The sequence below is a fragment of the Bos taurus genome, chromosome 26 (assembly GCF_002263795.3).
Source record: "Bos taurus isolate L1 Dominette 01449 registration number 42190680 breed Hereford chromosome 26, ARS-UCD2.0, whole genome shotgun sequence".
Taxonomy (NCBI): Eukaryota; Metazoa; Chordata; class Mammalia; order Artiodactyla; family Bovidae; genus Bos; species Bos taurus.
In genome coordinates, this window is record NC_037353.1 from 34,252,414 (window position 1) to 34,393,153 (window position 140,740).

At 38.8% G+C, this 140,740-nt stretch overlaps 2 protein-coding genes across 6 annotated transcripts; one reads left to right on the forward strand and one right to left on the reverse strand.

The window, feature by feature from the left end:
• Window positions 1-29,807: 29,807 nt before the first annotated feature.
• DCLRE1A (DNA cross-link repair 1A) lies at window positions 29,808-54,584 on the reverse strand. 4 transcript variants are annotated; one of them, XM_010820055.4, is made up of 11 exons: window positions 54,534-54,584; window positions 53,531-53,999; window positions 52,882-53,340; window positions 48,366-50,057; window positions 46,519-46,652; window positions 45,341-45,459; window positions 41,957-42,097; window positions 38,374-38,519; window positions 37,167-37,321; window positions 31,747-31,888; window positions 29,808-30,412 (listed from the first exon to the last, which is right to left on the reverse strand). In XM_010820055.4, exons 2-11 carry the CDS (start codon window positions 53,550-53,552, stop codon window positions 30,252-30,254), a joined length of 3,171 nt encoding a protein of 1,056 aa, XP_010818357.1. In that variant the 5' UTR covers window positions 53,553-53,999; window positions 54,534-54,584; the 3' UTR covers window positions 29,808-30,251. The 4 variants fall into 4 exon arrangements, with proteins under 4 accessions (XP_010818357.1, XP_024841824.1, XP_010818358.1 ...); XM_024986056.2 differs by having other exon boundaries at window positions 54,161-54,584; XM_010820056.4 differs by having other exon boundaries at window positions 52,882-53,999.
• Window positions 54,585-54,805: 221 nt separating this feature from the next.
• On the forward strand, window positions 54,806-110,437 carry NHLRC2 (NHL repeat containing 2). Of its 2 annotated transcripts, XR_009492943.1 has the most exons (12): window positions 54,806-55,216; window positions 61,303-61,455; window positions 75,601-76,056; window positions 78,501-78,622; window positions 88,451-88,580; window positions 96,273-96,372; window positions 99,767-99,998; window positions 100,561-100,683; window positions 101,561-101,770; window positions 102,790-103,009; window positions 107,289-107,463; window positions 108,603-108,691. XR_009492943.1 is itself a non-coding variant. In NM_001083723.2 (11 exons), exons 1-11 carry the CDS (start codon window positions 55,039-55,041, stop codon window positions 108,857-108,859), a joined length of 2,181 nt encoding a protein of 726 aa, NP_001077192.1. In that variant the 5' UTR covers window positions 54,985-55,038; the 3' UTR covers window positions 108,860-110,437. The 2 variants fall into 2 exon arrangements, 1 of the variants encoding a protein (NP_001077192.1); NM_001083723.2 differs by lacking the exon at window positions 107,289-107,463 and having other exon boundaries at window positions 54,985-55,216; window positions 108,603-110,437.
• Window positions 110,438-140,740: the final 30,303 nt, after the last annotated feature.

Consider the following 140,740-nt stretch of genomic DNA (forward strand, 5'->3'; position numbering starts at 1 on the left):
TTATTATTGTCATAATTTCTAGATTTGTTCTTCATGTGTCTGTTGATATTTTTTTTCTTTCTCTTTCTCCCAAGCTTTTAACTTTCAGTTCTTGTCTTTGAGCTCTTTGACTAATACAGTTTTTTTCTACACGTTAGTTTATCAGAGAATTTGGCTCTCTAGAGGCTTTGTTTTTGTCATATATTTAGTCCTTGTGTTCTAAGCAACTCAAGAATTTTAACACCTGACGTCTAATATAGAAGTGATATCATATAAGAAGTCACTTTCTCACTGCACTGCACAATGTGACAATCAAATACTATGACTATGTGACTTCAAGGTCAAGAAGTGATGGGCTTCAAATTAAGCCCCCTTTGACCACTGGCCCTTTTGGGTTCAGAGAGAACTACTCTCGAGGACCACTATGCTTTCAAGCATCCACATCTGTTTTCACTCATCTGCAATGGCAAAAACTCAGTCAACCTATCAGCCAACTTCAAGGCACAAATGTTCAAGGCATAACCTATCTCCCAGCCTTCAAGGCTGGGGCCTCCAACACTTGGTGGGAATTTGTACCCGGAATGTGTGGCAGTCTTGAAGATTCAGTGACCATCAATTGAAGTTGCTTGTTACACATTGCATTGATTTTCTCAGGACACCAATTATTAAAGACTAAAATGAATAACTAGCAAAGGATAAAGTCTTTCCAGAAGGGAAAACTCTGGATGTCATGGCACTAGATGTAAAGATTACCATTCGGAAAGGAGTGTTGTGTTGAAGTGAAGAAGTGTTAGTCGCTCAGTCGTGTCTGACGCTTTGCGACCCCATGGACAGTAGCCCACCAGGCTCCTCTGTCCACAGAATTCTCCAGGCAAGAATACTGGAGTGGGTTGCCATTCCCTTCTCCAGGGAAGGTGTGTGTGTATTGAAAGCTGGCTTTTAATAATAACCACCGTTGTCACCCTGAGGAACATAAATGGACAAAGGAAGAAGGTGTGGTGAGGTGGTGGGGAGTCTAGTCCTGTCCCCTCTCCTGTGTGCCCAACTCCCCATGGTGTCTCATGTGAAAATTCAGCTGTGCAGCCCCCTTAACAGGGAGTCTTGATTAGGTGGGGGCAGCATAGAGCAAGCTTAGCCATATCCTATCAACCTACCAGGTCTTGGAGGGGGGCCTTATATTGGAATACTTAACCAAATTATCTTAATATAACATAAATTCTTTGGAAAACCACGTGGAGAATTATGCAGATAGTACTTTCTTTAAGAATGACTGGCAGGTGGAGAGGAATTGTGCAGTGGTTTCCCATATGGGAACTGCTTTTCATTTCAGGTTGGAAATAAGACCAAACTTAATCATTGCAGCAGGACTGAATAACAGTATGTCTATGTGCTCAGTCCTTATGTCGATTTTTAACCAGATTAACATTTGTCAAAAGAAGTAGAAAGCTACACTTAAAACTGAAATTGCATAGTTCAATGCAAATCTGTAGATGTGAATTGAAAACCTAGTACATGCAAGACATCCTGAAGATATAAGATTAGATGAAATATAACTCTTCTTTCTATTGCTACCCCAGCCGGGTGTTGAAAATTGTCACAGTGAACACGTGATGGCCAACACATGGGCTGAAGATTTGAAAATATAAATCAAGATCAAAGTGGAAATCCCTTCTTTATTCCCAAATCAATGACCAACCCCAACCTGAAAGTGGGAATGGTGGTAGTGGTGGTTTAATCGCTAAGTTGTGTCTGACTCTTGTGACCCCAAGGACTGTAGCCCACCAGGCTCCTCTGTCCATGGGATTTCCCAGGCAAGAATACTGGAGTGAGTTGCCATTTCCTTCTCAAGGGCATCTTCCCAACCCAGGGATTGAACTCGTGTATCCTGCTCGGCAGGCAGATTCTTTACTGCTGGGTCCCCTGGGAAGCCCAAAAGTGGGAATAATAGCCGAGTATTAAATTCTCCTTGGTCTCAGTAAATCCTCCAGATTTCCAGTCCTGGTTACTTGGCGGCCAATTTGTATCTGTTTAAGAAAAAGCCACTCGTTCAACAAATATTTCCAGCACCTCTTATGTTCTAGGGACTATTCAAGGTACCAGAACTATAGAAATAAACCCAAGATGCGTTGCTTTAGAAATTGGTGTCACTATATTCTCTCCCTGAAGATTATAAATCTGTTAATATCTACATTTTTAAACTGTTGGAACTGGCCTAAGTATGGAATAAATACCATAGTGACTCAGACTCAAGGAAATATTTTCTAAAATCAGTTTCATTAAATTACTTCCTACTTCCATTTCTGGATCTGGTATCTCCTAAAATGTAAGAAAGTAGTTACTATTCATGATAAATCATCTGCTTGTTACAAATGTGAAGTTTAACAAATAAGTAATACATGCTATATTTATCGCCCTGTCTACTGCTTAACTGTTCATTGTGAGCAGATTATTAAAGATTACTCTATTTTCTGCAGTTTATTACACAGTAAGTCTTTGAATAAGTTGAAGTTTAAGCATGCCACAAAGTTATATTAGAATACAATTTATTTTTTAACACTTAAAAAAATTTTATTTTAAAATAAATATCCACAGAAGTTGAAAAAATAGTATTGGGAGTTCCTGTGTAGGTTTTCACTTAGTTTTTTTTAGTGACATTTTTTTTTCTTTTTTAACTTTTCTTTTTTAATTTTTAATTTTGTGTAGGGATATAGCCGACTGAAAAACAATGCTGTGATAGTTCAGGTGAAAAAGGGACTCAGCCACACGTATACATGGATCCATTCTCTCCCAAACTCCCTTCCCATCCAGGATGCCATATAATATTGAGCAGAGTTCCAAGTGCTACCGTAAGTCCTTGTTAGTTATCACAGAATACGATGTAAAGTGTTTTTCTCTATAGATTTTTTGACTGGGGAAGCAAAAAACAATGTTGATTAGTGCATTTTTAACACATAGCTGTGTTTCTATAAGACGTGTTTCTGCATGTCCCAGAGAGCTAGAAAACTTTGTTCTTTGCTTCCATTTGTGGGTTCTGTTTTTGTGGGGTTTTTTGAGAAATGCATAAAGGAATAAAATCTTCCTTACTTGTTTTAAAAAAAAAAAAAGCAGCAAAGTTGCTGCTTTCATAGACCTTACATTTTGGTAAAAACATCACCTCCAACTTAGAAATTATAATAATGGATGTGTTTTCTATACAAAATTGACAGAGAGTATGTATTTTCTGCCAATATTTTTTAGGAATAATTTTCATTGACTGACATCTGAACTGAACATAAACTTTCCTGATTTTCCCTCTGTGTGTCCCATGGACAACACCTGAGGTATACAAGTTAATAAGCTTCTGTTTGCTTTTCTCTTGTTAAAAAAATAAACTCTTCTAAATAACATTGTTGATGGAATATTAATCAGATGATCTAAGAAAAAATGGAAAATTTTTATTTGAGCCAAATTTGAGGATTATAACCCAAGGAGAACATCTCAGAAAGCTCTGAGAATTGTTCCACCTGTTAAAAGTCAAGGCACAGTTCTATAAGTGTTTTGAGACTGAGGGCTATATGTTAAATGACATATCATTCATAGTTTACACAATCCAGATCTAAGTGGCATCATGGCCCCTTACAAGGTCAAGAAGAAATGTTATCTTTTAAGGAGTTGCTTACTGATGCTGGGAGAAAGTTGCTCTTCTTGGTTGGAGGGTGTTTCTGCCAATGGGGAGGTCTAATTGTATAATGCAGATGCATAATGCACAGCAGCAGGGAGAGAGGAGGCCAAAGAGCAGAGAAAAAATTTTACATCCAAATCTTTCTTGTCTTGCCATAAAATATGAATTTCATTTCACAATATGAGAACTGGTTACAATTTAATTATACCCTTATTTGAAAAATAAGGTATTTTAAAATTTAAGTATAACTGTTATTGATTGGAGAAGGCGATGGCACCTCACTCCAGTACTCTTGCCTGGAAAATCCCATGGACGGAGGAGCCTGGTGGGCTGCAGTCCCTGGGGTCGTAAAGAGTCAGACACGACTGTGTGACTTCACGTTCACTTTTCATTTTCATGCATTGGAGAAGGAAATGGCAACCCACCCCAGTGTTCTTGCCTGGAGAATCCCAGGGATGGGGGAGCCTGGTGGGCTGCCGTCTATGGAGTTGCGCAGAGTGGGACACGACTGAAGCAACTTAGCAGCAACATCAGCAGCAGCAGTGTTATTGATTAATATGCATATTTTAACTGACTATTTAAACATTTAAATACACTTAACATGCTGACAATATCAAAACACTTTCATGAATTTGCTGTTATTTCTAAGATCCTGGGTCTTGCTGGAATGTGGTTTCTTGGCTTTCCCCTCCTGGCAGATGTAATCTCCTGAATAACTTTGTTTTGTCCTAAGAAGTAACAATCCCACATGTGTACCCTTGTGCTGCTGCTGCTGCTGCTAAGTCGCTTCAGTCGTGTCTGACTCTGTGCTACCCCAGAGACGGCAGCCCACCAGGCTCCCCAGTCCCTGGGATTTTCCAGGCAAGAACACTCGAGTGGGTTGCCATTTCCTTCTCCAATGCATGAAAGTGAAAAGGGAAAGTGAAGTTGCTCAGTCATGTCTGACTCTTAGCGACCCCATGGACTGCAGCCCACCAGGCTCCTCCACCCATGGGATTTTCCAGGCAAGAGTACTGGAGTGGGGTGCCATTGCCTTAAAGGCCTCAAATATTTTTCGCTTCATAATTTTGCTACATTTGCAAGGTAGTTGGAATGGATCAGACATTTCCTAGCAACATCTTTTAGATATAAAAAGTCTGGAATTTAACATTCCAATGAGAAAGTGCACCCTTTGGAAAAAGCAAGAAATTGATGAAGAACTTGCAGAGGTTTGCATTTATCAAAAGAATTAAAAAGAGAGTAATGTCAACAGTGCATTCAACAGTGGGGTTCCCAAGGCGGTGGGGTGTTGGTGGACAGCAAAATACTTGGATATAGTCTGACCTTGACCATGACTCACTGTGCGACCTCAGATGAGTGATAAGCTCTCTGCGTCCCCAATGCTCTCCAGTTTAAACCCATACCTGGCCTCCAAATAAAGAGTCTGCCCTCCCGAACAATTTGATGGAGTAGATTGGGTCTCTATGAGCAATCCTGTTTAGTTTAAAATAGAACCAGGTGGAAAAATCCATCTTAGTGATAACATTTTGACTGATGTTGACACTAATCTCAGGAATTTAGAACTGCCTGTCTACTTTGCAGTACCAAAGGGTGCTGGAATGATTTCCTTCCAAGTACAAAATGATTTTAACAGAAATTTAAAAATCGCATTACCTTCCCTAGATCTATTCTGGATGATCAGAATTGGAATCTTGGCTAAATCGAAAATGATAATGCTGGGAAATTCACGGGACTATAATCCTCTAGATAAAACAAGTGTGAGAGGATGAGCTAGTGGGTTGTTTTCAAATAATTTCAAGATCACATCTCCCTAGTTTTGTAACTCGTTTCTTCAGCCATGAAAATAAATAATTGCACAATATTTTCAGAACTTTAATCAGGCAATAAGACTAAAACCAAATGAATTTACTCTGCCTCCCTTTCATGTGTCCTTATATTTTGTAAGGCTATATTTATTGGAAATCTTTTAAGTTCAGTAAAAATTTCAAATTCATCTTGTTAAATAATGAGTTATATTCTATTACAAAATGTTTTCCATAAAAATTTCACTTGAGACTAACACTGGCAATTCTCCCCCATCAGACTGAGAAAGCACTTAACAAGACTGTGAATTTTTTGTGTTTATAAAATTTTTGAAGCTAAGGAAAGGCCTAAAGGCCAAAAGATACCAGATGAGTTTTTTTGTTGTTACTTGTGGTGGTTCGGTTTGGGGTTTGGCTTTTTTCTAGAAAGCTCACACAGTTAAAGAAAAATGCCACAGCTGTAGCTTCCTAAATGCCATGAAGTCCAGCAGGTCAGAGTGTCAGGGTCTCACAGGTACGGGTGATGGATAGATTCTGACATTCTGTCCTGACAAGATACAAAGCCTCCCAACCATAATGAGGATGTACAGGATAAGCAGTCTGATGCTGCTTTCTCAGTTCATCCCCCGCTCTCCTTCTCCCACTGTGTCTACAAGTAGCACTGACATATACACCCTGTGCTGTGGTGTCTTGTGCTTAGTCACTCAGTCATACCCGACTCTTGGCGTCACCATGGACTGTAGCCCATCAGGCTTCTCTGTCCATGAGATTCTCCAGGCAAGAACACCGGAGTGGGTTGTCACGTCCTTCTCCAGGGGATCTTCCCAACCCAGGAATCAAACTGGGGCTCCTGCATTGCAGGTGGATTCTTTACCAGCTGAGCTACCAGGGAAGCCCATATATACACTGCTGCTGCTGCTGCTTCTAAGTCGCTTCAGTTGTGTCCGACTCTGTGCGACTCCATAGACGGCAGCCCACCAGGCTCCCCCGTCCCTGGGATTCTCCAGGCAAGAACACTGGAGTGGGTTGCCATTTCCTTCTCCAATGCATGAAAGTGAAAAGTGAACGTGAAGTCACACAGTCGTGTCCAACTCTTAGCGACCCCATGGACTGCAGCCTACCAGGCTCCTCTGTCCATGGGATTTTCCAGGCAAGAGTACTGGAGTGGGGCGCCATCGCCTTCTCCGTATATATACACTACAATGTGTCAAACAGATAGCTAGTGGGAAGTTGCTGTATGACACAGGAAGTTCAGACCAGTGCTCTGTGATGACCTAGAAGGGTGAGAGGCAGTGTGAAGTGGGAGGGATGCCCACGAGGGAGGGGATGTATGCATACATATAGCTGATTCACATTGTTGCATGGAAGAAACCAACACAGCACTGTAAAGCAATTATCCTCCAATTAAAAACAAACTTTTAAGACAAGGATAAACATGCCATGTTTTCCTTTGGGCTGTTTGAGACTGGGATTGCTTAGGGTATAAAAACGCTTCCTGACCTGCAGCCGACACAATACCTCCTGGGAACACAAGATTAACATTTATTTATTCTAATAGATGTTCTTTGGATCATCTGTCAAATTCACTTCCAAGGCAATCAAACCCCTTTTCCCATGCGTTTGTAATTTCTGAAAATACATAAGATTTGTACATGATGCAAGGTGTGTGTGTGTAAAGCTTATATTATTTTCTTCTTTTGAAATGTTCAGTTTTCCTCATGACCAGATAGAAATTCAGTCTCGAATAAATTGCCTTTTTAATCTGCCTGCTTATAATAGTAAGAAAGCCTCTGACTTAGTCTAACATTGACTCATGTGTTAAAATAATGCCAAGCTTACAGGAACATTAAAATGAAGTACAAGCCACCTCTTTCTGAATTATACATTATCATAGCTTTTAATAAGAAATGCGGTAAAATAATAAAGCTAACTTATTTTAGGCTGGATTCTTGTTTAGTCATGAGGAAAATCCTAAAAGTTTACAGAGAAAATAATTGATTTCTATTTTTTTAATCCATAAAAATCACCTAGAGTCGAAGTGAGTTGTATTAATGGTATGAAATAAACTGGGGTACTGGTCTATATATGGCGAAATTGACTGCGTATTTTTCACAGTTACATTACCCTTCCTATTATCTGTACTAGTGAGATTTGGTTGATTTAGGTTGGTGTCTCTCAATCCTGGCTACAATTTAGAATTCTCTGGCGAGCTTTTCAAAAAATACCAATGCATAGGGTCCTCCCCAGACTGAATTGAATCAGAATCTCTAGGGGTGAGGCTTGGGCATCAGTACTCTTACAGCAACTTCTTTTTTGTGGGGGCACAGTGTGTGGCATGCAAGATCTTCGTTCCCTGACCAGGGGTCAAACCTGCAGTAGAAGCACGGAATCCTAACCACTGGGCCAGCAGGGAAGTCCCCGGCGTCCACACTCTTGAAAACATCCCATGTGGTTCTGATGTGCAGGTGAAGCTGAGAATCATTGAGTACAGAGAATCTGACCCTAGAACAAATGATCGCATGGTCTATGGCCTGGAAGGTGCCATTGCAGATCCACCACCAGTAGGTAGCACTAGAGGGAAATCAAAAGCCAGGCCAGATGCCAGCCCTGGTTAGGAAGCCGGACCCAGTGGGCCCCAGAAGGAGTCTTTAAAGACTGGAGGACTTTCTGAAAATTATTCTCAAAGTTGTGGGGTTTTTGTTTCTAAAACTTATATTTGGGTCTGATATTTGGAAAGTTCAACACATTTATCCAAGGAAAAGATGTATGGAAGCCTGGAAAATGGAACAGGGAAGAAAAGAAATCACAGAATAAAAGATGTTTCTTTTTCAAGGACTTCTTTGCTTCCAAATAATGTAAAGTTATTGAGAGAAAGAGCTGTATCTGTCTATATTTATGTCTGTATTTATGTCCTACATGTTCGGGATTTGGAAGGAATCACGGAATTTAAAATGAAAGGTAGAGGAATCCTGATGCTACGACAATGAGGTCTTGAGCAAATCAATCTCTATAACCCTCAGTTTTCTCACTTGAAAAATATAGCTTAGATGGAAAAACAATTGAAATGCAAACCACATGCAAAATTTTCAAGTGTGCAAGTACTAATTATTTTCTTTAAAGTTGGCTTTCAGGTATATTGGAATTTCAAGGTCAATCCCTCAGCAACCATTCTTTGAGAGTCTCTCATGTACAGAGCTCTATACTAGGGGCTTTATCTAATGATGACCCTGACTTGTTACCAAGTATGGTTAAGAATACTCATCACAGGAACTTCCCTGGTGGTCCAGTGGCTAAGACTCTGTGTTCCCAATGCAGGGGGCCTGGGTTCAATCCCCGATCAGGGAATTAGATCCCACACGCCATGATGAAGATTTTGCACGTCACAGCTAAAGATCACATATGCTGCACCTAAAACATCTTGCATGCCACAACTAAGACTCAGTGCAGTCAAATAAATAAGTACTCTTTTTTAAAAGAGAAGACTTCCCTGATGCTACAGTGGATAGGAATCCACCTGCCAATGCAGGGGACACAGGTTTGATCCTTGGTCCAGTAAGATTCCACATCTCGCGCACAACTAAAGCCCAGGGAGGCACAGCTACTGAACTCGCACTCTAGCACTTTAGAACCCTCTGCTGCTGCTGCTGCTGCTGCTAAGTCACTTCAGTCGTGTCCGACTCTGTGCGACCCCATAGACGGCAGCCCACGAGGCTCCGCCGTCCCTGGGATTCTCCAGGCAAGAACACTGGAGTGGGTTGCCATTTCCTTCTCCAGTGCATGAAAGTGAAAAGTGAAAGTGAAGTCACTCAGTCGTGTCCGACTCTTAGCGACCCCATGGACTGCAGCCTACCAGGCTCCTCCGTCCATGGGATTTTCCAGGCAAGAGTACTGGAGTGGGTTGCCACTGCCTTCTCCTTAGAACCCTCAAGATGCAACCACTGAGCCCATGTGCCTGGAGCCTGTGTTCTGCAACAAGAGAAGCCACCAAAATGAGAAACCTATGCGCTGAAAAGAATAGCCCAGCTCACAGAAACAAGACAAAGCCACTGTGCAGCAACAAAGACCAGTGTAACCAAAAAATAATGAATGAATTAAAATATTTTTTAAAAAAAGGATACTTATCACAAAAGTAGCCATTGTTCTAAATACTTGTATATGCCTTGACTTTTTCTTGGTGTCTCAAACTAGCTAATAAGGAGTTAAAAATTCAATTAAAGTTACTTAAGTGTGACTAAAATAGGACATTCTCTTCTCAGCAACTGGAAAGAGTGCTGGCTTCTGGAGAACAGCCGAGTTTTAAAATGTTTATATCCACATGTCCTCCTGCCCCAAAAGGCTTAATAAAGATTCTAGTTGGAATTAAATTTACAATACGGTGACTAGACATTTCATTTTTTACTGAGATGCAGTCTAATCCCCTTAGAGTATTGCATTTCATCTATGTAAATATCTACAATTTGTAGATGCCTGTCCCTCCTCTAATAAATTGCAAAAGACTGTTGATGATATTTGGCCTCCCAAGAGCTCACAGATTTGTTTACAAACTGTATCCAGTATTATTTTCAAGCTTTGCAATCAGAACTGTGAGCCTCAGCAGTCAGCTGCTTGGGCATTTCATAACACATAGCCTTGGACTGATAATTCGACACTTGTTCAAAGGCCTTAACCCCTCACCTGCACTGTAGTTACTGAAGGTCAGATACCAAGACCTCGGTTTCCTGTCCCTTCTCACAGTCTCCTATACATTTCATTCAAAGATTCTCCGTAATACAGAAAGTGCTGGAATTGGATGGAGTATGGGAGGGCATTTGATCTAACAGTTTCATCTTCTGAGTAAGGTTGAAACACTCCAGAAACTCCAAAGACATGTACATGGTAACTCAGTAGCAAGATGAGAACTTGAACCTAGCACTCCCAACCTCTAGATTCATTGGATGAATTGGTAAGAAACACTAAACATCACATAGACGATCTGGTGCTTTGAAAGGCTGCCAGAAATAAAAAAGCAATAAAAAGTGTGGAGTCATTCTATTCCCCTTAGCTGCCTCCAGGTCCCCTAAGATGGACTGACACCAGGTTGCCAGTCTTAGTGGAACACATGAAAGCAGAAGTAGTGGCATTTGGAGGGATATAAGGATGTGGAACAAAAGTGGAAGGGGTCTTCCATTCCAGCCTATCTCCAGGAACTTTCCCAGCTTGTCCAGGCCTGGTTCTTGAAAGAGCACAAACTGATAACTGAAGCTCTAAGTAAGGACTTTCAGGACATCTGCTTATATTGCTCTGGATTTAAGTAGGTGAGATGAGTGGGAAAGAGATTTGTAAATAACAAAGCACCAGACAAGCAAAAAGGAGATTATTGTCCATCATTTATTTTAATCCAAAACAGACATGACTTTCATTTGTACTGTCAACATATGGAATCACAAGAAAAAGTAAGTTACAAAACTCAGTCTCACTTTTACAGTGCAGAGTGGCCATACTTGTTCACTTCATCACAGGAAAGCCTCGACTTGCTGCAAGTGAAGTTCTCTGATGACACTCGCATTCTAAGATACATAAGAAGCACATATCTTTTATTAGATTCAATTCCATACATGCCTAATATTTCTAAGGCTGACAAAACACAAGAACATAAGGACAGCTTTTGTGAGTAATCCTTGTGTAATATAATGATTTCAGGCATTCCAGAATCTGACGTTTACAAAAGGAAATGTCAGTTTCAGCTCTTGCTACTTGATTCATGACAACAAATCAATGACATATTGTTACAACTCAGCCAATGAAAAGTCACCATATTTAGAAGCTCCAGGTTTTCCCAATGGACTTTCTGTTTATAAACAGTCCCTTCCAACATCCCCTTCTCGGCTATAAAAGTTTTCTCTCTTTTGTTTTACTAGACTTACATGGGGTTCACCATAGTTGCCTGCCCTGAATTGCAAGTCTTTGCTGCTCCCAATAAACTTGTTTTGTTGATCAAATACATAGCTGTTCTATTGTTTGAGGTTAACAAGAGTCAGTAGGGAAGCAGTATTTGTCAAAACCTGTAAGGATTGTATAAAAATGGAAAACTTCATAATTTAGCAATATAAGCCTTTATAAATATAAAACAGATTTTTTTTCTTATTCATCATTCCACAAAATGTTCATTTAATCAACGCAGAGTGGATTACTGCCAACCAAAAACTTTTAATTATTGACTTTTCTTCTTTTTTTAAAATATTTTTTTTTTGACAGTTTTCTTCTTGGAATGTTCCATTCTTCAATCCCACTGTTTATTTTAAATTATCCTATTTTTGACAGAGTGACTTTGCTGTAAGCATTTATAAAAATTTCTTTCTTCTATTCCTATCCATGAAAAATAGTTTAAGAGGTGGGTCATTACAGAATTGAGGCTCCCCTGGTGGCTCAGTGATAATGAATCTGCCTGCCAAGCAGGAGACATGGTGCATCCCTGGCTTGGGAAGATCTCCTGGAGAAGGGAATGGCTACCCACTCCAGTATTCTTGCCTGGAAAATCCCATGGACAGAGGAGCCTAGCAAGCTACAGTCTATGGGATCAGAAAAGATTCAGATGCAACTTAGCAACCAAACAACATTACAGAATACAACATGGAAAGCTTAGGTGCTTCTCTGGTTGTTGTTTGTTTGCTCGTGTCTTGGCTTATTCTCAGCCATCAGGTTTTCCCGGGTACCCAATGCTTTATCTAACACCATGGGGTGGGTTGTCTTCCCTCCCCTCTGTGTGTCCTTTCTGATTATCTTCGGGAAGCTTCTGCACACTGAGTTCACAGCAGAGAAGATCCAGAAACACAGGTTTGCATTTCAGGGAGAAGCCAGCCACCTGGCCAGGCACTGGATCTCAATGTTTTTCCACCTCAGATGATAGTACTATTCCGTCAGCTGCATCTCCTGGCTCTACAACATGCAGACGGTGGGTAATGAGCCATTGTGCCCACCGTGAGGCAGGAAAGAATGCCTCCGGCATGGAGATTTGGCAGTAAATTGTGCTGGAAATTCACTGCAGTACAGTGTGCTGAGATCCCTAAAAAAGCCACTTCCTCATTGAACCTTTGTTTTCAGGTGTGCCGTCTCTTTCCATACACATAGTGCGTATTATTCTTAAGCCCCCTGCAGATGAGCTTCCTAATTCGTTTTCTTTTTGAGGCTTATGATGTTGGTATCTTTTATGATATCTGACTATGTATCACAGCAATGCAGCAAATGTTTTCTCTTTCAATATTTGTACACATATCTTTCTTCAGTGTTTCAGGATGCTTAGAGCTATGCAACACCCACATTTCTTGGCTGGTGATGAAAGTTCTAGACACTGTTAAATTTTATCCTTCACAGGGAGAAAAACAGAGCCCTGAGTCCTATGGATTAAAGCAGTGATTCACAAAATTTTGGTGACATTAAAAATCATCTGAGTCCTTCCTCCTTAACTATAAAAAAAATAAAAAACCTTGCTAACCCTGCATAAATTCCCAGGTCAACCCCGCTAGCCCCCTTGGAGATACTGATTTAGGTCCAGAAATTTGTCTTTTTTTAAATTAGGGCCCCAGGTGATGTTAAGAAATGCTCACAGATCATGCTCTGAGAAACCCTGGAATGGAGGAGAGCTGTCTTAGGTGTACTCACCTCCTTATTAAGCTCTTATCTGAGGGTTCTCTAAGCTCAGAAAGAAACCCATGAGGAGCGAAAAAGTCCTTCTGGGAGTGAACTGCACATTCCACAGTGGGAAGTTTCTAGAGGCCTCCGAAGAGATACAGGCAAATGCTTTGTTTCAAAAAATGGTCTTGTTTCATCACCTGGTTGCCTTCTTCTTCTCCTTCCTCTTCTCTCTCCTTCTCCCCCACCCGCCTCCCTTTCCTCATCCCCCATCTCTCCTTTCCCTCCTCCTCCTCTGCTTCCTTTTTTGGTGCATTTAGGCACTATAATCTTTTCTCCTTTCACTATCCAATGCCTTTTCCCACAAGCTATTGCACAGTCTGTCAGGTGACTATTTTTAAGATGGAGTAGGTAGAAATTATCAAATGTTAGCAGAACTGAAAGACTTCTGTGAAGCTAAAGAGCTGCTCTCTGCAGGATCTTGGCATTGGTTGGGGATATATTACCTTTCTTATTTTTAGGGTGAATCAGATAGGTCTGTAAAGTGGTGGAGAAATTCAGCAGCACTCCATTGCTCAGATCCTAGCAAGGGAGAATTCACCACCCCACCCCACCCCCCACTCCCCACTACTCCACACAAACACACCCATTACCAGGAACAGGCAAACACAGAGTCCAAGTTCCTACCAAATTCAAAGCCATCACAGGCACTAAGACTCTGCCACAAAGAAAATCTCCAGGAACTGATTATCAAGATTAGTCACCAGGGTGACTCACAGCCTAAGAATGGGCAGAGCATTTGAAGTAGCCCTTGGGGAATGCGAGGGTAGCAAGGCTAATTTAAGAGGTTGCTAACACAGACAAAGCTATTTACAAGCAAGGCCTTTCATTCTTTTATCGGTGAAACAAACCAGCTGCCGGTTAGTCTTGACGCTGTAATCTGGCCAGTAAATGGCAGATGGTGAGCAACATCCTCTCTCGCCAGGCCAGGATATGGCAAAAATAAATTGTCTCCATGGACCCCTTTAGGGATAAACAACAGATAATGCTTAATATCTTTTGATCATGTCCCTGTTGGGAAGATACGCATTGCCAAAATGAGTGAACAATGACCAGTGGGGTTTGAATCCTGGTGGGTTTGTATCTGTTTCACTTATGGTTGAAGAGCTGGCTCCAAAGACTGAAAGAGAGAGTCAGAGACAGTGGAACTTTAAAAAGCCACTCTTTTTTTTCCCCAAAAGCAGAATAGCTCTGTCCTCTACTGCTCCAACTAGGGGCCAGACCTCTGTCTTGGCTTGCCTCATAGAGAATTAAGCCATCTTCTATCTGGGAAGAGAAAGGTGTAGAGAAGGGAAAGGCTGCCCACTTCAGTCTTCTTGCCTGGGAAATTTCACGGACACAGGAGCCTGGAGGGGTATAGTCCATGGGGTCGCAAAGAGCTGGACACGACTGAGCGTTAGCTCCTTAGCCATTATAGGTCTTACCAACTGCTTGTATGACACACCTGGCTTATCAAAATGAATAATCCGAGTATGCAGATTTGTTCTGCTCTCCTGTGCTCACTATTCCCTGAGAATGCAGAAGAATAAACATGCTGTTCTTACTCACTCTTTCAGTTACTTACCGATGGGCTAGTCTGTTGATATTGGCTCCTGACCAGGAGCCAAAATAGTTAACACAACTATTTTGGTTAATAACACTATGAGAGATCAATTCTACCGTTGCTTTACCTCCAAGGCCACAAATCTAAATGGCAGGAAGTTCTGCTTTAATATATATTAAACAAAATAAATTGGTTGAAACCCTTTTCTCATCTGACATATTTTAATATTATACAATATATATATTGTGATAAGAAGCTTGACCAAAACCATCATATCCAAGTCCTAGAAAAGCATGAAACACTCAACAAAACAACAACTGAGCTAACAGGACTTAGAATTATAGAGTCACCATCTAGAGATCCATCAGCTCTCCCATTGTAGTGGGGGATACAGACCTCATTTCAGTAATTCAGGGAAGTGAATTAATTTGCCCAAGGTCACAAATTTAGTGGCAGCTGCTGCTGCTAAGTGGCTTCAGTTGTGTCCGACTCTGTGTGACCCCATAGACGGCAGCCCACCAGGCTCTGCCATCCCTGGGATTCTCCAGGCAAGAACACTGGAGTGGGTAGTTAGTGGCAGAACCAGGTGTAAATTGTAGTCTCTGGACACTAAGCCAAAAGTTTTCATTACTATACCTCCCACAATAGCAATGTTGCTTCTCAAAAAATTTTGTAAATTGATTACAGGTTGTATATGATGATAGGGCCTTCCTTGCTGGCTCAGATGGTAAAGAATCAGTCTGCAATGTAGGAGACCCAGGTTCGATCCCTGGGTTGGGAAGATCCCCTGGAGAAGCAAATGGCTGCCCACTCTATTATTGCCTAGAAAATTTCAAAGACAGAGGAGCCTGGTGGGCTACAGTCCATGGGGTCACAAAGAGTAGGACATGACTGAGCAACTAATACTTCTCCTTGATGATGATACTGACCGTCTTTTTTGCAGAACTAACACCTGACCCCTTTAAGCAACATGAAATGAAGTTAGTATTCTTAGCTCACTTGGCTAATTCCACCATGTTTAATTGGAGTTAGAAAAATTTCCCTCCTCCTTTGGTAGGTGGTCATTCCAACCAAAAGGTTTCCATCATCTAAGAGCCATGAGGAATGAGATTGCTTACCCATTCACATTTATCTCTAAAAGGAACTCAAGACTTGCCATCCGTCTCTTGATCTGCTTCTTTGTGGGTTGCTACAGCAAGGACGACCATAGCTGTCAAGGCTTTATCTACAGGGTTTTCCAAGTGTGAGATCTAATCTCATCTCATACTCTCCCCACAAACTCCTGGATGTATCAGTCTGAGGTTTCTCATTCATTCACAGACTTATGGAATAGCTGCTAAGGCCTATATTTGCCGCTGAAGTTTATAGCACATATGTGGAGTCTGCCATCAACAACGTGCTGAGAAGTACCTGAGTAAATGTTTTGATGATATAACAAGTGGCTTATAATTAGAGACATTTTGTTTAAACAGAGTACAAGCTACCACAAAACAATCAGGCCCTTAATATTCCTGTGTAATTTGCCAAATCACTTATTGCCTCCAAGAGTAATTATAAAGAGAAAATCATGAAATATGATGGAGGAGAGAGATTTCATATTGGTTAAACAGAGGCAAGAAGTGTGGCTGGTTAATTATAAAGGAAAAGTAATACTATGACAGAGCTGTGTTAAAAGAGAAATAATGGCTTGAGGGTAGAAAGAAGCGGGTGGGGGAATGCCATATTAAGGAAATAGCCATGTGCTGAGAATATCCTAGTTGAGAAAATTTGGAAAAATACACAATCCAAATCTCAATCAATAATCAAAAACACAGCAGCAGCAGCATAATTTGTAATTTGTAAAGTTATAAAATCAATTATCTTTTTCTGGATCTTGAGTGTGTGTGTGTGTATGTAGTTATACCGGGAAAGGTGAAAAAGACACGCAGAAACTGTGAATGTGACCATAACGCAGGAAAAGCCAAGCATCTGGAGGACCGGTTTTGTAGGGTCACGTTCTGAACCAGCACAAACAAGGCGCTGTCAGCTCGCTGATAACGCACTGATTACAAATGTGACCGAGTGGAAAAATCTTCCTGCTGCCAAATTAGTCATTGGAAACTTGATAAGAAAGTGACAATTTAGCAGTGGGTGCAAGTTCAGAGAAGCATGAACATTAAAAGGGGAAAACCCTAAAAAGGAGGAAAAGGTGGTAGCTTTGTCAGTCTCCTTAACACACCAAAAAACAGTCCCCAGTCCCTATTTCCTCATATATTTCTAAGCTCCCCAAGCGAACGTCACTCGCGACCTCATGGTTCTAAAAACATCGGCCATTTTTCAGATCTGAACTGAATGCTCTGCTGGCCGCACTCTTCACTTTATGTTGGTGACTCTCAAACCTATTTCTAGCCAAGATCTTCTAGCCCTGGAAAGTCAAATGTTCCCCGACTGCCTTTACATCCGTCAACACCAGGAATCTTCAAGTTGCTCGCTGGTCTCCCTCTGCCCATGTTGCCCCTCAGTGACTGCTCAGCAAACAGCCCATCATTCACCCATGTAACCTAGTTAGACTTCTGAGTTCATCCTTGATTCTTTCCTCTTCTTTGCATGCATACGTGCTCAGTGGCTTTAGTTGTGTCCGACTCTTTGTAACCCTATGGGCTATAGCCTGCCAGGATCCTGTGTCCATGGGATTCTCCAGATGAGAATACCGGAGTGGGTTGTCATGCCCTCCTTGATCTTCCCAACCAGGGATCAAACTCATCTCCCCTTTGTCTCCTGCACTGGCAAGCAGATTATTTACCACTGAGCCACTGTGGAAGTTCTCCTCTTCTTTAGATCACAAGTATTCACTGAGCGTCAACATGGACCAGGAACCATGCTAGGTGGTCCCTGGAAAGGAGCAGTAACAAAGGTCCTTGACCTCACCGAGCTTATAGTTGTGAACACGCCTCATTCTCACTGATGCTGCTAACACTGTCCTGTTGTTCTTGAGTCAGCCCCCTTCTCTCTAACCCAACCACTCTTTTCTCACTTCAGGGATCCATCATTTCTTGCCTTGATTGCTTCAACTGCTTCCTAAATCATTTCTCTGATTCGAGGCTTGCTTCTTCAAATCATTTCCACAATACAGAGAGACCAACCTGCCTGAAGCCAATTTTATCGCACCTTCTCTGCTTAACACACCCCAGTGGATCCTCACTGCTCTTAGGTAAGGGTAAACCTTCTCAAGAAACAGCTCATTAAGTGGCCTGTAGGACTCATAGGAAGGAAGATAACACGGTGTCTTTTCAAACCTAAAGTCTTTAAATATTCATTCAACATTGTTAATCAGGAAAAGGTGGATTCTATTAATAAAACTTGAATATCCATTTTTATCTAAAGTTAGGAATTCACCATATGCATTGACTATAGCACAGCATCTTTTTTATGCATATGTGCTTCATATATATATATATACAGAAATAGATCTAGCTCTACATATTGATATGTTATGCAACCTACTCTTTTTATTTTCATATTTCCATGTTATTAAACATTCTTCTACCACTGTGATGACCATACAGTATTTTGTTTTTAAATTTGATCTTTTCCAAAGTGATAAATGCACAGTTAAAAAAATTAGATAGTATTAAAGGGTTTATAATAAAAAATAACAAAACCAATAGCACCCTGTGCCAGCTGTCCACCCTGCAGATCTGGTACCAAGAAGGAGCCACTTAGGGATGTTTCAGCTGTTGTTTTTCCTAACTCATCTCTATATTTCCAAATAATATGGGTATGCCACTTTGCATTGGTTTATTTTATCTGTTGTGATCGAGTCAATAATTCAGCTCAGACATGTTACTCACTACTACATGCCAGACACCGTTGCAGACAATGAGCAAAACAGATAAGATTATTATATTCGTGAAACTTAATTCTAGGAGAAAGGCAATCAAAAAGCAAATAAGTAGGACTTCCCTGATGGTCCCGTGGTTAAGAATCCGCCTGCCAATGCAGGGACATGGGTTCAGTCCCTGGTCCAGGAATATTCCATGCATCTCCCATGTGCCGTGGGGCAACTAAGCCCATGCACCGCTGAGGCCTGCCCCAGTGCTCTGCAGCAAGAGAAGCAAGCCACTGCAATGAGAAGCCCTTTCTCTGCAACGAGTAGCCCCCGCTCACCACAACTAGAGAAAGCCCAAGTACAGCAACAGAGACTCAGCGCAGCAAAAATTAATTAAACATTTTTAAAAAAGGAAATGTTCATCTGAAATAACATTTGAGGTGAGCCTGTATTCTGAAGATCTAGAGTAAGAAAGAATGGTATTAATTAGGATCTGGGTAAGGTGCATGTAACAGACCCTATGACAACAGCTTAAACAAGTGAAGATTAGTGTTTGACTTATATCATAGCCTAAGGGTATTCAGTGGTCCAGGCTCCTTCTGTTTTCTTGCTTTTCATCGGTAAGGTCCAAGATATTTTCACTACATTTGTGTTCCACACGGCAAGGTGGAAGAAAGATCAGGGTACATCCTTTCTCTGTAAAGACACAACTCGGAAATTTCCCATCTCTTCTCCTCACATTCTTTTTGCCAGAACTTAGTCACAGAGACACAGCTAGCTGCAAGAGAAACTTGAAATGTGGATTCTATTCTGGGCAGCCATGTGCTGAGCTAAAATTCTATTCCTGTGGGAGAAGAGAATGGGTAACAGGGATCAACATATTCTCCAACAAAAGAATATTTTACACACAGGGAAGATCAAGAGCAAAGGCTCTGAGGAGGGAAAGACCTTGACCTGTTCAAGGAAGAGAAAGAAGGCCAGTGTCACTGAACAATGGTTCAAGAGCTGGAGAGAGAGGCTGTGGGTTCAGGGAGGCAGACAGAGACCAGAGGAGGTGAGGATTTTTAAACCATGGTGAGGATTTCACTCTAAGTGCAATTGGAACCCATGGGAGGCTTTTCAGCAGGGAACTGATTTAACCATCCTCTCTCACATCCTCCTCTGTTCCATTCCTTAATAGTGTTATAAAACCGACTTGGATGAAATCATCACCACTGTTAACATCATCGTGCCTATGTGCTTAGTTGCTTGGTCATGTCCGGCTCTTTGCGAACCTTCGGACTATAGCCCACCAGGCTCTTCTGTCCATGGATTCTTCAGGCAAGAATACCGGAGGGGTTGCCATTTCCCCCTCCGGGGGATCTTCCTGACCCAGGGACTGAACCCACGACTCCTGTGTCTTCTGCATTGCAGGCGGATTCTTTACCCACTGAACCACTGGTGAAGCCCATCATCGTGATATGTAAATATCGTTCACTGCAGAACCAAGTAGTGTAACTGGGCTTCCATTTGATCTCTTGTATACCTTTTGGCTTGCCTCATGCTAATAATACAATTTGGTTTCAGCTTACTTAATTATACACACATGCACACAAATACACAGTTTCAACTCATTCCGAAGTATGTATCATACCATCTGTCATCTGTTCTGACCAGCTGACTTTTTTCTGTCTTCCAGAAATTTCTCGTTGCAATCTTCCACCCACTGGCGGGATTATTCATTTTTTGGTTTTGTTTTGCTTGTTGTTGTTGTTTTTAATTGGAGTGTGGTTGCACAATGCTGTGTTAGTTTCTGCCGCAGAGCAAAGTTGAATCAGCTACACGTATACATGGTATACATATATCCCCGCCATTTTGGATTTCATTCCCATTTAGGGCACCAAGTGAGTAGAGTTCCCTGAACTATACAGTTGATTCTCCTTGGTTATATATTTTATACATAGTACTATATATATGTCAATCCCAGTCTCCCAATTGACCCCCACCATTGGATTATTCTTACATATCTGGATTATTCTTATGTATTATTCTTACGTATTAAAATGTATTTAATACATTTACTACCATATTAATGAATCTTGGGATAGAGAGAAGGAAAATATCCCACAATTTAACTGACATTCCATTAACGTTTTAGCTTAAGAATTCCCTCCTTTTATAATAACTATTAACTTGGAAATACACATTGAAAATAAGACTCCCCTTTTGACACTTCTGTGAGACTACAGAAAAGATTCAAAGTCTTCCAATATGTCTTTGTTTAATTGCTCCCTTGAATGTGTCTGATGCCAAGGGCTCAGCTTTAATGGGGCCATACTCCTCCTCTGTCAGCCTCCAACTTGGACACTGTCTCTGCCCATACCATCTTATTTCCCAGATGATGTATTTTAACTTCCTAAAAGGCAGCTATCTCTCTTTTTGACTGCTTTTGAACTGCTCTGTTTATTGCCTGAACTTTTGTGGACATTTAAATGTTTCTTGGATGTATGAATGCTATTCACCTCTTCTTTGAGTGGAAACTTTTACTCACAACCAACTTTGATTTTTTTTCCTTAAGATATCATTGTCACCCTGAGCTTTTATCTATTATCAGTATCCCAATTGTTGTTGTTCGGTTGCTAAGTCATGTCTGACTCCGAGATCCCATGAACTGTAGCACATCAGGCTCCTCTGTCTTCCACTGTCTCCCAGAGTTGGCTCAAATTCATGTCCATTGAATCAGTGATGCTAGCCAACCATCTCAAACTCTGTCGCCTCCTTCTCCTGCACTCAATCTTTCCCAGGATCAGGGTCTTTTCCAATGAGTCAGTTCTTAGCATCAGGTGGCCAAAGTATTGGAACTTCAGCTTCAGCATCAGTCCTTCCAATGAATATTCAAAGTTGATTTCCTTTAGGATTGATTGGTTTGATCTCCTTGCCATCCAAGGGACTCTTAAGAGTCTCTTCTAGCACAACAATTCAAAAGCATCAATTCTTTGGCATTCAGTCTTCTTTATGGTCCAACTCTCACATTCGTACATGACTACTGGAAAAAACATAGCTGTTTAAAATCTACTTTAAATGCTACCTGGTCCCCGAAGACCTCCCTAAGGAATCCAAGCCCCTTCCCTTGCCCAGCACAGTGTCTTACATATAATTAACATCCAGTAAATGTCTCCTGAATGAATAAACTAAGTCAACCAATGAGGATTCAAATGAACTTTTTCATGCTATGTGTTAAAAAATTTTCAAGTTTCTGCCACCAAATAGTGAACAGCTGGAAAAGCCAGCATTGTTAATGTCAAACACCATTCCTAGCCTAGATACAGACATGTAGCAAAAGGATATTTAACATTTTCCTCAATTGTTTATTTGGCACAGCAAGGGTAATGTAACCAAAGCCATCTGTTTCCTCTTGTCTGGGGATTTCATATGGTGACAAAAAGAACTTTATGCTGACCTTCTCATGACTCCTGACTCATCTCACCTGTTCTTTGTCACAAACTTGTTAAAAATTTTAATACATATGAATAAATTACTAGGACATAAACTGGGATAAGTAAAGAGTTCTTATATAAATGTCAACAGCTTCAAAACAAAAAGATAAGTTTCTTGGCTGATTATCTATTCTTATGACAAGTGAATAGCTGAACTGTTTAAAACACTGTGCTTTTATTATGTATTTAAAAAAAAAACCTGGATGTTAACCAGGAATTATATAATTAGAGGATTTAAGACTAAACAGGACCCAAGTAAGTTGTTTATTTCATTATCTAGCCTTCACAAAATATCTTAAATAGCATGCTGCAATTTTAGAGTTTAAAAATTGTTGTTAAAAAATTGGATAAAGATTTACATTTATATATTCACATCAACTTCTTTGGCCATTTTTATAAATTGCATTGCTTATTCAATATGACCTGCTGTTATCGACCACAGTATTTGAAAACTTCCTGTCTTCCTATCTCAAGTCTTCCTTTCCAACGTATAATTACGAAGATCATTTTGCTTCCTTTTTGCAAACTGAGGCAGGAAGTCTGTGTTACCTGAGTTGCATATAACCACTTTATGGTACTTGGAATGCTGTTATGCATTTAAAATTTATCTTGTTATTAATTCAAGTAATTCTCATTGGACCAACATTTTACACCTGTCTTTACTAAACATCATCATCTTCTAGCAAGTCAAAGCCACAGTCTATAAAACTGACTATTTTACTTATGCTTAACTAACACATTTTACAACAACCAGTTAAGTAAGCTTTCTGAACAGTGTACTCTTTCAAAATAGAGTTAGTGAAAAATTGCTCAACATCATTAGTAATTAGGGAAATACAAATGAAAAGCACAACCAGATACCACTGCATATCCACTGGTAGTAATCAAAAAGGCAGACAATAATAAGTGTTGGTGAGAATGTTGGAGAGATTGGAATCCTCATAGATTCCTGGTGGGAATGTAAAATGGTGAAGCACTTCGAAAAACAATTTGGAGTTCCTCAAGAAATGTAAACGGATTTGCCATATGACCCAGCAATCCCCTTCCAGGTACACACCCAAGAGAAAGATATAAAACCTTTCTCACAAAAACTTGGACAAAACGTTAGCTGCAGTTTGTTCCTAATAGTCAAAAAATGGATAATCCACATATCCACTAGCTGATGATTGGATAAACAAAATGTATTTTCAAACACCAGAATATTATTTGGCCATAAAAAGGAATGGCATACTAATACATGCTATAACATGGATGAACCTTGAAAATATTAAATCAAGAAAGTCAAGAACAAAAGACCATGTATTATATTTCATTTATATGAAATGTCCAGAATAGGTAAATCTACAGAGACAGAAAGATTAGTTGTTGCTTAGGAAGAGAGGATGGTGGTAGTCATTGGGTGGGGGGAGGGGAGCAGAGGCCTAGGGAGTTATTGCTAATGGGCATGGGAGTTCTTGGGGGCGTGATAATATAAAATTCACTGTGGCAATGATTGAACAACTCTGTAAGTATGCCAAAATCCATTGAATTGTACACTTTAAATGGGTAGATGATATGGTATGTGAATTATAACTCAATAAAGCTATTAAAAAAAAAACAGAATTTAGCACTCTTTCCATGGATAAAAGACACTAATAAAAAAATTGGCTGATTTAACAAAACAAGGGTATTTGGCCTTTAATCCCCTTCCAGACACTGTTGCTTTTAGTTCATTTACAGTTTTATCTGCTTATCCTGTGTGATATGTAATCAGAGCCTGGAGCCTCGGAAGGAAGTCCACAACAGTTTTTCAAACAAACTTAAAAAAACAGTTTAATAACATAATCTGATAGTGTATTAAAGCATTGCTTTGAGCATTGCTTTATGATTTTAAGCTCCTTGCTTTCCATTTTGAAATAGCAGAAGGACTTATACAGATAATGTAATTTGACTTTATGAAATTTCTTTTTTCATTGGAAAAAATCTGTCATATTTACGACAAAGCAAATAGTGTTCTTAGCTGTTTTTAAATCCCTATGTAATCTACAATAGCTTGATAAGGATTTAAACCACAAAATGCAGTCCAAATAGAAGAGCAGTACTTATATAAACCAAATTTGATTTAAATGAGCTTGTTAAAGACTGGTTCAATTGATCACTCATGAACTGTTTACATATTGTTTCTAAATTAGTTTCACATGTATTCTATTTCATCAGCTAGCTCATATAACTCCAACCTACCCCAATCTCCTTTCTCAAAATATAAAGCTACATAAATTTATCTCTTAATAATTTTACATATATTAGCTTTCTTTTCCAGCCCCCTAAGCACACGCTAAGCTCCTCAAAGACAAGAATTTTGTCTTAAATGTCAACATCTCAGATACCCCATAACTATAATGCTTTTCAAGGTTCAGCACTTAGCCCAGTTCTCCTGTCAAGCTGTATATATTGTTCATATATGTATTAATATATGTGTGTATATATATCAATATCTATCTCACTTTTACTTCATTTCATTAGTATATGCTGCTGCTGCTAAGTCACTTCAGTCGTGTCCGACTCTGTGCAACCCCATAGACGGCAGGCCATCAGGCTCCCCTGTTCCTGGGATTCTCCAGGCAAGAACACTGGAGTGGGTTGCCATTTCCTTCTCCAATGCAGGAAAGTGAAAAGTTAAAGTGAAGTCGCTCAGTCGTGTCCGACTCTTAGCAACCCCATGAACTGCAGCCCACAAGGCTCCTCCATCCATGGGATTTGCCAGGCAAGAGTACTGGAGTGGGGTGCCATTGCCTTCTCCGCTGGTGACACCCAAATCCTCAAAAACTTTCAATTTGCTTCAGAATAACCTCCAAACTCCTCAGTAGGGATATCAGAGTTGTTTGCCATCTTCCCCGCCTATTCTTTCTAGCCTGAGCTTCACATGCCAACATACCAATTGCTCAAAGCTCCTCTTCCACACTTTGCATCTGCAGTTCCCAACCTTTTTGGCACTGGGGTCTGGTTTTGTGGAAGAAAATTTTTGCACAGACTGAGGCAGGGGGAATGGTTTCAGGATGATTCAAGTGCATTACATTTATTGTGTGCTTTATTTCTATTATTATTATATCAGCTCCACCTCAGATCACTGGCTATTTGATCTGGGAGGCTGGGGACCTCTGCCTTACACTGTCATACTTCCAGGACCCCACTGTTTCTTAGTTTTCTCTCCAGCCTATGAGAAGTCTGTTGATTTTTTAAGGGCTGTGTACAAAGTCATGTTCTCCATGGACTCGTTCTTATCAGAATTAAGTTCTCCCTTTAAAGTGTTTCCCTGGTGGCACCGAGGTTAAAGTGTCTGCCTGGAATGAGGGAGACCTGGGTTTGATTCCTGGGTCGGGAAGATCCCCTGGAGAAGGAACTGGCAACCCACTCCAGTACTCTTGCCTGGAGAATCCCATGGAAGGAGGCTGGTAGGCTACAGTCCATGGGGTTGCAAAGGGTCGGACATGACTGAGCGACTTCACTTCACTTTGAAGTGTTTGGTATTATATCAATTATCATGGCTGGACTTACATGGTGCCTGGAAACATGTCTTTCTCTCCTAATATTATTTTTTGACATTGAAGACTGTTTTATTTATATGAGTTTCTGGACAAAGGCCATATTTGTATCCCTTTCACCTTATACAGAATAATCACTCAATAAATCTTTATTCGATTGAATTAGTCTCACTTTCCCCACAACATCAAAAACAGTGTGGGCACACAGCAGTTATCAATCAACAACAAATAATGTTGATTGATATAGTATAAGTTCTGGGAGGGAGGATTCAAACACTCAATGACTGATTTTAGTGACAAACTAAAACAATAAAACTTGACCAAAAAAAAAAAAATGTGTATTCTTTAGATTGATCATGTACTGAAGTAACAGACATTTTAATACATCAAAACAAACAATCAACTGAGTAGTTTCAATATATTTTTATTTTTAGTGGTTCTTCTGGAATCAAACAATTTTCGCCTGAGGAAAGCACATAAAAGAGTTTTGGAAGTCAAATTCTTATAATATAGATGGATTTTTCACTGTTTATTCAAGATTCATTCAAGCATTTACCATCTGTTAGAACTGTCTCTGGACCAGACAAGACACTGAAAAAGGTACTAGACCATAAAATGAGTAAGATATGAGCCCTGCCCTGAAAGTGTTTATAATACCCCAGGTGAAGAATCGTAAAGGAATCTGGGTTTTGGTGCTGGTATTAATTAGCTCTATATCAATGAATCTGGAAATTCTTGAAAATATACTCTTCTAAATTCAGATTACAGTATTTACATAGATATTAAAAAGTGTATATAAAATATATATATATAGTATATATTAAAAACAAAGCTATATTCTATTTAGAAAGCCATTTTGGATTTATCAAAACAGCAAAAAACACAATTAGGGGCTTGCAATTAGGTCAGGAAGCAACAGTTAGAACTGGACATGGAACAACAGACTGGTTCCAAATAGGAAAAGGAGCATGTCAAGGCTATATATTGTCACCCTGCTTATTTAACTTCTATGCAGAGTACATCATGAGAAATGCTGGGCTGAAGGAAGCACAAACTGGAATCAAGATTGCCAGGAGAAATATCAATAACCTCAGATATGCAGATGATACCACCCTTATGGCAGAAAGTGAAGAGGAACTAAAAAGCCTCTGGATGAAAGTGAAAGAGGAGAGTGAAAAAGTTGGCTTAAAGCTCAACATTCAGAAAACTAAGATCATGGCATCTGATCCCATCACTTCATGGCAAATAGATGGGGAAACAGTGGAAACAGTGGCAGACTTTATTTTGGGGGGCTCCAAAATCACTGTAGACAGTGATTGCAGCCATGAAATTAAAGGATGCTTACTCCTTGGAAGGAAAGTTATGACCAACCTAGATAGCATATTAAAAAGCAGAGATACTACTTTGCCAACAAAGGTCTGTCTAGTCAAGGCTATGGTTTCTCCAGTGGTCATGTATGGACGTGAGAGTTGGACTGTGAAGAAAGCTGAGTGCTGAAGAATTGATGCTTTTGAACTGTGGTGTTGGAGAAGACTGAGTCCCTTGGACTGCAAGGAGATCCAACCAGTCCATCCTAAAGGAGATCAGTCCTGGGTGTTCATTGGAAGGACTGATGCTGAGGCCGAAACTCCAATACTTTGGGCACCTCATGTGAAGAGTTGACTCATTGGAAAAGACTCTGATGCTGGGAGGGATTGGGGACAGGAGGAGAAGGGGACGACAGAGGATGAGATGGCTGGATGGCATCACCGACTTGATGCACATGAGTTTGGGTGAACTCCGGGAGTTGGTGATGGACAGAGAGGCCTAGCGTGCTGCCATTCATGGGGTCACAAAGAGTCGGACAGGACTGAGCAACTGAACTGAACTGAACTGAACTGAATCAGGGCTTAGAACTAGTGTGAGGCAAGAGAGATTTCCTAGTGTTGAGTTTAAGAAGATACTCTCAGGGTCATGTGAGCATGGGGTCAGCCTTAAAATTCAGACTTCCAACTTTTGCCTTTTTAAATCTTATACCCTAGGCATCTCTCCTCTGCCTCTCCCTAGTTCTGGTCCAGCTATGACTGTTTAACAAAAGAATAATTCTGTGTTATACTCAGATAACAAGTGTTTTATAAATTATTTGTGGCTTACCAAAAATAGAAATGTGAAATCATGAAGGACTGAGTTCCTAAGCAAAGACAGTATGTCTACTTTCTGGAGAAGGGGTAGATACTAATGGAAAGATGAAATGTAATTAGCATATAAAATGATTACCAAGTTAAAAGCTTCTATCTAATCACATTGGAATGAATTCTCTTACTAGATCATTCTATTATTATCTATAACCATTAACTTATAATTCTGCTGATTTCAAATAACTGCTTATTTGGAGTTTTTCTAATATCAATACCAAATGAACTGAATGAACAGGGATAAAACCACCAGGAAAGTTACAAGGCAAAATCAATAGTCTTTCAAGACAGATAATTTTAGATATTGGTACTTGAAACTTCCTGGTCCAGTATAGATGGCTGTTGTTGCTGTTTTCAGTTGCTAAGTCGTGTCCAACTCTTTGCAACCCCATGGACAGCCGCGCGCCAGGCCTTCCTGTCCCTCACTATCTCCTGGAGTACAGATGGTTATTCAGGACCAAATAAGTAAATTCTTGATGTATTTGGTTCACAGGAATATAACTCAATAACACAAGAAAGCCAATAATTTAGCTTTTCTGAAAACCAGTTTCATATTTAAGGACATTAAAAAATGCAGGGAAAGTGATAAATAACTTAGAAATAAAAGGCACTGACAGCAAGTAGAAAAGGTTTTCCTGTTAAATCAAAGTCATGAGAACTTGCAAACAACCTGTCATGTATCACTGTATCTGGTAATTGAATATTCAATGTCAGATTAAGAGTATAAAGGAGCTTTCTGAGAAGTCCCCAATACATGTAACGTGTGGTAACGCATTTTCCCTGCATTGGCTTAATTCTATTTCTCCTTCTCTACTCCTGTTAAAGAGCTGCTGTCCATTTAATTCTTTGCTTCTTTTGTTTCACTTTAAAAGTGAAAATTTTTACCTACCAAATTAGGTTGTTAGGCTATTAGAACTAAGAATTTCATATACAGTTTTCAACAGAGCCTTGAAAAGTTTGGTTGTTGTGACTTATTTATAAAATAAATCCCATTTTTGGGATGGTCTCTAAATGAGGTTGTGCATATTCTGCAATAATAATAGCAAAACAAAACCATTCTAAGCTGCCATAAAAGGACGATTGTGTAGAAAGATGTTTCTGCGCTAGAAAATGAGACAGCTGAGGCTGCTCTTAAATAACACGCCTGGATTTCCAAAGTAAAACAGTCAAAATCATGAAACATTTTTTTGCCAATGAAAAATACAATTCTAGGAAAAAACTATTACTCAAATAATAAGTAATAACCTTAAATGACTATACTATCTCTCCCATGTTAAAAATTCCTTTATTTGTAGTCTAATTCTTAATAACTTATAAAAAGTGTAAAACACCAAGCCCAAACAAGTCAAAATATTTTAAATACATAATTGAAATCAACTGAGAACATACTTACACTGGATTTATTACTACTGGGTCCCCAAAGCTTTTCCTCCCTTAATGTGATCCCTGTTAACAATTACCTCTGTAACAAAGTAAAATCCAAGCTTATGAAAATAAACTTCATTGGAAGTACCATCCTTCTAGTGACTAAAACTGTTATGGAAAATAATTTTCTATTAAAACATTTATTAAGAAATCCCTAAATTAATTTCATTGTTAGAGGCAATGCAAGAATTGTTGTTGTTAAGTTGCTAACTTGTGTAGGACTCTTATGACCCCATGGACTGTAGCATGCCAGGCTCCTCTACCCATGGGATTTCCCAGGCAAGAATACTGAAGTGGGTTGCCATTTCCTCTTCCAGAGGATGTGCCCACCCAGGGATTGAACCCACATTTCCTGCATTGGCAGGTGGATTCTTTACTGCTGAGCCACCAGGGAAGCCCAATGCAAAAATATGTTTTCTTATTTAAACTCCATTAAAACATTTAAAACATGCATTATCCCAAATTTTCATTTTGGATCAGCTACTTAATCTCTGTTTGGGTGATCCAGATTCATAAATAAATTACATAATCTCACTTAAAAAATTGCAGTCTAAACTTTTAGTTATCTGATGTCTTGAGCAAACAATCCAGATAAACATTATTCATGCAAGCTTTTCTCCAGCCTTTATTGGGTAATTATCTAGGCTCTCTGAGTCATCTTCAGAGTCAAATGTTCAATTACTGTCACTGAAATTTTATAAAATTACATAAACATCAATTATAAATCCTAAAAAACAAATGACACTATAGCATATTTAAAGATTAATTTATTTAAGTATGCATATCATATAAACTTTTTATCATAAAAATATGCCCCATATTAAATAATTTTAAAGATACGTAATTACTTATATATAATGCTTTCAATAGAGTTCATTATCATGAATTCTTTGGTTCCCGAATCTGTCTTTGTTTCCCCTCCTACTGCTGGATGCGGAATACAATAGCCCCCGCAAGAAGGGGCAAAATACAAAGGTTCTAGGCTGACCAGTCTCAGTTATCATGGACGATGCTAAGATGCTCTGCATAGTCAGCACCATGAACATACTACTCAAATGTAAATGAGAACTTAGGCAGAACGAGTGACCTTCATGAGGCTTTTCACATAAAGTGTACTTCATTATCACTGAAGATTTAACTACTAACAAGCGAGGTCTAAGTTATTTAACTATTTCTGAGCCCTTTGGGGTAATGTCAATATCCAGCTTCCAGTTTCCACTCTTGAAAATATTTCTCCATTGTGCGTCTAGATTTCAAGGAGCCCACATTCACGGTAGGTATGATTTTCTGCGGCTTCAGCCACTGAACAAAACGTTTCATCTCTAGGTAGCTGCTGTGTTCACTGTAAGGAATCCCTGCAATACAAAAGATAGTGCTTACTAAACAAACTAATAAAAAAAACTGCATACACCCAAAATAAAATAAAAGAGAAAAAGAAAGCAATCCAAGTATTTTTGCCAAAAACTCCTTGGTGCTTTTTTTTCTGATAACAAAATTTGCTAGTATTTTTTACAAATTGTTTTTCCTTTGTTCAGTCCTTAAGTTGTGCTCAACTTTGTGCGACCCCATGGACTGTAGCATGCCAGGATCCTCTATTTATGGGATTCTCCAGGCAAGAATACTGCAGTGGGTTGCCATGCCCTGCTCCAGGGTATCTTCCCAGGTTAGGCATCGAACCCATGTCTCCTGCCTTGGCAGGCGGATTCTTTACCACTGAGTCACCAGGGAAATCGTCTATTACAAATAATAAAGATTAAAATTATATAAACACTTTTGAACATTAAAAAATGCTATTACTTTTCTACGTAGCTTCCCTGGTGGCTCAGATGGTAAAGAATCTGCCTGCCAATGCAGGAGACCTGGGTTCAATCCCTGGGTCTTTTCTACTTTTCTATGTAGATACTTAATGATATGTATTTCTATAGATTCTTATATGTAAATAGATTTTTTCTTTTTAAACAATTCTTCCCTTAAGCACTTTGCCCAGCTACTGATTTCATGAAAATTCTAGAAGAAATATGAGTAAAACCTGAAGGGTAACAAGCAAAAGATTCTTGATTTCCAGAGCAAGTAAGCAGATTCCATCCCCAAGCTTTGTACACATTAAAAGGAAAAAAAAGAAAAAAAAAAGATTAAGTATTCAAAATCTCATTATCTTCTTTACTGAAGATCAAATACCACAGAGAAAGGGTCCTGGTTAGAGTAAACTAGGGTCTAAAAATGTCTCCATTGGCCACTATAGTCATAAGCCAATTTCTGAGGACAGAAATGATTAACGTACTCCAAAGATGAAAAAATTAAAGTCAAGTCTGTAACTCTTGCTGTCACCACATCCGTCACTGTCTTCGTATTCTCAGTGCCACAGCATCATTTAAAACACAGTGGTACCACCCATCTCTCCTTTTGAGTAGTATATTGGGTTGGCCAGGAAGTTCTACAATCTCCCTGACATGTCACTGATAACACACACGGGTTCCTCTGTATTAGTCACTGTCTACTAGCCATACTTCTTTATATAAGTTTACAATGTACTAAAGATATAGGTTTAGAAAGTGAGGAGCAATTTTCACCTGTTAAATTCTTAAAGATACTTTGGTGCCTCTTTTTTGTTGGATCTTAATTTTACCGCTTTTTTAAAAAAAATGTAAACTAATTCCAAATATTAAGAGTAAAAGCAAAATGAATATACCATATATTGAAATGTTTCCTTTGGTCTGGGGAATAATATCTGCTAGACTAGTTAACTTGTTAGAATGCGTCCAACCTGTCGGTCGAAAAGCCAAAATCTGATTGTATTTCCCACCACATTTCTTCAAGTGATTCTGTAAACCCTGTTTAAAAAAAAAAAACACAAGATATTTATTTAATGGTTGGTGAAGATGGGTAATGTGGAATAAAACAGAATGATTAAAATGCTGCATCGGCACAGTTTTGGGGAGTTTTCAGTTGGTGAGCATTGGAAAACCTAGTGCTGTGTTCCTCACAAGAAAATAAAATAACTGAAAAAAAAACTTTCCCCTTTGCTTAACTGAAGTTGTGTGTGTGTGTGTGTGTGTGTGAGTAGCTCAGTCGTGTCTGACTTTTTGCAACCCTTATTAGAGGTATGATACTAACACTGATAAATGTGAGTCCTTACTCTCCATGCATTTACACCAATACAGGACTGACGGATGGATATAAAGATGGAAATAACTTTATAACTGCATTATACTCAGCACAGACATACATTTTAAGATGCACAGTAGCTCTTTTCAAATGTTTACTCCTTTTCACCCTTTATACATGAACTAGAATAACTGCAAAACTTCTCAGGCTGCTCTAATTAGAAATAAAACGCTAATACATTTTGAGTAGAATAGAACTTTCCAAACTAAGGTTGTCACTAGTGAGGACATTAGGTAAGATTCTTAGAAAATCAGTGACCAAGGTTCAACCTTTGAAAGATAAGAAAAACCCAGATAAAGGCAAAATGGCATGAGGGATATTTAAAAAAAAAAAAAATCTAATATTTTTTGGCTAAAGACTAAACCCAGAGTGTCAAAGGCTTAATGTAAATTTATAATAACATCCTCCTGCTGCTGCTGCTAAGTCGCTTCAGTCGTGTCCAACTCTTAGCAACCCCATGGACTGCAGCCTACCAGGCTCCTCCGTCCATGGGATTTTCCAGGCAAGAGTACTGGAGTGGGTTGCCATTGCTGTCTCCATAATAACATCCTAGTTTTATTTAAAACAATAAGAAACCTAAATAGTATATAGTGTCATCTTGGATTTCCAGAAGTCTCCTTTTTCTTCTTTAACCATACATATAAACTACTGAATTTTAAAAAGATGCTGGCAAGAAGTTCTGAAGAAATCATAAAGACAAATCCACTCATCTACCTATTCGTTCATTCAGTAAGTATCTGTTCCAGGGGCTGATATTCGAGTGGTCAGTGAGACAGAGCCTTCGCCTTATGGAAGCCTACAGCATAAGGGAAGACTTCCATAAACACCACTTTCTGAATCCTTTTCTTTTTTTTTAATGGAAACAATGTGCTCTTTCTTTTTAAAACTCTCATAATCTATTACACCATCAGCACCTAGGAACCTTAGATTGATTTCTTCAGAAAGGACTTATTTGTTTATAAACTCCTATAAATGGAATAGCTAAGGATTTGCCCCTAATTTCCCTTATAAGTGGATGAAGAATGCCATTTCTCTGAACCTCAGCATAGGAATACTACCTTTTTAAAAAGTATGCCTATTTGGTAGAAGACAAACACATCATTGTGCTTCATTTAAAAAATTTTCTTCTTATTATCTACAGGCTGATGATTTTATTGTGTTTATCAGACATTAATATTTCACTGGTGAATTAATAATAATCTTTTGATTTCTTTTATATCAAATAATGATCTTTTGCTAATTTGTACACCTACCATTAAACAGTTATATATCTTACCAACTACTATCCCTCCTCCAAAAAAAAGTTTCAGTTACAGATATATAAGTTTTCATTACCACATCCCTGGTTCTGCAAATTTTCAGGTTTTTGTCTTGCTTAGTCTAGGATCTAGCTAACATAATGCTCTTTGCTTAATTACTAATCCTCTTCTCTTCCTGTCCTCACAAAGAAAAGAAAATGACAGGAGCCAGGTTTAGAGCAATTATACATGTAGTATCATAAACTAAGAGTCCAACTTTCAAAAATAGGTCATCAAATTTATCCATTCTTATGTGTCTCTGTCGGAGAAGGCAATGGCACCCCACTCCAGAACTCTTGCCTGGGAAATCCCATGGACGGAAGAGCCTGGTAGGCTACAGTCCATGGGGTCGCTAAGAGTCAGACACGACTGAGTGCCTTCACTTTCACTTTTCACTTTCATGCATTGGAGAAGGAAATGGCAACCCACTCCAGTGTTCTTGCCTGGAGAATCCCAGGGACGGGGGAGCCTGGTGGGCTGCCGTCTATGGGGTCGCACAGAGTTGGACACGACTGAAGTGACTTAGCAGCAGTAGCAGTATGTGTCTCTGTAAAAACACTCGGGAGAACTGAATCAGAAGTAATTTCTGCTTTTCATAAGACAAATTAGAGTTACCACAAAAACATCATTAACCTGTGCCACAAACAAAAACACAGGACATCATCATCTAAGCCAAGCACACAGAAGACTGCAACCACCACCAGTCATTCATTAACCACAACTGGAGGACTACTATCATGAGGAATTTTATTATGATTTAGTCAACATAAAGTCCCTGATCTATGACTTGTTTCTCTGTTTATTGATAACTAGTTTGTGATAAAAATGCCTTCAGTAGATGCTACTAAAGTTATTTTTCAGTATGTAAATTAATCATCTATAACTAATGTTTTACCACATCCCATCAATCAGGTTAAAACCAGGGGTGGTAGTCAATTACGTTCTTACATACACGAACCTGGGATGCTGAACTAGGTAGCATGAGTGCTATCATTTATAGCAGAGGCCTCCAACCTCTGGGATCTGATGTCTGATGATCTGAGGTAGAGCTGATGTAATAATAACAGAGATAAAGCGCACAAGAAATGCAGTGTGCTTGAATCATCCCCGAACCATTCCCCTCCCGCCTCCCAGTCTGTGGAAAAACTGTCTTCCATGAAGTCAGTCTCTGGTGTCAAAAAGGTTGGGGATCCCTGATTTACAGTGTTTTTAAGTCTTTCAAGCCGGCCTCAGAAACCCTGACAATTGTATCATGTTTACATTTGCACAAAAAAGTCATTTTCTCTGATGCAATAAAACTATTTTGCCTAGTTTAAAAAACTGCCTTTAAGTACTAACTAAAATGTAGCCTTATGGTAACCATCTGCTTCCACTCCACCTGCGTTTTGAAGATATGAAATTGTAAAAAGAATGTCATCAATACCTGGTCACTTTAATGGAAGAAGGGGAAGAGCTACAGAAAAATACCAAAAACATACAACAAATAATGGAAATAAGACAAAGATTTCAGATATTCTTTTTTTTTCTTCAAAGCAGGTAACTGCTAGGTTTTTTTTTATTTTTATTTAAACATACAGTTCAGTGGTTGTTGGTACAGTCACAAAGTTATGTGACTATCACTGCTGCCTAATTCTAGAACATTTTCATCAATACCTCCATCCACCCCTGCAAAGAAAACACTGTTCTCATTAGCAGTTGCTCCCTATCTCCTCTCCCTCAAGCCCTGGAAACCACTAACCTACTTACTCTCTCCAGATTTACCTATTCTGGACATTACATATAAATGAAATCATAAAATATGTAGTCTTTTGTGTCTCTTTCACTTGGCATGTTCTCAAGGCTTATTCATACAGCAGCATGAAACAGTAATTTATTTCTTTTTACAGCTGAATACTTCTGTTTTATGTACATAACACTTTTTTTTTTTAATCCATTTATCATTTAATGGACACTGGAGCTTTTTCCAGCTTTATGGCTACTATGAACTATGCTGCCATGAACATCTGTGTAGAAGTTTTTGTGTGGACATTATGTTTTAATTCTCCTAGGCATATACCTAGGACTGGAATTACTGATCATATACTCAATCCATGTTTAATTTTTAAAGACATTAACACATTGTTTTCTAAAGCAGCTGCACCACTTAACGGTCTTGTTAGCAATACATGAGGTTCCAGTTTCTCCGTATCCTCATCAACAATTGGCACTATCTTCCTTACTACAGCTATCACTGTGAGTCTACAGTGGTGTCTCACTGTGGCTTTGATTTACAGTTCCCTGATTGCTAACAGTGCTGATCCTCTTTTTCTCATGTGCTTACTGGCTGTCTGTATACCTCCTCATTCATTCCTTAGCCCTCTGCTGCCTCTGGCTTCCTCCAACATTACTTCACTGAAATAGTCCTTGTGAACGTCATCCTTTCCTTATATGACCTCTCACAGCACAAGGTACTCATAAACATTCTTTCCTGAAAACTCAGCCCCTTCACCTCCATAATATTCTGACTCCCCTACCCGTGTTGTCCCCTTAAATGGATCATTTGTTCAAATGAAACAAACTAAGCAAGAAATAAGACAGTAAGATAAAAATCATAAACATATGTTATACCCTCCTCAGGATATCAGTGTTCATTTTTTGATTAAGCAACATTCTCATTAGCCTCCATGCAAACTGGATACCTCTCAAATTTAACACATGTTTGCAAAGCTGGCTTAAATGCTAATGGACAAGACTATGACTTGATTATCCTTGACATTTTTATGAATTACATACTCATGGAAACAGGTGCCAAAAGGATTTTATCATAATCTCATGAAAAGAGGAGAATTTCCTTACTCAAGGCATAGAACTAAAATACTAATTTTCCTTACACTGTATCAGTGTTCTTATTTATGACAGATATAGTAATCAATACCTACTAAGCTATTTCAAAAGGCTCCATAAAATTGTTTCATAAATAACAAAATTAAAGATATGTTTTTTGGTGTACATCATGTTCTTTATTGCTTTTAATACACAGGTTTGATGTATTCCTTTGCAAGGTGTCAAAATGTTAGTAAAAGGAATGAATCTTAGTATCTGAATAAATCTGACAAACAAACCCCCATAAATTACAGGGAGGTCACATCATATGTATCTTAATTTATACCTCAGAACTAACACTAGAACTTTTTTTTAAAATACACCTCTACTATTTCATTTAATCCTCACATATATATTTTCAACATATATCAATGGTATAGTGGCTTAATAATATACAGAATAGACCTGAAGAAAAGTAAGAATGCCTTAGAATTCTTCATTCATTTCCCCACTCATCCAGGAAGAAATGGAAAATAATCTTATAAACAGAAGGTGTGAATGACCAGAGAGATGCATACATTTTTCTATTTTTGTTTCCTCCTTTGTTTCTTCCTTCCCTAGCTCCTAAACTCCTGGTGAGCATATGAATCACTCTATACAGCTGCACCAAAAAAAACTTAAAAACATTTCAAATTTCACTTAAAGGATTTTTTAGGGCAAACTACTTTGTCTCCGTTGTAATTGAATTTCTCTACCTTAAATGCAAGTAAAATGGCATTCTAGTTTACAATCATCAGATTGCCTTTTCTAGTTCATCCTAAAGACGTATCTCTTGAGTGCTTACCTTAAAATTAATTTGCATCATTGGGAGAAGGTGAACCAGTGAATTGCACATGTCTGTAGTGATGAAGGAACTGACTTCTGGTATATTGAAGCACTGTAATGTGTTATATTTTTCTTTGGACATGCCTACTTTTGAACCCAGAACATCGGCAATGGCTATAGGAAAAGTTTAAAAATAATAAGTTATAGTTCATGAAAAGATTAAATAACAACTTAATCAACTTTAAAACAAGAATTTACCAAAAAGAAATTTAAAACATTCACACTTTTGCAATAATGTCTCAAAAAGGCTGAATAATTTTCTTGGTTAACCATAAGGAACGGAGAAGGCAATGGCACCCCACTCCAGTACTCTTGCCTGGAAAATCCCATGGACGGAGGAGCCTGGTAGGCTGCAGTCCATGGGGTCGTTAACAGTCAGATGCGACTGAGCAACTTCACTTTCACTTTTCACTTTCATGCATTGGAGAAGGAGATGGCAACCCACTCCAGTGTTCTTGCCTGGAGAATCCCAGGGACAGGAGCCTGGTAGGCTGCCGTCTATGGGGTCGCACAGAGTCGGACATGACTGAAGCAACTGAGCAACAGAACCATAAGGAATAAATTGTGAGAAATCCAATAACTTATTTTTAAAGAACTAGTCTTTCAAAATTATAAAAGATGGATGGAAAGGGGTTGAGGGAGGGGGAAAAAATAAGTTTGCAGGAGTTAAAACCCTGACTGTATCATTTTACATCTTAGTATTTGACATTATGGGACCACAGTTAAGAAGAAATGGAAAATACTTTGCAAAATAGTACCATACTATCTAGAAAAATTACAGTTGCATTTCCAGAAATCATTTAGGAACAAAAACTAAACCTGTTCTCTAAAATAATTAATTGATAATTATCATCAAAAAATGCAGTGAAACTATACACTAGTCATCTCTCAGTCTGCTAAAATATTAATGTAGTGTGGGCTTTTGCTCTATCAACACTTTGTAGATATAAAGGCTACCATAAACACACTTATCAAATGTTTCCATTAAGTCTTTCAAAGTTTAAAGGAATTAAACCCTATCAAATTTTTCTTCAATTTCAAAGGTAATACTGAATTGTTTCAGGAAATAAATATCGAGCACAAGAACGATGCCTGAAAGGGCTTTATGCAAAAAGAATCTGATCCTTGTAATACAGTAATGTAAATTAGCTATAGCTATCACCCACCTAGGAAGATTTTCTCTTTTCCAATAGAGTAAGTGCCACAGACAACAAGAGCCCGTGGGTTTAGAGTTACAGTCTCAAAGGCAGTGTTGATGGCAAACTGGATAACCTCTTGCTGAGATGGAAAAGAGTATTCCGGGCTGCAGTATCTGTAATATGTAAATACAGTCTTACTAAAAGAACAACAAGAAAGCCATAGCATTAAGTCGGATGCTATTTTACAAAAGAAGCTTTATCAAAATTACATACAATAGCAGTATAGTGTATGAACACCACTGCAGTTACCTCACCAGTGCCTGTGGTTAAAATATTTGTTAACAGCTATTGATTATTTATGATGGAATTACACATTTTCAATATACCTTTTTCATTATATTTATCACTCTCAAATACAAAAACTGCATTTTCTTCCTTCAAGAATATTTCTAGTTAGCTATTTTATCTATGAATTGTAAACCTTAATATCTTCTTTTTTTAACCCCAAGCCCTGTCAAAGAAAATACTATTGATAGGGATTGTCTTTATGGACTAAAGAATTCTGCTTTATCAAAAATATATATTTTTAATAATGAAATAGAACATGAATTTGATGAAGTAGCATAAAATCAAGTAGTTAATATTCACACGGTTGTTATTCTCTCTTAGGAGATACAGAAATATATATAATATTATAGGAATATAGCAGATCTAGTTGTGTTTACCTCAATATAATAACACCCAAAGAAAAATACTACTATTAGTATTAACTCTAACACTTCTAGTTATAGATATTCGACATGAAAGTTCAGCACTTTTTTACTAAAAAACTCATAAAGTATAAACATCAAAGAAATATACTCTTTGCTGGTCAGCTATAAGAGCAGACAAAACTCAGTCTTCTCTCCTATAAAAACCCACAAAGAAATTCAGAATGGTATGTAGATTAAAGTAACAATAAAAAGGTTTCTTTTAAAACATTATTTTCTTAATTCACCTAGTATTTAAGTACATATAGAAGGATGGAAAAATTAGCAATAGTGTTAGAAAACTGGATATGGAAGATCATCTCTTACTAAAATATGCCATCCAAACTCAGGTCTTATGGAGACAGATTGAAATAGTTAACATCATTTCTGAAAAACCGATGAGAGGTATTTTAACAATAATAAAAGGACAAGGGATTAGATCTGACAGAGTGCCTGAAGAACTATGGACGGAGGTTCATGACACTGTACAGGAGACAGGGATTAAGACCATTCCCAAGAAAAAGAAATGCAAAAAGGCAAAATGGCTGTCTGAGGAGGCCTTACAAATAGCTGTGAAAAGAAAAGAAGCAAAAAGCAAAGGAGAAAAGGAAAGGTATACCCATTTGAATGCAGAGTTCCAAAGAACAGCAAGGAGAGATAAGAACGCCTTTCTCAGCGATCAATGCAAAGAAATAGAGGAAAACAATAGAATGAGAAAGACTAGAGATCTCTTCAAGAAAATTAGAGATACCAAGGGAACATTTCATGCAAAGATGGGCACAATAAAGGACAGAAATGGTATGGACCTAACAGAAGCAGAAGATAGTAAGAAGAGGTGGCAAGAATACACAGAAGAACTATACAAAAAAGATCTTCATGACCCAGATAACCACAATGGTGCGATCACTCACCTAGAGCCAAACATCCTGGAATGCGAAGTCAAGTGGGCCTTAGGAAGCATCACTAGGAACAAAGCTAGTGGAGGTGATGGAATTCCAGCTGAGCTATTTCAATTCCAAAAGATGATTCTGTGAAAGTGCTACACTCAATATGCCAGCAAATTTGGAAAACTCATCAGTGGCCACAGGACTGGAAAAGGTCAGTTTTCATTGCAATCCCAAAGAAAGGCAATGCCAAAGAATTCTCAAACTACCGCACAATTGCACTCATTTCACATGCTAGCAAAAACAGACTGGTTCCAAATAGGAAAAGGAGTACGTCAAGGCTGTATATTGTCACCCTACTTATTTAACTTATATGCAGAGTACATCATGAGAAACGCTGGGCTGGAAGAAGTACAGCTGGAATCAAGATTGCCAGAAGAAATATCAATAACCTCAGATATGCAGATGTCACCACCCTTATGGCAGAAAGTGAAGAGGAACTAAAAAGCCTCCTGATGAAAGTGAAAGAGGAGAGTGAAAAAGTTGGCTTAAAACTCAACATTCAGCAAACGAAGATCATGGCATCTGGTCCCATCACTTCATGGCAAATAGATGGGGAAACAGTGGAAACAGTGTCAGACTTTATTCTTTTGGGGTCCAAAATCACTGCAGATGGTGACTGCAGCCATGAAATTAAAAGACACTTACTCCTGGGAAGGAATGTTACGACCAACCTAGATAGCACATTAAAAAGCAGAGACATTACTTTGTCAACAAAGGTCCGTCTAGTCAAGGCTATGGTTTTTCCAGTGGTCATGTATGGATGTGAGAGTTAGACTGTGAAGAAAGCTGAGTGCTGAAGAATTGATGCTTTGGAATTGTGTTGGAGAAAACTCTTGAGAGTCCCCTGGACTGCAAGGAGATCCAACCAGTCCATTCTAAAGGAGATCAGTCCTGGGTGTTCATTGGAAGGACTGATGCTAAAGCTGAAACTCCAATACTTTGGCCACCTGATGGGAAGAACTGACTCATATGAAAAGACTCAGATGCTGGGAAAGACTGAAGGTGGGAGGAGAAGGGGACGACAGAGGATGAGATGGTTGGATGGCATCACTGACTCAACGGACATGAGTTTGAGTAAACTCCGGGAGTTGGTGATGGACAAGAAGGCCTGGTGTGCTGCAGTCCATGGGGTTGCAAAGAGTCAGACACGACTGAGCGACTGAACTGAAAAAGACAATGGGGCTTCCCAGGTGGCGCTAGTAGTCAATAACCCCCATCCAAGGCAGGAGACATAAGAGACATGGGTTCTATCCTGGGTTGGGAAGATCCACCTGGAGGAAGAAATGGCAACCCACTCCAGCATTCTTGCCTGGAGAATCCTATTAGTCAGAGGAGTCTGGTGGGCTACGGTTCATGGAGTCGCAAAGAGAAAGACACAGCTGAAGTGACTTAGCAAGCATGCACTCAAAAAGACAATGGCTTATACTATTATGTTGATAGCACTTAGGAATTCAAGACTGTTGCTTATAGATTACCTTTTGGAGAAAGGAACAATGTAATTCTGAATATTCAGACACAGACCTCATTCTCTGTTTTCTTTTCTTCATAATCACACTTAATTGTTACAAAGATACTTTGAAAGGATAACCTTAAAGGATGTTTTCCTAAAGTTTGCTCCCAAATTTCAAATTTTCCTTCCTTGTTTCTGCAACAAGATTCTCATATAAACCATATTTTCAAAGGGATATTACCAAAAAAAAAAAAAAATTGAGCTGGAGTCAATTAAGACATGTAATCCCAGATTTGTGCTAAGTAAGTGTATGTTTTTTCAACCATCTTTCTGATAAGTACTTAAAATGATAATTGACAGTAAGTCATTACTTTGATTACCTAAGCACAAGCTCAAATTATTCATAATATACAGGGAAATGCTGTCAGTGGAAAAAAGAAGCACACAAACAAAGCTTCTCTTACGTTGTATCTAAGTAAAGCGTGTGGACTTTGTGGCATCCAAGTAGAGAACGTTCCATGCTGGGGTCTGCTCTGAAGTCTCCCGTGTGTAGTATGACGTGACCGTTAGGAAGACAAAAAAGGATCATGACAGCACCTGGACAGCTGAACACAGACATTTCAAAGGAATATTATTTACACAGATCAAAACAGCTAAAGAAAGAGTATTCATTTCAATATCAACAAGTTAACACACTTTATTAACTGACCACAATGATATAGCGTTGTACTACAGAGAAGTGTAGCATTTTAAGGTAAGGGAATTTATGTCACGCACACAAAACATTGGTGTGCAGGAAAAGGTTAATTCAGCAGGCCAAGGCTGGTAAAACTCCACACATGCTCAAGAAAGGCCTGTCTTTAGGACTAGTCCTTGGGAGCTGAGTTTTGGGTCCTTGGAGCATTCTGCCTGCTAAGAGTGTTTTGGATGCCGCGCCCATTGGGCCATGTGTTACTAGTTTGATCACATAGTTACTAATAGTGGTGAATACTTGTTTTCTGCTTTAGGGGAACTGGAGTCTGAGTACTGAGGTCAGTCATGTGGGTGCTAGAATTATACACTGCTGTTGCTGCTGCTAAATCACTTCAGTCATGTCCGACTCTGTGCAACCCCATAGATGGCAGCCCACAGGCTCCGCCATCCCTGGGATTCTCCAGGCAAGAACACTGGAGTGGGTTGTCATTTCCTCCTCCAATGCATGAAAGTGAAAAGTGAAAGTGAAGTCGCTCAGTCGAGTCCGACTTGTAGCAACCCCATGGGCTGCAGCCCACCAGGCTCCTCCGTCCATGGGATTTTCCAGGCAAGAGTACTGGAGTGGGGTACCATTGCCTTCTCCAGAATTATACACTACTGACTTCCAATAAAATCCCTGGATACTAAGGCTCAGCTGAGCTTCCCTGGTTGGTCACAGGTCCCATGTGTTGTTAGGGCTTCCCTGGTGGCTCAGATGGTAAAGAATCTGCCTGCAATGCAGAAGACCCTGGTTCAATCCCTGGGTCAGGAAGATCCCCTGGATAAGGGAATGGCAACCCACTCCAGTATTCTTGCCTGGAAAATCCCATGGATGGAGGAGCCTGGTGGGCTGCAGCCCATGGGGTCACTACGAATTGGACTCTTAAATTCTAGGAAAACACAGGAAATAATTGGAGAAGGCAATGGCAACCCACTCCAGTACTCTTGCCTGGAAAATTCCATGGACGGAGGAGCCTGGTGGGCTGCAGTCCATGGGGTCGGACATCACTGAGAGACTTCACTTTCACTTTTCACTTTCATACATTGGAGAAGGAAATGGCAACCCACTCCAGTGTTCTTGCTTGGAGAATCCCAGCGATGGTGGAGCCTGGTGGGCTGCCGTCTATGGGGTCGCACAGAGTCGGACAGGACTGAAGCGACTTAGCAGTAGCAGCAGCAGCATTAAATAATTACAAACTTCCCTTTCCCTGAACCCAAAATCCACACCTCAGTGACTTCACTGGGGAATTCTATGAAACATTTAGGGAAGAAATAATAACAATTACTATATGACATATTTCAGAAAATATATTTCAGAAAATAGAGGAGAAGGGAATACTTCATGAGGTCAGTATTACTCTGATATCAAAGTAAGACAAAAGTATTATTTAAAAAAACCTGTAGACCAATAGACATTGTAAAAAAGACAAAATTCCTTAACAAAATATTAGCTATCAAATCTACCTATAAATTTTCAAAAAGGGTAATACATGAAGACTAAGTGGGGTTTATCTCAGTAATATAAGGCTGGTTTAAATCCATCTTTGTCATTTACCACATTAACATTATAGAGGAGAAAAATTATATTATAATCTCAATAGATGCCAAAGAAACATTTGACAAAATTCAACACCCTTTCATCATCACAAACTTCCAGCAGAGGGGATTTTCCTGATAAAAGGCATCTATGAAATACCTATTGCTAACATCATACTTAATGGAAAAAGACTGAATACTTTCTTAAGATTAAGAACATGGGAACATGTCTGGTCTCACCACTTATATTTGACATTATCTGAAGGCCTAATCCAGTACAATAAGTAAGAGAAAAAATACCACTCTAAATGGAAAGAAAGAAGTAAAACAAAATCATATTTGTAGACATATGTGGAAAATTTTCAAGACTCTATTAATACAAAAAAACCTACAACAGCTAATGACAGGTTTAGCAAGGTCTCAGGATGCAAAGTCAAAGAACAAAAATCAGTTGTCCATCAAGAACTGAATGGATAAAATAACTGTGTAGATACTATGCAGTAATAAAAAGGAACACATAACAGCATGGATGAATCTCAAAAATACAACATGTGACAGAAGCCAGATAGAAAACAGGAGTTACTATATGATTTCATTCAGATGAATCCCTAGTAAAGACAAATCTAATCCACAGTCACAGAAAACAAGGTTTTCTGAGTTCGAATTGGGGTTTGGGATTGACTGGGAAGGAACACAAGGAAATCTCCTGTGGTAGGGGATATTTTCCATATTTTTATTGTGGTGGGAATTACATGGGTGTGTACTTTTGTCAAAATTCAACAAAGACTTAAAATACGTCCATTTTATTTATGTAAATTACACCTCAATAAAGTTCACCAAAAAAAAAAAATCAGAACTGGAGTTGTTATAATTGGTGATTAAAAAAATAAACAGCAGCAAAGTTAGCAGATAAAATCTCACAGGCAATCTGAAAAAAACAGCACTGGCCTGGAATTTAGGAGACCTTGGTTTAGTCTTAATTTTAATTCTCTAAGTATCTATGATCTCTAAGGTACACGGAAAGTGTAAAAGATGTGTAGCTGACTGCCAGTTGTATTTTGGCACTGTGAATCCTGATAGTACTTAACATTGAAAAAAATGAGGCGAAAAAGAAAAAAATTTTTTCAAGAAAAAAGTCTTCCAAGTCTTGAGTATCAAAAACCTAAAGGATTTCTTAAAGGAAAAAAAAAAACTCCTCTAGAATCTGAAGTAACAGCTGGAGTACCAGCTGTTAATTTATATAAGTGATATTAAAGAAAATGGCAAAAGGTTATCTCTTAAAGAACAGCAACAATATGTTAAAAGATTAAAAAAAAATAAGATAGAGTCTCGTATGCAAAGCACAGTAATTAAACTATACTAAAGAAGGGTTAGAGAACACTTAAGAGAATCTCTCTCCATTTAATCTTTGTTTCTGTATTGGGTACATTTTGTTTTTCCAAAAGAAGAAACGCATTTTACTTGTTTTAAGAAATATCAAGCATAAGAGTTTCAATAAAAAGTTCTTAAATAACCATGCAATGTGTTTTCCTTTTGAATATTTAAAAACTGGTTGTCAGTAAGGTAACTTTAATACTTACTGATTGGCATCTAGCAAAATAACCTTGATACCATTCACTATACATTCAGTGTCTGTTGGCAAGGGATGGATATATTGTTCTTGTACATGAAGTTTGCTCTTCAACAAATTGCCAGTTATCTGCAAAACAGGATGTGCTTATTGCTGATACATGAAAACACTAAATAAGTTTATTTCATATCTACTGAAGAACTCAAGCATCTTAATAATTTCCTTATTCTTTCACATATATTCATGTAAACCTACCAGAATGCCAGGAAGAACTTTCTAAAATGCATCACAACTTTGCTTAAACACTATCACCGACTTCTCCCTCACCTGTAAAAAGTCTGTTACCCAGCATGACACACAGAATCCTTCATGATTTGGCCCCTACCCATTTCTGCGGGTTTATCTACTGTTATTCCTTAGCTTGTTTTTAGCAACTGAAGTTCTTGGAATGGCTATACTTCTCAGGTGTCTGTTCCTTTACACAAACTCTTCTCTACCTGGAAGGCTCTCTTCTCTTTCTTTTGCCTGGATCTGGAATCAGACAGACCTGTGTTGAAACTCTGTGTCTGTCATTACTAGCTCTGTGACTTGGGGCATGCTACTTAACCGCTCCAAGCCTCAGTTACTTCACTAATAAAAAGAGGTAATTCAAGAATACTTAAGGATTAAATCAAATTCTATCCAAAGTCCTCAGTAGTACACATTAAAATGCTCACCTTTTAATGATTAGTTCAAGGTGTCTCTCTCACCATGAAACTTTTTCTAACCTTAGCCTAGGACATAGTAAAGCCCCCAACTTCTCCCTACTTCTAGGCATTCTGTTTACTTTTCTACTACAAATAGAGAGCCCACTGGAGTACTGGTGAATGTGTAGGCTGTAAGCTCCCTGAAGTTAGGTATTTTGCCATGAGTATCTTTTTAGGCATTCAGTAAATAATTACTGAATGAAACATGTTTCAGTACATCATGAGCTAGCTTATCTGTTGTCTCTATAAAATAAAGCATATTTTAAAAAATCTATTGTAACTATCGACAATAACTCATTTGATTTTAGAGTCTAAAATGTGGAATCTGCTTTTTCATATATTTTCTAGAAAAATGATCTTAAAATTTTAATTATTTTTTAACCAAACTGCTTAGAAATTCACTGCATTCCACAAAATCAGAATTGAGAATACTAGAACTTACCTTACTACAATAAATGGGAAACGTGAAGTTTTTAGACAATCCAGCATAATGATCAGAATGGAAATGAGTGAGAAAATAGGCAGTGCAACCTTCAACCCATCCATACTGAAAGGCATCGACCGTAAAGCCAGTTCCTACAATGAAAACACCAAAGCAGCTGCTTTAGCAAGAGTGAAGTAAAAGTTACCCAATTTGCTTATATAGCAAACGCTCTTACACCTTTACATCTCATGTCCAACTTAACTTTACAATTTAATTTAAAAATCTACACCACATAAATTCATCAAAGGATGATCCTAGAGATAAAAATGAGTCTTGTTAAGTTTAGGCTAAATATACCCAGTATAGTCTTTAAGAATAACTTTGCCAAAAAAAAAAAAAGTACTAAGCTACAAACCAGTTATTTGCTTAGCTGAATGTTTTCATGATACTTACTAGGCACCTAAAAATCCTTTACTTCTGTGAAACAGCAAAAGGGGAATGCTATCTTTCTTCTAAAACATGAAATCTCAATAGGGGTGACATTGACCTGCTTCTGGCAGGAGAAAAATGGCTGATGACCCAAATGATCTCACTGGCCCTCCAAAGAGTCACAGAACAACAACAGGTAAATAGATACCCCTAGTATTTGAATTTCATTGTGGGAGGTGGGGAGGAGAAAGGGAAATGAGAAAAAAAAAAGCCTAAAAAGGCTCCCTAGAGCAGCAATTATGAAAAAAAAAAAAGATTGAGCTGTTGTAAAACATGCAGGTAAATAAGCATACCTCCACAATTCTACAGAGGCCTATCCACACATGGCCCACTAGTTCCGGGCTCACTTTAAATATATAAATTTAATCAAAATGTGCATAAATACTTTTCCTTACATAAATATTTTGAGCAAATTATAATTTATAGTATCAAAAAAGCACATTAAAGAATCCTCCTGAAACCAAGTGCATTTTGGCAGTTTTATAGTCTTTTCAGAAAGGTACCTGGTTTCTTCAATAATAAAATTCATTTTACTACACATTTCTCTATTAGCTCTTCTATGAAGGCACAAGAAATTAAAAAAATATGAAAAGATTACGAAACTAAATTATTACATGGTTTAAAAATGGTTAGCATTTATTATGACCTGTGTAACCCATGACATTTTCCTTCTTTGAAGCTTTTTCAGTTCAGTTCAGTCACTCAGTCGTGTCCGACTCTTTGTGGCCCCACGCCAGGCCTCCCTGTCCATCACCAACTCCCGGAGTTCACTCAGACTCACGTCCATCGAGTCAGTGATGCCATCCAGCCACTTTGCATTTCTCTTAAGTTCTTAGAGGCTGTCTGTTACCATGGTTACTTACAGAAATCCTTTCCTTCCTCTGTATTAAGCTGATCTATACTACTTTTTGTCAAATCTGTAATATCTATATAGCTAGTACAGTATCTTGTATATGGTGGTGGTGTTAGTCACTCAGTTGTGTCCAACTCTTTTTGTGATTCCATGGACTGTAGCTCGCCATGCTCCTCTGTCCATGGAATTCTCCAGGCAAGAATACTGGAGTGGGTTGCCATTCCCTTCTCCAGAGGATCTTCCCAACCCAGGGATCGAACCTGGGTCTCCCACATTGAAAGCAGATTCTTTACTGTCTGAGCTACCAGGGAAGCCCCATTTTGTATATAGAATATGTTTAGTAGAAGTTTGCTGAACTAAATGGACCAAAAAAAAGATTAAATAGGCAAAAAAAAAATCTGTTACATAAAAAATAAGGGAAACACAACAAATTGTTTCACATGCACACAACATGAGCAATGAACATGAAGTTTAAAGAAGTTGCGTCTTTGTAGATATATTAAGCGTTGCTACTTCGACTTACCAGGTATTTTTTTATAGAATGGGCATGTCCTTTTCCTTAATTCTCCTGCATTAGATGACTCTGAGATTTTTGTGTTCTCTCTCTGCACTCTGCCATGAGCTGATTTTATGAAGGTTTTGTCTTTACTTAAATTGACTGTTCTAGGTACTGTCTTCTTAAGGTGACCTGGATTCTTCTGATGTCCTCCTTCCTGCAATGAATCTGACTTTTTAAGTCTCTTTTTTTGACGCTGTGACCCCTTATCAGAAAGCTCCACAGAAGGCTGACTTTCACTTAAATTCTTTGCCTCTAATTCTAAATCACTTAAAGATTTTTCTGCTTTCCTCTTGCGCTGCTGGGACCTCTTTTCATTAGGACTTACAGCTGTATTGAAGTTCATCCCTTCTAATGAACTTTCCTCCAGCAATTTCTCTTTTCTTTTGGGTGGCAGTCCAAAATACACACCTATATCCATCTGCTTCATTACCTTAGTAGAAGGCTGTGTTGCATGACACTTAGGGCCAGAGGGCAACATTTTCGAAGGCTTAGCAACAGTAGGTGTACTAGAAAATGTTTCTGAATTTAAAACTGGAACTTTATTGTCCAGCATACCACCTAACGCCTTTCTGCAGAAACATGTTGAGTTTGCCTTGTTCTTAGCATTGGAATTCTTATTTGATAATTCTCTAGTTTTACTTTGGGTTGGGTGGAAAGAATGACACCCTCCTCCCTGGTTTTCAAAACGTTTTGACATTTTACTCTTAAGTAATGGAAGAGAATTTTGATTGTAAACAGCTGATTCTTCAATCACCTGTTTCTCTTTATTTGATTGAGATGAGCGAAATTCTGGCTCATCAGGTTTTGCTTTAGAGGCTTGGTAACCAGGAGAAGTAAACCTCTCTGCTAATGCAGGTGGAAGCAACATAAAATCATCATCAGTATATGCTGGATGACCATGTGAAACAATTCTCTTATTTTGGAAAGTAAGTTGAGACGAATCATTAAGAGAGTTGCATTCATACAATTCTTCATTGTATTTATCCTGCGTTAAGAAGCTATCCACTTCGGGGCAGGCCTCCTGGTCCTTCAGTAAGGGGTCATATAGTTTTTTAAACAAAATGGAGCTGTTGTCATCTTCTTCTAGATTGCCATCTTTAGAGCTTTCCATGAAAAATAGTTCCTGTTGTGAATCATCCAGCTTATCATTTGTATCGTAAGTTTCTTCATCACTTTGAAGTGGAGAATAGGAGATTTCACAGTTGCTAAAGTCATTTTCTGGCAATGGCAAATTTCTGTGTTCTGGGTTGTTTTGGCTGTCTAATTCTTCAGCAAGAGGCAAACCAACTCCTACCAGTTTGTCACTGTTAACATGTCCTGTAAATTGTGGGACTTGTTGGGAAGTTTGGCTATTTGTCAAAGAGGAAATCTTTTTATTGGTTTCAGTTGGAGACTGAGAGCTTTTTAGACACTGTGTCACTAACAAGGGATCAGCTGAAACATTTTTTAAGTTTTCTGTTTGTTTCTGATGTGGAGACCATCTTTTCTCAAGGCTACAAAGTAAGTCTGAATTAGTTTCGCGGAAACTCCGCCCTGACCCATGGGAAGGATCCTTGAGAGGACTATTACCAGCTCTGCTTTGAGCTAGCAGAAGGTGAGTGTATCTCTGGTAATGAGAAGGAATTGTTGAGGAACACTGAAGACCGTCAGGACACTCTGAAAATTTTAATAAAGAAAAAAGTATTACTGGATCAAAGCACAGAATAAGCTTTGACAGTATTAGCACTATAAATTAACAGGTAAGTGGTTTAACAGGTAAATAATCAGCCCTACTTTGCAGCCTTAGGACAATAGCTATCTTTATACCAACAAAAAATCCACACACAATTATCAGTAATCAAGCATGGTTTTACAAGGTGCTACTTATTATTTTTAAATCAAATATTCTTTTAAGTTTCCTTTCAAATACTCTTTTCTTGGGGGAAAAAAAAAATTAAGACTAACACCTTTTTCTCCCCACTAAAAGCTTTCACAAAGATGAGTTCCTCCAAAATGCATGTCATGCTTGTATGAGAAATCTATCCCATCAGTTTCACTACATCTCTATTGCTCAGGCAAAAAAAGAGTAGAGAAAGCTGGTATGTCTGTATCATAAGTTTAAAATTCCAGACTAAAATTCTACTCCAATTTTTGTCTTATCAGGCAACACAGATGTATGACAACCACAGTACCAAATTAGGTTCCATTATTTAATATTCACACTGTATACAAAAACAGTAATACCAATCTTAATCAGAGTTGTCCATACACTAAACATTTTAGATTCTGTCATAAGATTTGCAATTTAATTTGATAAATTGGTTAATAATAAGGCTTAAGTAATCTGGAAACTTCCCTGGCATACTATTATGATTGAGAAACAGTATGGAAACTGTCTTGGCATAACCTCCCCCTTGTATGTCACTTTCCAGGCCTATCAAAAAATGACTCCCTCCACCTCCAAAGGGCCCGCTTTGTGGCTCAGCTGGTAAAGAATCCGCCTGCAACGTGGGAGACCTGGGTTCCATCCCTGGGTTGGGAAAGGCTACCCAATCCAGTATTCTGGGCTGGAGAATCCATGGACTGTGTAGTCCATGGGGTCGCAAAAAGTCAGACATGACTGAGCGACTTTCACTTTCACCTCCAAAAAAGATATTACATTAAACTGGAAGACTTCATTGCTTAAAACTTAAAACTCCCTCATAAAAGTATACGTTAAAGAACTCAAGAACAATCCACCTGAGATTCTGTTCAAAGGAGTTTATCAGTGAAAAGCAAAGAGAAAAATCTCTTTGAGGTGGCTTCATCTGTAAGACATTTTACCCTGAGGGGCTCATTATGGGACTTCGATTTCTGATTTTCAAGCCACTGAAAACCAAATTACTAGCATTTGTTGAGGCTTTCACTTTTATAGGAAAGGCTAGTGCCAGTTTTTTTTTGTTGTTGTTATTTTGCATCTTTGCAGTACTTTAAAATGAGAACTAGAGGTTAATAATAAAATGTCTTTTGAATCATAGTTAACTGAAAGCCTTATTGAATATTACTTTTATTCTATTGAATTTAAATTCTCTGAGATTTAAAATTTTATATATGGTATATAACTTTAAAATATACAAAGCAAATAATCAATAACAACTTATTCTCCATATACTATAAGTAGGATTTATATTACATTTAATTTACATATTAATTCTACGTATTACATTTAATTCTACATATTAAACATGACATTTACTATATAGTTTAAAAGGTAACAACAGTGTAATATTACTTCCGTTCTCATTTGGCACAATTATTTACTAGAATCTTAATAAACTAACACTCCTTCCTAGTCCTTCTTTCTATACATTAAGAATGTACGGCATCCTTGACTTCAAGAACCCTGTGGACTACATTCATGATTCTCTAAAAGTCTGTTTCACAAAAGATAAAACGGGCAAAGGGTTCCAACTTTTAAGAACACCAAGTGCTCAGACAGTAAAGAGTCGCCTGCAATGAGGAAGACCTGGGTTCTAGCCCTGGGTCAGGAAGATCTTCTGGCCAAGGAAATGGCAACCCACTCCAGTATTCTTGCCTGGGAAATGCCATGGACAGAGGAGCCTGGCAGGGTACATCCATGGGGTCGCAGAGTTGGACATGACTGAGCGCCTTCACTTCACCTCTACGGGATATCAATTGCTGTTGTTTAGTCACTAAGTCAAGAAGGGCATGGCAACCCACTCCAGTATTCTTGCCTGGAGAATCCCTATGGACAGAGGAGCCTGGAGGGCTGCAGTGTCTGGGGTCGCAAAGGTTTGGACTAAGCACAGCACAGTCACTAAGTCATGTCTGACTCTTTGCAACCCCAGGGACTGTACCCGCCCCCACCGGGCTCCTCTGTCCATGGAATTTCCCAGGCAAGAATACCGGAGCAGGCTACCATTTCCTTCTCCAGGAGATCTTTCCAACCCAGGGATTGAACCCATGTCTTCTGCACTGGCAGGTGGATTCTTTACCGCTGTGCCACCTGGGAAGCCCATTAGATGTCAATACCACCTACCTTATGCAGGTGAAAGTAGCCTAATATATGCTCAATTAACATTTATGAAAAATCACAGATGTTTTGGAACTCTTATGAAATAATAAAATGCATTAAAACTTTCTTTTTTGGCCATGCGGCTTATAGGATCTTAGTTCTCAAACCAGGGATTGAACCCATTCCACCTGCAGCAGGAGAAAAGAGCCCAAACCACTTACCACCAGGGAATTCCCCATTCAAACTGTTTTCAGGTTTGCAACACTCTCTACAGTTATACCAATGACTAGTATCTTTTTACCCTCACAAGAAGGGTAACAATGCATTATCTTGTTTCCTTCAAAGGTGAGTCATTCTTAAGAGTATCTCATCTCACTTCCGGTTTACTACTTATCTGGTTTCCTTCCTTCCTTCCAGATTGTTAAGTCTGGCCTCATTCAGGTCTTGTTGACTATTTCGAGCCCACTGTCTTTTTTGGAATCTTACCTGTTCCAGAGACTGGTGTGGAATCCAAACACTCAAAAACGTGCCATCGAGGTGTTTGACCTAGCAAGGAGGAAAAAGGCATCTGGCAGTTGGGACAGTACCCATCATAAACCGGCCGTGTCTTTGGAGACATGTGTTTGGTTTCGTGAGTCCTACCGCGCTTTTCTGGAGTGGTCTCCGTGTCTTGGCACTGTTGAACACCATCTCCACATATGGAGCTCTGACTGGAAGCTACAGATGTCTGACTGTCTGTTTCTCTAAGGCACGTTTCCGGGGTCTTGACCTTCTTTTTAGTTTCTACAGTCCTTTTTTTATTTCTGTTTCGTTTTGACTGGTGTTGTCCATCTGTTGCTTTTTCAACAGAATCTGGAATATTCTCAGAGCAATTATTTGGACGTACTCGTTTTGGTTTTCTTTTGGATTTGTATTCCCAGATGTCTTCTTCCAAAAAAGCATCTTCTAACATGGCAAAATGATTCTGATCATTAAAAAAGCACTAATCTTAAGCAAACTGACAATCTGTTTCTTGTTACAAAATTATTAAAGGGAATTATTTTGCTGAGGAAAAAAAGGTAACAAAAAACTTACTAACTTGATGGGACTCTAAAGCTCTGGTAATGAATATATTGGGAAACCACAAACCTCTTACCTAAGAACACTTGCTGTTCCATTTATAGCACAGTAAAATTAACAGGGGTAGCATCTGAGTTTTCCATTGTGTATAGTTCATTCAGGTCTCTTGGCTTTTTCCAGGACTTGATTCATAAAAGTAAGAATCAGTAATACTTTGAATACCAAGTCCTAATGGAAATCATAGGTTTAACAGACTAATTTTAGAAGGAGCTTTGTAAAATCCTTATAAAGCTCCTGTCAATTCTTTTTCAGCTGGACAACTGTACAAATCACAAATCCAACCACAGTCCCTAGGCAACTGACTCAGCAGGTGTTCCAAACACTTAATGGCTACTTCCGCTTGCTAGTAACTCCAGTCACACCATAATCAAATGTGTGTGATTGGCAAAAGAAAAGTAATAGCCCTTATCGTGACTCCAGGTCATTCAACAACTTCGGTTTCCTGGGTCAGTCCAGTGTCTTCCTCCAGCGGCAATGAACAAAGACTGCATAATGAACAAACAAAATTCAAGTATGTGAAGTTGTACCTGCACCGAGACCACCCACACGCCTAACTTCAGATCGCAGAGGTGATCTGCCTGCAAGTCATCAGCTTTCTTTCCCACCAGCCTCAAAAACCAAGGTTCACCTGCCTGATGACACCCACCGGCTCGACCTCCTGTTTGGGCATTAGAGACGGCAAGGCCAGTGGAGGGGGCCCTCATTCCCCTCCATTCCTCAGGGCTGGGAGTGAGGGAGCTGCCAACACAGCCCGCTCCGCAAAAGCCATCGGTGCCCCTACCCCCCACCCACCCACCCCGCCTCTTCTGAGGGCAGGCGCCCACCTGCCACCCTCACCACCCCCACCTCCCTGCGAGGAGCTCCAGCTGCGTCCGCTCCCCCCGGACACCCCTCGCCCGCCCGGTCCCCGTGTTCGCTCCTGCACTTTCACGGCACTGCTTGGTAATAAAACGCGGCGCTCATGTATAAGCCAAGCCATTGGCTAGTCCCTCCCAACTTAAAAAAGCCTACTCCTTTACCTTTCATGTCGTGGCGGGAACAGCTTCCCGTGACCAACGCTGTGTCGAATCGGCTGTTCCCGGTCTAAAAGGGGAACTTTGAAAAGAAAAAAAAAAAAAGTTTGGGCCCTTTAAGTTCTACAGATTTATTTCGTTTTATTTTAGTTCTAAAACCTGCTAATTTCCAAACTGAAGGGTGGGTAATTGTTCTCTTGGAGCTTCTAGAACGCCGGCCCAGTGGCCTTTTCCTTGTTGAATCTGGCGTTCTGAATGTCCAGGCTCCCCTGGGGCGAGAAGACTTAGGAGGGGCGGGGTAGGTTGGGAAGGTAGTTTAATTACGTGCCTGGGAATTGCCCCGATTTACACTTTAGCCTTTGAACAAACTGCCGTTAGCGTAGAGTGGGGCTGGTGGAAAGGGAGGCGAATGTGCGGTTTGGAAACCAAAGAACAATAAAGCGCTTCCTCTCTCTCCACCCGAGACCGTCCCGCGGGCTGGGCGGCCGCCCCTGGACCATCCGGAGAGAACATGGCGGCGCCCGGAGCCCGGAGCTGCAACCTCTCGGGCCTGCTCCCGGCTCAGACCTCGCTGGAGTACGCCCTGCTCGACGCCGTGACCCAGGAGGAGAAGGACGGCCTGGTCTACCAGTATCTGCAGAAGGTGGACGGCTGGGAACAGGACTTGTTGGTGCCCGAGTTTCCGGAAGGTGAGGGGCTGGCTTCGGGGTGGGGACCCCTCCGGAACCTCCCCTTTCTCGCGGACCGCGCCCTCCCCTGATGCGGTGGGCGAGGCGGCTGTGCAGCCGAGCCGCGGAGAGACGCCTCGCCCAGCCGAGACTCTGTCCCCAGGCGGCAGCGAACTAGGGTTTGTGGAGGGCGGGAACCTGCATCTTCGTCTCTATCCTCCGTCTCTTCCCGGGCCTTGGGTTAACTCAGTACACCGAGTTAAAGTTTCGTGGCCCCCGTTGGCAGTGATTCCAGTGTCCACGCCACCCTGTCCTTTCAGTCTGGTTGCGCATCATCATCATCATCTTTGTGCATCATCCAGGCTAAAGGTTACGGATCACTTGTGGGCCACAAAGAGTCCTAAACACAAAGTATTTGTTACTTAATCTTTGCAAACCACCGAGGTGGTCTTATTGCGTGGGTGCTTAGTCGCTCTGCCATGTCCATCTCTTTGCAACGTCATGGACTGCAGCCTGCCAGGCTACTCTGTCCATGGGGATTCTCCAGGCAAGAATACTGGAGTGGGCTGTCATGCCCTCCTCCAGGGGATCGTCCCAACACAGGGATCGAACACAGGTCTCCTGCATTGCAGGCGGATTCTGAGCCACCAGAGAATCCCGAGGTGGTCTTGTCAGCTCTGTTTTACAGTTGGGAAACTGAGGCACGGGAATAGAGTCGTTTGCCTAGGGCCTGGCAACTAAGAAATGCTGAAGTTGGATTATACAGACACTGCCTCCCACATCGGCCGGTTTCTTAACTGGGCCACACTCCTTTCAAAGTTGTGGAACTTGTCGTTTTAAAAACCTGAATCAATTATGGCCCATCTCCAGGTTTGAATCCTGTTGCTGTCAATGTTGGGAGCATGAGAGAACTGATATTCCCAGCAGTGCTATTTGTGAAGCTCATCTTGCTATGATAAACGAAACTGAATGTTACCTTCTTTGGTTGGGACTGGCGTTGTTTTGCCTGGTGATGTTGGCGTGTCGCCTGGCATGACACTGAAACCACATGTATAGTTAATTGGTTGGCTGTGGCAGGGTTCAGTGTCTCATGGGAGGTCTGTTGGAACCCTGCCCCTGATGACAGCCTCGTGTCTTTCCAAGCCTTTTGCTCTGGCCTTCAGAAGTGCTTATTTTTTTCTGTTATTAATCCTATACTGGACTTGAATTATTGTAGAATTCTGTCTAAAGAATTGGGTGCATTAGTGCTTATCCTATCCAAGAAACTTTAAAAGTTTATATACATGTTGTTGTTCAGATGCTAATTCTTGTCCAACTCTTTGCAACCCTATGAACTGCAGCGTGCTAGGCTTCCCTGTCCTTCACTATCTCCCGGAGTTTGCTCAGACTCATATCTGTTGAGTTGGTGATGCTATCTAACCATCTCATCCTCTGCCACCTGCTTCTCCTTTTGCCTTCAGTCTTTCCCAGCATCAGGGTCTTTTGTAACGAGTCAGCTTTTCGCATCAGATGGCCAAAGTATTGGAGCTTCAGCTTCAGTATCAGTCCTCCCAATGAATATTCAGGGTTGATTTCCTTTAGGACTGACTGGTTTGATCTCTTTGTAGTCCAAGGGTCTCTCAAGAGTCTTCTACAGCACCACAGTTCTGAAGCATCAATTCTCTCAGCCTTCTTAATGGTTCAGCTCTCACATCGAAAAACCATAGCTTTGACTGTACAGACCTTTGTTGGCAAAGTGATGTCTTTGCTTTTAATACACTGTCTAGGTTTGTCATAGCATTCCTTCCAGGAAGCCTGCATCTTTTAATTTCATGGCTTCAGTCACTCTCTGCAGTGATTTTGGAGCCCAAGGAAAGAAAAATCTGTCACTGCTTCCACTTTTCCCCCTTCTATTTGCCATGAAGTGATGGGCCTGGATGCCATGATGTTAGTTTTCTCAATGTTGAGTTTTAGGCCAACTTTTTCACTCTCCTCTTTCACCCTCATCAAGAGACTCTTTAATTCCTCTTCATTTTCTGCCTTTAGAGTGGTATCATCTGCATATCTGAGGTTGTTGGTACTTCTCCGAGCAATCTTGATTCCAGCTTGTGTTTCATCCAGCCCAGCATTTGAAAAGATGTACTCTGCATATAAGATACGTAAGCAGGATGAAAGTATACAGTCTTGGCATACTCTTTTCCCAATTTTGAACCCATCAGTTGTTCCATATGAGGTTCTAACTGTTGCTTCTTGACCTGCATACAGGTTTCTCAGGAGATAGGTAAGGTGGTCTAGTATTCCCATCTCTTTAAGAATTTTGCACAGTTTGTTTTGATCCACATAGTCAAAGACATTCACATAGTCAATGAAGCAGAAGTACATGTATTTCTGGAATTCGCTTGCCTTCTCTACAATCCAGCAAGTGTTGGCAGTTTGATCTCTGGTTCCTCTGCCTTTTCTAAACTGTGTTTGTACATGTGGAAGTTCTTGGTTCATGTACGATTGTATGGTAGTTTGAACATTCTTTACCACTGCTCTTCTTTGGAATTGGAACGAAAACTGTTCTTTTCCAGTCCTGTGGCTACTACTGAGTTTCCAAATTTGCTGACGTATTGAGTACAGCACTTCAACAGCATTGTCTTCTAGAATTTTAAGTGGCTCAGCTGGAATTCTATCACCTCTACTAGCTTTGTTTGTAGTAATGCATCCTAAGGCCCACTTGACTTCTCACTCCAAGATGTCTGGCTCTAGGTGAGTGACCACATCATCGTGGTTTTCCCAATGAACATGAACAGTAAGAAAAAACCAAAAGATTCGACACTGGAAGATGACAACCCACCCCCAACTTCCACCGCCCACAACCCCCGTCAGAAGGTGTCCACTATGCTACTAGGAAATAGCAGAGGGCAATTACTAATAGTTCCAGAAAGAATAAAGCGGCTGAGCCAAAGTGAAAACAGCACTCAGTTGTGGACTTGTCTGGTGGTGGAAGTAAAGTCCGGTGCTGTAAAGAACAATATTGCGTAGGAACCTGGAGTGTTAGGCCCATGAATCAAGGTAAATTGGAAGTGGGCAAACTCCAGGAGATGGCAGGAGTGAATGAACATCAACATTTTAGGAATCAGTAAACTAAAATGGACCTGAATGGGTGAATTCAATTCAGATGACCATTATATCTGCCACTGTGGGCAAGAATCTTTTAGAAGAAATGGGGTAGCCCTCATAGTCAACAAGAGAGTCTGAAATGCAGTACTTGAGTGCAGTCTCAAAAACGACAGAATGATCTTGGCTTGTTTCCAAGGCAAACCATTCAACATCACAGTAATACAAGTCTAGGCCCCAAACACTTATGCCAAAGAAGATGAAGTTGACTGATTCTATGAAGACCTACAAGACCTAGAAATAAAATTTAAAAAAGATGTCTTTTTCATTGTAAGGGATTGGAATGCAAAAGTAGGAAGTCAAGAGATACCTGGAGTAACAGATAAGTTTGGGTTTGGAATACAAAATGAATCAGGGCAAAGGCTAACAAACTTTTGTCAAGAGAACACAGCAATCATAGCAAACACCTTTTTCCAGCAACACAAGAGATGACTGTATGCATAGACATCACCAAGTTGTTAGTACCAAAATCAGCTATATATAGTACACTGTCATAAACCAGCATGCCAGCAGCTAGGATTTTGCCCAGTTCTTTTATTTTCTTGTTGGTATTTACCGTGAGTGTATTTTATTACCATGAGATTTGATCTCCATGACTCATACATAATATAATAACAAAATACTCAGTCTTTGTTTTTAACATAATTACTGAGGACAGATTATTGGATATGAGTTTTTTCTTGGTTTATCAATTATGGTAATAAAGAAGTCATAACTCTCTCAAAAACACTTTGTTTATTTCTTAAAAGAAACATGTTTTATGGGAAGCAGAATGGTATAAATGAAGGACTCAGACAGACCTGGAATTAAATCCCAGTTATTCCATTTGTTAGTTATAGGATCTTGAGCAGGTTGCTTAACTTCTCCAAGCCTTACTTTTCTCACTTATAAAATGGAACTAGTATTTGCTTTTCAGGTTTATTATGCAGTTTGGAAGTAATATATCTAAAGTTCTTACTTCATATGAGAGCTCAGTAAATGTTAACAGCTTTTAAAATTATATTCATTGTTATTTTTAATATAAAATGCATTATTATTATTAAGTCTGCTAAGCACCTAGCACAATAACTGACATATATAATAATACTTTCCCTACTTCCCTAATCTAAATCGCTTGATTATTTATAGAAAATATATTTGAGACTCATAAATATTTTAAAATTAGGAGATATGAAATACACATTAATTAGTTTGGAGCTTTATATGGTCATTTGATCAGGTATATAATTAACACTTTAATAAAGTGGATAATTAAGACCTTACTGTACTCTGAAACCTCACTGTTGTGCTTAGTCTTTCAGTTGTGTTCAACTCTTTGCGACCCTGTGGACTGTAGCCCACCAGGCTCCTCTGTCCACGGGTATTCTCCAGACAAGAATATTGGAGTGGGTTGCCATGCCCTGCTCTACGGGATCTTCCCAACCCAGGAATCAAACCCAGGTCTCTCATGTTGCAGGCAGATTATTTACTGTCTGAGCTACCAGGGAAGCCAAAACCTCACTAGGTTGGACTATTGACAGAAATACTAGTTTGATTTGCAGGGTTTTGTTTTTTTTTTTAGATTTTGTTTTGAGTAACTCCAGTTGCCGTTATTAGTTGTTAACTGTTATTATTCATTTGTTCCACCCAACTTTGTTTTTCAGTTTCTATAAACTATTTATTTCCAAGCTTCAAGGTATAATTAATGGTTTTAGTAGGTACATTTATTTACTTATAAGCAACAAACTCTTTATCTTTGTTTCTTAAATTGGTAACAGATGCTGCGCTTTTAATCTACTTTTGTTTGACAAAATTTTTCTTCATAGTATGTAGTTAAAGTTGTAAATCATGGTCTAGTAATTATAAATTCTGATTTATGAAATCACAGATTAATTAGATTTTATTTTCTTTCCTTTGGAGAGAAGGGAACATGGTCTTCATCGATATTAATATTGCTTTCATGAAATCTTTAACTGTGTTTTGCTTAACTTTTCATTTAAAATATTTTCATTTAAATGAAATGAAATAAAATATTTAAAATATTTTGTATTTAAGGTCTCATTTAAATCCAGAGCATTTTAGCTCTTTCTCTTATGAAATTGGCTTAGGTATTTTGTATGTTTATCCTTTGCCAACAAAGGTCTATATAGTCAAAGCTATGGTTTTCCAGTAGTCATGTACAGATATGATAGCTGAACCAAAAGAAAGCTTAGTGCTGAAGGATTGATGCTTTTGAACTGTGGTGTTGGAGAAGACTCTTTAGAGTCCCTGGGGAACAAGGAGATCAAACCAGTCAATCCTAAAGGAAATCAACCCTGAATATTAATTGGAAGGACTGATGCTAAAGCTAAAGCTCCAATACTTTGATCACCTGATGCGAAGAGCCGACTCATTGGAAAAGACACCGATGTTAGGAGAGATAGAAGGCAGGAGGAGAAGGGTACAACAAAGGATGAGACGTTTGGATGGCATCAATGCCTCAATGGACAGGAGTTTGAGCAAACTCTGGGAGGTGCTGAAGGACAGGGAAGCCTGGTATACTGCAGTCCGTCGGGTCACAAGGAGTCGGACATGACTGAGGGACTGCACAACAGCGTGTTTATCCTTAAAGTTTAACACTAACACTGTTCCTTTTTGTTATTTATTCTATTCTTAAGGGTGACTTTAATTTTCAATAGCTCATTTGTACCTAATCATGTACCTAAACCCTTTTAATATTGATTCTTCCTCCGTATATTTTACCTAAATATGTTGATCTTCCTTTCACACACAGACTAATATGCTATTTCTAAGAGAATTTGGTAGCTTTTTCTTACTATATTTGCAGACTGCCTCATAATAGTAGCTTTCTATGTATTAACTCCCCTCTTCCTTCCTGTCCCCCATCTTTTCTTACAAATAATAATGGTTCACATTTTAATGGAAAGTTTTAGATAAATTATCTTCATTGTTTCCTTTAATCATTATTTATTTTGTGTAAATTTCAGGATTAGAATGGCTGAATACGGAAGAACCTATTTCTGTCTATAAGGATCTATGTGGAAAAGTGGTCATCCTTGATTTCTTCACCTACTGCTGCATAAACTGTATTCACCTGTTGCCCGATCTTCATGCGTTAGAACACACATACTCTGATAAAGGTATCTGCTCTTTTTAGTTGGTTTCTAACAGACTGTCCTGGCATAGTCACTGGAGAGTGGCTGACTCATTTTGCTCATAGGAGAATGAACATTTGGCAAGACTGCAGTGATTCTGAAAGTAATTTCTAATCTTGAATTAAGGACTCTGTGTACCTTTTTGTGAAGAGTTAAGCTTAGTGATAATGGTTTGCCTTCCTAAAGAACCAGCGTTTAGTATATGATTTTTCTTTAAAAATAAGGATATAGTTTACTTTTTTCATGATCAAGTATTTTAAAAATGTCATTTTGTACATCTGGACTTAACTAAATTTGTTCCATGAAAAAAAGAGAAAATAAAATGCATGACTAATTTTATACTCTTCTCACTATGATAAAAAGGTTTAAAGTTCTTTTTAGGAACTGTCACTAGGCTTCCTTTAATTTCAAATGACCTAAAACTACTACTAATATTTTAGAAGGCAGAATATTATAACAGATACTTTTTCTTTGACCCTGCTTTATTTATTTATAAAGGTTAAGGCTTTCCAGAGCACACTAGGAAATCCTTTTTTATGGTATTACAAATTTTGAAATTTTAACAAGAGATTATGCTTAGTCTTTTCTTTAGAACTTTGACATTTTTCAGATTTTGTTTCTTGTTTACTTCTTTCTATAAAAAGAGGACATGTGGAGTAAATGAAATAAAGGCTCCATTTGATTAGGCTTAAATTAATTGAAGCTGTCCTCTTTGCAGTCACTAAAAAGTAGACTGATCTTGTGAGAGTAAAAATGAGAATAGAGTATGCATGTACAAAAATGAAGGGTATCTTGAAACTTAGTTACAAAAAAAAAAGAAATGTTGAATAAAATCTTCAGTGCAAATGAAACTTCCAATGCTTTTAATTTGGAATGGACTATATTGGAATTGCCTGTTAACGAGATTTATCAAAAACTCAAATATTCCCAGTAATTAAATCATGTTTTTAAAAATTCATCCATATTTAAGAAATAAGAGTATTTCATTGCCTCCTAGGTTTTAGATGCTTGTGTGTCTTGTTCAAGTCCATGTAATAAATGCATTTATTGAGTATGTATTATGTGCAGGATACTCTAACCGCTAAGGAAATATATAACAAAGTTGAATTAAAGCAGTGGGGAAAGGAGTAACTCACTTTGCCTAAAAGCTTTGGACGATGTTTCTCAGAGGAGACAATTAGGTTGAAACTTGAAAAATGAGCAGAAGTGTAGCTGAAAATGAAAATGGGGCAGGAGGGACACTCCTGGCTGAGGAAGCGACAGGTAAACAAGCAGGGAAGCGAAGAAGGACTAACGTTGAAGGAGGAAGACTTGGTTTACATTTTATATTTCTGTTTGAATTTTTGCCATATGAATGTATTACCTTTCTATAAAATGCTTTTATAAAGATGTTAAAAGAAAAAGATTAAGCATCTTAAAAATTATTTAAGTTAGATTTATAGCTAATATAAGAGGCAATTAATTCCCCTGATCCATTTAATCAAATTAGGAAATTTTACAATAAAACAATTAAACAGTGATACTCTATTCATATAGTCAAAGATTAGAAATGTCCATGAAATGCTTTACTTACAATCCTCCTTCTAGGAAATTGCAAACATTTTCATCTCTCTTAGATACCAAATGGAAGGAGTAGATTTGGGGAGTGAAAAATAGTTTACTGTGGCAAGACTTTAGGGGCTCCATGGAAAAGTGAAAGAGAGGAAGGTAGATTAGGTTCAGACTCACTATGAAGAGCTTTGTGTAACATTCTTAATAGTTAATAGGCTTTTTCATCCATTGAAAATACAGATGTTTGAGGTGGTTTTTATTTGCATAATAGGAGAATGACAATATGATTTGTGTTTCAGGATGGTATTTACAGACTTGGTTAAAAATCCCAAAGTTAACCATTTCCTACTTCAGATCACTGCTAATAAACTCTTAGGTTAACTCAGTTGTTTAACCTCCATCTGAAGCAGATTCAGTGGCTTCTTAGAATGGATCCTTACAATCTCTTTACCAGTTTACTGAAAATATTTTAAAACACATTGTGACAAAAAATAACAATTTTTACATATAAATACACTTGTGAAAAGTAAAATACTTTGTAAGTGGTTTCAACATTGTAATTTCAAAGAAACAATACTTCAGTAATATGCTACTGTGTTAAAATTCTGGTAACTTAGGAAAAAAAAAAGATTTTTATATTGCTTCAAAGATAAGTTCAGTTCATATTCACAAAAGCAGGCATAATCAGAATTATCATATGAAAGTTCAATAAGCTGGCACTAAATTAATTTGCTTTCTTGCTGCTAAGAGTCTTTTAAAAATTTTTTTTATTGGAATATAGTTGATTTACAATATTGTGTTAGTTTCAGGTATAGCAAGGTGAACAGCTGTACACACACACACACACACACACACACGTGTGTGTATATATATCCTTTTTCAGATTCTTTTCTCATATAGATTATGTTATTACAGAATATTGAGTAGACTTTACTGTGTTTTATAGTAGGTTCTTGTTATTTTTTTACGTATATTAGTGTGTATATGTTAATTCTAGTCTAATTCATCACGCTGCTCTGTCTTATCTCAGTACTATCTGATATATTTATGAATGTATCTGCAGCCATGTTATTTATGTCCTTGAAGAGGCATTCAGCAGCCTGTTTTTATTTCATGGAATTTCAGTTTGTTTATCAGTAAGCCAGAAACGCTCAGCTGAGTGAGTAAGTGGATTTTAATTTAAAAACACTCTGAAAGAGGACCAATTTAATACTCAGTCTCCTTCCTCTTTAAAACAGCTTTTAGAATCAGGTTTGTAATTGTGACCAGTATCACTTTCACAGTAGCATACAAGAAATTATAAATGTCAAAGATCTAAAGCAAAAGTAAAGATACTTAATAGTAGTGAATGGTTCTGATATTCAAACAGTTTTTAAGAATGTAGCTGGGCCCTAAGCTTGTTATTAATTCGTAATGAGTTAGCATATATTTGTATTAAATTGACAGATACCTCTGGATTTTTTTCCCTTTTCTCCTTGAGGGTTTCTAATTTTCTTTTTAACCTCTTTATACTGGCTATGTTAATGGTATATTTTTATATAACATGCAAATTTAGCACAGTGGCTATCTGAAGAAAAGCACTGATTTTATAAGAAAACATCTAGTAGGAAAATTTGGCATACTTTTAAATGTGCTTACTAGGTGAATGTTAATATATAATTAAATCAGACTCTAGAAGTCTAAATTCCACAATACTTCTGAGTAACCACTGGTATTCTCATTATGTAGTATGTGCTATTTTTCTGTTGCATACTTTGTTAAAAATTAGAATATATTTCTGATTTTACAGTGAAAGTAAACTTTTAAAAAAATTTTATTTATTTTTAGCTGAAGGATAATTGCTTTACAATATTGTGTTGGTCTTTGCCATACATCAACATGAGTCAGCCATAGTTATACATATGTGCCCTCCCTCTTAAACTTCCTTCCCACCTCCCACCCCACCCCTCTAGGTTGTCACAGAGCACCAGTTTGAGCTCCCTAGGTCACAGAACGAATCCCCAGTGCCTGCCTGTTTTACATATGGTACTATATATATGTCCATGCTGCTCTCTGCATTCGTCCCACCCTCTCCTTCCCCCACTGTGTCCATAAGTCTGTTCTCTGTGTCTGCATCTCCATGGTTGGCCTGCAGATAGGTTCATCGGTACCATCATTCTAGATTCCATGTATATGTGTTAATAAACAAGATTTGCTTTTTTCTTTCTGACTTCATTTTGTATAATAGGCTCTAGGTTCGTCCACCTCATTAGAACCGACTCAAATGCATTCCTTTTTATAGCTGAGTGATATTCCGTTGTGTATATGTAACACAACCTCTTTATCCATTCATCTGTCAATCAACAGCTAGGTTGCTTTCATGTCCTAGCGTTGTAAATGTGTTGCAGTGAACATTGGGGTACATGTGTCTTTTTCAGTTAAGTTCCCTCAGGGTAATGCCCAGTAGTGGGATTGCTGGGTCATATGGTAGTTTTATTCCTAGTTTTTAAAGGAATCTCCATACTGTTCTCCATAGTGGCTGTATCAGTTTGCTTTCCTACCAACAGTGCAAGAGGGCTCCCTTTTCTCCACACTGCCTCCAGCATTTATTGTTTGTAGACTTTTTGATGATGGCTATTCTGACTGGTGTGAGGAGATAATTTCATTATAGTTTTGATATGCATTTCTCTAATAATGAGCAATGTTGAGCATCTTTTCATGTGTCTGTTAGCTGTCTTGAGAGTCCCTTGGACTGCAAGGAGATCAAACCAGTCAATCCTAAAGGAAATCAATCCTGAATAGTCATTGGAAGGACTGATGCTGAAGCTCCTGATACAAAAAGCTGACTCATTAGAAAAGACCCTGATGCTGGGCAGGGGGAAAAATTGAAGACAGGAGGAGAAGAGGGTGGCAGAGGATGAGATGGATGGCATCACTGACTCAATGGACATGAGTTTGAGCAAGCTCCAGGAGATGGTGAAGGACAGGGAAGCCTGGCGTGCTGCAGTCCGTGAGGTCACGAGGAGTCGGTTAGAATACCACCACACTGAAAAACAGCAACGACAGAGTAGCCGTCTGGGAAATGAAACTTTTAATGAGTCATTATTTGATGATTTTACTCTGTCAGGGTTCCCAAAACCACCCCCAGGTCAGTTCTTTAGGAGGACTCATAGGACTCGGCATGTAGTTGTACTCCTCGTGGCTACAATTTTTTACAACAAAAGAAGACAAAGCAAAATCAGCCAAGGGAGAAGACACATGGGGCTGAATCCAGGGGAGACCAGGAGCAAGTTTCCAGAGTTGCCTCTTGATGGAATCACACAAGATGTGCTTAATTCCCCCAGCAAGGAGTTGTTAGGGTAAGTTTGAGATGTTGCCAGCCAGGGAAGGTCATTAGAGACAGCTCCCGAGGTTTTTGTTGGGGGCTGGCCACAGAGGCATCTTCTGCCTGGCGCCATGTACCAAAATTCCAGACTCCCAGAAGGAAAGCAAGTGTTCACCGTAAACCATAGTGTTTGTACAAACAGTTTAGATCTTGTGTGCCACTCTTATCAGTTCTGGGAATGATGGGGACACTCTCAAAATCCAGGCAAGGACCAGCCCTATAAGCAGACCTTTGAAAGAATAGCAGTGGGGCCTGGTGTGTTAACTCTTTTTTGTACACACTTCATATTTTCTTTTTGCAGCAGCCTATATGTTTATTATTCTTTGTTCCTAAAGTATGATAAAAAAATATTGGCCAATTTATGGTAAACTTACAGAGTGTTTAATGTGGCCACAGGGAAAGGTCAGTTTTTGAAATTTAAAAAACATTCAAATTTGCTTCTGGCCTCTGCTTTAATTTAGTAGTCCGTGATTGTGATTTTTTTCCACCTCGTGTTTTCAGTGCTCTTGGTATAAAACCTAAAATCCTCTCTCTGCATACCTTTCTTGCTTTCCCTCAGGGTCTTCTAACCTGCCTTGTCTGCCTTCATCTTTTCTTGTGTATGCATTCTCAGTCGCTAAGTTGTGTCCGACTTTTTGCAACCTCGTGCCAGGCTCCTCTCCATGGAATTTCCCAGGCAAGAATACTGGAGTGCGTTGCTATTTCCTTCTCCATTGGATCCTTTCTTGCCTAGTACTAAAGTCACACTTGTCTTTTAGATCTCAAGATGTGTCAGTTTACAGTTTTTGTAACAGTAAAACTCCTCAATTATTTTTAGTTTTTTCATTGAACTAAGTTATTATACTGCCTGTGATCAAACTTTACTGTCTGCTGTATATTATATATACATAATATATGAGGCTTTTCAGTGTAGTGGTAAAGAATCTGCCCACCAGTACAGGAGGCACAAGTGATATGGGTTTGATCCCTTGGTCAGGAAGATCCCCTGGAATAGGAAATGGCAGTATTTCCAAGAATAACTCCAGTATTCTTGCCTGGAAAGAGGAGCCTTGTGGAGTACAGTTCATGCGGTTGCAAAGAGTCAGATGTAGCTGAGCAACTGAACACACACACACACATTTTATATATATATATATATATATACACTACTATATATAATTGTATCTATATGTCTATACATTTCACAAAAATAAGACCTTAAAAGTTTTTTTTAAAGTCTTAACACATTATTGACTGCTTCTGCAAAAATTCCCCAGTTAATGATGAGTTAAAAACTTAACTTTATTACTAACATTTTAAAAGCTGTTACTCTTTATTTGGTTTCACCTTCCTTTTTTCCCTTTCTTCTTCCTCTCCCTCTCTTCTCACTTTCTTCCTTTTCCCTCTCTTCCTTTTCTTTCTTCCATATTTTATTTTAAATGCAGTAGTTTTGATCTGCTGCTGCTGCTGCTGCTGCTAAGTCGCTTCAGTCGTGTCCCACTCTGCGAGACCCCATAGACGGCAGCCCACCAGGCTCCCCCGTCCCTGGGATTCTCCAGGCAAGAACACTGGAGTGGGTTGCCATTTCCTTCTCCGATGCATGAAAGTGAAAAGTGAAAGTGAAGTCACTCAGTCGTGTCCGACTCTGTGCGACCCCATGGACTGCAGCCCACCAGGCTCTTCCGTCCATGGGATTTTCCAGGCAAGAGTACTGGAGTGGGGTGCCATTGCCTATGTGATGGCAAAAAATCCCAAAGGGAAGAGTCTTTTACATCCTGTTTTATTTTTTATGTATGATTAACAGAACAAGCGAAATATTTTAAGAAAAATCTCTGTATATGTACTTTAAGGTTGTTGACACTGAAAAAAATTAGATGCAGTTATTTGGCAGTTGTTTTTGTGTATAAATCAATATACATATCCTATTTTGTCAATATAATGTGGCTTATTGCACACATAAAAGTTTCTTTAGCATTTATACCCTGTCCATTCATTACCTACTTTGTACGATGCACTGTGCTGGTAAATAATAAAACAGTGTATGGTCCCTAAATAATTAATAGGAATTACAGTCTAACAAGGAGAAAAGTTAAATAACCACATAAATATTTTTATAATTTCGATTAGTGCTAAGAAGGAAATTACAGTAACCTGGAAGAATAGAAAGTTTTTTCTTTTTTAATGGAGTATATTTGCTCTACAATGCTGTGTTCGTTTCTTCTGTACAGTGAAGTGAATCAGCCATATATCCCCTCTGTCTTGGATCTCCTTTCCTGGACTCCCAAGCCCACCCATCTAGGTCATCACAGAATACCCAGCTGAGCCTCTGTGCTATCTATAGTAGCTAGGTATCTAGCTACTAGATACCTGCTATCTATCTATCTATCTTACTAGCTATCTATAGTATGGAGATTCCTTAAAAAACTAAAAATAGAACTACCATATGACCCAGCAATCCCACTACTGAGCACATACCCTGAGAAAGCCGTAATTCAAAAGGACACATGTACCTCATAAAAACAAGAAAGCCTTTTTAAGAGTAAAAATGGAGCTTGAGATCTGAAAGACAGGTATGACTTTACTAGGTGAGAGCATTCCAGACATAGAGGCACTCTGTAACAAAGAAAGCCCTGGTTGCTACAGCACTCTGAGCTGGATGTGGAAGAATATGCTGAAGACAAGACATGTGGTTTTTGTACGTAGAACAATGGAACGCCCATGGAGGGTTTTCTGCCAGAAGATGATGTGATCAGATTTGTGTTTTGTAAAGATCCGTTTGTCTCCTGGGTGGGTAACTGTTAATTAGTGGAGAAGAATGGATCTGTGACAAGGCTGTTGTGTTCCCCGTGAGACCTGACGATAGCTTGAAGTCGGTTTTAGGTAATGAGATCAATAGGACTTGATCATGGATTAACGAAGGGTGATGACAGAGGGCTGGTTGGTTATGACACAGGTATTGTAGGTAGTTTTCTGGCTTGTGTAATTGGACAGATGGTGGTGCCGTTCTGTGGCAGGAAATGCTGTAGAAAGGACAAGTTTGGAGGGATGTTCACGAGTTTAGTTTGAAGTACCTTTGAGACTTGCACTTCATTCTTCATCTGACTTCCGTTGTTTTTAAGAATGAAGATCTCAGTCCTTAACATGACTCAGGAGACTGTCTCTGTCTGTAGGTTTATTCTCGTTTTGTCCAGTGCTCCCGTTTGTTCTGTGTGTTGAGTCACTGACCTTCAGTCTCTTGCGTGTGTTGCTTTCTCTCCCAGGAATCTCCTTCATTGCTCTCTTAACATAGTTAACATCTTCTCATCTTTCAAATCTCACCCTTACTCATCACTTTTTTGAAGAAGTATTGGGGTATATTGACCAGAAGAAAAAAAATACATTTTTTGAAGTAATATAATATCATTTCAGTTGCTCAGTCGTGTCCGACTCTTTGCAACCCCATGGACTACAGCACACCAGGCTTCCCTGTCCTTCACCCTCACCCTGAGCTTGTTCAAACTCATGTCCTTTGAGTCGGTGATGCCATCCAACCATCTCATATAATATAGATATGATATATAATATATATATAATATGTTTGGACTCAGCTCATGAATTCTTATTTGCTTTTATGAAGCGTCACTGTCGTTATTTATTTTGGTTTTCACAGTTTTCCTGTTTGACTAATAGGATCTCCTTCAAGCTGTTCTATCGCCTGTGTCCCTTTGTCCTTAATCATTCTCTGAGCACTTCTTGTCAATAACAAAATATTTCCAGGTTCGTCTTGTAGTTTCCCAGCCCCACCTCTGAATCAGCCATTTTTCCAAGGAGCCTCTGATTCCTTTTAGTATTGAATATTGAGAATGGTTTTGAGAAAATAAGATCTGGACACTAGATGTGCTTGTTGCTACCGGGATGTCTTTGCTTCCAGTCCCTCTCAACTAAATTGAAAAACTATTTAAATTAGTTCCTCCCACTCCCCACCCCCCATAAGATTATGTTATTCATTTGAAGTGCAGCTAGATTCATTTGTTTTTATTTGTATTTTTAGCCCCCCTTCCCCCATTTTGGTTTGATACTGTTTGTTTTTTAAGTATGCAAAACTATGGGCTTCCCTGGTGGCTTAGACAGGAAAGAACCTGCCTGCAATGCAGGAGCCCCAAGTCAGGAAGATTCCTTGGAAAAGGGAATGGCTACCCGCTCCAGTATTCTTGCTTGGAGAACCCCATGGACAGAGGAGCCTTGGAGGCTACAGTCCATGGGGTCACAAAGAGTTGGACAGGACCGAGTGACTAACACTTTCACTACTTCGTGAAGAATTATGACTTGGTCTAAAAGTCAGAACCACACAGAAAATATAGTTCCATCCACCCATCTCTTCTTCTTATTCTTACCATCTCATTCTTTTTGTCCTGTTCTTTTTCTTTTTTAAATTTCTTTTTTTAATATTTTATATTAAGTGACATACCATTGACATTTTTGTGCACTTTACTTTTTATCATGTAAGTTTTCCTGGCAGTCACTCCATATAAATTTATAGAAAACTTCCCAGTTGTTTTTAATAGTGCATAGTAGTGTGTGCGTATGTGTGTGTGTGTGTGTGCATGCGCACGTGCCATAATTTATTCAGCTGCCCTCCTGTCCTGTGTATTGACCCTTGTTATTCACTCGCTAAGTTGTGTCTGATTCTTTGCGACCAGGGGACTGTAGCACACCAGGCTGTTACATTGTTTCTAGTATTTAGCAGTCACAAACAGTGATAATCTTGTGGATGCATTTTTGTGCTGGTTAGTTAGTCTACCTGTAGCTGTTGCCTGTATGTCTGATGGTTCTACCCAGTCAGGAGGTCAGGTAGTTGAAAGGAAAGATGGATATGAAGGAGGGGAGAACAAGGGCAAACTACAACCTACATGCCTGAACTGGAGCCCATGTAAGCTTCCAACTTAAGTAATGAGTTGACCAGTAGAATATGTTTGTTCACTTCATCATGCAGTTAACAACTCAACCTGGCCCGGGAGTTGGACACGCCAAGGGAGGAGATCTGGCCAAAGCTGGTGCAGCTGCCAGGGGCCCCGCCGCTCCCCCACAGCCCTCCGGGTGAGCCCACAGAGGAGGAGAGTGTGTACACTGGTGCCCTGCACCCACCTTCCCACGGAGAGGATCGGGCTGCTGCTGCCTTTTAACCTTCCAGTTCTCTCTCGAAATATCTCGTGGTCCAGGATAACCCAGAACTAGACAGGGAAGAGACTACTGGAAGAGTTCCAACCTAGCTAAATCAGCAGAATACAACCCAAGAGATGAAGAATAATATAAAATCATATGTTCTGACAGAATTAGAAAGAACGCAACTAAAGAAAAATGGAAATAAAAGGGAATGTGGGGAAACAGACTATTGATAATTGTGTAGGTAATAAGTGGCAGTTAAAGGATACCATTTAAAGATGATAGACCAGATCATAAAATATTATAAAATGGGAATTAATACTTTTATAATATGATAAAAAATATTAATAGAAAATAGCAACTGGAACAAAAATACAGACCTTCCTAAAACCCCCAAAAAATCTTAATAAAAAAAGGAAAATGGGCATACCAAATAGAAAGACACACTGTAACATAATATACAGTAATTACAGAATAGAGAAATACAAAAGGTTTGATCGACAAACCACATCAATAAATGTGATTAAGGTTAACTTTCCTACTGAAAAAAAATACCCATCAGTTCCTATTTTCTGTTTTTCAGTTTTTTATATTTTTTTGTCAGGAGTGAATGTGTGAATGCTGAATTTTTAAAAAAAATTTCTCTCTCATGAATTTCTTGTTTATCTTTATTACTTACTTCTGATTTATTTTCTTTTCCTGACCATGATTAGGAGCTTGATTAGTTCAGGCCCCTACCACCCCACCTCCCATCCCTCTTCTTCAGAGAGGGAAAGAGGCTGGAAATGGAGTTAATGATGGACCATGCCTCTGTGATGAAGCCTTTTTAAAATTTCCAAGGGTATAGAGCTCAAAGAACTTAAGTTGGGGAACACAGGAGGAGCTGGGGTAGTGGCAGGCTGGGAGCGCACGTGGAAGCCCTGCACCCCTTCCCACATACCTCGCCTTACGTTCGCTCTTCCATCTGGATGCTTGGCTGTATGTTTTATCATAGTCTTGTACTATAAACCAGTAAAGCATAAGTGTTTCTCTGAGTTCTGTTATTGTAGCAAATAATCCAAAGGAAGGGTCATGGAAATCTGATTTGTAGCCAAGTTGAACAGAAGTGTGGGTAGCTTGGGGACCTATGATTTGCTGTTGTCATCAGAAGTGGGAGGGCAGTCTTGTGAGTGACTGTCCTAGTGTTAAAATTGAGAACCCAAAAGTTGTTGCAAACGGTTGCCTAGTGTGGGGGAAACACCCACCCATCTGGTGTCAGCAGTGTTGTAAGTGGTATTAGTGTAGGAGTAAAGGAGAAACATGCAAGAATAGTGGAGTTTTTCTGAAACAAAAGACAATTTTTTTGTTAATAATACCAGCTTTACTATATTGTGGTTTAGAATGTAATCTTTATAATCCTTTCTTTGTGATCAGTATTTATAAATATCCCATGTACACTTGAGAGGAAAGTGTATTTTTTATTATCAGAGTGTGTCTGATTTATCAAGTTGCTTCCTTTATCTTTGTTTGTAAATGCTTCTCACATGAAAAAATTTCTGCCTTTGTTTAATGCTGTGAGGATTGACATCTACCTTGTCAGATATATCCTACTGCTGCTGCTAAGTCGTTTCAGTCGTGTCCGACTCTGCGACCCCATAGACGGCAGCCCACCAGGCTCCCCTGTCCCTGGGATTCTCCAGGCAAGAACACTGGAGTGGGCTGCCATTTCTTTCTCCAATGCATGCATGCATGCTAAGGTGCTTCAGTCGTGTCCGACTCTGCAACCCCATGGACAGCAGCCCACCAGGCTCCTCTGTCCATGAGATTCTCTAGGCAAGAATACTGGAGTGGGTTGCCATTTCCTTCTCCCAGATATATCCTACTTACCAGAATTACACCCTTCTGTTCCTATCCTTTCATTTGCCCACATATGTTTGCCCATATTTTTATTTTTTGCTTTCTGGTTCACTTTGTTTTTGATGTGTCTCTGATGTATAGAATGTGTCCGACTCTTCTTAATAGATGAATTAAACCCATTCACATTTATTTTTAAGTATTATTATGTATAGTTATGTGTTATTTTGTATATTAGGTTTTATTTGTTGTTTCTCAACATGATATGCTTTTTTCCTGTTTTACATTACTAATTTCTTTTGACACATAGAAAATGTTCTATTTCTCTTTTATTGATTATCTTTGTACTTATTACTTAAAAAAATAATAATAGTGAACATTTGTTGAGGTTTTACAGTTTTACAGTGTACTAGGTACTATGCTGGAGAAGGCAATGGCACCCCACTTCAGTACTCTTGCCTGGAAAATCCCATGGATGGAGGAGCCTGGTAGGCTGCAGTCCATGAGGTCGCTAAGAGTCGGACACGACTGAGTGGCTTCCCTTTCACTTTTCACTTTCATGCATTGGAGAAGGAAATGGCAATCCACTCCAGTGTTCTTGCCTGGAGAATCCCAGGGACGGCGGAGCCTGGTGGGCTGCCATCTATGGGGTCGCACAGAGTCGTACACGACTGAAGAGACTTAGCAGCAGCAGCAGCAGCAGCAGCAGCAGCAGCAGGTACTATGCTAAATGTCTTATACAGATTATCTCTATACCCTCAAAGCTGACCTGTGAGGCAATTTACTGTCATTTTCCCATTTTACAAAAAAAAAACTGATACACAGAGAGATTTAGTGCCATGCCTGAGGTAACCTAGCAAGTAGTAAAGCCAGAATTTGACTTCAGGGAGCTTATTCTGTTTTTTAAAGAACTTTATTGCTGCGTATCTGACATACAGTGTATTGCAAGTGTGCAGGCCTTCCCACTCCCCCACTGCCTTCTGCCTGGTTTTCCAGGCGCCACTCATCACCGTGTCTTTTTTTTCTGCAGCTGCTTTCAAGACGTTTGTGGGTTTTTTTAATCTTTGGTTTTCAGAACTTAATGATGTGTGTAGGCGTGGTTTTCTTTCAGTTTCTCTTCCTTAAGGTGTACTAACCTTCTTGAATTCTGTGAATTTATATCTTTAATCACATTTTGGAAGTTCTGGTGTTATGTATTTTTTCTGCCCCAGTCTCTTGCTCTTCTCCTTCTAAGATTCCTGTTGCATGTATAATAGATCTGAAACTGTTCCACAGGCTCACTGGGGTCCATTCTCAGTGCAAAGCTGTGAAAGGGGAAACAAAATACAGCTGAAAACTCACCCTCCTGTAACTTGCTTTTCCAAGTTCTGACCCCTCTCTAGCAGTCTACCTGCTTTTGTTTACTATTCTCAGTCGTCAGGCATGTGTTTGTGTATGTGCTTTGATTTGGAGTTACTAGTTGTAATGGAAGGATGGGCTGTCTGGTACTTAGACCTCCCAATTTGTGTGGTTTTATTTTTTCTTCATACTGGTTTGTATAGTTCTTAATGAATATGTTGGGAGATTCTAATTTACATGGCTGTTATTACCTCTATCACCTTGGTAGTCAATACTGAGTTTTTCTCTGAATCTAGCCTTACACTTCATACTTTTTTTTTTCTGTATTATTTTCTTGACATGCTGTATTGATTAGGTAAAACAAATATGTTGTTTTTAATTTTCAGCAGTTCTGCTGTCTATAATATGGTCTGTTCTAAGAGCTATACAGTAGGAATTTTAAATAAGTCAAGGACCTTATGGAAACATCTTGTTCCTGTTCATTCTGTTAATCTATGATGTAGTTAGATCAGAAAAATTTAAGAGGATAATGTGACAATCAGTACCAGCAGAAAGCAATCATAGTCTTTGTGAATTTTAAAGGAGCTTAAAATAGGCGGGAAAAGGTTACAAAATTTCAACATCTTTCTAATAAAATAAAAAATTATTTTAAAGCTTTAGATAAAGGACACAGGGTTTTAAACTTAAAGTTGCTACATGATTTTGATCATATGTGGTTTTTATGTAGTTATCAAGATTAAGTTTAGATTTAAATGTTAATTTTTTATTCATGAGTTTAAATACAGTTGAAGATACTAATTTAGTCCTATCTTTTATCTTTTTTATCTGTTTATACTTACTAATGACCCCAACCCTAATATATGGATGGTGATAGTCAAATTTTAATACTTAATAATGTTCAACTTTTAATTTTTGGCATTTAGATGGTCTTCTGATTGTTGGTGTTCACTCGGCCAAGTTTCCAAATGAAAAAGTCCTGGATAACATTAGGAGTGCTGTTCTTCGATACAACATCACCCACCCTGTGGTTAATGATGCAGATGCCAGCCTTTGGCAAGAACTAGAAGTTTCCTGCTGGCCAACTCTGATCATACTCGGACCCCGTGGAAACATGTTGTTTTCTTTGATTGGAGAAGGACATAAAGAGAAATTATTTTTATATACTTCAATAGCTTTAAAGTATTACAAAGACAGGGGACAGATCAGAGCTAATAAAATTGGAATAAAACTCTATAAAGATTCCTTGCCACCTTCACCATTGCTGTTTCCTGGCAAAATAACAGTGGACCATGTTTCTAATAGATTGGTAATAGCAGACACTGGGCATCACAGAATTTTGGTCGTCTGGAAGAATGGACAAATTCAGTACAGCATTGGAGGTAAAGTTTGCTGATTATGATATATAATGTATTTTACATTATATATGTAAAAATTATTCAGAGAAATGTGTTAAAATGGAAATTTATAAATAACTATAGAAGGGCAATATACATTGACTGTTAACTTCATCAGAAATTATTTTGTTAATTAATGTGGGGTATCTGAATTAATGTCTTCTCACTTCCTCAAAAACAACCAAAACTACCCCAAAAAATTCCGTTAGATCAAAAGGAGGAAATCTTTTGTATAATTTTCAAGTATATCTGTATATTCCATCTTTTTTCAAAAAACTGTCACTTTATTGTATCTTATGAAAATATTGTATACATTTTAGATTTGAGGCATTTCATATGGAAGTATTATATTTCCCTTTCCATCAAAATACAGCCATATCTTTTTTAAGACCAAGATTAAATAAACCCTAAGAACTTGAGACTTAGATTATAAAATAAATAACCTAGGGTTTGTATAACATTATACCTTTCTCTCCTTCCATAAGAACTTAAGCATACTTTTGAATCCACTGCCTTTGGTTATAGCAAAATAAAAGTATCATATAGGCGTAGGTCATTTTCTTCCGTATCTCCCTGGTCTGTATCTAAAAAGGGCTCTTACTGACATCTTATGTAATTAAGAATATCTACTAAGTACACTATTAATCCTGCTCACCCAGGCTGAAATGACATCCAACAACGTATTAGTCAAGGAGAAAAGTAATTCATCTCTTTGCAGTCTTGATTTAGTCACACATGCACTGTTAGTACATAAGGTAGGATGCAAATAAACTAATCATACCCTCAGCCCTGAGGCTGTTCTTATTATGCCAGGATAATATTCCCTTAGCTCTTGAAGGCATTTGTTGTTTCTGTTAGAGTATGTGTGTGTTCTGTTTATTTTGCTTTGGCAACTTTGTATTTTAATTTGTAACAGGCAGAGAATTGTTACTCAAAAACATGTGTTATAGCAAGTTACATTTAAATAATTAAAAGCTTTTTAATAGCTTCTAAAATTTTCAAAATAGTTTAGATGGATATCCTTTGTTAAACAGAGAAACCAGCAGCAAACTACCTTTTCCAAATATGTTTCTAGAAATACTGTTATCTTGTGATAAATTTATAGTTATTCTGCAAGTTTTAAAAGAGAATTTTGTGGTCACATACACTCAGGAGATACTGATCAGATGTGCTTTAGAAGATTCTTGGTGGTGGTGGTCTCATTCTACTAGATCTTTTACTCTGCTAATGTGGCTCAAGAATATATGGGTTAATAGTACACAGTACTCTCCAGTCTGAAGTGACCACGGTACTCTCCCTTTTTTTTCCCCTCAGAGAGTTCTCATCATCAACAATAATAGTGTTATTAATAATAACAAACAAAATATGCCTGGCATTATTCTGAGCACTTTACCTGTATTAATGTACACAGTGCTATAAGTTAGGTATATTATTAGTTTCGTTTTACAGAAGAGAAACTTTTGTAAACTTTTGTCACACAGAACTTGCCTACATCAGCAGCTAACTAGAGCTGGGGTTTAAACCAAGTCTGTTAAGTTGGGATTCATGGGCTATTAAGAAATGCTTGAATGATCCTCATGACCTGTGAACCCCTTGAAACTGTTGGTGACATTTAATGCTGCTGCTGCTAAGGCACTTCAGTCATGTCCGACTCTGCGACCCCCGTAGACAGCAGCCCACCAGGCTCCTCTGTCCCTGGGATTCTCCAGGCAAGAACACTGGATTGGGTTGCCATTTCCTTTTCCAATGCATGAAAGTGACAGGTGAAAGCGAAGTCGCTCAGTCGTGCCTGACTCTTAGTAACCCCATGGACTGTAGCCTACCAGGCTCCTCCATCCATGAGATTCTCCAGGCAAGAGTACTGGAGTGGGGTGCCATTTCCTTCTCCAGACATTTAATGGGCATGTGTATTTTTGTAAGGGAAGGGCTCATAATTTTCATTGTTATCATCAAAGGAGTTTATCTTCCAAAATTGTTAAAAATCCTTCACCTAGATGCTGAAAGATTTAAATTATTTTTAATTCTTTGTAGTCTAGGTAATAGATGCCTTTTTTAAATTTTTTTTAAACTTTACATAATTGTATTAGTTTTGCCAAATATCAAAATGAATCCACCACAGGTATACATGTGTTTTGAATTAATTTCTTCTGATACAAACTACTAAAGTGTTCTAGTAACCATTATCTAGTAAGTCCTTTCACTTGCAAAACTTACTGCTGAGAAAAACAGGTATCTCGGGAAACAGGTTAGTTTTTAGGTTGTTGTTGTTCAGTGGCTCAGTCATGTCTGACTCTTTCCGACCCCATGGACTGCAGAAGTATCATATTAAAATCCCAGCTTTAAATATAAGTTTTTGTTTGGGGGTTTTTGTTTGCTTGTTTTACTTTGAGATAAGAAAAATTTTCTTTTATGGTTATTTTGTCTTTTAGGACCTAACCCTGGAAGAAAAGATGGAATCTTTTCAGAGTCAAGTTTTAACTCACCACAAGGTGTAGCCATAATGAATAATATCATATATGTGGCAGATACAGAAAATCACCTTATAAGAAAGGTAATTTTCCATTTTAAATAAAGTTTTAATACTTCTAATCAGAAAAACATATATACTTGCTACATAAATATTTGAAATGAGAGGGTGTTGCTTAAATATTTCAGATCATCCTTTTCTTAGAGGTACTTGCTTTAACTTTATTCTTATGTAACTTGTTTTTCTGTGTGTCAGCATATTGTCACAGAGGGCAAATCAAGTCCTTTTTTTAATCCTTTATTTCAAACTCATGTGCCTGATCACCATAAGGCTCCCCAATTTGAAATATTTTCTTAATCAGTTTGTAAAGTGATGCTTTGTCCCTTTTCAGTTAAATTTTCTCAAATCTAGGAAAAAAGCAAACACTCCTGCCTCCCTTCAGCTCTTATGTTTTCTCTGGGAATATTTATGTGTCAATTAGACTTAAATATTTTTGTAGTCTCATTATAGTAGTAATATATGATCTCGTTTTTTTTAAATGATGTAATACCTAAAGATTTAAAAAGTCCCCTGTGATCTATTTGGGCTCCCTAGTGGACTCCAGTGTTCTTGCCTAGAGAATCCAGGGACGGGGAAGCCTGGTGGGCTGCCATCGATGGGGTCGCACAGAGTCGGACACGACTGAAGCGACTTAGCAGCAGCAGCAGCAGTGATAACCAACCATTGTTAAAATTTGTGTCTTCAGAAATTTTCTACTCATATGCAAACTAATTTTGTCTTTAGAGAATCTTCTTTTTTAAACAAATGGAATCATAATGAATATACATAATTTTTGCATTCCTCTTTAACTTTTTTTTCCCATATTAGTCATATGAATATGACTGTGCAGTATTACCTAGTTATTTTAAGCATTTCTTACTGATGAGTATTTTGGCTGTAATTTATTGGTCTTTAACGTGCCATCTATTTGGAAAATAAGTTCATCTAACCCATTCTGTCTGAACATACTATTTCAGGCACTTCCCTTGCTTTTCTCACTATTTCTCTCTATCGATGTTTTTGCCTATTTATATTGACAAAATTGTCAACTAATATACTTAGTTGATAATTATACATAAAATAGGAAAAAACATGTAGAACATATAATGATAATAATCACTGTAGTGTAAATCCCCACATGGGCGTGAAATTTGTTTTCTTTACTACTGAAATCCTAAGCACCTAAAACAGAGCCTGGCCCACAGTAGGTGTATTTAATAGATATTTATTGAATAAATTTATGAGCAAGTAACATCTGTTGAATGAAGCATTTTCTAAAGTGTATATTCATCCTAATATGAAAAGATGTTACATGAGAAAAAGATTTTGTGGCTTTGTAAATTAAAGCAGATTTGTTTTTTAAACATCTTAGAGAATTTCTTAGATTTTAATATGCCATATATTGTGCATACGTTAGTGGGGGGATATGTGTGCAGTATTTCTAAACTTACTTGACCAAGAAGCCCTATTTAGCAGAACTTTTCATAGGACTAATAACTTAACGTTGTGTACTTTGGGCAACCGTGATTTTACGTTGCTCCTTAAAGGTCAGTATTTCTTTATCATTATCTTTTTTGGGTCTGTGCTTCTAAAATTCATAGTATCGTAGATATCGAAGAGAATAATGAAGTAGTAAGGTATTTAGCCCACAAGGTAGAGGGAATACTTGTCCTTTTTTGATTACACATTAATTTCTCTTGCTTTAGAACTTAGTGGGTATTAGAGTATTGATAGCATAATCATCATAAGAAATATAGGTTACTTGGAGTCATTTTTATATTTTATGACAGTTTCAGTTCAGTCGCTCAGTCGTGTCCGACTCTTTGCAACCCCACGCCAGGCCTCCCTGTCCATCACCAACTCCCGGAGTTCACCCAGACTCACGTCCATCGAGTCAGTGATACTATCCAGCCATCTCATCCTCTGTCGTCCCCTTCTCCTCCTGCCCCCAATCCCTCCCAGCATCAGAGTCTTTTCCAATGAGTCAACTCTTTACAGTTTAGTATCTTCAAAAAATGGAAATGATGTAGAATTATTTCTTCCTCTCTTTTTAAATCTATAAAAATGTTTATTTTACGTTTTTAAGATCTCATTTGCAGAGGGTGGACCATACTCCTGTATTTATACCTCATGAACATCTTTGTTCCATGTCAGCCTGTTTCTTGTTAGAAATAATTTACTTACTTTTGTAAATTCCTCTTCATCTCCGTTTCTGTCTCCCCTGCCATTCCCTGTACATAAGTACACCTATAGGCAGCCTTTCTGATGTGTTTAATTCACATCTTTTTATTTGTTTGTGACATCTATTTATTTGTTTGTTATAAAACCTGTAGTATTTTATTTGTTTGTGACCTTATAAAATCTGTAGTATTTTAAGAACTTTATTGTGATATATTTTCCATAGAATAAAGGTCACCCGTTTCAAGTATATAATTTAGGAATTTTTAGTAAATTTAACAAGTTGTGAAACCATTATCATAAATCATTTTTAGAACATTTTCATCTTCCTAGTAAGAACCCTCATACCTAGTTATAATTAATCCCCATTTCCATCCCCCAGTTTCTGTATAAATTTGCCTCTTTTGAACATTTATATAAATAGAATCATATAATGTATGGTCTGTGTGTCTGGCTTCTTTCATTCTGTGTAATGTTTTTGAGGTTCACTGATGATGTAACATGTCAGGAGTTCCTTTATACTGCTGAAGAGCATTCCATTGCATGTATAAACCACATTTTATCCAGTAACCAGTTGGTGACATTTAGGGTGTTTCCAATTTTTGGCTATTACAAATAATTCACATAGAAGTTTTGTGTGGGCATACATTTTTATTTCTTTGGGGGGGTTGTTGTTGTTCAGTCACCCAGTCCGACTCTTTGTGACCCCATGGACTGCAGTGTGCCAGGCTTCCCTGTCCTTCACCATCTCCTGGACCTCACTCATACTCATGTTCATTGAGTTGGTGATGCCATCCAACCATCTCATCCTCTCTCGTCCCCTTCTCCTCCTGCCTTCAATCTTTCCCAGCATCAGGGTCTTTTCCAGTGAGTCAGTTCTTTGCATCAGGTGGCCAAAGGATGAGTTTCAGCTTCAGCATCAGCCCTTCCAATGAATATTTAGGACTGATTTCCTTTAGGATGGCCTGGATTGATCACTTAGCAGTCCAAGGGACTCTGAATAGTCTTCTCCAGCACCACAGTTCAAAAGCATCAGTTCTTCTGTGCTCAGCCTTCTTTATGGTCCAACTGTTATATCCATACGTGACTACTGGAAAAACCGTATCTTTGACTAGATGGACCTTTGTCTCTGCTTTTGAATATGCTGTCTAAACTTGGCATAGCTAAGGGTTCAACTTCATTCTTTTACATGTGGACATCCAGTTATCCCAGAACCATTTATAGAAGAGACTGTTCTTTCTCCTTTGAGTAGTCTTGGCAGCCTTTAGAAAATCAATTATTCATACATGCATGGGTTTATTTCCAGACTTTCACGTCTGTTCCATTGGTCTGTTTTTCTGTCTTTATGGTAAAATCACACTGTTTTGATTGTCATAACTTAATAAGTTGTGCAATCAGAAAGTATGAGTCTTCCTACTAATTTGTCAACATTTTTTGACCGTTCCTGAATCCCTCTCAGTTCTACAAGAATTTTAGGATCAACTTAGCCATTTCTGCAAAAACTTCTGTTTCTTTCTCATGTGAATATATTTTTTGAAAAAAACACACAACAGTTTTATCTTTTCCCTTTTCATTTTTATACTTCATTACCTTTTATTATATTGCTTTTAAGCATTATGGTAATAGTAGATATCTTGTCATGCTCATAGTCTTAAATAGAATGCAAGTAAACTTTCTCCAGAAGTTTACATGCATTTTCTGTAGCTTTGGGAAATAAAATATTTATGAAGTTAAGAAATTTTCTCTTAGTTACTAAGAATTATTATATAATTTTATTAAATGCATTTTCTGTATTTATGGAAATAATTGTATAGTTTTTTGCCTGTAGTATACTGATGTGATGAGTTATATTATTAGGTGTATTTGATGTTGAGTCATCTTTTTATCCCTGGAATAAAACTTACCTAATCATGATTTTTTTAAAAAGCCAAATTAGATTTGATTATCCAAAATTACATTCAATGTTATAAAATTCATATTCATAAATTCTATATTTTCTTGTTCTGTTCTCACCTGATTTTGGATCAAGGTCATACTGATCTCATCAAGTGAGTTTTTTTCTTTTTTTTCTGTTTTTTTTGAATAATTTGCCTCACATAGGAATTAATGGTTTTTGAATATTTATTAAAACTCCTATAACATTACCTAGGCCCAGGCTTTCTCCAAGAGGAATTTTTAAACTATCCTATCAGTTTCTGTGAAAAGAGAGTGAAAGTGAAGTCGCTCAATTGTGTCCGACTCTTTGCAACCCCATGGACTGTAGCCTACCACATTCCTCCGTCAATGGGATTTTCCAGGCCAGAGTACTGGAGCGGGTTGCCATTTCCTTCTCCAGGGGATATTCCCGACCCAGGGATCGAACCCAGGTCTCCCACATTGTAGGCAGATGCTTTACCACCTGAGCCACCAGGGAAGTCTTAAATCAAGATCTATTTCAAGAACCCATCCCTGGCTGCCTTTTGTATTTTTGCAGATTATATGTTGCAATAAAAATATAAAGTTACATTGATTAACATTTTTTATAATTTCAGAAGATTATAGAGCAGCTACCCAAAATAATGCAAGAGGATATCACCAAAATAAATCAATGTAATTTGCCATAATAACAGAATGAAATAGCCATCTGATGCTTTACTAGATTCAGAAAAAAACTGGAAAACATTTAATCATGTTAAAGTTAATAAACTTGAAATGGAAATGAGTGTCTGCAATAGGATAAATATCATCTACAAAAAGCTTACAGCTACACTTAATGCAAAGTATTGAATACTTTTGCCTCATGATTGGGAACAAGACAAGGCATGATCACGTTCATCATGCCTATTAAACATTGTACTGAAAGTACTAGCCATTATAATGAGGCAAAAAAGAGGAATAGAAGGCATATAGGATAAAAAGGAAGAAAAACAACTATTTGCCAGAGACATGTCATGTACATAGAAGACTGTATCTATACAATCTTACAAAGTAAGATTATATATATATATATATATATATATAATATCTATCTATATAGATATATCTATCTGTATATTTTCTATATATATCTATACAATCTTACAAAGTAATCTATACAAAGTTACTCCAACTAATAAGTGAATTTGGGAAGGTTACAAACTACAAAGTCAATGTAAAAAGATCCATATTTTTATATACTAGTAACAGTCAACTGGAAATGGAATTTTAAAATTCTGTTTACTTAGCAACCAAAATAGAATATTGGAATAAATTTTTAGAAATACATAACCATAAAACATTGCAGTCACTGCAGATGGTGACTGCAGCCATGAAATTAGAAGACGCTTGCTCCTTGGGAGAAAAGCTATGACCAACTTAGACAGCATATTAAAAAGCACAGACATTACTTTGCCAACAAAGGTCCGTCTAGTCAAAGCTATGATTTTTCCAGTAGTCGTGTATGGATATGAGAGTTGGACCATAAAGAAAACTGAGCACTGAAGAATTGATGCTTTTGAACTGTGGTGTTGGAGTAAACTCTTTTTTTTTTTTTTTTTTTTTAATTTTATTGTAGTGGTTTGCCATACATTGACATGAATCCTCCACGGGTGTACATGTGTTCTCCATCCTGAACTCCCCTCCCACCTCTCTCCCCATCCCATCCCTCTGGGTCATCCCAGTGCACCAGCCCCGAGCACCCTGTCTCATGCTTTGAACCTGGACTGGAGATCTGTTTCACATATGATGTTATACATGTTTCACTGCCATTCTCCCAAATCATCCCACCCTCTCCCTCTCCCACAGAGTCCAAAAGACTGTTCTATACATCTGTGTCCCTTTTGCTGTCTCATGTATAGAGTCATCGTTACCATCTTTCTAAATTCCACGTATATGCATTAGTATACTGTATTGGTGTTTTTCTTTCTGGCTTACTTCACTCTGTATAATAGGCTCCAGTTTCATCCACCTCATTAGAACTGATTCAAATGAATTCTTTTTAATAGCTGAGTAATATTCCATTGTGTACATATACCACAGTTTTCTTATCCATTTTTCTGCTGATGGACATCTAGGTTGCTTCCATGTCCTGGCTTATAAACAGTGCAGCGATGAACATTGGGGTACACGTGTCTCTTTCAGTTCTGGTTTCCTCAGTGTGTATGCCCAGCAGTGGGATTGCTGGGTCATATGGCAGTTCTATTTCCAGTTTTTTAAGGAATCTCCACACTGTTCTCCATAGTGGCTGTGCTAGTTTGCATTCCCACCAACAGTATAAGAGGGTTCCCTTTTTTCCACACCCTCTCCAGCATTTATTGCTTGTAGACTTCTGGATCGCAGCCATTCTGACTGGAGTGAAATGGTACCTCATAGTGGTTTTGATTTGCATTTCTCTGATAATGAGTGATGTTGAGCATCTTTTCATGTGTTTGTTAGCCATCTGTATGTCTTCTTTGGAGAAATGTCTGTTTAGTTTGTTGGCCCTTTTTTGATTGGGTCTTTTATTTTTCTGGAATTGAGCTGCAGGAGTTGCTTGTATATTTTTGAGATTAATTCTTTGTCAGTTGCTTCGTTTGCTATTTTTCTCCCATTCTGAAGGCTGTCTTTTCACCTTACTTAGTTTCCTTCGTTGTGCAAAAGCTTTTAAGTTTAATTAGGTCCCATTTGTTTATTTTTGCTTTTATTTCCAATACTCTGGGAGGTGGGTCATAGAAGATCCTGCTGTGATTTATGTCAGAGAGTGTTTTGCCTGTGTTTTTGTCTAGGAGTTTTATAGTTTCTGGTCTTATGTTTAGGTCTTTAAACCATTTTGAGTTTATTTTTGTGTATGGTGTTAGAAAGTGTTCTAGTTTCATTCTTTTACAAGTGGTTGACCAGTTTTCCCAGCACCACTTGTTAAAGAGATTGTCTTTTCTCCATTGTATATTCTTGCCTCCTTTGTCGAAGATAAGGTGTCCATAGGTGCGTGAATTTATCTCTGGGCTTTCTATTTTGTTCCATTGATCTATATTTCTGTCTTTGGAGTGAAGTCTTGAGTGTCCCATGGACTGCAAGGAGATCAAACTAGCCAATCCTAAAGGAAATCAGTCCTGAATATTCATTGGAAGGATTGATGCTGAAGCTGAAGTTCCAATTCTTTGGCCACCTGATGCAAAGAGCTGACTTATTTGAAAAGGCCCTGATGCTGGGAAAGATCAAAGGCAGGAGGAGAAGGGGATGACCGAGAATGAGATGGTTGGATGGCATCACTGACTCAAAGGACATGAGTTTGATTGAGCAAGCTCCGGGAGCTGATGCTGGACAGGGAGGCCTGGTATGCTGCAGTCCATGGGGTCACAAGGAGTCTGACATGACTGAGCAACTGAACTGAACTGAGAAAAATTAACTCAGTATTGGACTGCAAAACTCAGTATTAAAATTCATTTTATTCTAAATTGATCTATAGACTTAATGCAGTCCCAATCCAAACACTTCAGACTCTGTGCGACCCCATAGACGGCAGCCCACCAGGCTCCCCCGCCCCTGGGATTCTCCAGGCAAGAACACTGGAGTGGGTTGCCATTTCCTTCTCCAGTGCATGAAAGTGAAAAGTGAAACTGAAGTCACTCAGTCGTATCCGACTCTTTGCGACCCCATGGACTGCAGCCTACCAGGCTCCTCCATCCAGGGGATTTTCCAGGCAAGAGTACTGGAGTGGGGTGCCATTGGAACTAGGATCCCACAAACCACATGGTGTAGCCACAAAATAATTAAGGTGAAAAGTCACAGTCTATCAGAAAATAGTCACAAAAATTCACAAAAATACATCTATGAAGAGGATTAGTATCTGTGTAATATAAAGGTATCTACAGCTGAAAAATGGGATGACAACCCAATAAAAAATGAGCCAGAGATTTTAACATTTTTCAAAAGCAGATATGATAGTAACCACAAGTACATAGAAAAATGATCAACATTGTGAGTTGAAAAGGAAATGTGAGTTCAAACCACAGTAAATATCAATGTATATCCCCTGTAATGATTAAAATTAAAAAGACTGGGAGATGGGAGGGAAGTTCAAAAGGGAGAGGATATATGTATACCTATAGCTGATTCATGTTGAGGTTTGACAGAAAACAACAAAATTCTGTAAAGTAATTATCCTTCAATTAAAAAAAAAGACCGACAATACCAGAGGTCGGCGAGGATATGGAGCAATTTGAACTCTCATACGTTATTGGTAGAAATAGAAAATGATAGACCATTGGAGAAAACCTTCTGGAAGTTTTTATATCAAGCTGCTAATACACCTGCCCTATAACATAGCAGTTACTGTCCTGTGTACATACCCAAGAAAAGCGAAAGCATGTCCACAAAAAGGCTTATATGAGAATGTAAATAGCATCCCTACTTAAAGGCCCCCAAGCTGGAAATAGCCCAGGTGTCCATCAGTAAGAAAATATATAAATGAGGGACTTGGTAGTCCAGTGGCTACGACCCTGAGTTCCCAAGGCAGGGGGCCCAGGTTCAATCCCTGGTCAGGAAGCTAGTTCTCACATGCTGCAACTAAAGATCCTACATGCCTCAACTAAGACCCAGTGCAGCCAAATAAATAATAATACATTTTTTAAAAATATGTAAATGAGCTGTGATATATTCTTTTGATGGAATACTATTCAGCAATCAAAAGGAACATGAATAAATTTCAAACATGTTAAATGAAAGAAGCCTCAAAAAAGAGTTCATTACTGTATCATTTCATTTATCTGAAATCCTAGAAGAGTTACAGCTAATCTATGATGGGAAAAAAAATTTAATACTGTTTGCCACTGGAGTTGGGGATGACTGGAAAGAGGTGTGAAGGAACTTTCTGGAGTGACGGTAACGTTCTGTATCTTTATGTACGTTGGGGGCTACACAAGTTTCTGTATCTTTGAGAATTTATCAGATGGTACACTTATGATTTGTACATTTTGTTGTAAGTTTTGCCTCAAAAGAAAACGGAGGTCTGAAACAATGAAGCACTCGAGTTAAATTCTTTCAGCTTTTCTCTGTGTTTGAAAATTTTCATGAGATGTTGAAAAGTCTCAGGAGATGAAACCAGAGTATCTTTTTTTTCAGTAGAATGCGTTAGTTTTTTGGTTTATGAAGCAGAGGCATGTAGTAGAGCTGGAAGTCCAAGATCCTGGACTTACTGGCTCTGGGGTGTTGGGATCTTAATGATCTGTGCCTCAGTTTCCTCTGAAATAATCAAAATCACAGTTGTAGGGATATGTGAGTTTGGATGGATAGATGGGGTCAGTGCTTGCCACATGTTAAATTCTAAATGTGTTAATTACTAACCAAGCACAATTGAAATATACATTTAATTTTAAGAAGTGTTTTTCTTGATGCTGCTTTACATTTTCAAATGTCACCTTCTTTTAGAATATTTTATAGTTGAGTTCAATACCGGTTTTGGTAGAGGCATGATGAAGGCGAGTGGGTAAGAGGAAAGTAGGGGAATGGATGGATAGAGAAGTGAAAAGGACTAAGTTTTATGCATTTTAATAACAAGATCACCGTGTACTTGATAAACCTTTTTTCTTAAGCTTTTTTAAAAATATTTATGTTGCACGTTTCCTTTTTTATTTTACATACAAAACCACTCAGTTTTTTTAATATAGAATAAGTTCACACATAGAATAAATAAAGCACATGTTTTCTATATGTTCTATTGTAAATAGATGCATTGTATAAAACCTGTATTAATTTCTATAGATTGACCTAGAAGCTGAGATGGTGAGCACTGTGGCTGGCATTGGAATTCAAGGTACAGATAAAGAAGGTGGAGCTAAAGGAGATGAACAGCCCATTAGTTCCCCTTGGGATGTAGTTTTTGGAAGGTCAGGTATGTAAACTTGATATTAAATAAGTAAATTTTGCTGAGTTAAAGTAAGATTTTTAAAATATTATAGGAACATTCATTTGGATTAATCATTACTAGTTATTTTATGCTTTTATATCCATGACTTGGGATTTGTTAATTGCATAAAAGCAAAGCTACCAATAACATATAGAAGGTAGGATAACTATATAATTATATATAACATGTGACATTACATGCATGTTTTATATACACGATAGATTATATATTTCTCTAATGTTAAAGAATTTCATCTTAGTTGCAGTTTTCGATTAAGATAGTTCTGAATATTCTTAAATTGGAAGGATTATAGTTTCAAAATTTCAAAAGGTTATTCATGCAGTATACTGTTTAACAGTGTCCTTTTTATTTACTGCCATGTGAAAAACAAATCAAGAAATGACTGGGGATTTTTTTTAGATTATTAAAATTTTAATTTAAAAATTATAGCTTATTTTGAGTAGTTTAAAAAAATAATAATACTTATATATAATGGAATATTCCTCAGTCATAGAAAAGAGTGAAATCTCGCCATTTGTGACAACATAGACGGACCTAGAAGGTGTTATACTACATGAATGTATCAGAGAAAGACACACACTGTCTAATTTCGCCTATAATCAGAATTTATATTGTTTAAAAACAGGGTGTACTTTACCAGATGTTTTACTATGTTGGATTCATTTAGTAGAGTACTTGCATATTTTTCTAGGCTAAAAATTTTTCGGTCCTACTTTATGGCATGGAATTTCTGGTTGTTTATCTCATATTGAGAGTGTACCTAAATTGCTTTCCAAGGAAAATATTGGCTCTGTTGACAAGTACTCCCTCAGCTTCCAACTGGAGTGATGTGCTGAGGCTTATATCTTTATTAGGCTCAGTTTTTAGAAAGGAAACGAGTGCTACCTTAGCTCAGTAGATCATTAAAAGCACGCGTGCATGCTAAGTTGCTTCAGTCATGTCCAACTCTGTACGACACTATGAGTGCAGCCTGCCAGGCTCCTCTGTTCGTGGAATTCTCCAGGCAAGAATACTAGTGAGGTTTGCCGTGTGCCCTCCTCCAGGGGATCTTCCTGACCAAGGGATCAAACCCACATCTCTTGCATCCCCTGCATTGGCAGGCAGTTTCTTTACCTCTAGTGCCACCTGGGAAGCACCATTAAAAGCATGTGGCTCTGCATTTAACTTAACAGTTAAAGAGATGGGAATACCAGACCACCTTACCTGTCTCCTGAGAAATATGTATGCAGGTCAAGAAGCAAGTTAGAACTGGACATGGAACAATGGACTGGTTCCAAATTGGGAAAGGAGTATGTCAAGGCTGTATATTATCACCCTGCTTATTTAACGTATATGCAGAGTACATCATGCGAAATGCCGAACTGGAATCAAGATTGCTAGGAGAAACATCAATAACCTCAGATACGTAGATGATACTACCCTTATGGCAGAAAACAAAGAAGAACTAAAGAGCCTATTAATGATGAAAGTGATGAAAGTGAAAGAGGAGAGTGAAAAAGTTCGCTTAAAACTCAACATTCAAAAAACTAAGATCGTGGCATCCAGTCTGATCACTTCATGGTGAATGGCTGGGGAAACAATAGAAACAGTGAGAGACTTTATATTTTGGGGCTCCAAAATCACTGCCGATGGTGATTGCAGCCATGAAATTCAAAGATGCTTGCTCCTTAGAAGAGAAGCTATGACCAACCTAGGCAGCATATTAAAAAGCAGAGACATTACTTTGCCAACAAAGGTCCGTCTAGTCAAAGCTATGGTTTTTCCAGTAGTCACGTGTGGATGTTAGAGTTGGACTGTAAAAAAAACTGAGCACCAAAGAATTGATGCTTTTGAACTGTGGTGTTGGAGGAAACTCTTGAGAGTCCCTTGGACTACAAGGAGATCAAACCAGTCAATCCTAAAGGAAATCAGTCCTGAGTATTCATTGGAAGGACTGATGCTGAAGCTGAAGCTCCAGTCCTTTGACCACCTAATGCGAAGAACTGACTCATTGGGAAAGACCCTGATGCTGGGAAAGATCAAAGGCAGGAGGAGATGACAGAGGATGAGATGGTTGGATGGCATCACTGACTCGATGGACATGAGTTTGAGCAAACTCTGGGGGCTGATGATGGACAGGGAAGTCTGGCGTGCTGCAGTCCATGGGTCGCAAAGAGTCAGACACAGTTGAGCGACTGAACTGAGCTGAACTTAAAATCACTTCCCTTCCAGATACTTGGCAAGAGGAATAATCTTGAATTTAAATAACCTTAAATAAGCTCAGCACCTTTCAAATGCTAACAGCAAATGGTTTTCAAATACTGTAGGAATGTCCTGTAATCACAATGGCTACAAGAGTTTTCTTTTTTTTTAAACCACAAGAGTTTTTAACCTTGTCTTAATATACCCAAGGCATTTGTGGTTAGACTTTGTGAAGTACTTAAATTTCCCAGAAATTCTACTTAAGGTTTGGGGGGAATTGGTCAGATTCTCATCAGAGTTTCAAAGTGGTATGTTACCCAAAATCATTTTTAGAACCACTGCTTTAAATCACTCTGAAATATAATCCTGGATTAATGTATTTTGTCAGGGTATGGGGAAATTGGATCATAGACTACTTCCTCTCCTTACAATTGTTTTTACTAAACTATATTTTGGCATCATATCATTCATTTAAAAATATTTTAACATATCAATGTATTTTACATTCATTTTTATTTATATGTTTCATATTTATATTTCATCAAAACACAGTCCTATGGGACTGTTAACTGTTTTTACTGTAAGGGCTTGCTGCTAATTTTAGTTACTATCTTAATCTCTCTGAACATCTACTAGAGAATTTCTTTTCTGTGTTATAGATAATTATACTTTTTTCTCAGTATCAAGTTTATTTTTAAGCTCCTGGATGATTTAAATATCGTGTTTGCATTGTTATATTAATTTCTGGGAAACTTAGATTTGTCTTTAGCAAAGTATAATGGAAACATGACATTCATATTTTAATATTAGTATGGCTGCATCTTTTTTTTCTTCTCTCTTTACCTATTGCTTCAATTTTATTATTTTAAATTTATTTATCTTACTAGGGTTTCTTTCTTTGTGAACTACCTAAATACTTTGTAAAATAAAAATGGAAGTGAATAAATCCAGTAGAATCCTTTATTGAAGTGATTGGCTATGATAAGTGATCCATAAAGGAAAAAAATTGTTAAATCTGAGAATCGTAAAACTAAAAATGCTTTAAGAACTATAAATATACATTGTGTCCCCTGACAGTCTTTATTATGTATTATTTTGGTGTCCTTAAACCATGATGAGTTTTTTTTAAACACCTGCAAAATAAACTGAGGGCTGAAATTTTTTAAAGCTATTCTTTCCAGTTATCTTTCCACATCTAGTTCACTAATAATTTGACTTAGCTACTTGCCTTTATTGAGTCTTTCCAAAGTATTAACTTTGTTTTCAGAAAAATAGCTTCCCTTTTGCATTCATGTTGAATTGATTCATATACATTTAAGTTATATAATTGTAGAACTGGTTTAAGCAAATGTGGGATTAAATGCAGTTTGACAGGGACTGTGGTTAAGAAGAATTGTTTTTGTAAACAATTAAATTCTTTAATACTTTAAAAATTATATAGAATATTTCTGAAATTCTACCATATTTAGGAATATGAAAGAGGGTGGAATTATCAGAAGGAAAACATGAAAAATAGGTTGTATTTATTGTAATATCTTCATATATTAAGCTGTTGTGCAGTGCAAACAAGAGCCCACAGCCATACCTAGTAGCATAGATGAGTATTAGGAAATCTGTTGAGCAGAAAAATGTTCCGTTTTTGTAGAATGTTCAGTAGCAAGCAAGACTAATTATACAATGAGAGAGCCGTTCAAACATGGTAATTTTTAAAAACTGAAGAATATAATAAAAAAACATTTTTAGACTGGTAGAGAGGAGGATGATATATTCATAAAGGGATGCAGGAGGTTTTCAAATAATACTGCCTTTTGTTGAGCTGGTGGTATGCACATGGATATTTATTTACTGTTTAATCTTTATAATGAACACTTATCTATTCATATGCATATTTAAAGAAAAAGTAAATCTTAAAAGGAAATAAAATAGGTCAGAGAATGGAAAATAAAAGATAAATATACAGTTGAATATATACTCCCCGAAGAGACTCAGATAATGAACAGCACACTTAAAGAAGACATTAAGGAAAGGGATTTGAAATACCTCTGATTATTTTAAATATATATGTAATATGTAAATGTGTGTGTTTGTATTTTAACTAGTACCTGAATATTTAACCCAATTATGCTGTTACAGTGATAAAAGCATGAAAATAATTAACATTTATGCCAAAGTTTTTTCATCTTTATTTTTGATTATCACTCTAAATATGGTCAGAACTTTGTCATCCACTAAATAATTAAAAATAACTCCAATAAAATCATTTTTCAGCAGAAACATTGCCATGTTTCTAATGTGCATATTAAATCTGTGCTGATTCTTACTCATACAAGACAATAACCCAGGAATTATTTTTTATTGTAAAAATTTTTTTTTTCAGTATCCCCTGCTAGTCTCTAAGTAATTCAGACTTTACCTGATTTTAAATCACTTAAGGAAAGATAGTATGCCTGAATCCCATTAACCTTCCTTGGCCCTTTAATCAGCATTTCCCTAGATAGAAATTTAGCTGTACTTATTTGACCTTTAATGATTGAAATCCAACTATTTAGTATGCTTGTCTGGTAATTTACAGCTTAGATAATATGCATCTCTGACTTCCATTATTATGCTCTGAAATAACATTTATCTTCTAATCAGGTGAAACAGAATTTTTTTTTGAGGAATAAATCTTATATAATGTGACTAATGTGTTTTTATTTTAATAAAATAAAACAGTTGTATTTTTGTATCTGAATATTATCACATTGACTTGGTGTTTATAAAGCACAAGCTCCCTTCTGCAGTTCCTTCATTCTGATCATAACACTGATAATCTGGATTTGGCCTCACTGCTATGTGCTGCTGTGTTAGTCACTCAGTCCTGTCCAACTCTTTGTGACCCCAAGGGCTGTAGCCTGCCAGGCTCCTCTATCAATAGAATTCTGCAGGCAAGAATACTGGCTGCTGCTGCTGCTAAGTTGCTTCAGTCATGTCCGACTCTGTGTGACCCCATAGACAGCAGCCCACCAGGCTCCCCCATCCCTGGGATTTCCCAGACAAGAACACTGGAGTGGGTTGCCATTTACTTCTCCAATGCATGAAAGTGAAAAGTGAAAGTGAAGTTGCTCAGTTGTGTCCGACTCTTTGCAACCCATGGACTGCAGCCTACCAGGCTCCTCCATCCATGGGACTTTCCAGGCAAGAGTGGGGTGCCATTGCTTTCTCCAAGAATACTGGAGTGTGTAGCCATTCCCTTCTCCCTGGAATCTTCCCAACCCAGTCATCGAACCTGGGTCTTCTGCATCACAGACAGATTCTTTACCATCTGAGCCACCAGGGAGTTGAACTCACTAAAATATTATTATTCCAGGTTTAGCTGTGTGAATACCAACAAATTATTTAACCCCTTTGAATTTCAGTTTTTTATAAAATAGAGATGATAATAACAAGACTTGCTAATGTTGTCAAATTAAACGAAATAATCCATGTAAAGGGCTTATTCTTAGCTCAGTGCCTTAAACTAGGAAGTGTTCTGAATGGTTATCCTTTTCATCACCACACCCCCCATCATTATCCTCATCAGTTGATATGTAGAATCATGTCAACTCCTGAATCCCAATCTGACACAGCCTCTGCTTCTGCACTCTTTTTCATACCCCTAGCTTCTAAAGGAAATAAGTACACAGACACCAAGAACAAACAGGCTCACACTAATATTACTTTGAGGCTTTGGCCTCAACCCTAGATGAGCTAGTCTGGCCTGTTTGGAGAAGTTGGACACCTGATTTGATCTTTCACTTGTGTAGAAACCAGACAGTTCTTTGGCCAAGTTAGGCTTTAAACTCATGTCATCTTCTAATGATTACAGTTTTATTTCCAATCTTTATGCTTTTTGCTTCTTTTTCTTACTTGTATGAATTAGGACCTTCATATGATGCTAAATAAGTGTTGATAGCAGATCTCCTTGTCTCATTTCTATTCACGGGGAATGTCTTAGCTCGGGCTGCCATAACAAAATGCCACAGACTGGGTGGCTTAAACAACAGAATTTTATTTTCTCACAGTTCTGGAGGCTAGAAATCCAAAGTCAAGGTGCCAGCACAATTGGTTTCTGGTGAGAGCTCTCTTCTGGCTTATAGAAGGTCACCTCTAAGCTTTGTCTTCACGTGGCAAGGGCAAAATAAAATAAGAATATAATAATGAAGAGATTTTGATCTAGTTTTAAAGTGATTAAGCAGAGACTGAGTCCCCAGAGCATATGGATGCCGTTGTCACTTTTAATACAGTTTTTGTTTATAAAAGTATTTGACTATGAAAAATTAAATTGAAATAAACTATCTTCCTTTAGATTTCTATGATAGCAATTAACAGAGAAAGCAGCAACATGTTAAATAGAATTTTCCGTTGGATTGTCTGGGTTCAGATTCCAGTTCCTTCATTTACTAGCTCTGTGATCCTGTCAAGTCACATGACCTCTCTGAGCCTCAGTTTCCTCTGTAAAGGGCCACCTGTCTTCCAGGGCTTTTGAGAAGATTTGGGTAATGTTCTCTATAACGTGCTTGGCATACAGCACCACAATTTGTTGATCATCACCTTGTTTTTGTTGCTGTGAAATACACTTGAAAATAATACAGGTTAATGAAGAAAAATTTCTTCTGGACACAACAACTTAAAGAAAGTAAAAAAAATAATCTTACCAAGATATTTCTTTTAGCATAAGATACATCTGACCAAATTATTTTAGTGAAACTATCTCAACTACATGTAAAAGTAGACTCAGAATTCAGTTTAAATTAAAATAATTAAAAATTTTAACAGTAGAATTAATTTTCGAAATGGAGCCTTGTCACATTGTAATAAGTTGCAATATCAGTCTTAAAAAACAATTATTTATTAATTTTAGAAAACAAGTATAATACATTGTACTCCTAGCTTTATTACATGTCAACTATATCTTTTTGAGAAAGGTTCAGCGCAATTAAACAGTAGGTTTTTAAATAGCAGTAGTGATGTGAGTCTAAGCCTAAAAGCTAATATGTAGTGGAAATGTACATTTCTTAAACTATTAAAAGGTACAATTCTTCCATGAGAAATTGTTCCAAGAACTATTCCTGTATTCTTGAAGCGTGTAATTTAGGTTCTTGACTGCCAAAGTTTCTTTGGAGTGCGTGCATCAAGCCATTTCTTGTCACATAAAATAAGAAATCAAATGTTGAAAAACATCGTGCCCAGAGATATAGAGGGACATTTTGCTACTGAGAATACTTTGGATTTCTGTGAATGTATATTTTTGTTTTTAAGTCTAAAGAAGTAAACCTTTCACAAGGAAAATGGAAAAATTTCCAGAATGACTTAAAACATTGCAAATGTTTTTACTTCCTTCTATCAGATGATTTGTAAACATACTATTGTCTCCCTTAATTTAAATTTCTGAAACAACTGGGGGTGTTTGTTAATCAGATACATATATGATAATTACTGTTTCTTTTCATAAAGGTCCAGAGGTCCAAAGAGATAACATTCTGTGGATAGCCATGGCAGGGACTCATCAGATATGGGCACTCTTACTGGACTGTGGCAGATTACCAAAGAAAAAGTAAGTGGTAACGTCTCTCTCTGGGTAAACATGGCGTTCACAGAATTCCTTTTCCGAAAGTCTCCATCCTTGTAACACCCACTGTGCTGGACAGGATGTGAGGGGCTATGCTGCCATAATGAACGGCTCTGGTTCTTGGTGGCTTAAGACAAGGTTTGTTTGCAGGGGGAGCACTACTCTGCCACCCAAGCTGATGCAGCAGCCGCCATCTGGAGCTTTGCCAGTTGTCTTGGCAGAGAGAGAGAGGTGGTGAGGTGTTCACTGGCTCTGAAAACTTTTCCTCAGAAGTGACATATCACTTCTACTTACGTTTCATCAGCCCAAGTATGTCTTAGGACCACACCCAACCTTGAGTAGCTTAGGAAGAGCAGTTTCATCAGGCATTCACGAAGAGAACTGGAAACATCTTTTAACACATATTTCTAATATCCCTGATCAATTCAGATATTTGAAGACTGCATGGAAGAATGGTGAATAGCTCCAGTTTTGTTGTCAGGCCTGAAATTGAGCCTGGCTCTGCCACTTTTTATCTACATGAGCTTAGGAGAGTCACTTTAACTTTCTAAGCCTCAGTTTTCCTTATTTTTATCTACCTCATAGGTTTTGTTTTGAGAATTAATATGTGTGAAAAGCTCAGCCTAGTGCCTGGCCTGTGCAGTGAATGTAGGTAGCATTGCTGCCACTGTCAGGGGTATAAAGATGGAAAAGTAGTGTCTCTACAAAGTTTCTTGTATTTTTCCTGTAAAGCCTTTCCTCTTCTTCTAACACCCCAGCCTTTCTCTTCCCCTCCCCTCCCACGTCTCCCTTCTTCCCTCCCTCTCACCCTTCACCCTACCATCCTCCCCTCTTCTCTCTCTCAACTTCTGTATTTTTGTTTGCACTTATTTGTTTACAAAGCTATTTTCTCCCACTAGACTGCCTCTTTAAGGAAAGGGCCCTTTCTCATTCACTTCTTGTCCCCTGCACCTAGCACAGTATCTGGTGCACGACAGGAGCTCAGTGAAGGTCTGCGGAAGTAAATGAATGAAATTCATAGACCATAAAGACTATCAAATCACTGTAGAACGTAAGTGCCAGTCACTTCAGTTACCTTTATCAGTAGAGAGGATATCCAGAATACCAGATATTCTGAATTGTGTGTATGTTGCTTTGTCAGATGTTTAGCAGCATTTAATCATCCATTGAAAAATATTTATTAAGCAAACAAGGCACTATGCTTTGCTGTAGGGATGAAATGGTATGGTCTCTTACATAAACAAGAGGAACATCCAATATAAATGAAATTTGAGGTATCAAAGGAACGCTTCCTGGAAGAAGCTACTGACTAAGACCTCCTTTTTAGCTACTGACTGAACCTGACAGAGGGTAGGAAGGAGTTCAGAAGGGAGAGGTTTTCCAGGCACGAAATGACCCTTGTGATGTCAGTAGAAGCCAGATCCTTAGAATTTAAGAGATTTGAAAGTTATTCTACATGACGTTATAGGAAGTTTTAAGCTGGGAAGTGATGTGATAAGATTTGTGTTTTTGAAAGAACACTGGTAGCATTTGGAGTGTGGCAACACTACAGACAGGTTCAAGGAGGAGGCCACTGCTGTTATCCAGGCCAGAGCTGACAGAAGCTGAATAGTGAGGTGACCAACAACATAGATGAGGAAAAAAGAAGCAGCGGAGATGACCAGACTACGTTGTTCTCAATGATGACTGTTTTGGACCTAGACGGTCAAGAGCCGTCTAAATTTCACTAAGTAGAGTTGTCACGCGTTCACAATAGAAAAGTCTCCAGTCTGATCACACTGACTTGTATTACATATTCAAGGATGCGTTATTTGTCACTGACCTTCAAGGGGTAATAACTACTGAACTTTTAGAAGTTACTGTTTCTCCCCACTATTTCTAGCTTTTATCAAGAGAACTCCTTTGTAAAATTGTTTTAACTCCTTTGTTTGGCATATTTGTTATTACTTATAAATAGGCCTTTAATAAATGGCTGTATTTATACATTTTCTATCCCTTTGCTTCCACTCCTTGTTCCCTACCTACATTAGCATTGGGGTCATATTAACCAGTAAGTGACTGATGGTCATTTTAGACTTTTTTTTGAATGTTTTACAGTATTAGAAAATGATACAGAGTCTCTCATTGTTTTGTATCCCAAGTCAGCTTCTTCCCTCCCCTCAATACAAGACACTAGCATGTCTTCCTTACAGTTCCTCTGACATAAACTTAGAAACCAAGGTATAAAACTTTCTCCATATTGCAAAGAAATCATTACAATAGTCCTTTAAATAGAAATTTCCCTAGTATACATAGGAAATGGATTTGTACAATTGATTAAAGCAGCGAAGTCATATTATTACTTTAAAATGAACACCCATCTTTCACAAATGATTCTTTTAATTCTTTTTGCTAGTCTCTTCTTATATCTTTTGTTATTTAGTCGCAAAGTCATGTCCAACTCTTTTGAAACCCTGTAGACTGTAGCCTGCCAGGCTCCTCTGTCCATGGAATTTTCCAGGCAATAATACTGGAGTGAGTTGCCATTTCCTACTCCAGGGACTCTTCCCAGCCCAAGGATTGAATCCACGTCTCCTGGTTGGCAGGTGGATTCTTTACCACTTAGCCACCAGGGAAGCCTGGTCTCTATGTGCAAGAAAATAAAATATTTTTAATGAAAATTTAAGCTCAGAACTTTCAAGAGCTAGAAGAGATTACCTGCTGCTGCTAAGTCACTTCAGTCGTGTCCGACTCTGTGCGACCCCATAGACGGCAGCCCACCAGGCTCCCCCGTCCCTGGGATTCTCCAGGCAAGGACACTGGAGTGGGTTGCCATTTCCTTCTCCAATGCATGAAAGTGAAAAGTGAAAGTGAAGTTGCTCTGTCGTGTCCGACTCTTCGTGACCCCATGGTCTGCAGCCTACCAGGCTCCTCCGTCCATGGGATTTTCCAGGCAAGAGTGGGATCTTTTTAATTCCCTTTCAGAATCTAATATTGCATGAAGCTAAGAAGAGACCAGGATGTAAAGGTGGGATCTAGCTGTACCTGCCTCTCATCATTTGGAGGAAAACTATCCCATCAGTGATGTGATCTTTATTCATGTATTTTTAACTTTGTCGGGGATCTCCTGTTTAATCATTGAGAATAGTTTCACTTTTGAGTATGTTTAAAAAAAAAGAAAGGTAGAAAGGTCCCTATACAGTGGGTAAATAAGTTAATGATTAGAAAAACCACAATGAAAGCTTACTTGCACAATTTAACTAGGTCAAGATCAGCAGATTTTTAAAAAAATATATAATGCTATCACCCTTGGCTTCATCATTTACATTCATTTGTTTAATAATTAAACTGGGTCAGTGTAACAGTGTTGACACTTCACCTGTGAATTTGTCTTCTTCAGTGAGTTAAAAAAAGGAACCTGCCTTCGGTTTGCTGGAAGTGGAAATGAAGAGAATCGAAATAACGCGTACCCGCACAAGGCAGGCTTTGCCCAGCCTTCAGGTCTGTCTCTGGCCTCCGAGGGTCCCTGGAGCTGCCTGTTCGTGGCGGACAGCGAGAGCAGCACAGTGAGGACCGTGTCGCTGAAAGACGGAGCAGTGAAGCACCTGGTGGGAGGGGAGAGAGACCCCATGGTAACGAGAGCACTTCTGCGCCGTGTGCCTGTTAAGCCAGCTTGTGATTTTCTCAATTGTGAAGTTAATAAGACCTAGGAAGGAAAAAATTCTTGGACTTATCCATGTTAAAATGGAAGTCAAACCAAAGGAAATATGGCTATAAAGAAGCACAAGTAACAAAACCACCTAAGAAAAGCTAACTGATCTGATTTGATTCTGTATAAATGTCAAGGCTTCCGAGAGGAAGGAAGGATAAAATTGTGATTACTGAGCAAGGGGAAAATGAAGAGTAGATATTTGGCAGGAGGGTGGAAAGAGCTCCAGAGTAGTAGACCTGAATCAGATGTGCCATTTTTGTGAATAAGATTCCTTAGAACCACAAATTAAAAATCAGGTTCAGAATTCTGTCATTTTTTTTCTAGTTTCAGTCAAATGCCCCAACCCTATTTATATGAAATCAGACTTTTCCCCCTTTAACTTCAGTAGCATGTACAGCCATCTGAATTTTCACTTTATACCCTAACAAAGTTCTGTGAAAAAATTTTAATACATGCTGTTTCTTTTCTTTTCAAAAAAAAAGAATTTATTTGCTTTTGGTGATGTTGATGGAGTAGGGATCAATGCAAGGCTTCAGCATCCACTTGGAGTAACTTGGGACCAGAAAAGGAATTTACTGTATGTGGCAGACTCTTACAATCACAAGGTGAGTCTTGACAGAATTATATAATACCCTGCTTTTCACTTGTGGTATTTAAAATGCTGAAAGATCTGTGAGCCTCCTACAACTGCCACTCTAAACTGTAGGGAGGAGTAACAGTCTTTGACAACTGTACATAAGCCTCTCTATTCCTTTTTTGGTCCTTTCTTTGCAGAAATGATGTGTTAGTACTCTGAGCTGGGGAAAGGACTAAACAAATTCCCAATGACAATAGCCAGAAATTGGGAATTGCAAGCCACTAAAGCTGTTGAGTAACATCTTCAGTAAATAAGGAGAAGGCAGGTAACAGGGAAATTAATATGTCAGTTAACAAATGAACATTTTTGAGCCTTTGCATAGTTAGCAAATAATTCGTTTTCATCAACATTTCTGTTTTCTTTGTCTATTTTATTTTTACTATGCATTTTTAAAATAAAATCATTGGAACATAAATATTAGTATTTTGTGATGAGAAGCTTATGAATTTAACGTAATTGAAACACAGGAATCACAGCGTCTAACATAAGTAGCAAATCCTCAGCCAGTATTAGATGTTCCTAAGAAGGAGGTCAGTTCAACTGTGTCCCATTGTGAGGGAAAAGAAGAACATGAAATAATTTTTTCAAAGATTTCTTCTAGAAGACAGACTGTAACTGGGGATTTCATAGTGTTTAGCTCTCAGGATGAAATATCTCCCCTTAGACTAATTTGAATGTTTGGCTGTTCAAGAAAATATGGAAGTGTCTGTTCTTTCTCTGATGTTTATTAAGAAAACTAATAGCAATCAGGAATTCTCTGCCTTCCCAATTAATATGTTACTCTTCCATACCACAAATGTGAAACTGAGCTTCAGATAAATAAATTTTTGTTCTGTCCTTTTTAGATTAAAGTTGTGGATCCAAAAACAAAAAACTGTACAACACTAGCAGGAACCGGTAATGCAAGTAATATGATTGGTTCCAGTTTTACCGACTCAACTTTTAATGAACCAGGAGGTTTGTGTATTGGAGAGAACGGTCAATTATTATATGTGGCAGACACCAATAACCATCAAATTAAAGTGTTGGATTTAGAAACCAAAACAGTTTCCGTGGTAAGTAATCCTTAAGTTAAGGGGCATCATTTTAAGAAAGGTTCTGAAATCCCTAGCAACAGCTGAGGCACTTTTGGTCGGCCAGCACTGGTGGTGAAAGTGAAGCATATAGACAGAGCAGTGAGTGGGTGCCTTTCCCAAGGATGTCCTGTTATTTTTAAAATAAAAATTCCATCTGTGCCAAGAGTGTTTGAGAAAAACAATAGAGGTTGGAGAGAATTTGATCAACTTTCAGAAAAGGAAAAAAAAAGACTCATCTGTTTTTAAATGTATGGACATACTGATACACACAAACTATGTGGGTTGGATTGTTTGAGTGTTTTTTGTTTTTTTAATTTTTAAACAATCCTCAGACTGATGTGTAATCTTTGTTTCCTATGGTGAATCCATTACCAAATAATCTTTAAAGAAAGGTCTAGAAGCCACATTTCTCAGGGCTTAAAAATAAGATGAGAGGAAACTTAAATACATTCTACTTTTAAAGATATGGATATGGTCTCTAATAAAATTTCAAGTTACCCCTTTCTATGTCACATTTGTCCAGAAAATGCAGGAGTTCTTTATCTAAAATTCTAGGAATTTCCAAGATGTGTTTTAAAATAAAAACACAGATTGCCATCATAACAATAAGTTCGTTTCTCATGACATAGATCTCTGATATGAGATGAATGATGTCTTATAGTTGGCAGTGAAGATTATAAGAGAGTGTATATTATATCCACTGCATTTAAATTGATAAAGTTTTAATTTCCTGCTATCTATAAACATATTAAACAATTAATTTCATTCCATTTCATTCATAAATGTTGACGGTCTTTTGGCCAGGATGAAGTTTTTTTTGAAGCTACAAAATAATCATGAGGAAGTCTAAGTAAACGCATTCTGATTCAGAAGAAAATGGCAATCAAGTTTCCTTGACATTGAACCTCACTTTTGTACTGAAGTCTGAAAATAAGCTCTCTCAGTCTACAATACTGTAAAGTACTTGTGCTTTAGAAAACAGATTTTCTTGTTTTTAGTTCCCAGTCTTCAGATCTGAAAATGCTGTGGTGGATGGTCCTTGTCTAGCAGGAAAACCAAAGACCTTACCCAAACTACCTAAATCTGCTCCAGGCATTAGACTTGCCCCTGTGGCTGCGTCTCCCGGACAGACTCTGCAGTTCAAGCTGAGATTAGACCTCCCATCAGGAACAAAGCTAACTGAGGGAGCTTCCAGTTGCTGGTTTCTGTCAGCTGAAGGTATGACAGTAACCTTTGCAAATGCAAATATTTTATGAATTCTTGATGTTTGATCTAGAAAATTTTCTCATTTGTTATGTGATACTTTAACTGTACATTTAGGCTGGATTTGAAGGGGGTCTTATAACACAGAAAGATCCAGATCTAACCCCACTTTAGCAGTTTTCTTTAGTCTTTGAGATTCTTTCTCTCTCTTTATTAATAACTGTGTAACTCACCCAAAGGTAATCATAATTGTTGCCATTTGCTCCCAGGCAAGTTCATCACGAGGTGGACTGTTTGTGGTCCTGAATAATAAATAGGTCCTTGCATATTAGAACTGAAAGGCATCAAAAGACACCCTGTGTTCTAAGCCTCTTATAAATGAGGAGACTAGAGGCTGAAAGAGATAAAATTATTTGCTTAAGGGCATATATTTAATTAGGTCAAAAGACGGAATTTGAACCCAGCTCTGCTAGTTCTTAATTTAGTTACTTTTCCTTTGTGCTGTGTGTGCATGCTTGGTCGCTCAATCATGTTCGACTCTTTGCAGCCCCATGGGCTGTAGCCAGCCAGGCTCCTCTGTCCGTGGGATTTTCCAAGCAAGACTTTTGGAATGGAGTGCCATTTTCTCCTCCAGGGACTCTTCCCAACCCAGGGATCAAACCTGCATCTCTTGCATCTCCTGCATTGACAAGCAAATTCTTTACTGCTAGCACTACTTGGGAAGCCCTTCCATTGTGCCACTCCATCTCAAACTAGCTCCAGGGTTACTAGTGCTTGAAATGAACTTAATTTTCTAAAGACATATAACACTCAAGGCCACCAGTTACACATTTGCATGTTACAGAAGCTTCCAAACCTTACTCTTCATTTCTGCACTTAACTTATCATTGTGTTGAGTTAACACATTGTGTTGAGGACCAACAGCCATCCCTAGGTTATACTTTGGTGGCTCTGTTCTGGCACAGTACAGCATAGAGATCAAGGAAGGGAAGAGGGACCCTCACAGGAGACTGAAGAATGAATAAGCAAGCACGTGCAGGCAAAACTCAGAGAAGGTCGTTTTCTAGAGCCGGTGTTTTAAGGAGAGAGTGATCAGCTGTGTCAAGTGCTGTTGATAGATGAGCTAAGATAAGGGCTAAGAATTGATCTTTGATTCAACATTAAAGTTAATTTATATCCTCGACCAGAGCTATTTCAGAATGATGAAAGAGGTGCCTAATGAGAGCAAATTAAAAAAGAAGAAAGGAACTGTAGAAAGCAAATGTAGATAGCTCTTTGAGGAGTTTAGTTAAAAAGATAACAGGAAAGAGAGCAGTTGCTTGAAGGGGAAAGCAGAGTTGGGAGAGCAGTGTGTTTGCTGTTATTGATGGCAAAGATCAGTAGAGAAAAGATGATGTGTGGTAGCCGTGGATATCCTTTAGGAAGATATGAGAGAAGATGGGCTCGAGTGCACAGGTGGAAAACTGGTCTTTGCCAGGAAAGTGGGCAGCATTTCCATGGTAAGGAGGGAAGGCTCCAGGTGTGACCCCGAGATCTGGTTAGGAAGTTGTGGAGATGAATGCTTGCAGAAGTGTTTTTCTGCATGCTTGTTTTCTTAGTATTAATATGTTGGGGAGTGTGACCATCAAGCTGAGAGTGAGAAGGGGATGGGGAGAAGGTTTTGGAGGTTTGAAGAAAGAGGGTCCGAAAGGTGAAAGGGTGACTACGTGAGGGAAATACAGTATGCCTGCTGAACGGCTGAAAGGCTGCATTTGAGGCTGGCTGTCATGAACTGAAAGTCAGTCTAGTCCACATGGAAGTGGTTTTTCTCCAGCCAAGGTTACACACAAGGAAGCAGCTCTGTGACAGCCTAGAGGGTGGGGGGTGCTTGGAAGGGGGTCAAGAGGGAGGAAATACATGTATACTTAGGCTGATTCACATTGCACAGCACAGACCAACACATTGTCAAGCAATTGTCCTCCAATTAAAAATAAATTAAAAAAAAGAGTGCAGTTACTAAGTAGTTTAATCAGAAGTTCTCCGAAGTCCTGATCCAGTATTAATTGTGATTACTACTATACCATTAAATCTCACAGATTCTAAAGAATTAGATTTCCCCCTTGAGTATGATTTAAAAATTTTTTTTTAATTCTTGTTTTTAACTGAAATAACTTGACAGATTCTAATTCAGTTCTTTGGTTGTTTTATTATCTTTCACTTTTCCAGATAGTTTCTTGTCAAATACTTTAGAGCTTTCAGTTGCTGTTCATTTTATTTCAGTAGTATCATTAAGACTTGACTTTTTCAGTTGCTCAGTCATGTCTGACTTTTTGTGACCTCATGGACTACAGCACACCAGGCTTCTCTGTCCTTCACTGTCTCCCAGAGTTTGCTCAGATTCATGTCCATTGAGACCAGTTATTAAGCCTGAATCTGTGTTTTCTTCTCCAGGGATTCCCAGAGTAGCACTTGAGCCCCATTAACTTGCTTGCTACAAGAAAATGAATGCCAAAGCCATTGCTTAAAAGTATGCCATTCGAGTAGAAGAAAAAACATTGTTGGAAGAGGATGTGTAATTGAATACAAACGAATTACTGTGATTAGAATCCAGGCAGAGCCTTTGTCCTCACTGTCTAATTTGTGATCTTTGAGCCTTTTCTCAAAGTATTCAGTTACTGTAAATTATGTTAAGATTTGGGTGTGTATTTGAATCAGTGTGAACTTATTTCATGAATTTACAAGTAATCAGTATACTGCTTGTCTTATAGCAGTGCTTTCCAGCGTCTCCAATAAAGTAGGCAGTAATTTCAAAGTGAAATAGTTGTAGTCCATAATGGAATTCTGACATCTTGTCTCTAGTGATCTTCTGTCCGAGCCTCCCATGCTCTCGCACATGTTCTCACTCAGTTTTTCCTGCCCTACTCCACCTCTCTCATGCCTGCTCACACACACACCTTGGTACATTCTCAGGGCAGCAGCTATTGTCCTGCAACTGCCCACTTGGAATCCACGCAAGAGAGCAGAGAGCTCTTGGTAGGCTAGCCAGAAGAAACTGTGCTGGCTCTGGAGGGACCGACTGAGCCTGTGAAAAGATCACCACCATCCACTCCCTGCAGAGGAGAGTTCTGAGCCATGCGGCACTAGCGGATGTTTGGAGCTAGGATTGTGGGCAGAAGAGAGCTCAGACCCTGGCCATTCACTCCTCAGTAAGTTTAGAGCAAGTCCTCGACTGCCAGTTCAGCTGTTCTGCCTAGGTCCATTAGTCTGAAAGCATTGCATCACTGGGAGATCATGTTAATTTAATTTCTCTCCATGAAATTAAACATTATTTTTAAGTAGGATACTGGTAAATTAACATGCTTATTTTCACTCTACTTTGTCAGTTATACAAGTTAATGATACTAATATTGAGTTATTAGAGTACAAAGTATAGATAGTGTTAAAGGAAAATGAAATAACCTATAGAGAAAATTCTTAGTTATCTTAACACTTATCCAAGGCATTGGTTCTGTTTTTATTGTATTGTGCATTAGTTGCCAACTCATGTCCAACTCTTTGTGACCCTATGGACTGTAGCCCGCCAGGCTCCTCTGTCCGTGGGATTTCCCAAGCAATGGAAAATGGGTTGCCATTACTGAAATGGGTTGCCATTTCCTTCTTCAGGGGATCTTCCTCACCCAAGGATCAAACCCACATCTCCTGCACTGCAGGCAGATTCTTTACCGCTGAGCCACCAGGGAAACAATTTGTTTTGGTATAGGGACAAATAAACTTTCAAGCAAGAATCCTAATAATTTAAGTCTTTGAGTATATTATTTTATAGGATACATTTGTAAACCTGTGATTAAAGGACATTTTTTATTCTTGGCTTGTTATTTAGAGACCATAACACTGATTTTTAACTAAATTTTGGTGGGTCTAGTCTTAAAGCTGCCAGCATTTATGGGAAGGTTTTAAGCCAATAAATTAATAAATAAATGGCAGTATAAAAGCCCCAAGGGCATATTGTGCTTCACAAATCCTTCATGTGAAGTATCTGAAAATTGTCTACAGAAACACTTTTATTTTTAAACCTGGACATTAAAATAGCATAATTTATTATTTTCCTGTTTTCATTTAACATATAAGTTCCCTTACTAATCTGCTGTATAACAAAATCAAACATATTCCTCAGTGCAGAAATAAGCAAAGTCCAGAGACTTCAAAAAGAATTATGTTTAAAAGCTCTGCATTTAACTCTTTAGAGTCTCACCTTTCACAGTTTCCTTACTCTTACTTGATACATTTTTCTCAAATTTAATTTTTCAATCAACAGAATATTAGAAGCACTAAACTAAAGGAGAGATGAAGAGCACAGGTAGAGACAGGTGCTGTGGTCTGTTGACTCATCCTGAGGTCAAAAAAGAAAGAGAAGCTAAAAAAACAGACATAGAATTTCATCACTGCTCAGTAGATGGTCCAGTTTTTGTACAGATAGCCCTGAGTTGTTGGTAAGTCATTAGATTTTGTTCAGTTCTATTTCAGATGGCAGGAAAGCATGCCCTGCATTTCCCAAACACTGGCTCTTAATAGCTAAGCCCCTCTAACGCTGTTAGCCTAGGTATGTGCTTCCTCAGAGTGACACACACATTCCTTTGGAGAGAAGGCATTGGGTGACTGAAGACGTTTTAAAAACTTTAATACTAGAAGACAGATTTTTAGTGATTTTTAGATGTTTGTTGTATAGATGATCTATATATTTAACTCTCAGAGGAGTCTTATGTATTAAAATGAAGTAAACAAAGACTTGTCTTTTACACTGAGTCTATTGGAATAATGTATGCAGTGTTACTTGTTTCTGAAAAAAAAAATCAATTTTTTTTATTTCCTTTGGATAGTCAATAATTCATCACTGTCTTTAATGGAAAGTCACTGCAGAGTTGTACATACGTTTGTTTTCCCTGGCTTGTTTTGTAGTTTGCATATTATATTTCTAGATACTTTTATCTGGTAAAAATTAACTATTTTCTGAAGTGTCTTATGTTTATTTCTAGGACTTATTAATAGGTTTCATTTCTACATTTTCATTTTAATTTTACCACATTTTAAATCTATAACCATACTTGTAATATTCATCTTGATTTCAATAAAAATTAATTTATATTTATGTTTGCAGTGTTCAAAGAAAGAATTTTAATTTGATATCAAGATGGCTAGATTAGGGACTTATATCTTGTGTCCCTCACACAGAGCACAATGCCTGGCATTTAGAGGCTTTCAGTAAATATCGTTCGAGAAGGCAATGGCACACCACTCCAGTACTCTTGCCTGGAAAATCCCATGGACGGAGGAGCCTGGTGGGCTGCAGTCCATGGGGTCTCGAAGAGTCGGACACGACTGAATGACTTCACTTTCATGCATTGGAGAAGGAAATGGCAACCCACTCCAGTGTTCTTGCCTGGAGAATCCCAGGGACGGGGGAGCCTGGTGGGCTGCCATCTCTGGTGTCGCACAAAGTCGGACACAACTGAAGCGACTTAGCAGCAGCAGTAAATATTGTTAGTTGAGTAAATCTAGTGTTTGTAAAGTTTGTCTGATTTCCTACTCAATTTCTTATGCAGTCTTAATAATTTATGTCTTTATTTTCTAGGCAATGAATGGCTTCTTCAAGGACAGATACCATCTGGAGAGATAGAAAGCATTTCCAATCAACCAACAATCTCACTGCAGATTCCTGGAGATTGTTTATCACTTGAGGCCATTCTGTCTATCAGCGTATTTCTCTATTACTGTAGCTCAGACAGTAGTGCCTGTATGATGAAGGGAATTTTGTTCAGTCAGCCTTTACAGATAACTGATACACAGCAAGACTGCATACCTCCAGTGGAACTCAAGTATATATTTTAGCAAGCTGGCTAGCAACCCAGTGCCACCTCTTCTTGCTCCCCACCATTACTGTAATTTATGAAAAGAAACTTTATTTCTGCCTCCGGGTACCCAGAAACCCAGTTCAGTTCTAGCACCTGATATTAAAATAAAGTATGCTCCTTATTTAATTATTTATTATAGACAAATTCCTTCATTCCGGCTGTGTACCAACGAAGTCACTGACCATGATTTGAACCATGATTCTGTAATCTGTGCTGTTACTTGGCACAAGACTTAAGTCCATGTTACAGGAAAGAATATTATCATGAGATAATTTTCAGTGACTACTGATAACAATAATGATACCAAATGTTTTAACTAACTTTTTTACCTTTTATGAAGCAGCACATCTGAATGTGTAAATTTCACAGTAACTTTAAACAGAGCTTAAGATCCAGTCCACGTGTTGATATAAGGACACCTGCCATTCAAGGCGTAGGGTCTGTTTTAGATCAAGAAAAAAAATGTCTTCATCACAGTAGTGGTTTAAAGAGCATCTAGGTGGTAAAAATGTTCCTTGTTCTCGTCTGTGATTTTCTCATTTGAGATATATTTATGGTTATAAATTATTTGCTATTTTAGCATACCATTATTGATGGTATGTTAAATATTCTGTATATTTCTATTTACAGAAAATATATTTCTATATTTCTGAAAGTTAGAGTCTCTAAGGACATATACAGACTCCTTTTAACATTTTTCTGAATGAACAGTTTTAGTAATGAATGAACAGTCTTAGTAATGAATGACTCCTTAGAAATATTAGGACTTTCAAAGAGAAAGGGACTTCAGAACACATTACTGCATGTGACACCACTTAATGGTAAAGAATTAATTGTTACAGCTGAGTCCGATGCAAATGGGTATATATGTTGTATTAGAAATTTACATTTCAGTTGAAGCATTAAATGCAGATTTGCTAGGTTTAGGGTTTTTTTGGTTCCCATATTGAGAATTTAAATTATCATTATTGTGATTTTTTAAAAAATAGCTGTTAAGCCTTCAAGGTGAAAATTTCAATATGAAGCACTTTTATGCTTTCATTATGTATAGTATATCTTAATATATTACTTTAAAATATTAAGGCTGAAACATACAGTGACTTGATGATCCTGTTTTTGGTGTGTTTTTTCTAACCTTAAAAGAAATAGTCACCAGAAGATATAGGAAAGGTTTTTTTTTTTTTCCGTGATGCTTTCTCTTTATAACTATTTTAAAAGACTCTGCTTGTTTTTACCAAAACTGATTCCACATGTTTGTGGTTTAATCAGCTTACAAGATTTTAAAAACAACAGGTGAATCATACTTATTCAGTAAATATTTATAGACAATATAGCATAATACGCCTTGTTGCTTCAAAACCAGTGCTGTTTGAATTGTAATATTTTAAGCATAATCATCTGCCCATATCTTTATATTCTTTTGAAATACAGTTTTGAACATACTATTTCAGATTACCTAAATATGAAGTAAGGGAATGCATAGATCATGACTATTTAATTTGTAGCCTCCTAAAGCTATATTTAAAGAGAAGAATAAATGTAAAGTTAAAAGAAATTCTGTTTAAAATTATATATAAGTACTTCATAAACCTTTTCTCTCCATTAAAAAAAAATGTTCTGTAATAAAAGAATATATAATATTGACATTCTCTTTTATGGAGAATAGGCCATAGTCATTTTTAAAATCTCATTTTATTATTATACTTCTCATTTCCAGCTGGACAGAATGAAAATAGTTTGGCTTAATTTTTTCCTATTTAAGGACATAAACAGTTTCACTCTCTGAAGAAAATATATACACTTTTAACTTGCTAATTCAGGAATGCTTGATAATTATTTTTGCAGTATTATGCATGAACTTACACACAGTATATATTTTCATGTACATTAAAATCTAAAAACATTTCTAGAATATATTAATGTCCATTTTGTCTGTATAGAGTTTTCTGTTAGAATTAAGCTTATGCTCTTCTTGATTTTTAACTACAGTTCTATTGAATATTCTTATTCTTACCCAGCCAGTAATCTACATTGTTTTTCACATTCAAAATATTATGTATACAAATTACATGATTTTTTTTGTCAATCATGCTAAGCAATATAAATAGGTTCTTAGAATTTATGACTAACATAATAAACCTCTTACATGATAGAAAGCACTAGAAAGTTCATTTTTAAAAACTTCTGTGATTCCTGACTCTGTTTTTAAATGTATGGCATGAAGAAAAGCAAAAGTTATGTTCAGTGATAGTTTGAAAAACGATTTTAGTGTTAGTCACCATAATCAAATTGCCAGTGATGTGGCATTATATACACTTAGACGCAATACCTGGAATCTTTGCCCCAAATTATTCTGCTTCTCTGTCACTGTTTTTTCCTACCATTCTTTATATCACTTCACAAATGGTAAAATTTTCTTTTCTGAATTTATAGTCAGAATTGATATCTCTGAAAAGAATTTTGGTTATCTTGGAAATGCTCAAGCAAATATTTAACCTGTCCACAAGGGAAAACTTTACAGTTTAATCACCCATAAGTGTAACTTTGGCAAAGTTCAACGACTAAGCAACTTTCTCCTAAACTATTGTAATAATATATTTACCTATAGTATTATCAGGCCTGCAGAAAGCTATAAATTTTAACACAGCCCCCAAAAGCTTAGTATATGTAGATGAATGTACATGTCTATATACTTACACAGATACAAAGATCAACTAAATTTCTCACATGGCCATTATACTCTGGAGACGGTACTACTGAGATAAGTTGCTCTCTGCTTGCTTTTTCATAGTTGGAAAGTTTGGGAAGACATTAACAATACATATCTCTGTAATATAGTAATTTTCTACTTGCCCAACATTTAGTATTAGTTTATATCTGCCGATTAGAAACAGTCTAACCATTATATTTGACATAAGAACAGTCATCAAAAACTAAATTTCTTAACTCATGAGTTGCATGAAAATATATGCAGAGGGACTGTCATGTGGTGGACTATGAATGGTGGAATTGTGAATATTTTCTACTTTTTCTGTTTTTTTTAATTGAACAATGGGTTATTAAAAAAAAGAACGGGAATATGCTTTTAAAGACTTAAAATGAACTGAACAGTAAGCACTAGGTATATACTAACTTTTTCTGAAGTCACTTTTATCACGGAAGGTCAGAACTCAGTTTAGAGCTCTTTGATCTACCAGTTCTCTTCAGTTTGTGATTTGGTGGAGACAAAAATAATTGTGGCTTTTGCTGCTAGTGATTTTATTGTGTGATGTAGTATAGTGTTTATGAACACAGGCTTTGCAGTCACTTGGATTCTGCCCTATTAAATGGGGTCACTATACCTGCCTTATGGGGTTGCTGTAAGGGCTCAGTGAAACAGTATTTGTATAGCAATTAGTAGATAATGGAACTGCCAGTTATTGGTCTAGTAATAATAATGATAATAATTTATGACCATAAAACACATGGCTTCACACTTTCTTCGCAACTGCAGTTTCTAAAGGAAACTTCCTCTACCAACTGTGTGGTATGTTAATACTCTCTGCAGTGCTGGGATTCAAGAAGAGAAATCGTTTTATAATAAATATGTTACTGTTTTATAAACCATGTTATAAAGAAACAACCTACAGTTTTAAGAACTTTTTTAAGACCTGGAATGATGACTGATGAGCTTCCTTTGAGAGAGTCCAGACATACCCTAAACCATGTTCCTGGAATATCCACTGATGGTGCTTTCCCAAGCCGGAATTCCAAGTGCCTTCATGCATTTCGCCTCACGAATCAGACAGGTAGATCTTATGTCCGTTTTACACTGAGGAAGCAGCTTTAGAATGTTGGCTTCATGTCTCAAGTTCAGCACTCCCCGAGTAATGCCTGATGCTGGGGTGTGCCCGGGGCAGGCAGTTGCTCAGCCAGTTTTGCTGAATGATTGAGTGACTAGTGGGTGATGGGTCTTTTATTTGAACACAGATCTCCTACTAATTTCTAGCTCTACTCCTAGACGTAGAGTGCAAACAAACTGGGATTAAGAGTATTTATTTTTGTGAATGCTTTCTTAAGCCTTTGCAGTATTTGAAAAAAGTTATAAGAATAATAGCTAAATCTATTCAGTGCTAACTATGTGCCTGGCACTTTTCTAAGTGCTTTCTGTGTATCAGCTAATTTAATCCTCACAGCCACCTTATTAGAGAGGTTCTAGTTTTCCTTATTTCTCTGATGAGGAAACTGAGACACAAAGAAGTGGTAAGCACTTAGACCAGCGTAATTGAGATCAGACATTTAGGGCTGGCCGAACCTGGGTGCATCTACTCAACCACCATGCTTTTATGCCTGCCTTTAAAAGTGTGTGTTTGTTTGTTAAGCATAAATCTTCCATAGTTATATATAGTAACTAATCAACCCAAAGAACTTCAAAAGTCCTAGTAGTGATTGTTTTTGAAGTTTAAAGTAAATCCATTTAATTAATATCAGCTTTTTGGACTTTTCATTATACATAGTTATCCTTCAGGGTTTGGAACAGTCTGTATAATTGTCTCTCCCAGAAGATTTTATGTACCATTCTTTCTTAAATTCAGATATTATCAAGCGTTTTTCTTGGCAGATGGATGTATTAAAGAATTAACTAGCCATTCAGTATTAGTTCCAACAATGTTATTTTAATTGGTCTTCAGAAGGTAATTATAAGACCTTGTCACAAGTATAACTGGATTCTTAGTACAGGACTGTCTCAAACTTTTGAAAGCTTGTTCATATTTAAGAAAATAACTGTTTTAATGACCAAAGTGAGCTATAGAAACATAATACTCGGCCCATCTGTTAACACACAGAATCATCTGCCTACTTGATTCATAACTACTGCAGTATATAGACCTCATCCCACCCTGCCCCCCAAGACTCAAGATCTATGCAGTTCTATTCTAGTAAAGTTTTCACCAGATCACCCTATTATTCCAGCTTTCGGTTCTATTAAAAGATATGACGTAGAATGCTGCCTACCGGTGATTATGATTCATGAGCATCCAGATACAAGAATGTAAATGGTTTTCATTTATCATCTGCTAATTTAAATATTATTAGAATTTGTTAATATTGTTATAAAATTCCAAATCAGAAATCTATCAGGAAATGTACATCAACTTTAAGAGATGGGAGTGTTACACTTTACAAGTAGAATTAACTGTTAATCACCAAGATTTCCTCTTTTTTCCTCTTCTAGTGGCACATAGTTTATTTAAATGAATTCACAGTAACCATAAATCATGATTTTGTCCTGACTACTTAAAAGTGTGTCTCCACCCGCTCTTTTCCTAGCAGTAGGATGATAGAAAGCATGGCCTTAAGAACTAGAGGCGGGACTAACCTCCTGTGTGTATTCCCTGCCCTGCACAGCTTGGCCCTTTCATGTATTATTAGACTGCAGGTCAGCCTAGCTGCTTTGGGCCAGGGCTGCCAGTCTGACCACAGCCTGGGAAAAGCAGAACAGGAGGCAGCGTGGTCGGCCTCTCTGACTGCATCCCCTTTGTTTCTGAGTGTGCTGATTTGGTTTAGTTTTTGTCAAAAGTTGGAGTTGGAAAGTGGAACCCTAGATACCTGTGGACTCTTAGCCTAGCTATAGTTATTCCTTGTTTGGGATGTCCCTTTTCCACATTGGCGTGTCGCTCTCAAGTGGACCAAAGGACATTTTATTCTGTTGAAAGCCCCATGACCAAAAGGAAAGAATTGTAAGTACTTCCAAATCTACCTCCTGGCCTGTACCAACCATATCCTGAAAAGCCCTGAACAAGCATGGTGAAGCACTGGACAGCCACATACTCGCAGGCATTTTGGAACATGTCAGGGCATGGTACGGATGCCTTCCCCTTAAAGGAGCAGCTTTCAGACCTGGTGTTTTTCAATAATACAGAATTAAGCAAAATTGTCAGGTTTTTTTTTTATGAGTTAAAGGGACAGCAGAATTTATTGCCTTTTGCTTTTAGTATACTGGGTTACATATTTATGTTTGAAATGAGGCCTCATAATATTGAGAGGGAAAAAAAAGCAATCCTCAAATTTGACTAGAACCAGTTTAAATAGTATTTTTGAATATCTAGTGTGCTATGCTCATAAGTATGTGTTAAGGTATATAGGGCAAAACAGTTGATACATTATGGTAGTGAAGGGTAAAAATAGACACATTAATTTCTGAAAATGAAGAAGGGCTCAGTCTAGGAACTATCTTCTAGTTTTAGATTTTTGTCATCACTATTCTTAGTCCCACCAGAAATGTGTTTGTTCTGTGAGCATGTGCAGAATGGGCTACCTGTTGTGTTCATTACATGTTCAGATGCTAACAAGTGTGTGTGTGTGTGTGTGTGTGTGTGTGTGTGTGTGTGTGTGTGTGTGTTTGTGGAGTTGGAATGTACTTTCTCTGTGTGCCTCTGATGTTCATCACCCAAATTTACCTGTAGGAGTACACAACCACATCCTCTCCACACTTTGGGCTTCCCTCTCTTTGAAAACAGTAGTGTCTGTAGAAGTTTCAATGAGGAACTGTATGGTTCCACAAATGACAGATATAGTAGATTGGTTTTGTTGTGGTAAATTTTTTTTTCTAAAATTCTTAATATTTCAGTTTCTGAAGAAGGAGAACATTGTGCTACATGACTTTAAAATCAATTTTACTCTACTTCAGGTATATGTTTCTAATTATGTTATACATAGGTTAATATTTTGTAAAAGTTTGAAGTTTTCACTGTTAGGATGCATTGAGAGCCAGTTTAGAAATGCTTTAATTGCTGTCATTACTTTACATGTGGATTATGGATTAATCAAAGTGTGCTGTGATACATATATATCACATACATACACATATACATACATATATATACACACAATCACTTTCAAATTGTAACATTTCATAAATTTGTCAAGTTTTAAAAACTCAGACTCTTCTCCTCTTGTGTGTGCATAAAGTTGTGGTTTTATCTTTGAGAATAGAGTTGGTCTGCTGTGCTGACTTCATCTCTGTCATTCCAAGAGTTTGATTATGTCTATTTTTTCTTCAAAGATAAAAGATGCAATTGAAATCCAGTTTACAGGATCATGTATTAGACTTGGTTGAGTTCTAAAAGAATTGACTTGGTCTGCATTTGTAAGCATTTCATGTAGATAGAGTAATATATTTTTGTACAACACTGTATTTCTACATTTATTTCAAGTCTTTTCAGTGACTTTAAGTACATGTGTTAAGATGGTTTGGAATGAGAGCGCAGTGGCCTTCATTACCAACTCAAAAGAAGTGTATAATTCATGCGGTTATAGAAAACCAGAATGTGTTCAGACTGTACACTGAAACCGAATGCCTCTTTTCTAAAGCTTTGTACATTTTTTTCATGAAATAGATTAAATATTTTCCCTCTAAAGCTATGTTTCTCTTTTTTATGCTTTCTGTTGTAAGTATACCATGAGATCATTTTGCTGCTTGGAATCCTATCATCCAGATTAAAAATGGTGCTTAGTTTGGGTGGGAGGAGGCAGGGAGGCAAGATGAGGGTGACCAGTAGACATGAGTCATATGATCCTAGCTTTTGTGTTAAGTGATTCAGGAGTTTTAGGGAGAGGGGTTAAAACCAGGGGTTATGGATAATACAACTGCCTGTACTTCATTCCATTAAAAAAGAGAAGGCAGAGAGGCCGGTACAAACTTGCTGCGCTCGATGGGGTCAGGAGGACGGGGACAATGTCAAGAGGGTAGGCAGCGGCCAAAGCTTGAGTGATGTGCATCCTCTAGCATTTCAATAAGCTAGAAGCCATTAAGGAATTTTTAACAGGGAGTCCTGTGATCTAGTTTGTTTTTAAAGATCTCTGTGCCTGCTATGTGAAAAACGGCTTATGAGAAATGGGGCCGAGAGAAGAAGCAGTTAGAATGCTATTAGTCCAAGCAATAAAGAGTTAATTATGCCAGACAATATGGTCCTGGCACAAAAACAAAAATACAGATCAGTGGAACAGAAGAGAAAGCCCAGAGATAAATCCACACACCTGTGATCACCTAATCTATGACAAAGGAGGCCCGAACATACAATGGAGCAAAGACTGCCTCCTTCAATAAGTAGTGCTGGAAAAACTGGACAGCTATGTGTAAAAGAATGAAATTAGAACACTCCCTAACACCATACATAAAAATAAATTCAAAATAGATTAAAGACCTATGTGTAAGGCCAGACACTATAAAATTCTTAAAGCATACAATACTCTTGGACATAAATTGCAGCAAGAGGTTTCTTTGATCTTTCTCCTAGAGTAATGAGAATAAAATAAGAAGGACCTAATTAAACAAAAACTTTTGTTTTTAAGCAAAGGAAACCATAAACAGCAAAGGAAAGGAAAGGAAACCATAAACAAGGCAAAAAGACAATCCTCAGAATGGGAGGAAATATTTGCAAATGAAAAAGATGAGTTTCCAAAACATAACAAACATGCAGCTCAATATCACAAAAACAACCCAATAAAAAAGGGTGGAAGGTCCAAATAGACATTTCTCTGAAAAAGATGTACAGATGGCCAAGAGACGCATGAAAAGATGTTCGCGATCACTTAGAGAAATACAAATCAAAACTACAATGAGGTATCCCCTCACACCTGTCAGAATGACCATCATCAAAATTCTTACAAACATTAGATGTTGGAGAGGGTGTGGAGAAATGGGAGCCCTCTTGCACTGTTGGTGGGAATGTAAATTGATACAGTCACGATGGAAAACGGTCTGAAGGTTCCTTTCAGAACTAAAAATAGAACTACCATGTGATCCAGCAATCCCACTACTGGACATGTACTCAAGAGAAAACCATAACTTGAAAAGACACGCACCCCAGTGTTCATTGCAGCACTGTTTCCAATAGTCAGGACATGGAAACGACCTAGATGTCCATCAACAGAGGAATGGATGAAGAAGATGTGGTGCATAAAAGCAAGGGCTTCCCCAGCAGCTCAGCGGCAAAGAATCTGCCTGCAACACAAGAGATGTGGGTTCTATCCCTGGGTGGGGAAGATCCCCTGGAGAGGAAAATGGCAACCCACTCCAGTATTCTTGCCTGGGAAATTCCATGGACAGAGGAGCCTGGTGGGCTACAGTCCGTTGGGTTGCAAAAATGAAGCGACTTAGCAATTAATCAACAACATATATACAGTGAAATAGCAATATTAAACATAAAAAGGAATGAAATTGGGTCATTTGTAGAGATGTGGGTGGACCTAGAGACTCATACAGAGTAAAGTAAGTCAGAAAAAAAACAAATATTGTATATTAACAGATATATGTGGAATCTGAACAGATCGGTATAGACAATCTTATTAAAGCAGAAATAGAGATGCAGACATTGAGAACAAACATACAGATACAAAGTGGGGAAAGCGGGAATGGAATGAATTGGGAGCTTAGGATTGATGTATATACACTACTGTGTATAAATTAGACAGCCAGTGAGAACCTGCTGTAGAGCACGGGTAACTCAGTGCTCTGTGGTGACCTAAATGGGAAGGAAATCCAAAAAAGAGGGGATATATGTATACGTATAGCTGATTCACTTTGCTGTGCAATAGAAACTAAAGCAACTATACTCCAATAAACATTTTAAAACTTTTTTGAAAAGTTAATTATGAATTGGGTTAGTATGGGAGAACTGGATAGAACTGACACATGGAGGTAAACCCATTAAGATTTGCTGGTAGATTTGACTTTTTTGCCCATGAAATTGGCAAGATTTAAGAAGACTTGGTGAGGTCACATGGAAATGGGCATTTTTATAATGGCTTTTCACACAGAGTTGGACACAACTAAAGCAACTTAGCAGCAGCAGCAGCAAAAGAATATAAATTATGCATCTCTTTCAAGGGCTATTTGGCAATGTCTATCAAAGTTTTAAATGCATAAATGTCTTGACCCAGTAGTTGCACTTACAGAAATTCATTCATTAGAGTACTTGCCTACGTGGACTCAGAATGTCAGCAACCCTAATAGTGAAAAACTTACAACAACCTGAATGTCCATCAACAGAATGTGGTAATGTAAATATCCTATTATGTTTTTTTAACTACACATATTACCAAAAAGACAAAAAACAAAAAACAGTGTTGGTGACAATGTTGAAAAAGGGAACCCTTGTGTATGTACTGTTGGTGAGAATGTAAACTGGTGCGGCCATCATGGAATCATGGAAAACATTATGTGCTTAGTTGCTCGGTCATGTCCAACTCTTTGTGACCCCATGGACTGTAGCCCACCAGGCTCCTCTGTCCATGGGGATTCTCCAGACAAGAATACTGGAGTGGGTTGCCCTGCCCTCCTCCAGAGGATCTTCCCAAACCAGGGATCAAACCCAGGTTTCCCGAATTGCAGGTGGATTCTTTACTGTCTGAGCCATCAGGGAAGCCAAGAATACTGGAGTGGGTAGCCTATCCCTTCTCCAGGAGAACTTCCAGACCCAGGAATCAAATTGGTGTCTCCTACATTTCAGGCAGATTCTTTACCAGCTGAGCTACCTGGGAAGCCCTGGAAAACAGCATGGAAGTTCCTAAAAAAACTAAAAATAGACCTATCATATGACTTAGTAATTCCATTTCTGGGTATTTATCTGAAGAAATTGAAAACACTAACTTGAAAAGATACATACACCCTCATGTTCATTGCAGCATTATTTACAAGAGCCAAGATATGAGGGGAAAAAAAAAAACCTGTGTCCATTTATGGATGAGTAGATTAAGAAAATGGGATACATGTATGTGTGTATATATAATATATACAGTAGAATATTATTTAGCCATAAAAAAGGAGATTTTGCCATTTGCACCAACTTGAATGGACCTTGAGGGCATTATAATAAGCAAAATTAAGTCAGACAGACAAATACCATATGATCTCACTTTCATGTGAATCTAAGAACAAACAAAACACAAACCAAAAAACTGAGCTCATAGATGAAGAGGACAGATGGGTGGTTGGGAGGTGAGGAACAGGCGAAATGGGTGAAGGGTCAAAAGGTACTGCTGCTGCTGCTGCTAAGTCGCTTCAGTCGTGTCCAACTCTGTGCGACCCCAGAGACGGCAGCCCACCAGGCTCCCCCGTCCCTGGGACTCTCCAGGCAAGAACACTGGAGTGGGTTGCCATTTCCTTCTCCAATGCAGGAAAGTGAAAAGTGAAAGTGAAGTCGCTCAGTCGTGTCCAACCCTCAGCGATGCCATGGACTGCAGCCTTCCAGGCTCCTCTGTCCATGGGATTCTCCAGGCGAGAGTACTGGAGTGGGGTGCCATTGCCTTCTCCGAAAAGGGTACTAGTTCTACTTAAAAATAAGCAAATAGCTCTATAGAAGTACACATTTGTTTACACACACACAAATTACATAAAGGGTCATTGCTGTGTACAGCAATGCAAGATTATAAAAATGACCATGCATGCAAGCTGAAACTACAAAGCAATCTTGATAATCAATGAAAGAAAGTATTATTTGTCCATGATCTTTAAAACTATTTGTTAATTAAAATATTAAAAACGTTCATGTTGATTATAAATACATGGGGAAATTTTTTAAATGAAGCTAAATTTATTTTTTATTTATTTAGCACGCTGTAATTTAAAACTTTACAAATATTGAGAGTTGAAGTTTTTACTTCTTCATGAAGAAAACTTACCAAGATTATTTGAACAGTGTTTGCTTTCTTCTCACCACAAATTTATGAGACAGAGTAGGTGTCCTTTCTCTGCCCTGGCAAATCGTCACGCTCCTTTCTAAGTTTGGATCAGCTACCAGCATTTTAATCTTTGTGCTTTCAGTGCGGTGTTATCTCTAAGAGTTCCTTTAACGCGGTGTGGGTTTTTTTTTTTTTTTTTTGGCCAGAGTGACTTCCTCTGAGGGAATTCTTTTCATTACATTCACTTTCCTCACTTATGTTAAGCTCACCCTCACGAAGTTTCTCTGGTTGTGTACCTAGAGTCCATCAAACATTCTCCTGGGCAGCTATTTTCTCTGAAACTGTATTTACATTCCATTCAAATTTCACTTCCACTGTTTTCACTTTTCATTCCTTTGCTGTACATATTTAAGGCCAATTCCCTCTTTTGGTTTTCCACTTTTGTAAAATGTCGCATGGCTCTGTGACCGGAAACCAAGAGGGCAGCACAGCTACGTGATTTGCTGTCTGTGCATGAAGTAAAAACATGAACAGTGGCCGGTCACTAATGGGCTTTGAAGGCGGCATTATGAATCGCTGGTCATGGGATGCATCTGTTCATAGGTAAACTACTCTCGGTTAATATACCATGATAGCTGACGCTGAAAGTTGTGTTGTTGGGCAACTGGTGTTATTTAAACTGTAGTCCCTGAGACTGTGCACACCAGAACTACTCAAAGCAAGGGCTTTGAATATAGAGAGAAACAAGGAATAGATAACAGAAGGGACACAATAATTTCCTAATAACTATGCAGAGTTAAGACCCTGATGTTGAGAAAGATTGAAGGCAGGAGGAGAAGGGGATGACAGAGGATGAGATGGTTGGATGGTATCACCAAATCAATACACATAAGTTTGAGCAAACTCTGGGAGATGGTGAAGGACAGGGAAGCCTGGCATACTGCAGTCCATGGGGTCACAAAGAGTTGGACACAACTGAGCGATTTAACAACAGCAACAAAATACAGAGTTAAATACAGGGGATAGGTCAGGACTAGTATTTACTGACCTGAAATACTTTTCTATTGTTTGATCTTTTGCAAATTAATATTTATAGCTTTGAGGGCAAACGAAAGTGGGAAAAAGATTACTTCTGTCTCCCAAAATCTCATCCTGTCTCCCACAGTTGGCATCCTGGTAAAGGTAACCAGAAGGACATTGACAAGTATTAATAATATGAGAAACAGTGCTGAATAAGAAACTCTTTGTTGGAGGGGTCAGGAAAGCCTGTGATGGTTATCTTAGAATATGTGAAGGGAAATCACGTAGAGTGAGAGTGAGTTTGTCAACAGCATAGTGGCATGTCTAAAACACTGAATTTGTGTCAACTGACCTGACTCTATAACTAAACAACAGAATGGCCTTGAGCAAGTAACTTCACCTCTGACATTGCTTCTTCATCTGTCAGACTGAGTATTAATACCTCACAGAATTATTTTACGATAACATTAGAAAAGAACTTAGCCCAGTGACTAACAACTAGTCCATGCTCCAACACTGAGTCATTCATGTGCCAAGAGCACTGAGTTCTCTGCCCATGAATGTCTTCAGATAGAGGCTATAAGATAGTTGGATCCAGTATTTATCACAATGGGTGGTAAATGAAACCAGATGACCTCAAGTTCTGAATCACTCTAAGAGTCTGTGATTTGGAATACATATGGAAAATTCTGTTAACTTTTACTTCAAAATAATAACAATTCATTATTTATGCCTTAGGACTTTAAAACATTTTTTAGAATGAAATCCACACACTACAAACCAACTCAAATACTAGTACATTTAAAGATACACAGATTTTTAATAGAACTCAAAAAATTACTTAAAACACTTATAGATAACCCAATGCAATGTTATTAGTATAAATAATTTTATATAACTTCCCTTTTGCTTTATGAATATGCCACAATAAATATTTTAAGTATCCTTTATGTACATAAAACCTTACTTAGAGTATTTTTAAAATCCATTAAAATGAAGGTTTACAGAAAGTCATGGGCTATCCAATATATAGTAATTGTGCTGTTTTACAGATTTGTGACCTTGATCTTAACCGCTTTCCAAAAAATATATTGCTCTTTATTTTGTGATTTTTTTTTTCACAATACATGGGATACATCAAGACACTGATGATGTTTTGTGTTCAATTCTTATCTAGTTAGCCATTTAGGAGCAGATAAAATCAAGGAACTTGGATACGGAAATGACAGGCAAATGTATTTCCAAGCTCCTGCAATCTGAAATTTGTCTTTCATTAGGTGAAAGGTAAAGGCAAAGGAGAAAAGGAAAGACATAAGCATCTGAATGCAGAGTTCCAAAGAACAGCAAGGAGAGATAAGAAAGCCTTCCTCAGTGATCAATGCAAAGAAATAGAGGAAAACAATAGAATGAGAAAGACTAGAGATCTCTTCAAGAAAATTAGAGATACCAAGGGAACATTTCATGCAAAGATGGGCACAATAAAGGACAGAAATGGTATGGACCTAACAGAAGCAGAAGATATTAAGAAGAGAAGGCAAGAATATACAGAAGAACTATACAAAAAAGATCTTTATGACCCAGATAACCACGAGGGTGTGATCACTCACCTAGAGCCAGGCATCCTGGAATGCGAAGTCAAGTGGGCCTTAGGAAGCATCACTAGGAACAAAGCTAGTGGAGGTGATGGAATTCCAGTTGAGCTATTTCAAATCCTAAAAGATGATGCTGTGAAAGTGCTGCACTCAATATGCCAGCAAATCTGGAAAACTCAGCAGTGGTCACAGGACTGGAAAAGGTCAGTTTTCATTCCAATCCCAAAGAAAGGCAATGCCAAAGAATGCTCAAACTACCACACAATTGTACTCATCTCACATGCTAGCACAGTAAAGCTCAAAATTCTCCAAGCCAGGCTTTAACAGTATGTGAACTGAGAACTTCCAAATGGATTTAGAAAAGGCAGAGGAACCAGAGATCAAATTGCCAACATCTTCTGGGTCATCAAAAAAGCACAAGAGTTCCAGAAAAACATTTACTTCTGCTTTATTGACTACGCCAAAGCCTTTGACTGTGTGGATCACAACAAACTGTGGAAAATTCTTAAAGAGATGGGAATACCAGACTACCTGACCTGCCTCCTGAGAAATCTGTATGCAGGTCAGGAAGCAACAGTTAGAACTGGACATGGAACAACAGACTGGTTCCAAGTAGGGAAAGGAATACGTCAAGGCTGTATATTGTCACCCTGCTTATTTAACTTATATGCAGAGTACATCATACGAAATGCTGGGCTGGATGAAGCACAAGCTGGAATCAAGGTTGCTGGGATAAATATCAATAACCTCAGATATGCAGAGGGCACCACCCTTATGGCAGAAAGCAAAGAACTAAAGAGCCTCTTGATGAAAGTGAAAGTGGAGAGTGAAAAAGTTGGCTTAAAACTCAACATTCAGAAAACTAAGATCATGGCAACTGGTCCCGTCACTTCATGGCAAATAGATGACAAAACAATGGAAACAGTGAGAGACTTTATTTTGGGGGCTCCAAAATCACTGCAGATGGTGACTGCAGCCATGAAATTAAGAGACAATTGCTCCTTGGAAGAAAAGCTATGAGCAACCTAGACAGCATATTAAAAAGCAGAGACATTACTTTACCAACAAAGGTCCATCTAGTCAAAGCTATGGTTTTTCCAGTGGTCATGTGTGGATGTGAGAGTTGGACTATAAAGAAAGCTGAGCACCAAAGAATTGATGCTTTTGAACTGTGGTGTTGGAGAAGACTCTTGAGAGTCCCTTGGACTGCAAGGAGATCCAACCAATCCATCCTTAAGGAGATCAGTCCTGAATATTCATTGGAAGGACTGATGCTGAAACTGAAGTTCCAATATTTTGGCCACCTGATGCAAAGAACCAACTCATTGGAAAAGATCCTGATGCTGGGAACAATTGAAGGCGGGAGGAGAAGGGAACAACAGAGGATGAGATGGTTGGATGGCATCACCGAAGCAATGGACATGAGTTTGAGTAGGCTCCAGGAGTTGGTGATGGACGGGGAAGCCTGGCATGCTGCAGTCTATGGGGTCTCAAAGAGTCGGACATGACTGAGCAACTGAACTAAACTGAAATGAGGTGAACAACACTTTGTCAATATCCACGATGTGTCAGTGCAGCTATTTTCCAAGGGGGGTAAATGCTTCAAAATAAACAAACAGGATTGCTTCAAATCAGGTTTTAAATAATTTATTGCTGTTGTTTAGTCGATAAATCATGTCTGACTCTTTTGCAACCCCATGGACTCTAGCCCACCAGGCTCCTTTGTCCATGGGATTTCCCAGGCAATAATACTGAAGTGGGTTGCCATTTCCTTCTACAGGGGGTCTTCCTGATAACAGGGTGGGAACCTGTGTTTCCTGCATTGCAGGCAGATTCTCTACCACTGAACCACCAAGGGAAGCCTTTTTAAATCATTAGGTTTTAGTGAACTAGGATGAGAATTTTTTTCACATTAATGAGTATTGTACTTCATTTTGCTATTCATCAAAGCACTTTAAGTTGACTTTCTTTTAGCTCAGATAGAATTTAGCTTTTTAGCTCTATGCGTTGAAAGTGAAAGGCTTACTTGCTCAGTCGTGTCCGACTCTTTGTGACCCCATGGACTACTATAGCCTACCAGACTCCTCTGTCCATGGAATTCTCCAGGCAAGAATAGTGAAGTAGGTTGCCATTTCCTTCTCCAGGGGATCTTACTGATCCAGGGAGAGAACCCGGATCACCTGCATTTCAGGCAAATTCTTTACCATCTGAGCCACCAGGGAGCTATAATACTCAGTATAAATATATATTGATCACTATATCTATCTATATATCTATATGAATATAATCATAACATACATATGAAATTACATATATAATTCATAGTTTGCATATAATTTTTGTGTATTTCACCAACTGTAGTTCCCAGTTTTTCCTTTTTGACTCAACAGTCAAATTCTAGTATCCTAGAGCACAACTTTAATAAGTAGTCAATTTTAACCATACTGTGCAAATGATCATTTAAATATATGTTCAGAGTACTTTGTGTTGCTAAGAGAAGTTGTCAGACAGCATCACTGTATCTGCTACTTCTTCCTCTTACTGAAGAAATTACTGAACTGCCACTGGAAGAGTGGGAAGATCCCAAAGAAAGACCAAGTTCTATAATCTTGCCAACACGTGAGAACATGCATTTCCTTTAAGATTTTTAGATTTTAACTTGCAAAGAGGCATCTCATTAAATAATATATATCTTTTTAACTTGAAATCATTATATATTTGGCATTTCATTTGAAATGAAACCACAACCAAGTGCCTTACTAGAATAAGCAAGATATGGAGGATAAATATTTGAAGTACGATTTATCTCCTCATCCTGGAAAGGGAAAAACAATAGCTTACCCATGTTCCGGAAGCTGACATGCCCTGAGAACCCAAGCATTGCCAGGGATCTAACGAGGTTGTTTACCCTGTGCTCCAGTCTGGGCAGCAACATAGCCTTGCCAGAAGTCAAGAAGGAAAGATAGCTGTTCTTATTTGTTGAACTTCCTGGTGAAGTGAAGTCACTCAGCCATGTCTGATTCTTTGCAACCCCATGGACTGTAGCCTACCACACTCCTCTGTCCGTGGGATTTTCCAGGCAAGAGTACTGGAGTGGGTTGTCATTTCCTTCTCCAGAGGATCTTCCTGACCCAGGGATTGAACCCAGGTCTCCTGCATTGTAGGCAGACACTTTACCATCTGAGCCACCAGGGAAATCCTTAACTTCCTGGAGGAAGAACAAAATACTCATCTGTCTGGCCCAGAACATCATTTGGTTTAATTGCACTTTGCTATTAAAAACTTTGGTGGCTCCAGTGGTAAAGAATCTGCCTGCAATGCAGGAGACCCAGGTTTGATCCCTGGGTCGGGAAGATCCCCTGGAATAGGGAGCGGCTACCCACTCGAGTATTCTTGCCTAGAGAATCCCATGGACAAAGGAGCGTGGTGGGCTGCAATCCCTGGAGTCTCAAAGAGTCAGACACAACTGAGCACACACACATATTAAAAATTTTTAAATATTTGTATTTTGCTCCGACTGAATGTTGTAGGTAAAACGTACAACCTGATGCTATTTTAATAATTTGTGTTAATAAAGTACCTCTGTCAAATTCTTCCATAATGAATGTGGTGATAGGGAAGCTGCGTTTTACTTACTCAGGATATCAATCATCTAAAGTTGAGGATCCAGTTTGTTTTAAAGTGCTATTCTACAAGCTTTATGAGGAGCACACTCTGTTATTTAACAACTTTTTAAAGAGATTATTTGTGTCTAAATTATGTGTCTTGCTCTCCATTGCAAGCATTCCACTTTTTTGTTGCTCAATGAACATGTCCTAAGCTCTTCACAACTTTAAACTTTACTTTTCAAAGGTAATTATTTCATATTTTAACATTTTCTCCAATTCAATATTAATTCCCCACATACACATCTCCTATGCGGTCTTTGTGTCCTATTTTCTGTCAGCCCTCCCTGAACTGTTCACAGCCACCTAAAGTTACAAAGCCAAGACTTGAAGTGCATTGCGGCAAGGCTGGAGATTGGGCATACTTCTAGAATTTCACGTGAGGAGTCCTGAGGACCCTCTTTCCAGTGAACAACCTTAACTGGTGGAATTATCTATAAATAACCATCTCTGTAAATTGTCCAATTGCTTACAGCAAAGGAAGAAATACTGAACCAAGAAAATCTACTTAAATGTCAAGAATCTGTTGCACTAGAGCTATGACCCTTACTCTTGCAGCCTTTGCCCCAGATCAGTGTGATAGAAGGCTCACTCTGGCAGTCCAAGAAGACTGAACTGCCTCTCCCTAGTTCCCATAAAGAGCTGCAGTGGTTCTGCAGGCGGGCAGGCTGCATGCATGTCTATCTTGCCTACCCCTCCGGCCTCTGTTGAAATTCCAGATGAGTGTAGCCAAGAGATCATGGACTCCTTTCCTTTACCCAGCTTCACTTATACTGTGATGGCTCTACTCCAGGTATAGCAAGCCAAGAACCCTGGGGCCTGAGCCCCTCACCCCACCTCACTCATTTGGCAGAGGTTCCATAGCATAAAACTCAAGCCAAGAAGACCAGAGGCTACCACCCCGCCCACCGCCATGCTCAAGAACCATGAGTGTCGCTCCAGAAACAAAGGACAGTATTTTCATTACCATCTCCAGAACAGTGATACAAAGAAACAGAAATGGAAAAGAGGTGTTTGAGAGAGGTGACCTTACAAATACAAAAATTTTTAAAAAGGATTATGAATAAAAAAATGAATAATTTAACTTAGATAAAATGGACACATTTCCATAAAGACGAAACTGACTCAAGAAGAAATAGAAAGTCTTAAAAGATCTAAGAAAATTGATAGATTGAATTATTAATTGCAAAACTCTCACAAAATTTTTTCCAAGAATAGATGACTTCACTGGTAAATTCTACCAAATGTTGAAAGAGGAATTAATATTAATTCTTCACAAACTCTTCCAAAAAATAACAGAATACTCCCCAGTTCATCCTATAAGCCTGATACCAAAAACAAGACAAAGACATCTATAAAGGAAATCTATAAACCAATATCTCTTTTGAATACAGATGCAAACATTCTCAATTAAAAATACCAACAAACTGAATGTAGCAACATATTAATATAAAAGGAATGGCATGTGATGATTGTTGTGTAATAAACACATTGTTGTGTAATGATCTGTCTGTTCTTTGCCCAGAGCTCCTGGCATGGAATTTCCAAAATCCTTGGAATTTCCTGAGTGATGAAGTACCTTTGTTATTTGTGAGCCCCTTGGATTACACCTTAGTTTGTGTCAATGAGTTGACTCACAGTGAACCCCTGATTAGCATCAGGATGGAGACTGGTCATGTTGGAAAGAACCCTGTGATTAGAGAGTTGGAACTTTGAGCCACATGATATCAGCCTGACCTCCTGATCTCCAGGGAAGAGAGGGGAGTAAAGAGCTGGAGACAAGAGTTCACATGGCCAATGTTCAATGCAATGGTAACCTAATAAAAACTCTAGACATGCCTGGTGGAGCTTCCTGGTTAGCAAACACATCAGTGTGCCCGAAGGGGGACATACACTGATTCCCTGGGGAGAAGGCATTGAAGCTCTGTGTTTGGGATCCTCCCAGACCCCACACTGCCTCTATCTTCATTTGCAGGTTAACTATGGTGTTGTCCTGAGTTTTGTGGCTTGTTCTGGTAAATTATTCAACCCCTCTGGCTTGTAGTCAGTTGATCTGACATAGGGTCAATCTCGTTGTGGACCATACACTTCAATGTGGGGTCTATACTAACTCTGTCTGGTTGACATTTTATCTTTGAGCACTTTGAATATGTTATTCCCCAACCTCAGGCCTCTATTGTTTCTGCTGGGAAGTCAGATGTTTATCTTATTGAGATGGCCTTGAAAGCAGAGACATTACTTTGCCAACAAAGGTCCATCTAGTCAAGGCTATGGTTTTTCCTGTGGTCATGTATGGATGTGAGAGTTGGACTGTGAAGAAGGCTGAGCGCCGAAGAATTGATGCTTTTGAACTGTGGTGTTGGAGAAGACTCTTTCGAGTCCCTTGGACTGCAAGGAGATCCAACCAGTCCATTCTGAAGGAGATCAGCCCTGGGATTTCTTTGGAAGGAATGATGCTAAAGCTGAAACTCCATTACTTTGGCCACCTCATGTGAAGAGTTGACTCATTGGAAAAGACTCTGATGCTGGGAGGGATTGGGGGCAGGAGGAGAAGGGGACAACAGGATGAGATGGCTGGATGGCATCACTGACTCTATGGACGTGAGTCTGAGTGAACTCTGGGAGTTGGTGATGGATAGGGAGGCCTGGCGTGCTGCGATTCATGGGGTCACAAAGAGTTGGACACGACTGAGTGACTTATCTGATCTGATCTGAATGTAACGAGTTTGGCTTTTTCTTGTTTTCAAGATTTTTTCTCTTGTCTTGCACCATTTTTACCATGATATATCTATTTGTGAATCTCTCTGTATTTATCCTACTTGAAGTTCATTGAATTTGTGAGTTGTGTAGGTTATTCTTCATTACTCTTTGTCCTTAGGATCATTTCCAGAAGTTTTAATGGCTGCTTTCTTATAATTTTAACTGGTTTAATCAGAGAGTGAGCCAGCTGAGCTCTACACACCATCACTCCACAGGGTAACCTCCTCTCCCCCATCCTCTTGGGTTGTATTCCAGGCAAGGACCATCATTCCCTGCCTTGCACTCATGAGATTGTTCTTCCATTATAACTGTCAACAGCAGCCATCTCCAAAGTCATCGTGAATCTTTTAAAACGTCAAAAAAAAAATGGCCTTTACTCAAAAGTTCATGAAAATGTTATACAGTACTTGTAGAAATTCCAAAATGGTCTCCTAAAACCAAAAGCTCAAAGTGGCATTCAGTGGTTCAATGTGTATGTGTGTGTGAAGGATTAGGACTTGAAGACATGAAGAAGAACTAAAGAGCCTCTTGATGAAAGTGAAAGAGGAGAGTGAAAAAGTTGGCTTGAAGCTCAACATTCAGAAAACTAAGATCATGGCACCTGGTCCCATCACTTCATGGGAAATAGATGGGGAAACAGTGGAAACAGTGGCTGACTTTATTTTTGGGGGCTCCAAAATCACTGCAGATGGTGACTGCAGCCATGAAATTAAAAGACACTTACTCCTTGGAAGGAAAGTTATGACCAACCTAGACAGCATATTAAAAAGCAGAGACATGACATTGCCAATAAAGATCCATCTAGTCAAGTCTATGGTTTTTCCAGTGGTCATGTATGGATGTGAGAGTTGGACTATAAAGAAAGCTGAGTGCAGAAAAATTGATGCTTTTGAACTGTGGTGTTGGAGAAGACTCTTGAGAGTCCCTTGGACTGCAAGGAGGTCCAACCAGTCCATCCTAAAGGAGATCAGTCCTGGGTGTTCATTGGAAGGACTGATGTTGAAGCTGAACCTCCAATACTTCGGCCACCTGATGCAAAGAGATGACTCATTGGAAAAGACCCTGATGCTGGGAAAGATTGAGGGCAGGAGGAGAAGGGGACAACAGAGGATGAGATGGCTGGATGGCATCACTGACTCAATGGACGTGAGTCTCAGTGAACTCCGGGAGTTGGTGATGGACAGGGAGGCCTGGAGTGCTGTGGTTCATGAGGTTGCAAAGAGTTGGACATGACTGAGCGACTGAACTGAACTGAACTTAGTCTATTTAGTCTGCTTATAACAAAACATCATATCCTGGGTACCTTGTAGACAATATCAATTTCTCCAAGTTCTGGAATCTGGAAGTCCAAGGTCAGGGTGCCAGCATGCTTGGGTTCAAGTGAAAGCCCTCTCCTAGTTTTCGGATTGTCAATGTCTCACATGTCCTCACATAGTGCAATGGAAGAGCTAACTCTCTGTGGTCTCTTTTATTAGAGCATTAATCCCTTTCACCAGAGCTCCACCATCATGACCTCAGCAACTGTCAACAGCTCCACCTCCTAATACTATCACTGGGGGGGTTAGGATTTCAACATATGAATGAGGGGTGTTGGGAAAGACATAAACATGAAGACCACATCCCTACATCTGTAGTTTTATTTCTTTTACTGGACAAAACTCTTAAATTGATCTTCCACAAGGTGTGTTCTAGGAAATCCAAGTCTGAGGAGTTTACATGAGAAAAGATTCCTTAATAATTTTCACGTTCCATGAAAATAATTCCACAGGAAGTTTGGCTTCCCATCTTACCAGACCTCAGGAGTAAGACTCAAAGAATAGATCTTATTGGAGAATGGTTAATAATACATCCACTACCCTAAAACCAAACATGAACCAGAAATATGACTCCCGCTATATGGATGGAAACTTGGAGACAGTGAAATGGTAACTGTCAGAATGTGACCTTATTTGATAAGGAGGTCTTTGCTAATGTTAGTTAAGATGTAGTTATAATGTATTAGGATGGCCCTAATCCCTTGGACTGCAAGGAGATCCAACCAGTCCATTTTAGAGGAGATCAGCCCTGGGATTTCTTTGGAAGGAATGATGCTAAAACTGAAACTCCAGTACTTTGGCCATTTCATGTGAAGAGTTGACTCATTGGAAAAGACTCTGATGCTGGGAGGGATTGAGGGCAGGAGGAGAAGGGGACAACAGAGGATGAGATGGCTGGATGGCATCACCGACTCGATGGACGTGAGTTTGAGCAAACTCCGGGAGTTGGTGATGGACAGGGAGGCCTGGAGTGCTGCAATTTATGGGGTGGCAAAGAGTCGGACACGACCGAGCAACTGAACTGAACTGAACTGAATCCAACAACCAGGGCTTCTGTAATAGCTCAGCTGGTAAAGAATCTGCCTGCAATGCAGGAGATACCAGTTTGATTCCTGGGTTGGGAAGATCCCCTGGAGAAGGGATAGGCTAGCCACTCCAGTATTCATGGGCTTCCCTGGTGGCTCAGATGGTAAAGAATCTGCCTGAAATGCCGGAGACCTGGGTTCGATTCCTGGGTTGGGAAGATCCCCTGGAGGAGGGCATGGGAATCCACTCCAGTATTCTTGCCTGGAGAATCCCCATGGACAGAGGAGGCTGGTGGGGTATATGGGCCATGAGGTCAAAAAGAATCAATCATGACTGAGCAACTAAGTATAGCACAACACAATCCAACAACCAGTGTCCTTTTAAAAAAGAAATTTGGACACAGATGCATGAGAGAGACCATGTGAAGACAGAGATCCAGAGACACACAGAGATAAGGCTACACAAAGACAGAGACTGGAGTGATGTACCTACCAACTAAAGACCACGAAGAGTTGCCAGAAGCCTTCGGAGGCTAGGGAGAGAGGAATGAGATAGAGCATTCCCTGAACTCAGAGGAAGCATGGTCCTGTCAATACCTTGGACTGTCAACACCTTGAGTTTGGACTTACAGCCTCCAGAACTGGGAGAGAAAATTTTCTCTTGTTTTATGCCACCAAGTTTGTGGTACTTTGCTATAGCAGCCTTAGGAAACTGATACAAATTAATTCTGTACAAATATTTACTATTGTATAAAAAAATAACAACAAAGCAATATTGAATTCTAACAAGGTAGAATTCTTACTGGTTTAAATGTTACCTCATACTGCTGCTAAGTTGCTTCAGTCATGTCCGACTCTGTGCGACCCCATAGACGGCAGCCCACCAGGCTCCCCCTTCCCTGGGATTCTCCAGGCAAGAGCACTGGAGTGGGTTGCCATTTCTGCCATTTCCTTCTCCAATGCATGAAAGGGTAAAGTGAAAGTGAAGTCGCTCAGTCATGTCCGACCCTTCTCGACCCCATGGTCTGCAGCCTACCAGGCTCCTCCGCCCATGGGATTTTCCAGGCAAGAGTACTGGAGTGGGGTGCCATTGCCTTCTCCAAAATGTTACCTCATAGATATAGTTAATTTAGAGGTGTCTCTACCCATGGGCACTGTCAAATTACTATTATCAGTTGACGTTTAATTATGTTCTCTAAAAGAATCGTGGGCATTTGTTTCTCATGAGTTAAAAGCTCAAGAATTTGGAATAAAATCTATGTTCTCTGTCCAGGCCAGCTTAAGTTTTCAAAAATTTTGTTAATAAAAGAAATCATTAAGCATTTTTGCAGACGTTTCTGAAATTTTTTTCTCTTTTTTTCCAGCATATTGCCACTTCCAATCCAGCTTGTCCTCAAAATAAGGTCTTTTAATTAGCTAATCCTTCAGAAACAACATATGGTGACCAGATTAAAGATTAAAGCAAGGGCATAAAATTGGTCTTTGTCAAAGAATGATTAGCTCTCCTGATGTACCAGCATCAGTCTGGGTGGAAAGCATTCACTGATTTGTGGATGGTTTCTCAAGTTCATCACTTTCTTTATTCACCAACATCCTACCCTTTGCTTCACCCAGTATATCAGTGTGCCCCTCATAACCACACATTCAACCCTGAGTCTCAGTACCCGTCTTTTCTTTCAAAATACGATTGATTAAATAAGCCCTTCTTTCTTTAAACTTGACTCATTTATGTCATGAATGAAAATAAAAATAATTAAGAAAACAGCAAGAGTGTCATTCACTTTGTGGAAAGCAAGCCCACCCGTCATGGCAGCAAAGCCTGGTTCATGATACCCTTACTACGGACGTCACTGTAGCTGATCAGTTGATGGAAGGTAAACAGCTTACTCGGGGACTGAATTATGGGAAACAAGGCATTCTTTGTGTGAATTCTGCTTTTATGCTGCTTATGTTATCTCTTGAAAAGGATATCTATACTTTGACAAGTTATGAGCAATTAAACCAGACACACGACCGCACCAGTGGCCCATTGTCCAGCAAAAGGCTGCTCCCCGCATCTCGGAACCACAGAGATCTATGTTGGATTTTCCAGTTCTTCTGGTTAGGGCCAGTGGACTCTGCCTTCAAACAGAGTGAGCACGACAGTGTCAAGCAAACCCACGTCAGGAAGAAACAGCAGCACGCACTCCCACTGAGAGACAGCTGGCCGGCTTGCAGAATGGTGACAAGGACGTGCAGTTTGGAACTAAATATGGAAAGTCCTAAAACTCCCTGTGAAGACCTTCCATCACGCTGATGGAGACTGGGTAGGTTTTTTTGGCCATCTGGTTAATCGCTGCCAGCTTCAGTTAAAGGTGTTTCTTCTCCAAATGGAGATGCCTCTGTTTAACTATGGCTCCCACCAGCCTCATATTCGGGGGTGACCCCGAAAGGACCCTCCAAGTCGACCCCATGAGAGGTGGTGGCTGGGCTGCCTCGTGTCACCCCAGAGCATAGTGAGGCGGGGGAGGGGTCTCTTTCCCTGGACTCATTTATCTGGGAAGAAAAGCACATCTTACATTGAGCCTTTTTCTAGGGATCTATAGAGTGCCTTTATTGACCCCCAGAGTGGGAAGTGACACCCTGGGAGAGCTGATGAGGACTCAGAAGTTCACGCGGCCATGGAGACCCACTAGCTAAGCCATCATATTCTCAGGAAAATGAGAAAATCAGAGCCACGGAGCTTGTGACTTAACACAGTCCTACTGTTAGTGGCAGAACTGGGCTTAGAACCCAGGCATCTAGCAAGGCTATTACACTTAACACCATCATGGTCTTATTTACCATACCCCAGATGCCCCAAAGTCTGCTGAGACTCTCATAATGGTATTTTCTCACTCTATACACGAGAACACTTGGAAAAAATGATGCCCTTTCATCTCCTGTTTACTTTGTCTGAAGACTGATAAAATATTTCTGTACCCGTAACAAAATGCTCTTGCTCCCTGTGAGATTATATCTGATATTTACTTAGGGTTTAAACCTGGGCACAACCAGGAGGTTCTGGCTGTCTGGTTTGGTCCTAGGAAGGGTGGCAGAGAGCAGAGACATTTACAGATGCAAGTGTTTGCCTGATGAGTCATAAACTCTCAGTCCCATTCTCTTCTGAAATCCCTGGATACAAGTTAATGTTCTTGACATCAGGTGCCCAGCCTGGTATCAGTGACTATGTACAGTATGTCCTCCTACCCTTCACAGCACCTCCAGGGAGTGAGGCTGTTATTATCCCCCATTTACCTTCTGGAGCCTCGGAGTCACGCCCCCAACATCACCTGGGCAACGCTGCCAAGCCAGGACTCAAACCTAGGTCTGTGCAACTCTGCAGCTGCTAATACAGCTTCATAGTGGGCAACAAAACCCTTTTTGTTAAAACATTGTCAATTTAGCATCTGACACATTTTAGATAGGTAAATGAAAGTATAAAAAGATCTTAGGAGGTAGCGTTAAGATTACACCCGAGAATAAATTCCAAAACACAAAGTCCATAAAAAGGACAAACGACATTAATTACCTTTTTTTTTTTTTTTTGGCTGTACCACATGGCATGTTCCCCAACCAGGGATCAAACCCCTGCCCCTCTGTGCAGTGGAAGCACAGAGTGTAAACCACTGGGCCCCTAGGGAAATCCCTAATTACAAATATTTGTTATTCTTTCATTTGAGCAATTCCCCTAAAGACCTCCCTCTCCCAACTGATTTTCTGTTTCTCTAGGTTGAGCGTAAGGAAGTTGTATTTCCTTGATAATAACCTAATCCTGACTTTGTATGCATTCTTCGGGAGGACCTTGACTTCTCACCTGAAAGATTACTTTCCTTGTTCAGGTACAAGAATAAGTTTTAAAGAGTAACAAATAAGACAATTGATACATCCTTGGTGCCCAGAAAAAAGAAGGTTTCAGAAAAAGGCTTACAGTAAAATTAGAGGATATTACAAAGCCACACCCAGCTCTCACAAAAAGTCCCTAATTGTCTTCTCTGGTGCCTCAGATGGTAAAGAATCTGCCTGCAATGCAGGAGACCCGCGTTCAGTCCCTGGATTGGGAAGATCCCTTGGAGAAGGGACTGGCTACCCACTCTAGTATTCTTGCCTGGAGAATTCCATGGACAGAGGAGCCTGGTGGGTCCATGGGGTCCCAAAGAATCAGACACGACTGAGCGACTAACACTTTCACTTTCAAGAAATAAACATCAGGCTCCAGAAAAGCCAGATGTCTTTAGTGTCTACACCTGGCACATATTTCTTTCTGTTTCCTATCCAAATCCATTCTTTCTTTGATGTCCCTTTCCTTTGCACGTGCAGATATAACTTAATTCCAGGCATCATCAGCCTGGCTTTGAAAACCACCTCCAATAATACTGCTCTAGTCTACCCTTAGAAAAAGGATTATTAGCTCAGTCGGTAAAGAATCTGCCTGCAGTGCAGGAGATCTGGGTTCAATCCCTGGGTCTGGAAGATCCCCTGGAGAAGGAAATGGCAACCCACTCCAGTATCCTTGCCTGGAAAATTTCATGGACAGTAGAGCCTGGTGGGCTGCAGTCCATGGGGTCGCAAAGAATCAGGCGTGACTGGGTGACTAACACTTACTTACACTTACTTACTACCCTTAAGGTTACCCTTAGGGTTAGGGTCCTGGAAAGCATTCTTACATATGAAACTGGTATCTGCAGCACTTGTTCATAATCCTCATTACAATCACTCCTGGGAGCTTAAAAGGGTAGGATTGCTTTCTTTGGAGGAAAGGGTAAGCTGATTTTCATGATGCTGTTTTGGGGGCAGGGCATTCTAGCCATGTCTGAATGAGATGCCCTCATTTAACCTGACTGCATGAAGAAGGAAGGGGAAGTTCTCTGGAGAACTAGATAGAAATATGCCACTGGAGCAGTCTGAGAACTGCGAGGTTTCCTGCTGATGTACTTCTCATTCGAGGCAAGGCATGTCAGAGCAGTGGGCTCGTGAGAAAGTGGAAAGCACATGTTAAACTAGGCAGAGTTCTGAAATCTTATTTCTGCTGAGGCATTACCAAATAGAATGCCTGGGAGATTCAGCTTTGGAAGCTGAGGGAAGGATGCAGGAATGTCCATGGAAAAGCCCGACAGCCACACAGGAGCCCATGCACCAGCTCAATCACATGCCCCTCTTCACTGGGCATTGCTCCTGTAACAACTGTACAAGGTGGTGCTGTGTCTACACCAGCCCTCGAAACAACTAGATGCATAGGCCAGAGAGGAATCCACTTGGGATTTAGAAACCCTGGCTGATGCCCACAGGACATCAAAGAAGCAGCCCCCCAAAATGAAGAAAATTAGAACAGCTTCCGTTGATCGCTTCATGACATATATAAAGGGAAAGGTGGAAACAGGGACAGATTTTATTTTCCTGGGCTCTAAAATCACTGCAGATGGCGACTGCAGCCATTTAATTAAAAGATGTTTGTTCCTTGGGGAAAAAGCTATGACAAATCTAGGCAGTGTATTAAAAAGCAGAGACATCGCTTTGCCAACAAAGGTCTGTAAAGTCAAAGCTATGGCTTTCCCAGTAGTCATGTATGGATGTGACAACTGGCCATTTAAGAAGGCCGAGTGCTGAAAAACTGATCCTTTTGAATTATGGTGCTGGATTTTGAATTACGGTACTGGAGAAGACTCTTGAGAGTCCCTTGGACAGCAAGGAGATCAAATCAGTTAATCCTAAAGGAAATCAACCCTAAATATTCATTGGAAGGACTGATGCTAAAGCTAAAGCTCCAATACTTTGGCCACCTGATGCAAAGTGGAAGTGAAGTCGCTCAGTCGTGTCCGACTCTTCTCGACCCCGTGGACTGCAGCCTACCAGGCTCCTCCACCCATGGGATTTTCCAGGCAAGAGTACTGGAGTGGATTGCCATTGCCTTCTCCAAAGGGTTACTTTAAAATTTACTAAAAGAGTCAGACACAACTGAGCAAGTGAGCATGGACCACTGGAAAGCTATTTGGAAATATGTTTCAAGCACCTGATGCAAAGAGCCAACTCATTGGAAAAGATCCTGATGCTGGGGGAAAGATCCTGATCCTTTTGAAAACAAAAGGAAAAGGAAGTGGCAGAAGATGAGATGGTTAGATAGCATCATCAACTTAATGGACACAAGTTTGAGCAAACTCCAGAAGATAGTGGAGGACAGAGAATCTTGGTGTGCTGAGGTCCAGAGAAGCCTCAAAGAGTCAGACATGACTTAGTGACTGAACCACAACCATCGATCCCATCTACAGAACCCAGAAAGATCTGAATTGTTTTCCTTCATGTTGTGATGCAAATCCAAATGGCCTGACAAGGCAAGCTTTAAATCTTTTTAAAGAAATCCTTAGAGCCCGTCACCCTCTGACATCATGATGTGAAATGCGACTAATAATAAGAATCATTTGAACAGGGCATTACTTAAAGAAACCCAAGTGCGTATTGAGTGGCTGCCTCTGGTCTATTCCTGGCAGTACCACAGGTTTGCATCTGAATGAGTGAAATTGATCACTTGGTTCTTGCACCTCACCTGCTTCCTCCCTAGGTTAAAAGAAGAGAGATGTCAAGACCAATTACCTGCACAAGACAGAACTTTCATTTTTTTCTCTTCTAGGAATCCTCTGCAATATCATGAATCCAGGTGAAGCTTGCTACATTGCGGCTATGCAAAACTGTCATAAAATTATTTGGTCCTTGATTTGTTCCTCTTTGTTCCTTTCCAGTTAACTTAAAAAAAAATTCCCCCCTTCAACATCTCCCACTTCAGCAAAGACTTTGACAACCCCTCATAAGCCTGCACATTTGGTGACAGATCTATGATTATATTTAAGCAGGCTTGTCAGGGGAAGCACACGCAAGCTTTTAGTTGTTGTTGCCCAATTTTAAAGAGTGCAGTGAACTCATTCATGTTCTATTGAGAGCCTTCTGCACTTCAGAAAGGAATGGAAAATGGGTGGGACTTTTCGAAGGTAATGGTTATCATTAATACATAAAAGCAAAATAAATAAACATACTAAGCTACACTAAAGGAAGTCTCTCTGGACCTAACCGTCATTGGAAACTAAGGCAGGGCAAGCTTAGCAGTCAAATCAGTAAAGGGATTCGTTGGGAGGTGGGGGTGGAGAGGGGGGTTGGAGGCAGGCAAGGAGGGTAACTGCTCTGGGACACAGAAGGCTCCGGGTTTTGTTCTGGTGGCTCTGGAAGCAGCTGTCAGCAGACACAGCAGGAAAGTAAATGCCCTCTGATTACAGAGAAGGGCGAGACAACAATTAGACATGTCTGTGAATGGAATGGACAGGAAAAATCGTGTCGCCCCACAGCCAGAAGTGTTCAAGCAGAGGCTGAGTGATCATCTGGCAAAGAGTGTGTGAAAAGTGTTTCTCCTTTGGGTGAGAGATGAAGCTAGATCACAAAAAACCAAAAGTGTCTTCCATGTCTAAAAGCATGTGATTCCACAGAGACACAGACATAGGGAATGGACTTATGGACACAGCGGGGCAAGGAGAGGGTGGGATGAATTGAGAAAGTAGCTTTGACATATATACACTACCATGTGTAAAATAGTGGGAAGCTGCTCTATCACACAGGAAGTCCAGCCTGGTGCTCTGTGACGACCTAAAGGGGCAGGATGGTCGGGGGTAGGGTAGGAGGGAGGCTCAATGGAGAGGCTTAATAGGCAGGATGGTGGGGGTGGGTGGGTGGGAGACTTAATAGGGAGGAGGGCTCAGTTATGACTGACTCGTGATGCTGTATGGCAGAAACCAACACAACATTATAAAGCAATTATCCTCCAATTAAAAACAATGAAAGTGAATGAAAGCATAAGGTTCCATGGCTTTGGACAATACGCAGTCCACTCTGGTCTCAGTTTCCACATCTGAAAAGTGAGAGCTTTGACACATAGTGAGAGCTTTTGACCACACAGCTATGACCACAATGTCTAAGGTCCTTCCCAGCCAGAGGTGAGATAAACGTATGACCTGGTAAACTGGTTCACATGGGAGGCCATGCCTGGCAGCCTCACTCTCTGTCTAACCCAGACGAGGTCCCTGAGCTTCTCTGAGCTTTGCTCCGAGGTCTTTCCTGTAATCCACAGTCAAATGGCAGACTGGGCAGACACAAGCTCACCACCGAGGGGGAAAGCAACCGGTCAGATGACTCAAGTCAAAACATTGTAAAACAGGAGGTAGGAGGAAGGTCTAAGAGGGAGTGGATACGTGTATACATATAGCTGATTCACGCTGTTGTACAACAGAAACTAACACAACATTGTAAAGCGATTTTACTCCAATAATCAAATAAAATTTAAATGTAAAAAATCATTGCTAAAACAGAGGTTTTCTAAACTTTTGTTTCAGACAATATCGATGGCAAGGAACATTGGGACAACACCTTAGATTCCTTGTCATGGATTTAAGGGAGTCTCTCGGGCATTGATGGCGTGTCTTATAGAGCAGTTTGAGGTCTAAAGAAGGAAAGCCCCCCCAGCAGGGACAAGTCACCAGTCCTGCTTGTTCCCAGAAGGCACAACTCATCCACACTGGTGACTCTTGCCTTCTCAGCCACATTCGTGTTTGGTAAACAGTTGGTGCCCAAAATATATTTAAATGAACAAAATAGATTTTCTCAAGGGAAAATGTTTATACCAAGCCTATTCTAAGCTTGTGCATCCACTTCAGCTATGCATGCTGCAGAGCATATTTGAAAATTACCTTGACAACTGGAGTTGAATCCCCAGTAAGCAAAGTCTCTGGGGGGAAGGGGGCCACTGTGACATCACAGGGGCA

What these genes read in the sequence shown, in the direction of transcription:
- DCLRE1A (XM_059882051.1), bottom strand. Translation starts at nt 54,218, where the DNA reads ATGAGGGCCCCCTCCACTGGCCTTGCCGTCTCTAATGCCCAAACAGGA. An exon ending in ATTCTATAAAAAAATACCTG is followed by an intron (nt 46,653 to 48,365) that starts GTAAGTCGAAGT and finishes TTTTCATTGTAG; the next exon opens with GAACTGGCTTTACGGTCGAT. An exon ending in AAAAGAGAAAATCTTCCTAG is followed by an intron (nt 37,322 to 38,373) that starts GTGGGTGATAGC and finishes CTTTTCCTATAG; the next exon opens with CCATTGCCGATGTTCTGGGT.
- NHLRC2 (NM_001083723.2), top strand. Translation starts at nt 55,039, where the DNA reads ATGGCGGCGCCCGGAGCCCGGAGCTGCAACCTCTCGGGCCTGCTCCCG. An exon ending in ACACACATACTCTGATAAAG is followed by an intron (nt 61,456 to 75,600) that starts GTATCTGCTCTT and finishes TTTGGCATTTAG; the next exon opens with ATGGTCTTCTGATTGTTGGT. An exon ending in TGTAGTTTTTGGAAGGTCAG is followed by an intron (nt 88,581 to 96,272) that starts GTATGTAAACTT and finishes CTTTTCATAAAG; the next exon opens with GTCCAGAGGTCCAAAGAGAT.